We start from the raw sequence: 112654 nt of genomic DNA on the forward strand, positions 1-112654 counted from the left end.
AGCAGCAAAGATGAACGACTGCAGGTTGAATCCAGACGCCATAAGCATCCATCACTCCACCAACAATGAGCCTAATGCGGGGCTGAGAGAAAGAGCGAAAGAAAAAAAGAGAGGGAAAAACACATCCCATCATGGACGAGATTCATTCGGGATGGCCGGCAGCTTATGAGGTTATCACTCACTTATCGCTGCGGCGGCGTGCGACGCGGAATGGCTGAGGAAATGGCTGTCCATCACCGGGAGAGAGCGTTCGGCGGAGCACACGGCTGGAGAGCTAATGGATGTTTCCACAGGGAGGGCAATTTGGTGAATGGGAGAGTGAAGGGGTCCTTGATGTGGCGGCGCATTACGTGGGATTGTTATCCTTCGGGAGGCGCGACGACGGTCAAGGGGTGTGATACATAGATAGATATATATATATGTGGACTGACATGACCCCAGTGAACTTCCAATCAGTCATTCTTTTGTTCTGACCCACCAGGTCGACCAGGAGATGAATACGTGTCTCAGATAATAGAACAACCGTTGATGAACCGAGACATCGTGTAAGCGTTCGCTTGACGACCACCAGCACCCGAGAGTTTTCGTTGGCGTCTGCTGACAAAACTGCTTCCCGCCAACCTCAAAAGTAGGTCAATCTTTTTTTGGGAGGGGTCTTAAATTAGTGGAGAGTCAAAATTAGACACGGAATTTGTAGTTCATTTGAGTTGTGGCAGCAGTTACTACTATAGAGAGCATTTTTCTATCCATACACTTGATGATCTCTGATTCCAAGTCCTGCTGCTGGTGGGATGGACACCCTTGACCGGTTCTAGTTAGGATCACCAGCTCAGTAACTCTTTGATCGACAACTAGTCAAAGAGCGAAAGCTTCATTTTTGGGAGAGGTTGTGTTGCATGGGATATAAGGCGATAGCTCAAAGCTGAAAATTCACACATTTTCTACTCACCCTCATGTCGACCTAGGGTAGGGATTGGTCCGTCTTCCTCTTTTTGAAGTTACAAACAGAAATGTATGTCCATTTATGTCGTGAACGGGTCTCCATTTCGTCGTCCAAAAAGACACTTAAAAACATGCAAATACCTCCAGGCAGCTCGTCTGTAACGAACCTCTTGTTGTGACACCTCGACAAGAAAAAAATTAAGCAAATCTACATTTTAAGATGGTTTGTAGTGGAAGCTAAAAGGCTAACGTGCTACACAAACATTCCACAAACAGGAAACACTGAGGGTAAATATCCTGATACCTCCTAGGGTAGACAGTAGACGGGAAGTGTGTCTTTTTGGCCAAAAAAAATAAATAAAAATGGAGCCCGATTCAGGACCCTGCATTTCTTTCTATAACTCAAAAAAAAAAAAGTTTGATTACTCTGAAAATAGTATCAACCCTCAGTCCTGACAAGGTGAGTATAAAATTAGTGTAATTTGAACTTTGACACTTTAAGGTCAGTTTTCCAAAGTAAGGAATCAAATAGGTGGAATTGGTGATTGACTCAAAACATCCGTCTTAGGATAGCAAAGTATTGGGATTCTGTTTTTTTAAAGATGAAAGTGTTGTATTTTTAACTTGATTTAATGGAAGTTGTCATATATACATCATTATGGTTATACTTATTCCCTGAAAAAAAAAACAAGGCTTAAATCTTGGCAGTTTTGTCACACAACCTATAGACTGTCAAGCAGTCACGCCCCCCCCTTAGAAAAACCTTTATGCATCACAAGTTCTAGTTCTCAGACTTTAGGACCAGTCTTTGGAGATTCAGTCCCATCAAAGCTGTAAAGAAGTCTAAAGTTGGGAAACCCACGTTTATTTAAAACAGTCAGTGCATCATTGTAAACACGAGTCAAATCCCCTGTTGTTCCCAAAGTTAAGTCCATGCCGACTCCCGACAAATCACATTATAAATAAGTTAGACATTCGAAACCAGGAACTCAATCCGAGGGAAGGACACAGAAGTCGTACCCTTCGCTCGGAAGTCCGTCCGCATAATTCGATCCCAGGACGAGGTAATAGCATTCAGATAAAGTCCTCTCAGGCAAACCAGGAGCCGCCGACCGGGGGCTCAGAAGATGTGTTTGAGGTGTTTGATGCCGTACGTCTTGAAAAACACCAGCAGGATTAGAGTCCACAGGCCCAGGATGAATCCGTCCGGAGGATGCCAGTCTTTCTGTTTGGGTTTCTAAAGAGAGACGAGGGGCGGGGATGACAAAAGGGTGAGATAATAATGGAGGGAGGGGGGGGGAGAAGACATCGCAGGTTAGTAATGGTCGGAATATGGCGCCGGTGCGAGCCGTCGCTGATTGTTCTGTCATTCACGGAGGCGGGCGGCGGCCTTATCTCGACTGTGTACACGACCCGCCGCCTCACAAAGGTTCTCCTGGAGAAGTGGGCGGCGAGGCTCATCAGTAACCCTCCCCTGGCTTGTGTTTGTCCCGCTCGCCGCCACATCATCACTTTGTGTACGATTATACTTTTAAATCTGGCTCGTATTAAACATGCATCTCACAAGGAGCGCATTTATATGCTAATGTCGCGGCAATATTCAGCGGGGAGATGAGATTTAACCTCTGAAGAACAAAAAAAAAAAAAGAAAACCTCCCAAACTCGGCGACAAAAAGCTGGATGGGCGGCACTTGGGAGGTTTTGAGTCATCGCTCGCCATCATCCCGTCAAGAGAGAATCAGGCCAGAGTAGTGGTGAGGATTGCGAAGCATCGACGTCAGCCGGAGCCGACTGACAGCTGAGTGACGAGCTCCGGAGGATTTATCGCTCGTCCGGGAGTCCAAGGTCGTTATTATCCGAGAAGCGAGTCAATCAAGCCGTTAAAGTTAATTTCGACGAGGCTTCTGGACGGATTAATTAGCTCCGATCAAAACTCATGAGTAATTCATCAGCCGACGTTTAAGTCCAGGCTAGCCAGGGTCGGGCGCGTCGATCCCAGACGTCTTTCTGGTGGTGGTCGAGGCAGGGTATCGTTACGATCGAGTTTCGATTCCTGTGACTCGAGCGTCCGTTCATCCTCCGCCGATGACCTTTAACGACTTGACGCCGTGACCTAAATTCAATGATTTTTTAATTTCCATATGTGGGGCACATGACTCACTTCATTGAATTACATTTAACCTTTTTTTTTTAAATTTAGCCACTTGAATATGAAATTCCATTTTGCAGTTTGTATATAAAGTCTGTTTATTGCATTATAAATATAAATAAAACAATCATAGAAACTTTATATGTAACCACTAGTGAGGGGTTCATGAGCAATAGGTTATTTTTATCATGATCTTTTTGGTTATTCTTTATACAAATATGTGTGTTTAAAAATATATATTATAATTAACACACAAATATACACTGCCTTTGCTACTTTTTGTGTTGGGTTTCAACTTCCGGCCACTAGATGGCAGCAGTCCATTACGTCCTCTACAGCCAAAGGAACAATAAAATCCTGGGGGATTCTTGGCGATGACTGAGGACGAGGGGATACATTTGACTCCTGCTGCTTTTTAAAAGCTGTTGTTACGTATTTTGCCTTTTAGTTATAATAATACAACCAATAGAGGGAAGAACTATCACAATATGTCTCAAAAACTCGGCGTCCACTAAAATTGTTAAAAAAATAATGCAAGTGTATCTAAATGTATCGGGAGATTATTGTATCGTTATAGCTTAGATCATGAAGTATTGTCCTCATATTGAAAGGTTGAAAGATTATAATGCAGAAATTGGCAATGAGTGAAAACTGTTTGTTTGGATGTAACATCAATTCATCACTAGTAGCCACAAGTTAGATGAGATCTATCACCAAAAAGTCTGGAAAGAATAAGAAAAGGAATCACTAAACTTGGTTTATGGCCTAAAAGAATCCAAAGAATGAGTGAACGAATCAATTATAAACATTCAGACACTATAGAAAGTGACAAGTTTCTTTTGTTAAACGAGTCACAGTCCATCAAACGACAGAACGAAGAGCCTGAAACGAACAAGACTGATTCATCAGGTCCATTTCCTTCAGAAAGAATCACTAGCCGACATCACTGTCCGGTCGAGCCCGTCGTCAGTCAATCTCAAACTTTGTTAAACGCCTTTTAAAATGACTTCCCGTCGCCTTCACGGTCAGTAGTTCGTGTCAGTATTTGCTTCTCATCGACGCCTCGCGAACCGTTAGTGTCCCGGGTCAGCGTGTACCTCCTGGATGACTGACTATGTGAGCTCCGAATGTGACGGCGTGTCGGATTATCATCGGCGTGATCGACTGTAATCGCTGCTCATCGAGCTCCCGATGCCCACGAGTTGCCAGTTTTCAAAAACCCGAGCGAGCGCCAGACGAGCAGAATGTTGAAAATTGAGGCGGATTTCATAACCTGGGACCCGGAATCTTCTCCTGAATTAATCCCAGATAAGTGCGGCGATGTGTGCTGATGGAGGCGCGAGGGCTTCGATTGAGACGCACCGTCGTCGCTAAAATATGAGGTACCTCAAAATGAAGTCTCCCCGCGCTGACCTCGGCTTTACTGCTCGACTGGTGATCGCAGATGAGGTAGTAAATGACATCGGCTTAATGGCGGCGCTCGGTGATGATACGAGGGGATGATATGAATCCTCGCAGAAGCAGATTTGGAAAAGAGGGAGGCGAGTAAATTACGATCGGTGCTGATGAACCAAACATCGTTCTGAGAGACTTTCCAGACTCGCGTCCCTGGAAGGAAAACATGAGAGATCTGTCAAAGGGGGGAAATAATTGGCTTTAAAAAAAAAGTTTTTAACAAGCCTTATTTAAATAAGATCTCTTAAAACTAACAGGGAAAATCAAAAGTTCTCACAGTCGTCAAGATTTTTTTTAAGCACTTTTCCGCAAAGTACCGGGTAATTTTGCCTTTTTCAGAGGCTGATAAATAATTTCAAAATACCGTATTCATTAGGCGAGTTATAACTTATTGATACGGCGATATACTGCAAAAATCTTTTCCACGATACTGTATCGATAGTCTACAGCACGGTAAAATTGTATGTGTTGCCATAGTTTTTATGATTTATGGCTCAATAATGCAAGTATAAAACTAAAGAAAATCTATTTTCAACAATTAACATGCAAATATTTACGACGTTTGTTCATTTTTTAAGGGAAATTAAACTTCATTTTGTCATCCGCAGCTAAATGAACATCGACAATCCCGGCGATGACTGAGGACGAGAGGATACAGTGACTCCAGCGGCTTTTAAAGCTGATGTTTGGACATATTTTGGTTTCAAAACAAATTAAATCAGTTACAACTTCATGGACGTCATGTGGTCTGTAAATTCTGCAACACCAGAGTCAAGTACTAGACAATACTACACATATATCCTTGTTACTACAGTATCACAACACCAGAGTCAAGTACACAACAATACTACACAAATATATATTTTACTACAGTATCACAACACCAGAGTCAAGTATTCGACAATACTACACATATACATATATTTTACTACAGTATCACAACACCAGAGTCAAGTACTCGACAATACTACACATATACATATATTTTACTACAGTATCACAACACCAGAGTCAAGTACTCGACAATACTACACATATACATATATTTTACTACAGTATCACAACACCAGAGTCAAGTACTCGACAATACTACACATATACATATATTTTACTACAGTATCACAACACCAGAGTCAAGTACTCAACAATACTACACATATATATATATATTTTACTACAGTTTGCCCCTGTATCGTACACACACACACATTATATATATATAATATATATATATATTTATCCATGTGATATTTTAAACTTGTTTTTGCATTATCAGATACTAGTTCTATTTTTCAATTTAAAAAAAGTAAAAAGTAAAATAACTTTTATCAGTTCAAGCTTATTCTCTGTGACATTATAATTGTCTCCCCGTGTCGAAGGTGCGATTTCAAGATCTAACCTTTAGAAGCTCTTATCTGTATGCGGCGTACGCTCACGAAAGTGAGGGTCATTTTCAAGGTTGCTCGACAAACATCGGGTCACATGACCGGGTGAAAGGGAAACTGAATCATCATCGTCTACGACAGACTTCAACCGAGAGAGCTTCAGACGCCCACAAAAGCCCGGAGAGCCGTGACCTCCGGCTGAACATTTGGACGAACGCCACTTGAGATTTGAACACACACACCTGGAGAGTCAGCGGGAGAATAATGTCCTCCGTCGTCCCATTTCTTTCCCGTGGCCATTTGTGCCATTAAAAAAAGGTGGAGAGTTTGGCAAGTTGCATCTTAAGTGCGTCAATATTTGATACCAATTACTCACAGCAGCAGGAGGTTTGGCGCTTCTTTCACCTTTCCAAGCCATTAGCTTTTTAAATAAAGTTGACAAATTGGTGTACAGCTATGAATAAATTTGTTCCGCGGTTGTTTTTTTCACTTCAACTTTACCCTGAGGTATGAAAATATTGAATCCATTCCACCAACAGGTATAACTATATTTATTTCAACTCTCTCAGGTTTGTCGCCAACGTTTTTCCATCTTGGTTTAGCTCGGTCGCATTGTCAGTTAGCATTAGCATGTTGCGTTAGATGAATCGCCTCTTGCATAGTGGGGAATGTTGCGTCGTGACGGTTTTTAAAACGTAATGCTAACAAAAGATGTCAACAAACAATGGTTTCTGAGGGTACAACATTAAACTTTTCTTAAAGCAACACTAAAAACAATTGAACACTTGTTGCTCCCTCAGTGTTATGAACATGTAATTCCAACTCTGCTACCGTTGTCAATTTACAAAATGTACAGTTTACAGAATGACGTTTTTTTTAAGTAATCTGTTACTTTTCAGAGTTATAGACCCATCCATTTTAACGTAGCGACAGGAGCTCATTGGACGAACTTCCTCCGAAAAGACATCATCCAAATACCTTCATATCAGCCTCGACGAGAAGAATTGTTCCGGAAGAAACTATATAAGTCTATATTTTACGCTTGATTGTGGCAGATGTTTAAAGAATTTAAAAAATTATACAAACTCTCGTACGCACGTAAAAGTCATCAAAAGAGTTCATCGCTTTATATCCTATAACTCTAAAATAAAGGGGAAGGTTACTCTGAAAATAACCCTTAGCCACTATGGAAACTAATGCAAGTGTCGTCTCTGACTCACAACGGTGATATTATTTGGTGGCATGTTTGTGAAGAGAACCCTTGTGTCTTCCTCCCTAAGATGCAGTAAGTCCCTCATCATGACCATGTTTTGTCTACTTTATAAAGTTCTCTTCGTCTAAAGAGAGTTTTGTACAAAAAGACATACTGATGAGTACAATAGAGGAACCAAAATCTATTTAAAAGACTCTCAAGTTGTCTTTTAATAAATGGCACAAGCCATTACTGTCCATCTCAAACCCCATCATCCAAAAATATATACATACGTTGCATGCAAATGTTACGTAATGCGGCTTTATCTTTTTAAATAAAAGTTACTTTTGCTGAGGTAAGAGATTCTCTTTTAGTTTGAGTCAGTTTTTAAAATGACTGAAAAGTGACGAGAACGAGAACTGTCTCTCCGGATGTCATTTTTTTTTCTTAGTTTTTGGTTTAGGTACCGACTCTTCAGTGGTTTGGCTCTCGAGCTCGGCCCCAGACATATGCTCGTCTTCTCTGCTGGACACGCTGACGTGGCTCCTGTCACTGTCGATCCATCTCCCTCAACTGCGCCTTACTTAAGGGGCTCGGGGGGGTACACACACTTACACAGCCTCGCTTCCTCATCCACACACACACACACACTTCAGCCGCTATTGTCAGAGAGGTCAAGAGCCCCTGTTGGCCACACACTCGACACCATTGAACCCTCCTCCTGCCGCATCGTTGGAGGTCAGCAGAGGTCGATCGGTTTTCTTTAAGTAGCTGCAAGATTCAAATTAGAGGCGTATCTAATAACACACACACACACACACTTTCCTCCCAGAAAAAGGTTGCGATTACAAGTGTTTTGCGACATCATAAAAAGCAGAAGAAAAAAATTTTACAAAAAAATTATCAAAAATTCATAATAATAATAGATAATTAATCGTGTAAAGAATAACACAAATAGCTCATTTAAATGATGAGTTTAATTGCGTTTAATGTAACTAATTTAACCCTTTAAGTTAGTAAAAGGTAAAAGTAAGAGTCAGGTGAAGATAAATCATTTAGTTCACTTGTCAAAATATGTGCTTTATTTATTAATTTATTTATTATCTACCACTGATTCCCTAAGATGGGTCGCTAGGAGTCTATCCCAGCTACTATGGGACAGAGGCAGGGGACACCCTGAGCTGGCAGCCAGTTTGACACATAACCACTGCAACACACTCACACCTGCATCTAAGAGTTCTGAGAAGTTTTAAGGCTGCGGGAGGAAACCAGAGTGCCCAGAGTAAATCTATGAGAACATACAAACTCAACACATTCAGGTGTGAGTCAGTCTTGCTAACCACTACACCACTGTGTGTTTTAAATACACATAAAACGCATCATGACATTCATCAACGTCAATCCGGACCGAGCGACTCGCAGCCACGAGGGGGTCTTTTCGGTCTGCGCACAAATTTCCATTGACAATCAATGGGATTGATCGAGGCCGTGGAGAGGAGACGGCGGCATCCATTCCAAACACACAATTTCAACCTTCACTGAGAGAAGCCATTGTTCCAGCCAAGGCGAGCGACGGAGCAAGTGTTTACTCGGAAAGGAATGCGGCGGGAGACATTAATTTTCGCCGCTTTCCATTTTCGCTTGTGCGGCGCCGGCGACAAGCTCGAGAAAAGAGCAAATAATTTCAAGCCGTCCATGTAAACTCGGAGCAATGAAGGAGGGAAAACAAGAGGGCGCCCGGGAGAGGAGGCCGGGGACCGATGGCGGCGCTGGTAGAAAAACTTGGTGTGAGCGAGGGGATGGAAAGACGGAGCGAGGCCGCCGAGGAGGGCTCAACCCGTCACCGGTAATGAGACGAGTGCCGGCCGTGACGGAACATTAATCAACTCTTCACAAACACACAATGCAGACACACAATGAGAACGAGATTGCGGGAAGGAAAGGAGTCTGAAGCAGCTCAATCGCTCGGGGTTCAGTGTTTTTAAGTCCTCTACGAAAGTATTTACAAAGGCTTGAAAGAAAGAAAAAGTTTGTGATTTTCTTTTCGTGGCTACTTAGGTGTGAAATGCAAACAAAAAACATTAGCATTTAGACAAAAACGCCAGTGCCAACTAAAGATTTGGAGTTGATGAGTTTACTGAGAGGGATTGAGAGAGTAGTGTTGGATAACAAGTTGGTGTTGAGAGTTATAAAGTGCGCCTTAAAACTTTTCACTGGCTGCCAGTTTCTTTCAGGATCAACTTTAAAATTCTGGTTCTTACTTTCAGATCTATTCATGGTCAGGCTCCTCCTTACATCACTGATCTTATCCAGCCTTACACCCCAGCTCGGGCTCTGAGGTCTGTGGATCAGAATCTACTTATGGTTCCTGAACACGGCTCAGGACCAGAGGAGAGAAATCCTTCCAGGCTGTTGCTCCTAAGCTTTGGAACGATCTTCCTCTCTCTCTTTTCGCTTGATGGATCTACTGACTCCTTTAAGAAACATCTTAAGAAGTTTCTATTTGTTCAGGCTTTTCCTTGATTTTCTGGAACTCCTGTTGTGTTATCAGTTGTTATCTTGATCTTTAAAGTATATACTTTATTGAATATTGTTTTGATTGTTACTTACTTAGCTATTGAGCCACTGTCAATATTCCTAAGGTTCTGTATTTTACAGAGTACAATGTATCCTTATATGCAGATGATTTACTCATTTAGATCTCCGACCTAGGTCTTTCCATCCCAGACATGTTGTCGATTTTTCAGACATTTGTCTCATTCTCGGGGTACAGTGTGAATGTTTCTCAGGTTACACTAGCGTATTGCAAATCAAACAATACAATCCGAGTCATTCAGGCTTTAAAACTAACATTTACCCAAAATTCAAGCCTCATTTTCTACTCATCCTGAAGGATTTTTTTCAGAGTAATCTGTTCCTATTTCGAGTCGTAGCCAAAAATGTATGTTTTAATTTTAATGTAGCAACCCTCGCTCACTTAATCTTCCATAAAAAAAAAACACTTAAAAACATCCAAACACCTCTATAGAGCTCGTCTGATGAAGATCAATGAAGACCACTGAGCTCCAGTCGCTACAATACAATGAATTTACCTTTGTCTACAACTCTAAAAAGGAACAGATTACTCTTAATAATCCCAACCCTTAGTTGACATGAGGGCGAGTAGAAAAAAACAACAACACACATTCGATTTCTATGGCGACTTATACCTTTAAATATTTGGGAATCAACATGACCAGAAAAATCTCTTATCAAAGAGCGTTAAGTCAAAACCCCTGTACAGAATTGTGATTTGGTTTCAGTTGAGGAATGTTTAAAGTCCTTCCACAGCTGCTAAAAACACCTGAACGCCGACTTGTCAACAACTGAATAATAAAAGGGAAAGCTTGTAAAACAAAAACCTTTGAAAAATGGGACAATATAACTTCATTGTTTTCTATTCTATCTCCCACAGCCTCATGATCTAAATAACAGCAGGTCTTTGCTGTATCACTGTAGGAAAGAAAAGGTAAATGTTTCCTCCTATAGCTTTTTTCGGACTCGGAAATGTATGCGACCGCTGCTGCAGAAGACGTCACAAATGCACAGCAGAGTAAAAAAGAAAAAGGAAAAAAAGAGAGTGAGACGTCAAACTACCTGATGAACGTTGGTCACTCAGCCGGCAGTCGATTAGAGAGATAAGAGAGGAATGACTCGGAATCTCGGAACTCTCATCATCGAGCCGGCGGGAGAGAGAGAGAGAGAGAGAGAGAGAGCGGGAGAGAGAGAGAGAGAGAGTCGATAATCGAAATCTCTGACAGGCGTCACCGTGATGACGAGCGCGATTGTGTATTCCAAGCATGAACTCGTCTACGTGCGAGTGCCTTTAAGAGGCTGAGAAGAGAACGAGAAAAAGAAAAGATTCATTAGGATTCGCAAAGGCTGCCAAATGAAAGTGAGTCGGCGACAGTAATGCCTTTGATTTGTTGTGTGATCCTTACATTTCTTTTTAATCACGACCACACTTTGCTCGCATGTGCAGGACGGCGGCAACGATTCCAGTTCCAGGTTGCCGGGCGTTTGAGGCAGCTAATTTCCCAGAGTGCCGCTGGGGCGTGGAGACCCCTCCTGTTTCCCATCAAAGAACTCGATATGCCTCCAACGGACCTCGGGCCTGTGGTCAGATTCGTTTCTCTTCCGCCAACACAGTCTGACCCTCTTTCTTCCTGCGACAGCTGATGTCTCCGGCAGCATTGTCACTTTTGGCAGAACAATATCCGCGGACAGCAGGACGCTTCTTCAACCCTCGCCCATCATCAGGGATATAAATAAAAATAAAACGCGTCATTCCCTACAGCAACCAGATTGAAGAGTTTATCGGACAAAGCGGTCGAATCATTTCCAGAGCCTTTGTGGTTAAAACAAAAGGGTTTTTGGTCCGGAAAGCGGCGCAAATTCAACCGATTTCATACATTTAAAAGTAGAAAATTGACTTGATTATACTTTTGCGGTCACTGTACCGACGACAAATTTAAAAGGCGTCACGTGCATGTCTTCAATGGAGAACACTCTCCGTACATGCACGGTGTGAGGCGGTGAAAGTGATTTCAGCGAGTGATTATCATAATACATGTGCCTGCGTTCGCTGGTGCGTGAACAAATAATGTAGTCAAACCTTTCGCAGTCGCTAGATTTTCACAGCCCAGATAACATCCTGTCTGCTCCGATGAAGGATGGACTCGTTGCACGTCCGATTCCTCATCCAACTGATTTGATTTATTTATTTCAAATTAAATGAAAAATGGGAGGGTTTTTTTTTCAAGTTAGCAACTAGCTCTGTATAAGCTATAGTGTTTCCTCTGACCACAATGTCAATTACATTACCAGCACTCATGGCTGGGTACCCATCTTAAATCTCTGATACCTGAGACCTCGACATGTGTTCTTAAACGATACTTTTTTCAATGTCAATTTCAGGAGATCAATTCTATCAAGAAGAAACTTACATTATACATACAGTAAACATTGTGAGTTTCATTTTTCAGCGTTGGTAAATTTCCATGTTGAAAATAAAATATTTTTCCAGTGCAAACAAAACACTTGCTACCAAGTGACAAATCAATCTGATGTTATCACCACAAATCTACGCATTATTAGGTTTTGACAAAAGATTGACAGTTCGAAACCCATCCCCTACCTCCACTCAGACAGCGCATACCTCTGCCAAGGAGCCGACTTCCCTTATAAAAAGAAAAACTATCAATCGATTCGACCACTTCCAAGAAACAACCATTTCGTTTTTCATGCTAGATATTTAATGACGAGGTATCAAGTGTCGTGATCATCTAAACATCAACAAAAATAATAGACCCTGCTCTCCTCCTTCTCTCTCCATCCCCCCTGCCTCTCCTCCTCTTCTGGTCACAGGGGACGACAGTTTAGAGTCTGGTTCTTCTCAAGGTTTCTGCCCGTTATAAGGAAGTCGCAACTGTCGCTCGTTGTGATTACCCAGGATCTGTTTTGCTCTTTTCTTACACGGTGTTATCCAAAAAGTGAAGCGTCTTCAGATAACGCCATTTTATTTAAAGTGCCAAATCATGACGGACTTAAAAAAAAGTTGAAAACGGTTGTAAATAAAAGTAAAAACAGCTTCAGCCTAGTTCATCATTTTAAGAGTGAAACTCTCTATTTGACCCCCACCTCACTTATACTACACATCCTGCTGAGAGCAGTAGAGCATGTGTAATTTATTTTTCTATCGTCCAACACAAGTCTTCAATTCTGGAAGTCCTTATATTCATTTGATTGTATGCATGTAGTGTATTATAAACGTCAAAAAAAGGCCCTTGGCAGAGGTGTGAGCCGACAAGGTGCCTTTCTTGTCCAATAGACTAAAAAACAAGAGGGAAAAACAATGGATGACATGACGAGTGGCTTTAAAAACAATCAGAATCCAGTGACACTCGACTGTTTTCGCAAACATCTTTCGTTTCCCAGATGCAGATGCTGCTGTGATACCGTTTGTTCGTTCAGGCGCTGGGGTGGCAGCTGGAGCTCCACAGTGCGAGCGAGCGGCAGCTGCTCTCCTTTTGGCAAACATTCATGCGACTCTTTTTTCTTTTTTTTTTTTGTTCGGCCTCAAAGTCCAAGTGCGAGCGGAGAAATAAGAGTACGGCAGGAAATTAGAGGAAGCTTCGTCAGGTGCGGAATGCGGAGTACGTGTGTGCGAGAATGAAAAGGATCAGCGATTTCATTTCAGGAGGTGAAAGCGGCGATCTCCGCGCCTCGGATTCAATTCTGCCGGATTTCACACTCGCCTCCTTCACGAGAGGAACGAGAGGCTTCACACTTAAAAGCATCACCGTGGAAACGACATGAAGACATCTGTTGGTTTATTTTCCGCCGATGTTGAAAACTTTAAAACATGCGCCAGAGAGGAAAAAGCAGGAGGTTTAGGAGAGTCTGTTTCAAGTGACGGATTCACTTTCGGCTTCATCCCGTTTTGTAAATGTTAAACACGACCGACGACTGCGAAGCTTTTAACTGCATCATTGTTTGTTGGGTTTTACTGAAGTAGCATCTGAGACAATAATGAATAAAGCTGAAATACTCAGACGTGTCACAGAAAATGTACAGCTTTAGTTATATAAACATAATGGATGCCATCGTATGAATGAATTACTCAATTAAAGACACTTATCTGTAGTTATCTGATAGTAGTGACAGAGCTTTAGGTCAGAGGACCCCAACCTTTCATGCACCCCGACCAGTTTAATGTTGGCATTATATTCACAGTAAAAATAAATCGAATAAAGTTTGGGTTTCACTCATTTTCTCTAGTTGACAGGTTTATTTTTTGAGTAATCTTGACTGAAACGATCGTCTTGACGTGTCAAGAGTCACCAACTAATGTTACTTCAGAGAAAATACCACATTTTAACAAAAAAAAAAACACCTTCCAGACGGTAAAAATCAATTAACTATATAATTATACAAAGTATTTTTTTCATTGCAGCCCAGTAACATGTCTCACAAACCATTCCTTTACTTTAAATATTGCCCAAAACGTTGCCTAAATATCAAACTTTAAAAAATAAATTCATAAAATAACGAAATAAATGCAATTTCCCCGAAGTTATGTTCTTTCAGTAGTGATTTGGGGCCAAATTTGGTATGAATGTATAATACGGAGTTAAGTTCTGCCAGTATTTGGGGCTGAATTGACTCATTTCAAAACGTATTGACCGTCTTACTTTTGCTGCTTCTCTGATGTGACACTCGTGTATAGCTGTCCCACCCTGGCTGCACTCGCTTCTTCACCTCACTTCACTCTTTACGTTATATTAAGCAAACTTTTTTTTTTTTTTATTTGAAAGAAACCGCAAAATATAAGTAAACAGTAATAGTATTAAGTGAACACTTCACTTGATTAAAGCCACGACAAGGACGTAGTAGTAGACATTTCAATACAGAATTGTATTTTACTAATGCATGTTTTAATAAAGTGAAACCTTAGACGGTCAATTGTCTCTTACCTGATGGATGATCTGCAAAACTGGCAGCTGATCCACGTACGAGTGAGTTTCCTGCTCTATGTCTTCATTGTAGGTGCTGGAAAAGAAAAGAAAAAAAATAGTATTTACACGGACAACAGGAAAAATAAGATGATAAATAATAAATAAAGAAAACAAATTAAAGTTCATAAAGGCGCCTCACTCTTGGTATATCAATTAAATAGTTCAAGTGGCAATTTCTTCACTCGGCTATTAAATTGGCAGAATATTCACGGACCTTGAGAGACGATTTCATAAGTCAAACTCAACCAAAAATATCACCGATATTAATCTCCCCCGCACAGTTTGTCGTGCCGTGATAAGAAGTGACTGAACCTTAAATACCAAGTCGTGTTTAAGATGATTTGTCAGGACCGCTCAGGGAGAGCAGCTATAGGTCAGAGGGGCGCGCTGGAAAGAATGAAGACGGAGTGCGACACTTTTTATTTTTCCATGCTCGGCAAGATGGGGACGCAAAAATAACACATTCTTTTTCATGTACCAAAAAAAAAGCAGATTTTTCAACCCACTTAACTGATGCCGCCCGTTCACCCTCAGAATCTCCATTACCGACGCTCTTAAAGATTGCATTTCTACATCACCCTCACGCCCGGCCAGGGCCGGTCGGAAAGTTGCTTCCCGGGAGTGCTCTGGCCCAAGCTTTAGAAACCGACTCGGAGTAAAGTGAAGAGTTAATGCATGTGATTGAGCGGCTCCATTACAAAAGGGTAATCAAGCACAACTCACTTACTGAAACACTTTGGAGGACAAATGGACCTTGTAAGAGGGGAGCGGGTGGCGGAAAACAAAAACTTGCTCGTCCACGAAACCCCACGTTTTCTCTCGCCTTTTTCGGTCGATTAAGATGATCTAGTTTCGTCCCTTGTCCAGGGTCAGGTCGAGGGGGCAGCTGCCAGAATGAAAAGAGCAGTTTCTTTTTTACCAGAAACACGTTTTCTTTTGAATGGAATTCAAAGAGGTTTTTCCTTAGAAAAACATGCTTCAACACCTCTCGCTCCGCTGCGTCCTTTTTTCTTCCCTTTTAAATTACCCAGCAGGGGACAGTCTGACCTGAAAACCAGGTTTGTGAAATTGGAGTTTGTACTAAATCCTCACGAACCAGGAAGAAACGGATTTCTAAAAGGTGCTTCCGTTGGTTTCTAAACACAAATGACATTTTATACGAGATGATGGAAAGATTGTGTTCCAAACATTTCATCGTAAAAGAGATAATTTCCCTTTTTACCTCCACAAACAACAAGAAAAAACTGTTCTGACAGACGTTATTCACGGGATCATGAGCACGATATGATCCAGTAGATAATCAGTCATTCATAGCAAGATATTCATTATAGTCCGTGAGCTTTAGGAAATCTCTTGCTAAAGAAGTTCAGACGGACAGACTCGAGGAAAAAGGACTTAAGAAGATTAAATTAAAAGAGCGTAGAGACAATAATCAGGAGGAAGCAAACAAATGTAGAAATTATGAGATTTAAATTTAAGCCATAAGAGGGAGGAAAGTTTACACAGGTCGATAATAACTGGAGTGTAAACAGAATTTCTAAACTAGAGTATTTCTACCGCAATTAAAAATAGGAATCTTTTCTTATTTAAAGTCTGAAATCTAATTGAATTCAATTTTTTTTTTTAATTAAAGCTAATATAGGAAGAGAGCGAGTCGAAGGTACAGTGATGTGAAAGTCGAGAGGACGAGTCGCCCGTCAGTGGTCATTACGTGGACGGGTGTGTCATCGAGTGTCGTCATAACTTCTCCAACCGACAGGCCGTAGAATCAAACGCTCACAAGCGAGCTCACGTGACATCATTCTTGAAATATCCCATCGGTAAACTTCATTAAAACATCAAATGAATAGGGGGGGGGTTGCTGGATCCTTGCATCATGAATAAAGATAAAAGTCTTGCCAAATTAGGCCACCGTCCTGCTCATAAGCACTTTTCTCTTTCTGTGCGAGTCGGAGGCAACAAAGTATAAATGCGTCGGTGCTGATCAATAACAAAGTGCTGGCAAAAATCAGCCTGCAGAGAGAACCCAAAAAAAATAAATCAAATTGTCACGGAAAGCGACTCTAATGACTAATTATCTGCCGGCTAAATTAAATTGCTTGCGATACCTCCCAGTGGCTCAATTAAAGCTCAGCTTAATGGCAGTGCAGGGATGAGCAACTCGTCGTAACTTTATTATCGATGAGCGGGATGTGAGGCAGAAGACATTTTTCCGGGTATAATGGATGTCTCCCCTCATATTTAAACACCCGTGCCAGTTCAATTTACTTTTTTCCAACGAACTCATTGGTTTTAACAATAGATCTCTACTGCCACCTAGCGGAGGAAAGTGTAGCATACGTTTAATAGGATTAGATAAAAGTGCAGGTTGTTGAACTCGCCACTAGATGGAGCAACAGATTAACAAACACAAACCAAAATCCTTGAACCATCTTCATATTGAAGGATAAAATCATCAATAGTAAAACATTGTGAAGGCTTTATATTGTGAGTTACCTCTCCTCGACCGGCACCGAGGCTTCGGTCAAGTTGACGACTTCCGTGGTGATCTCAACTTTGCGGACGCTTCCGAAGAAGTCGGTGATGAGGACGCTGCCGGGGTCCCGCAGGAACAGGTCGGTGCGGTGGCCCGGGGTCGACACGCACTGGCTCTTCGGACAAACTTTGAACTGGAAAGAGAAAAATATATATTTTTTAACGACTATAATGTTCACGTAAAAGCTGATTCTTCAAAACCTCTGTGACCTATGTTTAAAAGTGGGACATAAATGACCAAAACACCTTGTAGGCAAGATAAAAAATAGAAAAATATACCTATTACAGGATGTTCTTTACTTTTTTTATACTTAGTAAAATACATTTTTGGAAGAAAGAAGATGAACGAAACAGTCGGTGACGCATGTAAATCACATGTTGAGCGTCATGTTGTGAAAACACCAACAACCTTTTTTGAAGTTTTTTTTACTCACCAGGTCGTTCATGTTGGTCTTACTGGAAGGATGGATGTCCTCCAGGAACTCCAGCAGGTAGAAGGTGTAGCGATCCATCAGGTGGACTCCAATGGCTAAATCTGGCTGATGCTGCAAGGATAAGAAGTTTCGCTTTATGACACATTATGGACGAACACTGACTTTCATTCAATCAAGAGATTGTTTCTTTTAAACATTTCAGGATTAAAAGTGACATTTTAAAATGAGCAAATGTTTTGTAGATCAAATAAAAGAGATATTTTAAATGTCACAATTAGTCTGCAAACAACACACATTTCAGGAATCAAAATTAAGATTAAAAAGTCAAAATAATTGTTTTAGAAAACAACTATGGAATGAAAAAAGAAGACATAATTAATTGACTTTTTTTTTTAATTGACAATCATACGTTTGTGAATGTCATGAGTCATAATTTGATCAATTTAATTATTGTGTGTTCATTTCAACTATTGTCAATACATTTGGAGATCATCGAGCAGGTATGAGACAATTCACAGTCTTTGGTTTCACTTCATCAAAACTTCCTTACAATTCTATATTAAAGTCATGTATAAAATATGTATAAAACTATGTATAAAAAGCTAAATCAATTCAACTAAGGGCCAAGATTACAGCTAACTTTTGTGATGTAGATAAAAATGATCATTAAATCAGACGTTTATTATTATATAATTCAGGGCAGTCATACTGGGAAGTCATTTGAGGTTGTAAAAAAGCTTGAAAAACAAGAATCATGTCTGACCGACAGAGAGTCTTCTCCCACTTGGCTGCTGGCTAGGGCCATGAGGTTCGGGGAGTAGAACCTTTCGTACATGGAGGCGCCTTGGCAGGTGTCGATGATGAAAAGCAGCTCGTTGTACCTGCAAACACACACACACACACACAAAATCAGACCTGCATCACACACACTCCTAGTCATATTCCTCACACTGCAGTTGCCATGGCGACCACAGAACTTCAACAGTTCCCCTCTGCTCCTCCCACACAGGCTTTTCTTCCTACTTTACTCAGACGCTGCTTTTGTCTGCAGAAGAAAAGACTTTTGTCTCCTGGGTTCGGAGGTTGAGCTAAATCAACGGCGACTGACGGACGAGCACAAGTGTGATGATGAGTCCCAGGCATCATAACGCCTTGTTCACGAGTGAGGGCTCGGACAAATCTGTCCACTTATCTGTAGAGTTCTGGATATGACAGAGAAAAGCTTTGACATCCAGGAGAGACTCAGGATAAACCCTTTGAGGTGGAGGTCGTTGATACAATATCTTCTGGACTTGAGAAACATTCAAGTGGTTTAAGGACTCTTTGACCCCTAGTAAAACAGATTTTTTTTTACCTTCTTTTCTGCCACATCTGCTCAAAAGCATCCGCCAGCTCCACGTTGCTGATCTCCTCCGAGTCCTGGAACTTCAAAAAGCCGTTCCCACCATGGCCTGTGTAGACACCACATGTTAGACTAACAAGAAAAACTCACTACTAACAATCTACTGATTTATGCTGCAAGTCTGGTTATCTGAAGGTTTCTGTCTTGCAGTTTTTCCACCACACCTGTCAGGTAGATGAGGATGTTGCTCCGGTCGTCGGACAGTAGACGCTTGGATCGAGGGGTGCTGGGGGGTAAACGCCCGGTCAACACACGCAGGAAGTTCTCCACTGTCACCTGAACACAACATGAGTCGAGTAAGAGAAGCTCCAATAAATATATCAATATGGTACCAGCATAATCAGTGTCAGTTATGAAGAGTAAACAGGAACATGTATTTTAATGATGTGACTTTGTGTGGAGGAACATCAGTGCCATCAGAATATTTACTGGTTGGATTAAACATTCAAAATGTTGAAACCTTTGTTCGACAACTGTTTTTTCAACATTTATTTATTTTTCTATTCATTGAATTAAATACTTGTTATATCGAATGGTTTTATTCGTTTTTTTAATCATTGAAAACATACATTTACTGATATTTTATATTATATGAATTAAATAATACTTGTTTTGATTTTCTTTACACAGAATTTGATATTCCAATTCATTTTTCTTATTCAATATTTCTTTATTTGTATCTTTATAAATTCAACATGAAAATGTTCATATTATAGTGCCAGCATTTACATATTCAATTTAAAAGTTACAAAATAAAACATATTGAAATATTTAATTTAGAAAATGCAAATGAAGATAAGATGATGTCTAAAATAATCTATTCATTTTCAAAATATTTTAGCTTTCTTATTCAATTATTCAGCCTTTGAATATATATAAATTATTTAATTAAATTAAAAAAACTCAATGCTAAAAAAAAACAACAATATTTCACTATAAAATTTCAGTTAAAACATTTGAAAAGGCTAAACTAAATATTCCCGATGCGTTGATGTACTTCTATAGTTTAAGATGTCAATAATTAAAGGTGACTTTATTGATGATCAAACGTAATATAAGGAGTCGCAGGATTATTTAAACACATAATAGTGAGATGGAAAGTGAATCCAAGAAAATCAAGAACACGCAGCACGACAAACGAGAGGAAGGCCGAGGATGAGGATCGTTTTTTTTTGGCAGACGACGGGTGTCGAACGGACGCGACACCACAGATGGTGATGGAGGAGGAAAAGAGAAAGAACTGTCGGGAGGTATTTTCGTCCATGTTAAGAGAGCCTGACTCTTAGGAAGACACTTCCAATCAGGAAGTCTAATGAACAACTTTGATTTATTGATTCGATCATCGACGAACTGATGATTTTTTCAACGATTCACCGTGTCTGTGAGAATCCCACTGACCTCATATCCTCGGTAATCAACCTCCACATCATCGCCGTACACGTTCAGCTCCATGTTCTTGTGGCTGAACACGGTGGCAGGTTTTGGGTTTCTATGGTTACAAGCCATGTCATCAGCCAGCATCAGAACTATGTGGCTGCCAGGAAGAAAAGAAGAAAAGGTTAAGTGTGGAGGATTTTCTTTTTTTTTTTTACATATTTTTAATTACCGGTGACAGTGTTCGTATATATTTGCACACAAGCACAGTAACATGAAAATATAGTTTATTTTATTTCTTATTATTAGGTTGTCCTTTCTGCTGTAAACCTTTTATTTCAAATTTGAAGCTTTTTTAAATAACATTACGTTTTTGTGACATCAAAAATTCATCAAAATATTTGTGACTTTACGATTGACTAGTATTTGATACAGAAAGTAAGTAATCTAGGCCTTCCTAGACCAGTCAGTTCTGCGAGTTCTGTTCATACAGAGTTCACTATTTATATTCAAAGTGCTCAACAAATCAATCACACATTTGTGCGCAATATTAACACACATATGTATACTCTCGCACCACTGCTTGTATACAAAACAATCACTACGACTCCCTCATGATTTTATATTCAGGAAAATACTACATAATCAACTTTAATTGTCACAAGTCAAGTTTTGTTAGGTGGGCAGGGCAACAGAGGAAGAACCTAGAAAGGACCTCCTACACTTTGACAACATTCAGGGCTATTTCTTTTTCTAAGAGTATCAATAGCAGAACAACGATTTAAGATGATCAGGAATAAAGAAAAAAATATAAGAACAGATCATAAAAGTTGAAATGTCAAAGAAGAAGCCAGTCTCGTGTGAGGAAACAGATTGAAGTGTCACGTTATCACTTATATTCACATATTGCCATGAATTAAACAAGAACATAATTAGATTTGTTTTATTTTATTCATTTTTAATGAGTATCAATGTCTTAATAAACTCAAGTTCTTACATCTGAAATACACAAACGTATCAATAATGACCTGGCATAGGTTGTAGTTGGTTTTAGCTTCAAGATATTTGCTCAAACTCAGGGAGCAAATCAGAATATATTTGTAACAGCATAAGAAATGTAAACAAAAAAAGATTATTTCTAACATGATCATTTTGAACTGTGGTGTCACGACATCTTCCATCAGCTGTCAGATAAAGAAAGTTTACCTGTCAGGGATGCCCAGACGTTTGACACTCCTGTACACGGACAGAGTGTTGGCCACATGTCGGTAGTTGAACCAGAATCTGGACGTGCAGACCTGAGATTTAAATAAATAAAAAATGTCTGTCGAGTAGTGACGAGGATGACAAATAACAAGGGAAAAAAACAAACGAAATACTCACCAAAACTGCCCAGTTATTTGTGTGCCCGCTGCTGAAGAATTGTCCTGCATTATCCTGATGACAAGAAAATTAAAGATAAGTATTAATTCCGCTTTTTTTTATGTTTGACATCACTTTGAACCAAACCATAATAGCACAGGGAAGCTAGCACGGAAGCGCTATCGACAGGCGTTTCTCCTCAATAATGAGCATAAAACCGTCGAATTTTTTAGAATTTATCTAAATAAATAACTCAATTCTCATCTCACCTCGATGTTAAGGCTACTTGCTGATGTTAAAGTACAAAATAAGATGAATAAAGTGGCAATTTTCATCCTGCAAGCCTGAGTGAGATTGACGGAAGTGGAGAGCCGGTGCAGCTGAAGCCCCGCCCTTTTCTTCTTCGTGCTCGAATGTTTTTGTTTGTTTTTTTTCTACCGCCACCTATCGGTCTTTATTGACATTTCAAATTATTAATTTATGAAAACGTTCTTTTTTTAAAAGAGACATAAATAATAATATGAATATATATATTCATACCGTTTATTAATATGGAGCATGATAAAGCTTAAAAGATAAAACCGATACGAAAATTGTTTACTTAAGTAAGTAAGTAATTTATATTTATATAGCGCTTTTCCAGACCAGGGTCACAAAGTGCTTGAACAATCAAAACAATATTCAATAAAGTATATACTTTAAAGGTCAAAATAAAACTGATAACACAACAGGAGTTCCAGAAAACCAAGGAAAAGCCTGAACAAATAAAAACGTCTTCAGATGTTTCTTACTTAAATGTAATTCATTTTATTATTTATTTATTTATTAATATTTGCCATTTTAATTCTATTGATTTTGATTTATTTTAGTTATCTATTTTTATTCCTTTTTTTATTATTATTTGTATTCTGTAATGCCACCGCACTACGCTAGCGATAAAAGTTTCTGATGTGCTATTCCTTAAATATTTACAGATTTAACAATAAAAATAATGATCTGAACACGGTAACTATAATTGCTTATTACATAATATTAAAGAGGTGATACTTCTTGTTAAGTCAAATATATGTATTTCTAATTGGAAGAATTCTCATCAGGATGTAAAAGATTTTTTTTAGAATTGCATTTTTTAATAGACTCCAAACGAATGACGTCCAGCAGATGTGAGGAATGGTGTTGCTGACGCAGGACGCCGGCGGTCAGTGAAGCCATGTAGACAGACTTGCTGCAGACAGATGCTCCTCCACGTCCTTCTGGAGACGAGATCAACCCGCCGGCTGTCCTTCACTTTCCTCTCCATTCAAGACCAAAGTTCTGAGCGTTAAAATAAAAATAAAGTTACAACCGGATTGATCCGTGAGAGTTAGATGTCTGGAGGATTAGGAAACAATCACGGTGGGAATCCCTGAGGGTATTACAAGTCGTGCAAAGATGATTAAAAATATATATTTTTAGTTTTCTAACAATAGTATTTAACCTTTTGACATTCGGGATTTGTTTTAATGCTGCGTTGAAAGGTCGATGTCAGACGAGCATCGAGGAGGTAAAAGGCAGAAACCTGGATGAATAAGTGGAGAAAAATAAACTAAAAATAGCAGAAAAAAACAACTAAACAACAAATTAAATTTTAACACAAAAAGGAAAATCTATAATGAAAAACATGAGCCAAGAATTTCTGACTAAACGAGAAACAACAGGTGCTAATAGTTAGCATGAGTGGCGATGTCAAAAACAAGTAAAAAAAACAAAACAAAACAAATACAAGATGAGTTAACAAGTTAAGAAGGTAAACAAAAATACGATTTCACGATTTAAAAAAAATAATAATAATTTAAAGTTGACCATGAAAGGAAAAGTTTACGTTAAACTATAGCATGCTAACTGTTAGCAATAGCATAATACAATTTTTGTGATGCCATTTTCAAATAAAAACTCAGATATAGGAAAATAATCTTTACAAACATCTTAAGAGGTTTTTATGTGTTCAGGCTTTTCCTTGATTTTCTGGAACTCCTGTTGTGTTATCAGTGTGATCTTGACCTTTAAAGTATATACTTTATTGAATATTGTTTTGATTGTTTTAGCACTTTGTGACCCTGGTCTGGAAAAGCAATATATAAATACAAATTACTTACTTACTTACAGTTAAAAAATAAATCGCACGACCTTATATTATCAAAAGTTTTAAAAAAAAAGGTAGCATCACTTGCAAAGTACAAAGTAACTAAAGCTTTACATACTGAAAACGTTTGTTTGGGTTTTTTTTTCTTTCTAAAACTGATGAGGATTAAAAAATATACATCCATAAGCTGCAATAAATATAAATTTGAGTAAGTTATACATTGAAAAGAAGAGTATTAATAGAAACAAAAAAAGCATAAAAATACTACTAAAGCAAATTAAAAAGTCACGTGGTTATGACTTTTCAATTTTATAATTATAATGTTCTTACGGCCTTTTTATCTGTGCACTCAGTTTTCCTCCCAATGTCACTCAAAGGAAAGCTGAATCTATGAATGTGACCAGTCCATTGCCACGCACCCTAACTAGCTGGGAGAGATGACCTTAGAAAAGAAACCACAAAGAACTAAACAAAAATAATGATTAACAATCTCATCAACACATCCGCTCTTATGTTAAATTTGACTGTATTTTTATGCTTCTTTTTTTTTTAACCACGAAGTGACTACACCGTCTATCAGCTGTTGCCATGGCGACATATTACATAATTGCCACTCAGTCCTGCCTGATGGATGTTTTATGAGGCTGACGCGTCTCAGTCCGTGAAGGAGTCAACAACACGGCGTGAGGAAGAGGAGGAGAGGAGGGAGAGAAGGAGGGAGAGAAGGAGGGAGAGAAGGAGGAGTGTCGTCTGACCGCCTGCAGGAATCCTCCACTTTCAAAGTCCGCGCACACACGGAGACGATGCGCTGACGGTTCCGAACCAGCATCCTTTTTTCCAGGCGCCTCGAGCAGACACCGAACAATATAAAACCTTCTTTTTTTTTTAAACGCGGAGAAGTTGAAATTCCAGCGGACATGAACACCAACGATGCCAAAGAGTATCTGGCCAGGAGGGAGATTCCTCAGCTGTTTGAGGTGAGACGCTCGTTTTTTCATTCAACAAACGAGGCACAGAAATAAGAAATAAATCACTTTCAATTGAAGATCCGCGTAAATGTCAAGGTTGAAAAGTAAACCTGGTACATGATGTTCTCTCCTCACACCAGGAGAAATCTTCTATGGGAAAAAAAAGTGTTTTTTTATCAATTTAAATAAACGACAAGTTGACGCCAAAGTGACCCGGGGTTACCGCGATAACCATTGTTCTATGAGCGTGATAAAAGAACGATGGTCTTTCATTCATTCGTTATCTTCTTTCTTAATGGGGTCACAATGTGGTGGATCCCAGCTACGTAGGGCAAGGAGCGGGTTTGGGGTCTTTTTTATCCCGATAAATCAAAGTGTGCCAAAAGATTCCAAAAGCCAAAGTGAGTCCCAGATTGTTTTTTAGTGTTTATCTTGATCTGAGGCGGTTTTAATGTTTTGGCTGCTGTGTCAAATGCAAAGGGGGGGATGATGGGAATTGATCATTAGTATTAAAAGAAGGTTAAAATATATTTGGTGGAGAGAAGGCAAGGGAAGATATTTGGAATGGAAGTCGGTGGAGATGCGTAGCGGAGGAGGATAAGTCGTGTTTTTTGAGTGGATCTGGAAGGTGGAAAAGAAAGTTAGAGTTTAATAGAGATGGAGGGAACAATGGAAGGATGTTGAAAGAAAAAAGAAAGGTAAGAGGGAGCAGGGAAGGGAAAATAGGAACATGGCCTTTTTGTGGAAAGGAGAAGAGGAAGTGTCACAAAAAGATGGACAAGGTAATAATGTGTTAAGAAGAAACGTTTGCGATGAAAAGAAATAAATGATGGAGTGAGAAGACACAAGGAAGAAGGGAGTGTATAAAGATAAGCCCTCACAAATGGGTGACAGTGAAGAAAGGGAGGTAGGAATGAAAAAAGGGAGGTACACGAGGAAGGATGGAATGAATAAAGAAAGGGATAGATAGATATTCAAAGGTTCAGAACTGGAACAAACTGGTTCTCTCTCCATACAGCAGACCCTTCGTCCACTGAAACTCTGATAGAAGCAGCAGATATTGTTGCTCAGAACTTCTCCTTATTAAGAACTTGACCACGTTCTTCTCCTCCGCAGAGTCTCCTGACGGGACTCATGTACTACCGACCCGACGACCCCATCGACTACCTGGAGGGCTGTCTGAAGAAGGCCCGGGAGCTGGGGGGGGCCGAGAAGGTGCGGTGGGACACCTTCGTGGGTCAGGAGAAGAAGTCGCTCCCGCCGCTCAACGGGGGACAATCCCGGCGCTCGCTGTTCAGAAACGGTGAGACCGAAACCATGTCAGCAAACACTCATGAACAAATGAACAGATTAAACACACATTTTCTGACACAAATCATGAAAACACACAAACAGTACACACATGTACAAGTGCTAAAACAACACCCTATAAGCCTCAGTTCCCACAAGACACACAAACTCACACATACAGACACACACATGAATGCAAAACAACTGTCAATAAAAAATGGTGCTAGATCCACATTCCTACATGACAAACACACACACTCTCGCGTAATGACAATCGCAACATATCCGAAAATACACAACAGAATACACTGTAATGACACACCCTTGCAGGCACAAACATACTATTATGTTCTGTTAGTGGTGTCCCATAAACCCACACACCAATAGACACTGAGTTGTGACCTCAACCACGCACTACACTACACACACATTCACAACAGCAATAACAGTAGAGACACACAAACACACAAGTAAGAGTCATACGATTTAAGCAATGCCTAAATGAAAGTTGTTTTTCAACCGTGTGTGTGTGTGTCTCTCTCCATGTGTGTGTGTGTGTGTCCAGTGTTGCCCGACAGCCCGAACTTCCCCTACAGACGATACGACCGACTTCCTCCCATCAGCCAGTTCTCCATCGAGAGCGACTCGGACCTGTCGGAGACGGCGGAGCTCATCGAGGAGTACGAGGTGTTCGATCCGTCCAGGCCGCGACCCAAAGTCATCCTGGTCATCGGTAACTCACCCTTCGGCCGATACACACTCCGCACAAAAGTCAGTCTCGACAGGGTTGGTTTTTATCTCGAGCAGGGAAACTATATTTAACCAGCTGTGTTAAAAATACATCGTCCAGATGGGAATTTGGGATTTTTGCGTGCCTGGTATTCCAGAGAGAAATACTGTTTGTGTGGCAGAGGCTTTACTTACGGAGCTGGAGAGAAGTCTCTGTGGACTATGATGTTTGATGATGATGTGGTGATTTTTAATGAGGTGGAGAAGCCAGAGACGTGCAGGTATATGGAGCTACTGCACAGCACTAGTAGAACTAAGTTATGTTAAGTTAAATATATTAATATATATGAATAGATTAGATTAGATTTTCCTTTATTAGTCCCACAAGGGGACATTTTAGTTAAAGCAGCATCAGGGGAAAAACAAGAAAACAATAAGCAAAGCACACACCAAAATTGAAAAAAATACCCAATAAATTACTTAAATAAGACAATACAATATAAATAAATTCTAGATAAAGAATTGTTAAATTCACAAAATTTACAACAAAATGGAAACCAAATAATTTATAATTAAAAAAGAAAAGGATGCATTTAAATGTTTACATACAAAAAGTGTAAGTGATAAGAAGGTAAAACTTTGAATATATAAAAAAAGTACATCAGGAAAAAATAAATTGAAAAAAGTAAATTGGAATTAAAATGATAAGAAAAGAGGATTAATAGTATTACACAAAAGTAGAAGTACTTTTTACCCTCAAAAAAGGCACATTTTTAATTAGAAATAACATTTTAATTCGCAAAAAAAGAAATTAAAAAAAGGAAATCTGGAATAAAAATCAGAGAAAGAGAAAAAGGAATGATGTAAGAAACAAGCTTCATTGACAGATATATAAACTCATCTAGAAACCAAATACATTTTTTTTAATTTTAACAAAAATAATAAATAAAAATTTGAATTAAAAAAAAGACAATTAAGGATTTATGGTTTTACAAACCGACAAAAAATAAACAGATTATTAGGTTTTACTCATAAAAAGTGAACTTTGTGATTAGAAAAATTATAATAAATCTGAAAAATAAAATAAAAAACTAAAAAAAGGAATGTTAGGCGGATGGAAGGAATTGAAGAGCAATGGTGAATAAAGGAAAGAAATAGGAGTGAATGAAAGTGAAAAAAAACAGAAGGATAAAGGATGAAAAGTGCTAGATTGACAGATATAAACAAGTATAAACAAAAATATAAACTAAGACATTGTTTCAATCTTGAAGCAAAATTAAAAAAAGGACATTTAAATTTAAAAAAAGAAACAAAAACTAATTGAAATGTAACTCATTTTGTATAATGTAAGTATAATATTTTTAGTCCAATGAAAGGGAACATAAAGAGTTTGTAATAATAGTAAAACATAATTAAATATATATATATATACATCTAAAAAAAAAAAAAGGATTGATGGAAGAAAGTTGCTTAATCCACAGAAAATAAGTTTAGAATTTAAAGAAATATTGTCAACGATTCTAATAAATGAAAGATACATTTATATATTTTATTTTATTTTTAATTCAAAACTTCTGATTTCTAACCTGTCGGTCGCACCTGTGCGATCTGTTTCGGCAACACCTGCGTTGACGCCTCATTATGGATTTGACCTTTAACCTCCTCCACGAGTGGAGACGCGACGATGTGTCGACGACACGTCGTCTCCGGTGTTAACGAATCTCCAGGTCGTGACAATAGTTCGGCTTCTAGTCGACGGTGCTTTGTCGGTCGAAACAAACGCGGTTGTGTAACTCTGGCGCACCTGCTTCCATCACCGGCGTTGGCGCGCTCTGGGACTTCATCGATACGCACGCCCACACACACACACACACACACACACACAGAATGTTTCACACTCGCAGACACACACACACCGTGAACACACTCTGCCCCTCTCAGGTGGTCCTGGCAGCGGCAAAGGGACTCAGAGCCTGAAGATCGCCGAGCGCTACGGCTTCCAGTACATGTCCGTGGGCGAGCTGCTGAGGAAGAAGATGATCCACAACGCCACCAGCAACAGGAAGTGGAGCCTGATCGCCAAGATCATCACCAATGGCGAGTTGGCGCCGCAGGTAGGATGTAGTTGCGAGGGTGTTGCCACAGCGGGGGGTTATAACTAGGAGCTAATTAGCTGCTTCATCCTTGAACGTGGCGAGATTGCTTTGTTAGATAATGAAGCAGGAAAGACTCCTGCTGTCTTCGGCTTCTACCAAAATGTCACAAAGAAAATGGATGACCATCGTGAAGCACGACTAGCTACTCAACCTCATGTCGACGAAGGGTTGGGATTATTTTCAAAGTAATCTGTTTCTTTTCAGAGTTATAGACAAACATGTTGGTTCATTTTAAGGGTTAGGGTTAGGGTTAGGGTTAGGGTTACGGTTACGGTTACAGTTACGGTTACGGTTACGGTTACGGTTACGGCTACGGTTACGGTTACGGTTACGACTACGGCTACGGTTAGGGTTAGGGTTACGGTTAGGGTTACGGTTAGGGTTAGGGTTACGGTTACGGTTACGGTTAGGGTAAGGATTAGGGTTACGGTTACGGGGACGGTTACGGTTACGGTTACGGTTACGGTTACGGTTACGGTTACGGTTACGGTTGCGGTTACGGTTACGGTTAGGGTAGGGTAAGGATTAGGGTTAGGGTTAGGGTTAGGGTTACGGTTACGGTTACGGTTACGGTTACGGTTACGGTTACGGTTACGGTTACGGTTACGGTTAGGGTAGGGTAAGGATTAGGGTTACGGTTACGGTTACGGTTACGGTTACGGTTACGGTTACGGTTACGGTTACGGTTACGGTTACGGTTACGGTTATCTTGGTCTTCGTCATAAAAAACTGTTAAAAACATCCAAATGCTGCTCGTCTGTAACGTCCATCTTGTATTGAAGCCTCGACATAAGGAATTGTTTTTGAAAATAATTGAACAATTATATATTTAATCTTGTTTTGAGCGGGCGCTGCTAGGCTAAATGCTATGCTAGCTGTGATGCTAGTTCATCATCCTGAGTCTTGCGCAACCACTGATAAGTTCCGCTACAAACAAACACAAAATATAGACTTATTTAGGTGTCTTGTAAATAATACAAGATAGACGAGCAGGATGGAGGTATTTGGAAGTTTTCTTGGAAGTGTCTTTTTGGGATAACGTTTATGACCTTTTTTGAGAAGAATTTTTACATGGTCACCCTGATCCAAATACACTGGTCTAAAGATCCAGATTAGCAGAGTTTTTAATGAAACAACTTATCACAATGTGGGCAGTGGCCTGGTATCCTAGATTCTATCTTTCTTAAGGAACTTAAGAAGGCTCTTAAGAAGGCTGAGGCTGAGACACAGGTCTTTCCGACACATATTCTTAACCGCCTTCTTAGGGAGAACCTTAAAACCAAGGAAAATATTATTTTTAAGAAGCTCTTAGTGGACTTTGGCAACAGCGTTATAAGGTGGACCCGCCCTGAGTTAGAAACTGCATTTGTTTTATATGTTTAACTCCGTTCATTGGAGTGAAAACAGTTAAGTTATAGTGTGTTTTCTCATTCCTACGACCTTGAATGCGTCATTGGTGTAAGACGTCGAGCAAGAGTTGAGGCGTGTTTTCTTTCATTCACACATGTTTATATGTTGATTTATATCAGTGTTTAAATACGAAAATGGTGAGTTTAATGTGTTTTTACGGATTAATTACACTCACAAAGATGATTAAATGCTTAACATATACAATATATATATATATATATATATATATATATATATATATATATATATATATACATATATAATAGAACTAAAATATGCACTTTTAATTCAATAAAGGTTTATTTATTTCAATTAATCTTTGTTTTATTATTTTAAGAAGTGGAAAATATAAATTTACATGACGTGACTTGATCTCTGAGCGCTTGGTCGCTAAGAAGGTTGTAATGATTGGGTCAGCTCCAAGAACTTCTTAAGCTAAGAGCAACTCTGGGAAACACTTCCTCCTTTCACAGCGTTCTTTAGAGTGCTCCTAAGAAGATTGTCGCACTTAAGAGCTTCTTAACCAATCTTTAATACACATCCTTCCATCATGGCGTTCTTATAAGCGCTCTTAAGAAGATCGTAGCACCTTACAGCTTCTTTACGAATCTTTAAAACACATCCTTCCATCATGGCGTTCTTAAGCGCGCACTTAAGAAGATCGTAGCACCTTAGAGCTTCTTAACCCATCTTTAAAACACATTCTTCTATCACAGCGTTCTTAAGAGCTCTCTTGAGAAGATCATAGCACCTAAAAGGTTCTTAACCAATCTTTAAAACACATCCTTCCATCATAAAAGCGCTCTTAAGAAGATCATAGCACCTAAGAGGTTCTTAACCTATCTTTAAAACACATCCTTCTATCATAGCCTTACTAACTGCACTCTGAACAAGATCGTAGCACCTAAGAGGTTCTTAACCAATCTTTAAAACACATTCTTCTATCACAGTGTTCTTAACAGCGCTCTTAAGAAGATCGTAGCACCTAAGAGGTTCTTAACCAATCTTTAAAACACATTCTTCCATCACAGCGTTATTAAGAGCTTTCAAAACAAGATCGTAGCACTTGATAGCTTCTTAACCAATCTTTTAAAACACATCCTTCCATCATGGCGTTCTTAAGAGTGCTCTTAAGAAGATCGTAGCACCTTAGAGCTTCTTAACCAATCTTTAAAACACATTCTTCCATCACAGCGTAATTAAGAGCTTTCAAAACAAGATCGTAGCACTTGATAGCTTCTTAACCAATCTTTTAAAACACATCCTTCTATCACAGTGTTCTTAAAAGCACTCTTAAGAAGATCGTAGCACTCATGAGCTTCTTAACCAATATGGAAAACCTGGCGAATGTAAGAACTTTAAGCGTTTGGTTTTTATACGGAACACAAAATAACATAAAAATCCACATCTATTTATAACGCATTTTATTAGCGCTCATCCGAGCCATGACAACAGAAGATACAAACATAGAAATGTGATTCTTGAGGACATCTCAGATTCTTGTCTGACTGATTCTGAATCTCCCGGAGACACGTGACTCTGTGGCCTTTGCATGTCAGCACAGACGCGCTGGTGATGCAGCAGAATGTGCTTCGTGACTCGCTCTGATGTTTTCCTGCCGGCACCGTCGGTGTAACCGTTGCAGATAAAGGACGAGCGTCCTGATGGTCTGAACGTGCATGTGAGCAGCGACTGGTCTTAGCCATCGGTTCAAGTGACGAGAACATTTCTGAGTTCTTTTCCAGGCTCCCTCAGGGCTTCTTAAAAGCTTTTTTCGTCTGGTCTAAAAAGAACGAGTTGTCCATTTGCTTTTTGACGGAGCTGAGAGCGTCTTTTCTGGGACTCGGTGTCACCATGTTGTTTTAGGAAATAGTTGCTTTCAGTTTTGTCTGAGGCTGAAGACTGTGTGATGAGAAACATTTTCTAGAACATTTTTTTCATCTTATAAATCCATTAGTTAGACCACAAATCACTATAACATCAGAAAACATCAGTGTCCATTTGGACTTTTTTATTTTATTTTACTTTCTTAAATTATTGACCAAAATGCTGTGTTTTCTCTTTAAGTTGAATATTTCTGGTCAAGATAATTTTTCGTTGGTTCTCTATATTTTACTTCTCAGTTGATTCATTTGGTTTTTATTCTAGCGTATTTGTATATAAAATGTCACTTTTTAGACATATTTTTCTCTTTTTTTTATCAATGAAAATGATTTCATTTTCTACATGCATTGTAAACAAAAATGAAGTTTGTTTTAATTTAATTTATTATGGTAAGATTTTGCAAATTATTTTATTTTATTAGTTTAGTTTAAACAATAACTATTATTGTTACACTCCAACTAACCTAATACCTACATTTCTCAGTGTAAACTATTTAATCAATTTACAAGCCTTTTTTTTTTATTATAATTAATTTTATTGTATTTTTCTTTTATTTTTATCATAACATGATCCTTTACAATTAGACGGAAAAGTAAATAAAATTCATCTTAATATTAAATGGTTTAATTTAGAATTATAAATGTTGGTAATTGATTTTTTTTATTTTTATTAACGTGTTGTTTGTTATGTTTTTTTTAATTAAATTATTTGTTTGAATAATTATTTAAATTCAATATAAAAATGTTGGAATAACAGTTCCATGAGATTAAACCAAATGAGTACCGAGCTACTTGATCAGACTCTCAACATCAACATTGTAATATTGAATTTAAAATGCTACGAATTAAAAAAATATTTAATTCAGTTTTTTTTTTAAAGTATTATTAAAATTTTAATTTAATTTAATTTAAATATTAATATTTCAATAATTAAAAATACACATATCTGAATTAAATATTTGTTTAATTCATAGCATTTTAAACTCCATGTTATAAAGTAATTCATTTAATTCAATATTTATTTGATTTTTTAACATTTTAAGATATATACTGTTGTATTTAATTCATTTTATTTTATTTTATTTTGTATGACTAAAAGAGAGTCAGAAGATGTCATGCCAAACACATCTGGAACCTTCCACGGACATTAACACAAAGACTTTAAGCTCTTAATCCTCATTTTTCCTGTCGTCGTTAAACTAAAACTTCCCTCACAGAGTCAACACGATTACTGTTCGCGACTCTTGTTGCCACTTTGAGTTGTGCGTCCGTGCAACATCCACACACTCGTGCTACTACTCAAGTGTGTTTACTTCTTCCTTATTTACTCCCCCGTGAACTCAGCTGCCAGTGTGGAAGGAAGTGAACATCTTCACTCGTAAGTTAAAGAGACGCAGAGATGAGAGTCTATTTTTAGGGTCGGCGATGTTGCACATGTTTTCTGTGTCATGCCTCGGTTCCACTGTCGACACGCTGACCTCCTCCAGCCATGAGGAAGTAAGTGATGCTGAGTGATGCTGGCTCCTCCCCGCCCGGCCGAGTCCAGCTGATCCGCCCGAGTCTCACAGCAAATAAACAATCAAAACAATTGCTGTAAAAAGAATTATATGGAATTGCGGTTGAATTTAACATAATGTTGTTATTTTTGAATGTTTTTAAATTAATTTTTTCTTTTTTTTAAAGGATTTTTTAGAATATTTAGAATTTTAAGTAAGTAAATAAGTAAGTAATTTTTATTTGTATAGCGCTTTTCCAGACCAGGGTCACAAAGCGCTTAAACAATCAAAACAATATTCAATAAAGTATATACTTAAAAGGTTATATTTGTTTTTATTGAAAAAATAAATTCAATAATGTATACATTGAAATTTAATTACATTTAGTTATCTAAAATAACAGAATTAAAACATTTAATTTTTATTCCAATAACGCACATTTGTTTTTAACTAAATTATGTCACTATTATATCAAGATGTTTATATTGATCTTAACAGGCATTAAAAAAAACCCATTGAATTTAGTTAATTTAATAATTTTCTGAGTTAAAATATTGAATGTTGAATATATTAATTATATGTGTAACAAGAATACATTAATTTTAAAAACAAACACATTTTTTTAAGCACTTATTTTATGTTTTATGTATTTTATCTCAAGGTCAAAGAGACCAAAAGACCGAAAAAACAAATGTGTGCCTTTGTGATAATAACACAAGGGTTGGTTAAAATATTTTTCAGAAAACAACCTTTTAAAGTAGAATTTTTTTAATTAATTAATATAATACAAACATATTCAGCCTTTAAATATAGATATTTTTGAATTCAATTATTAAAAATAATTCAATGCTCAAACATAAAAAAAAAAAAAGTTTAAACATTTAAATGTTAAATTCAACCATTCAGTATCGTGACACTGATATACTTCCACACCGAAAATGATAATATTGGAGGCCATTGAGTCAAAGAAAAATAAAAAAAAATCAGTTTTATATATGTGTGGACGTCTTCGTCCACTAGAGGGCCCCCTTGTGCACAGCTGCATTAACTCCATCTTTTGTCAAATGGACTCTTGATAAAACACTAGACACTCGGTGACCTCGGCGTCTCTTTCCCGCAGGAAACCACAATCACGGAGATCAAGCAGAAGATCATGAAGATTCCCGACGCCAACGGCATCGTCATCGACGGCTTCCCTCGAGACGTGGGTCAGGCCCTGTCGTTCGAAGACCAGGTACGTGTTTACATCCGAGACCCTTTGCATAAACAGCACGCGCCGTGGAGGCGGCGGCCATTAATCACGACGGGGATCTGAGCTCGGAACATTGTGCTCGAGCGCTCGCCCTGACGGGCGTACGGGGAGGAAGGTCCTCGGAGGTCTGCGAGTTGAGCTGCTGTTTTATTTATACACAGCTGAAGGTCATCCCCGGTCACCAGTCGTCTGCAGCGAGGAATAAAATCAACAGTAGCTGGAGTTTGGCCGACTTTACGTCACGGCTCGCTTTTTAAAACCAGGAATTATAGGGTGACTGTTGTTGACCATAACCACACCCACTCTGCTGTGATTGGTCAAAGCGTGGAGGTTTGTCACCGCGTGTCATCGATCCCGGAAGTCTTCACCTCCAAGGCACTCGTTGTATAAACAAAGCGGGGCGTGATTACAGCCGGCTGGAGGAGGAGTGAAGCCGTTGTTGCGTCATAATGGACTCTCGTAACCTCTCGTTCGCCCTGATTTCAGAGCAACTTTAAATATTTCTTTATTTATATTAAGTAATAAGTTTAAAACATGATCATGACTTACTGCATCTTGAAGAGGAATAGTTGAAGTTTGACATAAGTTGTCTTTTAAGATCAATTTTATTGTGAAAATAAATATTTTTTATTACCATTTTAAGCTCTATTTATAAAATAATGGCACAATTATCTAGTAAAATACTAAACAATAATAATTACTTTAAATAGAAACTGAAAGTATATAAAAAAGGGAAATTTATTAACACAAAATGAATAAAAAAACACAATCACATCATGCATTTCAGGACACGTTCTCAAAAGTACCTTAGAACTATTTTCAACCCATTCACACACTGATGGGAGTAGGCTGCAATGCAAGAAAAACCATCTCATCATCAGGGAAATTCAGGTGTCTTGCTCAGGGAAACAATGACAACATCTTGAACCCACAACTTCTATGGCCCAAAGGCAAACTACTTTAAGATCTAAGAAGAGCTATAAAGCTAAAAGAACAAAAATTATAAAAAAAATAATAATAATAATTCAAGAGCCGTAGAAAAGGAAGGGTCTAAGTCAGAGAATTAGCTGTACCGCCTGAGAAGATAGACGTTCTGGCGCCTGCTCCATGTCTGACAGTGTAACCAGGGAAACAAGCATCAGCACAAATGGCACAGAGATCAAAAATAAAACAGATATTTAAGAAAAAACACTCAGTGTTTTGAGGTCCAGGCTCACCAACATAATGTTGTTTTTAAATTAAGAAGAACAAAAGTGGAGATATAAACCACTTATTGTTCCCCAGCAGAAGTCTGGAAGTGAAAGAGGATTTTCAATCCATCCCCAGATTATGTGAGTCAACTGAGCGGCGCTGCAGCCAAAGTGAAACTGCTCCAGCACGTCGACCGCCGCCAAGTCATTTCCATATTTCAATTCTGTGTTCAAACGCTCCGTGTTAGAGTCCGATACCATCAGACCCGCAACCTGTCTTCCCGCCAGAACGCAGTCGTCGCAGCAGACGGCGCTCTCGCTGAGATCAGTGGAAAAGTGAGAGTTTTCTTGTCAACTGTACACGTACAATTATGTTAAATTACCTTTCAAAATGATTTAAAGACAGATTTAAAGGGTTGGAAGAATTTAAATACAGGCAGAAATGTTTGTCTATATGACGCATGTGATGGTTGCTCACTTTTCTTTGTCCTTCTCGTCCTAAAAGACACACTTAAAGGTCATGAAACATGAAACTCCAACTCTCCTCACTCACATGTAGTAAATGTTAAAGTCTTCCTCTCCAAGACCATCATCATGACCCATGTTTTCAACTTGTTACTTTATAAAGTTGGTCTGAAATCTGGGCGAACGAGAGGTTACGAGAGTCCATTATGACGCAATAATGGCTTCACTCCTCCTCTAGCCAGCTGTAATCACGCCCGCTTTGTTCATACAACAAGTCCCTTGGAGAGTCTTCCGGGGTTGACAAATCTCAATGCTTGACCAATCACACTAGAGTGGGCGTGGTTATGGCAAACAAGATTTCATCCCCAGAAAAACAAGGTGTTTTCGGATCATTTTCTAATGTAAATATTTCAATGAAAAGAGTTTTGTACAAACAGACTCACACTGATGATACAATAGAGTTCCAGGATCTATTTAAGACACACTTAAATCAACACTTTAGTTGTACTTTAGGAAGATCCAAATACCAAACTACTTTTATGTAATGTGTTTCTTGTAATCACATACCAACGTGAGCAATTGTTTAAAAAAAAAACGAAAAAAAACTATATTCTAAGCTTGTAGCAGAAGCTAAACACGGAAGCTAAAAAAGTAACAAGTATATATGTGTAGTATTGTCGAGTACCTCTCTCTGGTGTTGCAGAATTCACAGACCACATGACTCTTGACGAAGTCGTAATTGATTTTATTTGTTTTCAAACTTAAATAATTCCAAACATCAGCTTTAAAAGCTGCTGGAGTCGACTGTATCCTCTCGTCCTCAGTCACGGGATTTAATTGTTCTTTTAGCTGTGGAGCTGTGGAGGACGTAATGAAAACAAAGTTATATATTATAAGTAAAAAATTTATAAAACAGTGAATATTTTCACATTAATTATATATAAATAAAATATATCCAATTAATATCAAATTAAAACTGTAAACAAAATAACTAAGATAAAGGCAACTACATGTGCAGCTGCTAACTATATTTTTTCGGGACGTTAAAGACGAGCAGTACGGAGGTATTTGGATGTTTTTAAGTATCTTTTTTGAGGAAGATGAAGACGAAGAAAACTGAGTCACTACATTAAAATGAACAAACATTTTTGTCTGTAACTCTAAAAAGTAAACAGATTACTCTGAAAATAATCCAACATTAGTCGATATGAGGGTGAGTAGAAAATGAGAAGAATTTGTGTTTTAATCTTAAACTATTACTTTAAGTTACGACGCTATTGTTTGACAAGTGAGTTGAAGGGTGAAGAAGAGAGTGTAGCCAGGGTGGAGTGGACTATCTGGGTTTAATCGCGGTAGAAATGTATCTAACAGGATGTTACCGTGGCGACCGTGTTTTCAAGAGCCAACTTATTTAAAAGAGTGACTCATCTTCGCAAAGTCAGCCGACGAAAAACCATCAGATGCTCCTCCAGCCTCCGAGCACGTGTTGGTGTTTACGTCGCCTCCCGGGGGCTCGCATGGAAACTTCACGACTCAGTGACTAACTGTGACGAATCGCTCGATTGGCGCTCAGAAGGACGCTCGCTTTTAAAGCTTGTTTAAACCCACTTACCGTTGATCGTGCTTTAAACAAGCCCCTCATTGACCGGCAGAGTGGTCTGGGATCGGCCACGCGGGTCAACAGCGACTTCGCCGCGCCGTGTAATCGGGCAATTTGTGCGAACGCACTGGGAATAGAAGGAGCATTAGCTGCTCTTAGCCGGGATTAATATTCCAGGAGGAATATTTACACGCTTCACGGCCGCTGAAGAGATTGCGTCGGATGATATTTTTTAAAGTGAGTCACGTTTGTGGTCGGCTTCGGCAGAACAACACGATCTTACAAGTAAACACAACTCTACTTCTGGTCTAATTGAATCAGTAAATAAAGAGTATTTAAGCATTAATAGCTAAGTTAGTTCACAATCTCACTTAATTAAACTGAGAGTTTGAAATTGTAATAATAATAGTTTTAAATTTACCACCAAAGGTGTAATACTACGGAGCCTCGCAGAGTACTACCACTACTGAGCCTCGCAGAGTACTACTACTACAGAGCATAGTAGAGTAATACTATGGTAACTCGCGGACTAATAGTTCGGTAACCTACGGAGTAATACTACGGCACCACTCTGAGATATACTTTGATAACTCGTGGAGTATTACTATGACACCGTGCAAAAAAATCGACAGCTTCAGCTCTAACAACTGAGAACTCTACTTCTGGTCTAATTGAATCAGTAAATAAAGAGTATTTAAGCATTAATAGCTTAAGTTAGTTTATCCAACACAACAAACTCAGAGTTTGATATTGTTATAATAATAGTTTGAAATTAAAAGTTCTGAATTCAATACTTTTTAATTCGTAGCATTTAAAATCGCTCCAGACAATACCAAAGGTGTAATACTACGGAGCCCAGCAGAGTACTACTACTACAGAGCATGGCAGAGTAATACTAGTGTGACTTGCGGACTAATAGTTTGTTAACCTACGGAGTAATACTACGGCACCGCTCTGAGATATACTTTGGTAACTTGTGGAGTATTACTATGACACGGTGCAAAACAATCTACAGCTTCTGCTGAGTAATACTATGGTGTCTCCCAGACATTTAGGGGTGTATCTCGCTGAGTTATACTACAGCATTACACGGAGTAATACTATGGTGCCTTGCGGAGCGATACTATGTTGCCTTGTGGAGTAATACTACTTCGCTTCGAGGAGTTATACTACAGTGACTCACAGAGTAATAATAGAGTGTCTTGCAGAGCAACACTACGGTACCTCACTATGCCACCTTGCAAAGTAATACTACGCGGACACCCTGCTCAATACTATGGTGCCTTTTGGAATTATACTACAGCACCTTGCAGAGTTATACTACAGTGACTCACGGAGTAGCAAAATGGCACCTCACAGAGTAATACTATGCCACCTTGCATAGTAATACGGCACCTCACAGAGTAATACTACGTCGACTGCCAGGGTAATACTATGGTACCTTGTGGAGTAATACTACAGCACATTGTGGGGTTATACTACAGTGACTCACTGAGTAATACTACGTCAAATTGCAGAGTAAAACTACGGTGACTCGCGGACTAATACTACGGCACCTCACAGAGTAATACTACGTCAAATCGCACTGTAATACTACAGTGACTCGCAGAATAATACTACGGCAACTCACAGAGTACTATGTCAGATTGCAGAGTAATACTACGGTGACTCAAGGACTAATACGACGGCACCTCACAGAGTACTACTAAGCCACCTTGTATAGTAACACAACGCCGTGTTGCAGAGTAATACTGCGGTGAATCGTAGTTTACCATCATTTTGACAGGTTTTTAAACACGATGTACAACATGAAATCAGTTCCAGGTCAGTAAGTACAACCAGAGTTGTTAAACAAGATGCACCGAATTGTAGCATTAACTGTCAATGCTAAAGAAAATATAAGAATTTAAAATGTGATTTACATTTCTTTTTTAAGGTCAGCATAAACAAATGAACGAGTTCAATTCTGCCAAAGTAAAACTTTCCCAATCACCATTTTTTATGGAAGGACAGAACTTCCCAATATTTTATCGTAATCAAAATTCCAATACATATATTGTTTTCTTCAATATCCTTTTTTAATTTGTCCCTGTAAAATACTTTTTCAGATTTATTCTTTTTAATAGATTTCACAAGAATAACTTGCATTTCTGATAGGAAACCTATTGTTTGGTGGGGAATGTTCCTACACTGAACATCTGCAGCGAGAATTCTAAAGAACTCACATTTCTCCGATCCTTAAAACTCTTCACTGGCTTCCAGTTTCTTTCAGGATCAACTTTAAAATTCTGGTTCTTACTTTCAGATCTATTCATGGTCAGGCTCCTCCTTACATCACTGATCTGATCCAGCCTTACACCCCAGCTCGGGCTCTGAGGTCTGTGGATCAGAATCTACTGATGGTTCCTGAACACGGTTCAGGACCAGAAGAGAGAAATCTTTTCAGGCTGTTGCTCCTAAGCTTTGGAATGATCTTCTTCTCTCTTTGCACTTGATGATCTACTGACTCCTTTAAGAAACATCTTAAGACGTTTCTATTTGTTCAGGCTTTTCCTTGAATTTCTCGAACTCCTGTGTTGTTCTCAGTATTATCTTGATCTTTAAAGTATGTACTTTTTTGAGTATTGTTTTGATTGTTTAAGCGCTTTGTGACCCTGGTCTCGAAAAGCGCTATATAAATAAATATTACTTACTTACTTACTTACTTTCACGTCAAAGGTCGTCTAGAAAATTCAAACACTGACAGTAGAGAACTTGTAACAATCCAAACACAGACCAGATTCACCTTCACAAGCTTTAAGACGTTTCTGACAAAAATCCACTGTTTTACTCAATATTATAACAGCAAATATCTTCCTTGAGCTACAGTAATGGATCAAAGCGTGACGAGTCTGTCATGTTTTTTCTGGTCGATTCTCTGAACCCGTCACGTCCAGCAACGCCCATCTACAGGAACACGTCAGCCTCGCGCTTCATTGTGCCGGAGAAAAGAAGGATGGAATGAACGTTCGTGGCGGAGAAGGAGCCGAGGGCAGCTCCGGATAATGTTATCAGTCACACGGTGAACACAGTTTATTACGTAGGATCCAACATGAAGGTGACGGCAATTAACTGCAGCGGCGACAGAGACGCTTAATCAAAGAAACACATCTGTCGGAGCCTTGGAGGTGTTGTCATGGCGATATACTGTATCTATTAACTCTGGGTATGTTTCTGTCTGGAAGTTTCTAAATCAGTGTTCATTTTACCCATTTTAATTTGGTCTATGTTATTGTGTTTATTTATATATTCTACCATTTAAAATATCATTGAAACTAGCTTAAGCAAAACACACAGTGAAAGACAAACACACACAGAGTGACTTCATTCTTGGATCCGGAGGATCATTTTAAGGACCCCCATCGTGTATGTTTATTATTGCTGTATAAACCTTGCCTAACTCCATCAGAAAAAAAGATAAAACCTGAGTAAACAGATCTAGATGGTAGACGTAATGTCATGTTTATGGTTCTGTTATCAAAGTGTCCTAAAAATGTCATGTTTTTGCTATAAACTAAAAAAATAAGGAATCAAAGTACTTACAAAATCATCCTTAGAGGCACAAAAACCAGGATAAACTTAACTTTATATTCAATAATTATACAATATTCAACTTTCGCTGTCTTAGGAAATTCACGTTCTGCACATTCTACCACAGAGAGTGACAAATCAGGAATTCTGGGATCCATATGGTCATTTTGAGTGGAATTGAATGTTTATTTTTACATTATCAACATGTCCTAAATATGTCCTAAAAAAGACTTCATGTGAGGCAACAAAGTACTAAGAAAAATACAAGGCTCAGAGACACCAGAAACAGGAGAAAGGGTTACGTGAGGTCAGAGTAAGTAAGTAAGTAAGTAAGTAAAGTTTATTTGTAAAGCGCCTTTCCAGACCAGGGTCACAAAGCGCTTTAATAATCAAAAACAATACACTGTTAAATATATACTTTAAAAGTGCCAAAGAAATCAGGGAAGAGCACAAATAAAAATGTCTTAAGATTGTTTCTTGAAGGAGTCAGTAGATCATCAAACACAGAGATCGTTCCAAAGCTTAAGAGCAACAGTCTGGAAGGATTTCTCTCCTCTGGTCCTGAAGCGTGTTCAGGAACCATCAGTAGATTCTGATCCACAGACCTCAGAGCCTGAGCTGGGGTGTAAGGCTGGATCAGAATCTACTGATGGAAGGTCTGACCATGAATAGATCTGAAAGTAAGAACCAGAATTTTAAAATTTATCCTGAAAGAAACTGGAAGCCAGTGAAGAGTTTTAAGGATCGGAGAAATGTGAGTTCTTCTACTAGAGCGGCTCAGAATTCTCACTGCAGAGTTTTGTATCAACTTCAGGCGAGACAGATCCTTCTTGTTAAGACCTGAAAACAAACTGTTGCAATAGCCACAGACTATCTAGGAAAATGTACTTTCTGGCATCCGCTACATAGTTTGGAACTAGAATAAAGATGGTAATTTGGACTGCAACCAGAAAGTAATGTTTATTGTTTCATCCACAAATTACTAACAAAAACAAGGCTCACAGCTACAAAAACAAGGGGAAAACAAATAAAAAATCAAGAATTATGTGACTTCTAAGTAGATAAAAGCATTGCAGTACCACTTTCTTACGAAAAAGTACGTTCTGGCATCTGCTACACAGAACATTTAGTAGTAATTAGAGAGTGACAAATCATTAATTCTGGGATCCAGATGGTTATTTGGAAAACAACCATAATATAATGTTAATTCTTTACATTATCAACATGTCCTGTCATTTAAAATATATTTTTGCCTTTAAAAAAAACCCGTCAGGAAACATAGTACTCAAAAAAAAACTGACACCAAAACCAGGAGAGACAAAAAAAGAACTATCCAAGTTACAAAGAGACGAAACAAAAAAACTGACAAAAACAAACCGAGAACCTCTTTGTGGCGTCAAGTACTATTTTCACATGCTTTCCTGATAAGATCTCAGACACGTCACATGATACATGTTATCAGGATCCCTTCACGTTCCATAAATAAAAGTCTCGGGCTCAATCTCCGGACCAATTACGCACATCGTGTTTTCAAGATCGCCTTCCAAGTGTCGACGCCTCCCTCGCCGAGCGTTAATCACGAGGAGACCGATCGCTTAATGAGACCACCAGCGTCTCCTCAGTCGCCACAGGTGACGGCCCACTCTGCTCGGAACATGTCCAGAATCTGCCTCGGGAAACCAGGCCGAGGATTAAATGATGAATGAGAGCCGAGTCTGGCAATAAACAATACCTGGCCACCCCCCCTCGACCCCCCCCCCACACACACTCCGGTTATTATAATACAGTAATTATCAGTGAGAAGATTGAAATTCAGTGGAACGTCAACAGGCTTTTATAAATCTGATTTGATTCCTGCAACGTTACGTAGACCGTCGCCATGATGACGGTCACCCGGGTCGGCGGGTCCGATGAGGTCGGCTCCGTCGTCCCGGCAACCAAAGGTGAGCGGCTCGCACAGGTGAGGGGGGGACGACGAGCCTGGAGACCCGTCGACTCGTAATCGAATCAAGGGATCTTTTGTTGCGTCTGGAGAGAGAATAAAACACGTTTACAAACGAGGTGCGTTGCCAGGTACGAGTCCGATCATCGTCGCGATCCAAGATGGATTGAAATTCACGTTTTTTTTTCATTTATTCTTATCGTCATTCGATATTTTCTGACACACACGTCTTAACTCAAGACATGAGATTAAGTTTGTAAGTCACCGAAGAAGGTGAAGGTCATCATAGGGGTCAGACCCGTCGTTTTTTAACCTTTGAGAAGTTGTATGTGTGATCTGTGAGGAATTGCTTAATTTCTCTTGTATCGATTACTCGATTACTGTTTTTTTTATTCATAGCCCTTTACATTCAATATAAATGTGTTATATAAGATTTGGTATAATAGTTTTGTATTGAATATTACAATTATTTTTGAATTATTGTAATTATAGTATAAGAAAATCATTTTATTTTATTTTATTCATTTCATTTTATTTAAATTTATTTTTTATATTTTTATTTTAGTTTATTTCATTGCATTTTATTTCAATGTATTTTATATATTTCATTTTATTTCATTTCATTTCATTTCAATTTATTTTATATATTTTATTACATTTCATTTCATTCATTTTATTTAAACAAAGTTATCGTCATTAGATATTTTCTGACACACACGTCTTAACTCAAGACATGAGATTAAGTTTGTAAGTCACCGAAGAAGGTGAGGGTCATCATCGGGGTCAGACCCGTCGGCCATTTTTTTTTTAGCCTTTGAGAAGTTGTATGTGTGATAAAATCTAGATAATAAAACGATCCGTGAGGAATTGCTTAATTTCTCTCGTATCGATTACTCGATTACTGGGTTTTTAATTATAGCCCTTTACATTCAATATAAATATGTTATATAAGATTTGGTATAATAGTTTTGTATTGAATATTACAATTATTTTTGAATTATTGTAATTATAGTATAAGAAAATCATTTTATTTTATTTTATTCATTTCATTTCATTTCAATTTATTTTATATATTTTATTACATTTCATTTCATTCATTTTATTTAAACAAAGTTATCGTCATTAGATATTTTACTGACACACACGTCTTAACTCAAGACATGACATTAAGTTTGTAAGTCACCGAAGAAGGTGAGGGTCATCATCGGGGTCAGACCCGTCGGCCATTTTTTTTTAACCTTTGAGAAGTTGTATGTGTGATAAAAATCTATAATCAATAATCGATAATAAAACGATCCGTGAGGAATTGCTTAATTTCTCTTGTATCGATTACTGCTGTCTGAAAGGGGTTTTATTTTGAAAGGAGATGGTATTTGACTCTTGGCACTTTCACATTTCAGTAAAGTTTACTCGAAAAATAAGCGGATAAACTCTTGAAAAATGAGTGAAACACGATGTTGGATAATGGACGGACAGTGAAGGTACATTAGACCCGACAGCGGCTGTTCGACTAAATGGCTGCGTTTAATTCAATTTGGGATTCTGCGAGATGCCAAAAAGAGACTCGCCAAACCAAGCGTCGTGTTCCCTTTTAGGTTGATCACAAAACGTACGTGTCGAGCATTTCTGATCGTTCTTCTTCGTCTGGACTCGAGCCACATGCTGTACTTCTTCGTCTGACCTTTTCAACTAGTCGATGGTTGTTGTTCTGACATTCTTGGTTCGAACCTGTCGGCGCAGTTCATTATTTTGAACAGGGATGAGGTCACTCTTGTGTGTTCGTAACTCAAACTAACTTTTTAAATTGAATTCAATTTGACAGGATTCTGGGAAATGTGTTCTAAGTATCTTCTTCTAAGTACATGTGTGTATTAGCAAAAATCAGGCGATACGATACGATATATAATGATGCTGTAGTAACAAGTATATTTGTAGTATTGTCGAGTACTTGACTCTGGTGTTGCAGAATTTACAGACCACATGACTCTTGATGAAGTCGTAACTGATTTCATTTGTTTTCAAACTAAAATAATTCCAAACGTCAGCTTTAAAAGCTGCTGGAGTCACTGTATCCTCTTGTCCTCAGTCACGGGATTGAATTGTTCTTTTAGCTGTGGAGGACGTAATGAAAACGAAGTTAATTCGTAACAAAAAAATGACTAAAACAGTGAATATTTTCACATTAATTATATATAAATCAAATATATCCAATTAATACGAAATTAAAACTGTAAACAAAATAACTAAGATAAAAAGAAGGATATATAATAAATAAATAAAAACTGATACATTGCTCTTGAATATCGTTAAAAAAAAACACACACACACAATATTTAAATGTATCATCTTGTTTTCTTAAACATCTTTTGACTTCACACTTATGAACTTTTAGGTTTGTCACTTAACTAGTCATGAAAAAGTTTTTTTACTTTTAATTTCATTATGGAAAGGTATGGATGGCTTGTCCCCCTAGTGTAACAACAGTGTAGTTGCAATTCAGTGAAAACCCTCCTGCCACAGTCAACTATTTTACTTTTTTTCTGGTCAGATCAATTTCTGGTTGAAGCCTATTATGGGAAATGAATGAAACTGCCGTCTTTGACCAACTGAAAGAATTCATGAGAATTTTCTCAGAGAAATGTTTAAATAAAAAGTTTAAAAAAGTCACCTACTACTCCCTTAATGACTTTTCTCATTCATCTCGCACTTTTTTTCTGTTATAGCGGAGAAAACCTGCCTCTGTTGTATTTGTGGTACTTGTACACGGGAACAAAAACAACAGCTTGAAGGGCCGTAAACACAAATACGCATTTAATTAAAAAACTCATTTGAACTGATATTTTAAATTTCTTCACTTGGACTTGAAAAATAACTTTTTTTAAATCAATTACTTCATCTTTCTCAGAACTTCCAGGTCAATTTAGTTGTGCTGGGACCCCGGCATGTATTTTCATGGGTTCTTCTGGCGCCGCCTGCGTCGTCCATAACCTTTGCAACATCACACGATGAGCCCGAGGCGACTGATGTGATCCCCGTTTATAGAAGCTGCTCTTTCACCTCCTCGCTCATCAATTATAGACTGACTGTAGACTCACAGACCTCAGTCGGCGGTTAGTTATTGACTCTATGTTTGATGGATATTAAATGTCACATTTAAGAGTATCAGTCGTCAGAAAATTGAATTAAACATTTCAAATGATGAAACTTTTTTTTAATGCTGTTAATAGTTGCTTTATTGAAAGGTGGGTTTGAATTTTATTGAATAAGTGAGTTTGATCATTTATATATTGAATTTTTTGAATTTTAGAGTTGAATAACCAAAATTATAAAAACATTTTTTTGCATATATGTTGATATTGTTATTTCAATCATTAAAAAAAATATTATTTCCAAAATTCAATGTTTGTTTTTTTTGTAGCCCATTAAATTTAATATAAACATGTTATATAACATTTGGTATAATAGTTTTGTATTGAATATTAAAAAAAAAAATTAATTATTGTAATTATAATATAAGAAAATCTTTTTATTTTATTTAATCCATTTCATTTTATTTCTATTTTATTTATTTTATTTAAACAAAGTTATCAATAAACTTTACAGTTTAAATAAGACTACATATGACAAAAGGAAAAGCAAGTCAATCAAAATAAGTCAATCATGGTGAGGAAATGTTTTTTTAATTCAATTAAAAATATAAAATAAAGGACAACGTTTCGAAGTACAAATTATTGAATTAAATGATTAAATAAAAGCAATTTAGATGTTTTTAAGTATTTAATCTACTTATTCTAAATTACAGTACATTCTCAAAAACATTTTTCCACATTTCAAACGTTCACTTGCATCGTTCAATTCTCTGATAATAATAATAATAATAATTATTAATTTTATTGACATGCCGCCTTTCAGAAAACACAAGGACACCATAAAAACAGATTATAAACAACTGTTACAAAGACAGTAACACAAATGTTTTAAAGATAAGAAAGATATAAAAAAGTTTCTTAAAGGGAAATATAGAACAGGAAATTGTTAAACAAGTGTATAAGCAAGTTTAAAAAGATGAGTTTCAAGTTGACACTGAAAAACCTCCTTAAACGAACAAACCAAACAGATCAGGTGAATCTTTCTTCTTCAGGCCGAGACAGAAACGAATATATTTTCCCTTCGTTCTCGTCGAGTCCTCGTTTTCTGCTTCATGTTTATGTAAAAGTGGCTTTTTCTGGCATTTGAGTCGCTATTTTTAGCGTCTTTGCTTCTGAAAGAGGAAACATGTTTGAGTGGTTTGTGTGGAAAGTTGTTGGATCAGAGCCGACGTAGAAAACCATCGACTCTTTGTAGGAAAAGCACTTAAATTAAACGTATTTTTGACGCCAGCTGAGTTTTCATTTTAATTTTCTCGCTTCATCCGTGTCGTGCTGTGAACGTGTGTGTGTGTGTGTGTGTGAACGTGTGTGTGTGTGTGTGTGTGTGTGAACGTGTGTGTGTGTGTGTGTGTGTGAACATGTGTGTGTGTGTGTGTGTGAACGTGTGTGTGTGTGTCTTTGACGATCACTTTTACAATTCAATATTATTTCTATTCTAGGATTAAATTGACTATCAGGTCGTTCTCTGCAAATATGTCTCACAGCAGGAGATGAACATGAATTAAATGAAAGAGTAGCTTTGATCAAACGCTGCGTTCTTTTTAAATGTGTAAATATATAAGCAAAGAATACCAGCAATTATTTGGTGCCAGAACAGATAGAGTTTTATAATTCCAGCTTGTTTTTTTAGGGAGTGTTATCATGGAAAGGTTGACAAGCAATGTCTACAGCTAGCAATGAAGCTAGCACTGTTAGCCGCCAGCTAAGCTAGCATCGTTAGCCACCAGCTACGCTAGCGTGTGTAGCATATAGCTTAAAATAAACTTCACTTTATGTTAGAGAAGAAAACACAACATTAAAAACTCTTGCATCTGCTGTCTGTGATGTCACTAAATGAAACAATGTATTTGCAATAACCAGATGATTTAATTTGTTAAATTGTATAAAAAATCTATTTAAATAAGAATATTTTATTTATAATATATATATATATATTATATTACATACAAACACACATACAAAAAAAACAAATACATGCAAAAAGAAAAACACACACACAAAATACAAACACACAAATACAAAAACAGACACATGCAAACAGACAACAACAAATACAAACATGAAAACATACACATACATACACACAGAAATACACAACCGAAGAAACCACAGAAACAAAAATCAAATACAAACACACATACAGAAACACACAAATACACACACAAGCACATACACACACAAAAATACAAACACACAAATAAACAGAAAGAAAACACACACAATCTCGTACAAAACATACACAGGCATAAAAATACACACATGCACACATACACACACACACACACACATAAATACAAACACACAATTGAACAGAAAAAAACACACAATCTCAGACAAAACATACACAGGCGTGAAAATACACACCCAAACAAACACACACACAAATAAACAGAAAAAACACACACAATCCCACACAAAACATACACAGGCATAAAAATACACACACATGCATACACACACAAAAAAAACACAATAAACAAACACACACACAAATAAACAGAAAAAAACACAGACAATCTCGCACAAAACATACACAGGCATAAAAATACACACATTCACACATACACACACACACACACAATTGAACAGAAAAAAAACACACAATCTCAGACAAAACATACACAGGCATGAAAATACACACACATGCATTCACACACACAAATACAAACACACAAACAAAACACAATAAACAAACACACACACAAATAAACAGAAAAAACACAAACAATCTCACACAAAACATACACAGGCATGAAAATACACACACATGCATTCACACACACAAATACAAACACACAAACAAAACACAATAAACAAACACACACACAAATAAACAGAAAAAACACACACAATCTCACACAAAACATACACAGGCATAAAAATACACACACATGCATACACACACACAAAAAACACAATAAACAAACACACACACAAATAAACAGAAAAAAAACCACAGACAATCTCACACAGAACATACACAGGCATAAAAATACACACACATGCATACACACACACAAAAAAACACAATAAACAAACACACACAAATAAACAGAAAAAACACAGACAATCTCACACAAAACATACGCAGGCTTAAAAACAGAGAGAAAGACTCACACACGATCTTCCTGGTTCTCTCACACACTCTGGCACAGTCGCTATGGAAACTAAAAGTTTCTCAAAAGTGAGCCTCCATGTGTTTTTTTTGTTTGTCTTGCTTCAGTAAACAAGAGCTATTTTTAGCTCCGGCAGCTTCTGCGATCGGACCAGACAACGATCGTCATGCAGAAGCTCAACAGGAACATCAGACGCTCGCATCACCTGCTGCACTCGTGTGGTGTTTGTTAACACAAGCGTTGTGTTGTCGTCGTTATTGTCAGACACACACTTTTCACGATCGGATCATAAAACCAATTCATGTCCCGACCTTTATAAACTTTATTATCGTATAATTATTGGATAATTATGAAAACCAAACGGTTATAAACTTTAAACGTAAAACAATAAGTCCATGAAGAGAAGCTGCTGATGCTAAATCCTAAATACTGATCAATTATTAGTTATTGAACATTTAACTCATGTTATACTTTGAATATTTGATGTTTTGTTATAGTTTATGTGCATTTTATTAAGATATTCCCAGAATAAATCACTTCCGCTTCCGGTGAGCCTTTGATCGGCTGCTTGAAACGTGAGCTCCTGCAATAATTGCCAAAAACAGTCGTTTTAACGACTACTTGTCCGGATATTATGCTCATATCACTTAAGATATGTCTCAAGCATCTCGGATCTATGATCGTGATGCTCTTTTCAACATCAGAGAGTCGATGGAGGACTTCACTCGCGACCGTTACCAACGTCCGGTGAACGTGTTTCCGGCTCCGCTTCTCATCGACTCGGACTCTGTGGAATATCGTTTGATCTCTCGAGTACCGGGCGATTTCCACAAGGGATCGAGTCGGGCTGGAGTACAGGTCAGGATGAGACGCGCAGTCGCGATCGCTCGGAACAACTCTGACGTCATCGAACGTCATCGGTGTTTGATCGACATCCCTCTCACTGTGTGTGACGACAAATCAGCGCTGCCGTCTGTCCAGACCTCAACGAAAGGTGGTAAGATTTTTTCATTTCCTCTCTTTAATTCGACTTTTACAACCGAGTTGAACTTCAGTGACAGCTGGTACCCACGTGACCGCTGTTCGCTTCAAAAGATCCCGCTCTGCGCGCCTGTCAGTGACGCGGCGTCGTCAGTGACGTCATCGGTGCTGAATGTGGGACTTCTTAATGTTCGCTCCATTACTAATAAGTCCTTTATTCTTAATGATCTTTTCACAAGAGTTAATTTGGATTTATTATGTCTTTCTGAGACTTGGCAGAGAGAGGAAGAGTTTATTCATCTGAACGAACTCTGTCCAGTAGGGAGCGCTGTCCTGGGGAAGCCTCGCCTCTCTGGTCGTGGAGGAGGTCTTGCTACTGTTTTTAGGGAGAGTTGTTCTTGCAAAGTGATTCAGACACAGGAATTCACTTCTTTTGAGTCTCAGATGATCTTGGTTGGTTCTACAAGACCTTTCTATTGTGTGTCAATCTACCGTCCGCCTGGTCCTGCGGCGATGTTCTTGAAAGACTTTAGTGACTTCTTATCTTCCATTATTCAGATGGAATCTGTTCTTATTCTTGGAGACTTTAATCTTCATGTTGATGACGTCACATCTTGTTCTGCTAAAGAACTTTTAACTTTAACTGAAGCCTTTAATTTTGAGCAACATGTTTCTGAACCCACTCATCAAAAAGGCCACATTTTAGACTTAGTTTTTACTCTTGGCCTGAACATTTCTAATGTATCTGTACATGATGTCCATCTGAGTGATCATTCTCTTGTCTTGTTCAACCTGGACTTCATCCCTGAACCTAAGCCTTTGAAAGTTAGGTCTCAGAGGCGTGTCATCTCAGACGATACTGCAGACAGTTTTTCTGCTATGTTTGACCGTCTTTCCTTTGATGACTGTCCAGATGTGGACAGTTTGATTCACTGTTTTACTGATCATTGTGTTGAAATACTAGATCAAGTGGCACCTGTTAAATCGAACTTGAAAATTCAGAAAAAACGGTGCCCTTGGACAAATGAAGATCTCCTGAGTCTGAGGAGACTTTGTCGAAAGACTGAGCGTCTCTGGAAGTCTACTAAACTTGAGGTGCACAGACTTCACCTCAGGGATCTGTTGACTTCTTACAATGAGATGGTAGAAACTGCTAGATCTGATTACATCAGAAAACTGGTAGCAGCAAATAGGAAAAACCCCAAAGTTTTGTTTGACACGATTAATTCTCTCGTGTCTCCTGCTCCTCATATCATGCCTGTCTTCTGTGAAGCTGACAGCAATGCATTGTTGAGATTTTTCATTGACAAAATTAAATTGATCAAAGAGAAAATCTCTCCCCCTTTGTTGGGAACCCCTACTGTCTCTGAGCCCCTCTCCTCCTCTTGGTCCTCCTTCAATGCTGTATCTTTGGGTGATATTTCAGCACTAGTGAACAAGATGAAACCCTCCTCTTGCTCAGATGACGCTCTTCCTTGTAGGCTTTTTATCAAAGTATTTGATGTAATTGGCCCCTGGGTTACCAATATGGTGAACCTCTCCCTTTCTACAGGGGTTTTTCCCAATGCATTTAAACATGCCATTGTGGAGCCTCTGCTCAAAAAACCAGGCTTAGACCCAACTGACCTCAGTAATTTCAGACCTATTTCTAAGCTCCCTTTCTTGTCCAAGATCTTGGAGAAGGTGGTGTCCGAGCAGCTGTCTTTGTTCTTGGATCAGAGCGACATCCATGAGAAGTTTCAGTCTGGCTTCCGTAAACATCACTCTACGGAGACAGCTTTATTGAAAGTGTCCAGTGACATCATGATGTCGGCTGACTCTGGTAAATTCACTGTTCTGGTTCTCTTGGATCTGTCGTCAGCCTTTGACACAGTTGATCACCAGATCCTGCTGAGAAGACTAAGGGATGAAGTGGGACTGTCTGGGTCTGTGTTAGAATGGTTCTCATCTTACCTTTCTGGGCGCAGTTTTAGTGTATCTGCCAATCAAATGAGGTCTGAATCGGCAGATCTGTTGTGTGGAGTCCCTCAAGGTTCTGTTCTGGGTCCTTTATTGTTTTTGCTGTACTTGATTCCCCTTGGTAAAATCATTCAGAGATTTCCAGATGTTTCTTATCACATTTTTGCTGATGACATCCAGCTCTACTGCTCTTTTGAACCAACTGAGCCCCAAAAGCTGAACAGCTTAGTCAATTGTTTGCTAGAAATCAAACAATGGCTGAGTGAAAACACTTTACAGCTTAATGTGGACAAAACTGAAACTCTGGTGATTGCTCCTGATGATACGATTCCAGGGTTGAGTCAGTACTTGGGTGACTTAGGTCAGTCTGTCAAACTGAGCCTGAGAAACCTGGGTGTTGTATTTGATAAAGACATGTCTCTTGTTCAACACTGTAGAAAACTGACCAGAAACTGTTTCCTTCAACTGAGAAAAATCTCTAAACTTAGGAAAATGCTGTCACAACATGATCTGGAGCTTGTAATCCATGCGTTTGTTTCTTCTCGTCTGGACTATTGTAACAGTTTGTTTTCATGTCTTAACAAGAAGGATCTGTCTCGCCTGCAGTTGATTCAGAACTCTGCAGCGAGAATTCTGACCCGCTCTAGTAGAAGAACTCACATTTCTCCGGTCCTTAAAACTCTTCACTGGCTTCCAGTTTCTTTCAGGATCAACTTTAAAATTCTGGTTCTTACTTTCAGAGCTATTCATGGTCAGGCTCCTCCTTACATCACTGATCTGATCCAGCCTTACACCCCAGCTCGGGCTCTGAGGTCTGTGGATCAGAATCTACTTATGGTTCCACGCACACGGCTCAGGACCAGAGGAGAGAAATCTTTTCAGGCTGTTGCTCCTAAGCTTTGGAACAATCTTCCTCTCTCTTTGCGCTTGATGGAGTCTTCTGACTCCTTTAAGAAACATCTTAAGACGTTTCTATTTGTGCAGGCTTTTCCTTGAATTTCTCGAACTCCTGTGTTGTTCTCGGTGTTGTCTTGATCTTTGAAGTATGTACTTTTTTGAGTATTGTTTTGATTGTTAAAGCGCTTTGTGACCCTGGTCTCGAAAAGCGCTATATAAATATATATTACTTACTTACTTACTTACTTATATTTATTTTGAGATCTAACATTTAGCTCGTGTCATTCATAAACTATTTGATGTATTATTTCATTTAATGTTCATTATGTTGAGCACAAATCAAATATTATTATGAAAATCTAACATTACACTTGTGTTCTATGTTAAACAATGTATGTATTGTTTTGCGTTCATTTAAAAATGTAAAATATATGCGTATTAATATTATATATGTACGTATTATATATAATAAATATATTATATTTATTTGACCAAATTTTGCACTAGCTAATGCTAACCTATAATAACACTTTTTAAGCCTAAATATCCATCCATGGACAAATTCTCTTTTGATCTGCATTTGCATGAGGTTTAAAAAATCTGCTAAACAATATCATCACATCATAATGCATTGTGGGTATTTAAATCTTGCACGGAAGTACTTGGTGTCCCTTGTAACGTCGGGGACTTCAGTGACGTGACGTCATGGGAGGCATGTGATGCTAATATTGTGCACAGATCTGCGTTAAAGAGGCATTTTCGGTGTTATTTAGTAAAAATCGCAGAGAATGACAGGGCAGAAACTTCCGGGTGAGGCGCAACAAAGCTGTGCCTCACTTGTCACCGCACCATCCGATACAAACTAGATTTCGTGACGTGTGTCCATCGCTGTTCGTCTGTTCAATGTTCACTCTACAGAAATATTTTATACCCAGCATGCATCTCTACAGCATGTGTCATGTATTAGGTGTGTTATTTAGACGCAAAAGCACAGGGGGAAAAATACGCCGGTGAGAGGTGAGGCACCGCAGTATCGTGCCTCACCTCTAGGGGTCTACATATACTGACTGATTGGTTTTAGCTACATTGCTTCTACAGAACAAACAGAGAGCAATAGTCGCTGTTGTGGTACAAACGAAAATGAACGTCTGTGTTTTTGTCCGGAAAGAAAATTCTCTTACTTTTCTTGCCTTTTATTCTCACCTTGATAACGTCAAAGTCTTTAAACATGAGGAAAAAAAACATTCAAGACAGATTTATTTCATGTTTTTTTTACATAAAGATGGAAAGTTAGTTGATAGTAAAACATACACTTTATTTTCTGGTCGTCAAACATGATAAAGAATAATTTAATTGAAGCATTTAATTATAGAAAGGGGCTATATAAATAGAGATTATTATTATTATTATTATTATATATAAATGATATTAAAAAAGTCAATTAATGACACTTTACTTGTTGCCGAAAATACTAAAAACGTCCCAATAAAAGCTCATATTAATGTCATTTTAATACATCATGAAAACATACACACACATTCACACAGAAAAACACAACCACAGAAACCACACAAACAAAAATCACACACAAACACACATACAGAAACGCACAAATACACACACAAACACACACATGCGCACATACACACACAAATACAAACACACTAATAAACAGAAAGAAAACACTCACAATCTAGCACAAAACATACACAGGCATAATAATACACACATGCACACACACACACACACACACACACAAATACACACACACAAACACAAACACACTCACAATTAAACATAAAAAAACACACACAATCTCAGACAAAACATACGCAGGCATAAAAATACACACACAAATACACACACATGCACACACACACAAATACAAACACACAAAAAACTCAATAAACAAACACACACACAAATAAACTGAAAAAAACACACACAATCTCACATAAAGATGGAAAGTTAGTTGATAGTAAAACATACACTTTATTTTCTGGTCGTCAAACATGATAAAGAATAATTTAATTGAAGCATTTAATTATATATACATGATATTAAAAAAGTCAATTAATGACACTTTACTTGTTGCAGAAAACACTAAAAACGTCCCAATAAAAGCTCATATTAATGTCATTTTAATACATCATGAAAACATACACACACATTCACACAGAAAAACACAACCACAGAAACCACACAAACAAAAATCACACACAAACACACATACAGAAACGCACAAATACACACACAAACACACACATGCGCACATACACACACAAATACAAACACACTAATAAACAGAAAGAAAACACTCACAATCTAGCACAAAACATACACAGGCATAATAATACACACATGCACACACACACACACACAAATACACACACACAAACACAGTCACAATTAAACAGAAAAAAACACACACAATCTCAGACAAAACATACGCAGGCATAAAAATACACACACGTGCATAAACACACACAAATACACACACATACACACACACACAAATACAAACACACACACAAATAAACTGAAAAAAACACACAATCTCACATAAAGATGGAAAGTTAGTTGATAGTAAAACATACACTTTATTTTCTGGTCGTCAAACATGATAAAGAATAATTTAATTGAAGCATTTAATAATATATAAATGATATTAAAAAAAGTCAATTAATGACACTTTACTTGTTGCAGAAAATACTACAAACGTCCCAATAAAAGCTCATATTAATGTCATTTTTCAGCAAAAATAACTGAGATTCTCCCTCCAACAACGAGCAGTTGTTGTTGGATCACCAGCGAGAGGTTCTCTTCTCTTCTCTTCTCACCATCTCCAGAAGAGTCGGTGCCTCACCAGCCATTCTTCCCTGCGTGACTCACCCTCGCGTGAAAGTTTCATCGGCAGATTCACACTCTATTCCGGGGAACAATCTCTGGAGTGAAAACCTCTCATCTGAGGAAACCAGGAAAGTTTCACGAGACTCGTCTCCTCTCCCTAGATCTGCACCCCGGACCTGGTGGTGTTCCTGGCCTGCACCAACCACCGCCTGAAGGAGCGCCTGCAGCGCCGTGAGGAGCAGCAGGGACGACCCGACGACAACCCCAAGGCCATCGACCGCCGCCTCACCAACTTCAAGCAGAACACCATCCCTCTGGTCAAGTACTTCCAGGAGAGAGGCCTCATCGTCACGGTGAGACCCTCCAGCCCTTCACTGTGGTGGTGTCTGATGGTGCTTCGGCGTTTATGATGCATGATGGGAAATACGGTGTGAATGTAAATGTTGAAGCTGCTGCTGTTTATGTCAACGAGTCCTACAGACGCAGGACGTGTATGGAAGTATATCAGTGTCTTCAATGGTTTAATTTAACTTTTAAAGTGTTGAAATTATTTTTATTTTTATTGTTTTTTAGAAGGACTGAATTTAATTGAATACTTTCTTGTATTGGATTGTTGGTTTTGTTTTTATCCAATAATTTAATTTAATTATTTCCTTATTAAAAGGATGTTTTTTTCACTAATTTAGTTTTTCAAAATTGAATAGCTTTAAATATTTTGAAAAGATTTTTTAATTTGTTTAGAAACCAAAATATGTCCAAACATCAGCTTTAAAAGCTGCTGGAGTCCACTGTATCCTCTCGTCCTCAGTCATCGCCAGAATTCCATCGTTTCTTTATCGGCGTAGGACGTAAAGACTGCCTGAAGTTTAGTTGCAAAAAAGAAATATCGACTGTATCCTCTCGTCCTCAGTCATCGCCGGAATTCCAGCGTTTCTTTATCGGCGTAGGACGTAAAGACAGCCTGAAGTTTAGTTGCAAAAAAGAAATATCGACTGTATCCTCTCGTTCTCAGTCATCGCCGGAATTCCATCGTTTCTTTATCGGCGTAGGACGTAAAGACTGCCTGAAGTTTAGTTGCAAAAAAGAAATATCGACTGTATCCTCTCGTCCTCAGTCATCGCCGGAATTCCATCGTTTCTTTATCGGCGTAGGACGTAAAGACTGCCTGAAGCTTAGTTGCAAAAAAGAAATATCGACTGTATCCTCTCATCCTCAGTCATCGCCGGAATTCCATCCTTTCTTTATCGGCGTAGGACGTAAAGACTGCCTGAAGTTTAGTTGCAAAAAAGAAACATCGACTGTATCCTCTCATCCTCAGTTATCGCCGGAATTCCATCGTTTCTTTATCGGCGTAGGACGTAAAGACTGCCTGAAGTTTAGTTGCAAAAAAGAAATACCGACTGTATCCTCTCATCCTCAGTTATCGCCGGAATTCCATCGTTTCTTTATCGGCGTAGGACGTAAAGACTGCCTGAAGTTTAGTTGCAAAAAAGAAATATCGACTGTATCCTCTCGTCCTCAGTCATCGCCGGAATTCCAGCGTTTCTTTATCGGCGTAGGACGTAAAGACTGCCTGAAGTTTAGTTGCAAAAAAGAAATATCGACTGTATCCTCTCGTCCTCAGTCATCGCCGGAATTCCAGCGTTTCTTTATCGGTGTAGGACGTAAAGACTGCTTGAAGTTTAGTTGGAAAAAAAGAAATATCAACTGTATCCTCTCATCCTCATTCATCGCCGGAATTCCATCGTTTCTTTATCGGTGTAGGACGTAAAGACTGCCTGAAGTTTAGTTGCAAAAAAGAGATATCGACTGTATCCTCTCATCCTCAGTAATCGCCGGAATTCCATCGTTTCTTTATCGGCGTAGGAAGTAATGACTGCCTGAAGTTTAGTTGCAAAAAAGAAATATCGACTGTATCCTCTAATCCTCAGTTATCGCCGGAATTCCATTGTTTCTTTATCGGCGTAGGACGTAAAGACTGCCTGAAGTTTAGTTGCAAAAAAAGAAATATCGACTGTATCCTCTCATCCTCAGTCATCGCCGGAATTCCATCGTTTCTTTGTCGGCGTAGGACGTAAAGACTGCCTGAAGTTTAGTTGCAAAAAATAAATATCGACTGTATCCTCTCGTCCTCAGTCATCGCCGGAATTCCATCGTTTCTTTATCGGCTTAGGACGTAAAGACTGCCTGAAGTTTAGTTGCAAGAAAGAAATATCGACTGTATCCTCTCGTCCTCAGTCATCGCCGGAATTCCATCGTTTCTTTATCGGCGTAGGACGTAAAGACTGCCTGAAGTTTAGTTGCAAAAAATAAATATATACTGTATCCTCTCGTCCTCAGTCATCGCCGGAATTCCATCGTTTCTTTATCGGCGTAGGACGTAAAGACTGCCTGAAGTTTAGTTGCAAAAAAGAAATATCGACTGTATCCTCTCATCCTCAGTTATCGCCGGAATTCCATCGTTTCTTTATCGGCGTAGGACGTAAAGACTGCCTGAAGTTTAGTTGCAAAAAAGAAATATCGACTGTATCGTCTCGTCCTCAGTCATCGCCGGAATTTTATCGTTTCTTTATCGGTGTAGGAAGTAAAGACTGCCTGAAGTTTAGTTGCAAAAAAGAAATATCGACTGTATCCTCTCGTCCTCAGTCATCGCCGGAATTCCATCGTTTCTTTATCGGCGTAGGACGTAAAGACTGCCTGAAGTTTAGTTGCAAAAAAGAAATATCGACTGTATCCTCTCGTCCTCAGTCATCGCCGGAATTCCATCGTTTCTTTATCGGCGTAGGAAGTAATGACTGCCTGAAGTTTAGTTGCAAAAAAGAAATATCGACTGTATCCTCTAATCCTCAGTTATCGCCGGAATTCCATTGTTTCTTTATCGGCGTAGGACGTAAAGACTGCCTGAAGTTTAGTTGCAAAAAAAGAAATATCGACTGTATCCTCTCATCCTCAGTCATCGCCGGAATTCCATCGTTTCTTTATCGGCGTAGGACGTAAAGACTGCCTGAAGTTTAGTTGCAAAAAAGAAATATCGACTGTATCCTCTCGTCCTCAGTCATCGCCGGAATTCCATCGTTTCTTTATCGGCTTAGGACGTAAAGACTGCCTGAAGTTTAGTTGCAAGAAAGAAATATCGACTGTATCCTCTCGTCCTCAGTCATCGCCGGAATTCCATCGTTTCTTTATCAGCGTAGGACGTAAAGACTGCCTGAAGTTCAGTTGCAAAAAATAAATATATACTGTATCCTCTCGTCCTCAGTCATCGCCGGAATTCCATCGTTTCTTTATCGGCGTAGGACGTAAAGACTGCCTGAAGTTTAGTTGCAAAAAAGAAATATCGACTGTATCCTCTCATCCTCAGTTATCGCCGGAATTCCATCGTTTCTTTATCGGCGTAGGACGTAAAGACTGCCTGAAGTTTAGTTGCAAAAAAGAAATATCGACTGTATCGTCTCGTCCTCAGTCATCGCCGGAATTTTATCGTTTCTTTATCGGTGTAGGAAGTAAAGACTGCCTGAAGTTTAGTTGCAAAAAAGAAATATCGACTGTATCCTCTCGTCCTCAGTCATCGCCGGAATTCCATCGTTTCTTTATCGGCGTAGGACGTAAAGACTGCCTGAAGTTTAGTTGCAAAAAAGAAATATCGACTGTATCCTCTCGTCCTCAGTCATCGCCGGAATTCCAGCGTTTCTTTATCGGCGTAGGACGTAAAGACTGCCTGAAGTTTAGTTGCAAAAAATAAATATCGACTGTATCCTCTCGTCCTCAGTCATCGCCGGAATTCCATCGTTTCTTTATCGGCGTAGGACGTAAAGACTGCCTGAAGTTTAGTTGCAAAAAAGAAATATCGACTGTATCCTCTCGTCCTCAGTCATCGCCGGAATTCCATCGTTTCTTTATCGGCTTAGGACGTAAAGACTGCCTGAAGTTTAGTTGCAAGAAAGAAATATCGACTGTATCCTCTCGTCCTCAGTCATCGCCGGAATTCCATCGTTTCTTTATCGGCGTAGGACGTAAAGACTGCCTGAAGTTTAGTTGCAAAAAATAAATATATACTGTATCCTCTCGTCCTCAGTCATCGCCGGAATTCCATCGTTTCTTTATCGGCGTAGGACGTAAAGACTGCCTGAAGTTTAGTTGCAAAAAAGAAATATCGACTGTATCCTCTCATCCTCAGTTATCGCCGGAATTCCATCATTTCTTTATCGGCGTAGGACGTAAAGACTGCCTGAAGTTTAGTTGCAAAAAAGAAATATCGACTGTATCGTCTCGTCCTCAGTCATCGCCGGAATTTTATCGTTTCTTTATCGGTGTAGGAAGTAAAGACTGCCTGAAGTTTAGTTGCAAAAAAGAAATATCGACTGTATCCTCTCGTCCTCAGTCATCGCCGGAATTCCATCGTTTCTTTATCGGCGTAGGACGTAAAGACTGCCTGAAGTTTAGTTGCAAAAAAGAAATATCGACTGTATCCTCTCGTCCTCAGTCATCGCCGGAATTCCAGCGTTTCTTTATCGGCGTAGGACGTAAAGACTGCCTGAAGTTTAGTTGCAAAAAATAAATATCGACTGTATCCTCTCGTCCTCAGTCATCGCCGGAATTCCATCGTTTCTTTATCGGCGTAGGACGTAAAGACTGCCTGAAGTTTAGTTGCAAAAAAGAAATATCGACTGTATCCTCTCATCCTCAGTTATGGCCGGAATTCCATCGTTTCTTTATCGGCGTAGGACGTAAAGACTGCCTGAAGTTTAGTTGCAAAAAAGAAATATCGACTGTATCCTCTCGTCCTCAGTCATCGCCGGAATTCCATCGTTTCTTTATCGGCGTAGGACGTAAAGATTGCCTGAAGTTTAGTTGCAAAAAAGAAATATCGACTGTATCCTCTCATCCTCAGTCATCGCCGGAATTCCATCCTTTCTTTATCGGCGTAGGACGTAAAGACTGCCTGAAGTTTAGTTGCAAAAAAGAAACATCGACTGTATCCTCTCATCCTCAGTTATCGCCGGAATTCCATCGTTTCTTTATCGGCGTAGGACGTAAAGACTGCCTGAAGTTTAGTTGCAAAAAAGAAATACCGACTGTATCCTCTCATCCTCAGTTATCGCCGGAATTCCATCGTTTCTTTATCGGCGTAGGACGTAAAGACTGCCTGAAGTTTAGTTGCAAAAAAGAAATATCGACTGTATCCTCTCGTCCTCAGTCATCGCCGGAATTCCATCGTTTCTTTATCGGCGTAGGACGTAAAGACTGCCTGAAGTTTAGTTGCAAAAAAGAAATATCGACTGTATCCTCTCGTCCTCAGTCATCGCCGGAATTCCAGCGTTTCTTTATCGGCGTAGGACGTAAAGACTGCTTGAAGTTTAGTTGGAAAAAAAGAAATATCAACTGTATCCTCTCATCCTCATTCATCGCCGGAATTCCATCGTTTCTTTATCGGTGTAGGACGTAAAGACTGCCTGAAGTTTAGTTGCAAAAAAGAGATATCGACTGTATCCTCTCATCCTCAGTAATCGCCGGAATTCCATCGTTTCTTTATCGGCGTAGGAAGTAATGACTGCCTGAAGTTTAGTTGCAAAAAATAAATATCGACTGTATCCTCTAATCCTCAGTTATCGCCGGAATTCCATTGTTTCTTTATCGGCGTAGGACGTAAAGACTGCCTGAAGTTTAGTTGCAAAAAAGAAATATCGACTGTATCCTCTCGTCCTCAGTCATCGCCGGAATTCCATCGTTTCTTTATCGGCTTAGGACGTAAAGACTGCCTGAAGTTTAGTTGCAAAAAAGAAATATCGACTGTATCCTCTCGTCCTCAGTCATCGCCGGAATTCCATCGTTTCTTTATCGGCGTAGGACGTAAAGACTGCCTGAAGTTTAGTTGCAAAAAATAAATATATACTGTATCCTCTCGTCCTCAGTCATCGCCGGAATTCCATTGTTTCTTTATCGGCGTAGGACGTAAAGACTGCCTGAAGTTTAGTTGCAAAAAAGAAATATCGACTGTATCCTCTCATCCTCAGTTATCGCCGGAATTCCATCGTTTCTTTATCGGCGTAGGACGTAAAGACTGCCTGAAGTTTAGTTGCAAAAAAGAAATATCGACTGTATCGTCTCGTCCTCAGTCATCGCCGGAATTTTATCGTTTCTTTATCGGTGTAGGAAGTAAAGACTGCCTGAAGTTTAGTTGCAAAAAAGAAATATCGACTGTATCCTCTCGTCCTCAGTCATCGCCGGAATTCCATCGTTTCTTTATCGGCGTAGGACGTAAAGACTGCCTGAAGTTTAGTTGCAAAAAAGAAATATCGACTGTATCCTCTCGTCCTCAGTCATCGCCGGAATTCCAGCGTTTCTTTATCGGCGTAGGACGTAAAGACTGCCTGAAGTTTAGTTGCAAAAAATAAATATCGACTGTATCCTCTCGTCCTCAGTCATCGCCGGAATTCCATCGTTTCTTTATCGGCGTAGGACGTAAAGACTGCCTGAAGTTTAGTTGCAAAAAAGAAATATCGACTGTATCCTCTCATCCTCAGTTATCGCCGGAATTCCATCGTTTCTTTATCGGCGTAGGACGTAAAGACTGCCTGAAGTTTAGTTGCAAAAAAGAAATATCGACTGTATCCTCTCATCCTCAGTTATTGCCGGAATTCCATCGTTTCTTTATCGGCGTAGGACGTAAAGACTGCCTGAAGTTTAGTTGCAAAAAAGAAATATCGACTGTATCCTCTCATCCTCAGTTATGGCCAGAATTCCATCGTTTCTTTATCGGTGTAGGACGTAAAGACTGCCTGAAGTTTAGTTGCAAAAAAGAAATATCGACTGTATCCTCTCATCCTCAGTCATTGCCGGAATTCCATCGTTTCTTTATCGGCGTAGGACGTAAAGACTGCCTGAAGTTTAGTTGCAAAAAAGAAATATCGACTGTATCCTCTCGTCCTCAGTCATCGCCGGAATTTCATTGTTTCTTTTATCGGCGTAGGACGTAAAGACTGCCTGAAGTTTAGTTGCAAAAAGAAATATCGACTGTATCCTCTCGTCCTCAGTCATCGCCGGAATTTCATCGTTTCTTTTATCGGTGTAGGACGTAAAGACTGCGTGAAGTTTAGTTGCAAAAAATAAATATCGACTGTATCCTCTCATCCTCAGTTATCGCCGGAATTCCATCGTTTCTTTATCGGCGTAGGACGTAAAGACTACCTGAAGTTTAGTTGCAAAAAATAAATATCGACTGTATCCTCTCATCCTCAGTTATCGCCGGAATTCCATCGTTTCTTTATCGGCGTAGGACGTAAAGACTGCCTGAAGTTTAGTTGCAAAAAATAAATATTGACTGTATCCTCTCATCCTCAGTTATCGCCGGAATTCCATCGTTTCTTTATCGGCGTAGGACGTAAAGACTGCCTGAAGTTTAGTTGCAAAAAATAAATATCGACTGTATCCTCTCGTCCTCAGTCATCGCCGGAATTTCATTGTTTCTTTTATCGGCGTAGGACGTAAAGACTGCCTGAAGTTTAGTTGCAAAAAGAAATATCGACTGTATCCTCTCATCCTCAGTCATCGCCGGAATTTCATTGTTTCTTTTATCGGCGTAGGACGTAAAGACTGCCTGAAGTTTAGTTGCAAAAAAGAAATATCGACTGTATCCTCTCGTCCTCAGTCATCGCCGGAATTCCATTGTTTCTTTATCGGCGTAGGACGTAAAGACTGCTTGAAGTTTAGTTGCAAAAAAGAAATATCGACTGTATCCTCTCGTCCTCAGTCATCGCCGGAATTCCAGCGTTTCTTTATCGGCGTAGGACGTAAAGACTGCCTGAAGTTTAGTTGCAAAAAATAAATATCGACTGTATCCTCTCGTCCTCAGTCATCGCCGGAATTCCATCGTTTCTTTATCGGCGTAGGACGTAAAGACTGCCTGAAGTTTAGTTGCAAAAAAGAAATATCGACTGTATCCTCTCATCCTCAGTTATCGCCGGAATTCCATCGTTTCTTTATCGGCGTAGGACGTAAAGACTGCCTGAAGTTTAGTTGCAAAAAAGAAATATCGACTGTATCCTCTCATCCTCAGTTATTGCCGGAATTCCATCGTTTCTTTATCGGCGTAGGACGTAAAGACTGCCTGAAGTTTAGTTGCAAAAAAGAAATATCGACTGTATCCTCTCATCCTCAGTTATGGCCAGAATTCCATCGTTTCTTTATCGGCGTAGGACGTAAAGACTGCCTGAAGTTTAGTTGCAAAAAAGAAATATCGACTGTATCCTCTCATCCTCAGTCATTGCCGGAATTCCATTGTTTCTTTATCGGCGTAGGACGTAAAGACTGCCTGAAGTTTAGTTGCAAAAAAGAAATATCGACTGTATCCTCTCGTCCTCAGTCATCGCCGGAATTTCATTGTTTCTTTTATCGGCGTAGGACGTAAAGACTGCCTGAAGTTTAGTTGCAAAAAGAAATATCGACTGTATCCTCTCGTCCTCAGTCATCGCCGGAATTTCATCGTTTCTTTTATCGGTGTAGGACGTAAAGACTGCGTGAAGTTTAGTTGCAAAAAATAAATATCGACTGTATCCTCTCATCCTCAGTTATCGCCGGAATTCCATCGTTTCTTTATCGGCGTAGGACGTAAAGACTACCTGAAGTTTAGTTGCAAAAAATAAATATCGACTGTATCCTCTCATCCTCAGTTATCGCCGGAATTCCATCGTTTCTTTATCGGCGTAGGACGTAAAGACTGCCTGAAGTTTAGTTGCAAAAAATAAATATTGACTGTATCCTCTCATCCTCAGTTATCGCCGGAATTCCATCGTTTCTTTATCGGCGTAGGACGTAAAGACTGCCTGAAGTTTAGTTGCAAAAAATAAATATCGACTGTATCCTCTCGTCCTCAGTCATCGCCGGAATTTCATTGTTTCTTTTATCGGCGTAGGACGTAAAGACTGCCTGAAGTTTAGTTGCAAAAAGAAATATCGACTGTATCCTCTCGTCCTCAGTCATCGCCGGAATTCCATTGTTTCTTTATCGGCGTAGGACGTAAAGACTGCCTGAAGTTTAGTTGCAAAAAAGAAATATCGACTGTATCCTCTCGTCCTCAGTCATCGCCGGAATTCCATCGTTTCTTTATCGGCGTAGGACATAAAGACTGCCTGAAGTTTAGTTGCAAAAAAGAAATATCGACTGTATCCTCTCATCCTCAGTTATCGCCGAGATGTCGTTTTTCATGGGTTCCTTTGGCTGCGGAGGAACAAAAATCAGAAAAACATTTTATTAAGTTAATATTTTTTAATCTGTAGCTCTTTAAATTCTAAAAAAGGTGTAAAACAGGAATTGAAAATTTAATGAAAATATTTAATTTAAATATAAAAAATAAAAAAACCTATTTAACTATATTTACATACAATTTATTGAATTTAATTGATCAAGAAAAACAAATAAAATCTTTAGATATAGAAATAATTTAATTCCAATAAAAAGGTTAAACTACAACACAATGAAAAAAAAACAATTGAAAGTTTCAATTGTTAAATTCAACGAGTCAATATTCTGGTGACACTGATGTTCTTCCATAGGAGTCGCTCCCGACTGCTCTCCGGGTTTAACTACTTCCTCTAACGACACTGAAGAAGAAACTCTTGATGAAACCAAACGATTGATTTGTTTGTTGCATTTTCTACGGTTTTTATTCCTGAATGTCGTGAGATTGATTTATAAAAGTTTGGATCCTCATGCGTGAGCAGCTTCTGATGCAGCTTCTGATGCAGCTTCTGATGCAGCTTCTGATGCAGCTTCTGATGCAGCTTCTGATGCAGCTTCTGATGCAGCTTCTGATGCAGCTTCTGATGCAGCTTCTAATGCAGCTTCTGATGCAGCTTCTGATGTAGCTTCTGATGCAGCTTCTGATGCAGCTTCTGATGCAGCTTCTGATGCAGCTTCTGATGCAGCTTCTGATGCAGCTTCTGATGCAGCTTCTGATGCAGCGTCGCACGAACACCAGGAGAGACTCGAGGCTCATCGATCGTCTGAGTCGTGAAGAATTGATGTGAGAATCTTCTGCAGCGTCGTCCGTCGCAGTTGTTTAAATAAAGATTTACTGGAGATTTGAAGAGTGGACAGTGAGAGACAATATGTGTGTGTGTGTTTGTATGTGTGTGTGTGGGTGTGTGTGTGTGTGTGTGTGGGTGTGTGTGTGTGTATGTGTGGTGTGCATGTGTGTGTGGGTGTGTGTGTTTGTATGTGTGTGTGTGTGTGTGTGTGTGTGTGTTTGTAGATGTGCGTGTGTGGTGTGTGTGTGTGTGTGTGTGTGTGTGTGTGTGTGTGTGTGTGTGTGTGTGTGTGTGTGTGTGTGTGTGTGTGTGTGTGTGTGTGTGTTTGTGTTTGTGTTTGTGTGTGTGGTGTGCATGTGTGTGGGTGTCTGTGTGTTTGTATGTGTGTGCGTGTGGTGTGCATGTGTGTGTGTGGGTGTGCGTGGGGGTGTGTCTGTGCGTGTGTGTGTGCGTGTGTGTGGGTGTGTGTTTAGGTGTTTGTGTGTCCGTGTACGTGTGTCTGTGTGTGTGCTTGTGTCTGTGTGTGGTTAACTGTGTGTCTTTGTGTGGGTGTGTGTTAAGGTTTTTGTGTGATCGTGTGTGTGTGTATCTAGATGTGTATGTGTTTAGCTGTGTGTTTGGGTGTGTGTGTGTTTAGATGTGTGTCTGTGTGTGTGTGCGTGTTATGTGCATGTGTGTGTGGGTGTGTGTGTACGTGTGTGTGTTTGTGCGTGTCTGTGGCTGTGTGTTTAGGTGTTTGTGTGTGTGTGTGTGCCTGTGTCTGCGTGTGTTTAGGTGTGTGTCTTTGTGTGGGTGTGTGTTAAGGTTTTTGTGTGAGCGTGAGTGTTTTTGTTTAGCTGTGTGTCTGGGTGTGTGTGTGTTTAGATTTGTGTGTGTGGGGTGTGTGTGTGTGTGTGTGTGTGTGTGTGTGTGTGTGTGTGTGTGTGTGTGTGTGTGGGGGGGTGTGTGTGTGTGTGTGTGTGTGTGTGTGTGTGTGTGTGTGTGTGTGTGTGTGTTAGAGATAGAGGTTCTCTTTTGACACATGTGTGTCCCAGAGAGACTTTGGAACGTGTGCGTTTGCCAAGAATATTTTCACAGCATCAGAGAGTTTTTACACTAGAAAGGAGTTGTCGACGACGTGCAACACAAATGGATGCACATCCTTGTGTGTAACTACACATGTGTGTATGTGTGCACCAGGATGTGTAGATATGACACATGTGTGTCATGTGTCATATCTGTGTCATCAGAATATTGAATAGTTGAATTTAAGTATTCAAACAATAGAAAAACAATATTTTTTAGAATTAATTTGAATTCAATAATTTATATTTAAGTATTTGAATATTAAAAAGATATGAAATATAAAATAAAAAATACAAAATATAATATTATAGTATTTGTATTAAAAAAAAAGAAAAAATAATGTTTTTTGTTTTACAATACAAAATAAGAAAAAGGTTTTATTAAAGCATTAAGTTAGTTTTTGATTCGTTTTTAATTTAAATCAATAATTTGTAAATTGGTAAATTGTTGTTTTTTTCTAAATGAATGATATTTTTCAACAGTTTAATCTTCTAAATCCCATATAATTTCTAAATTCCATATTTTTGTCTTCAAAAGTTAACTATATTATTAAACAATTCAAAGTTATATTCATCACTGATAAGCTTCTACTGATAGATTCACACAACAATCCTGTTGTCGCTCATCGTTGTTCATGTGTTCAGAGCGTCTTGTTCACAGAGTCCTGGTGTGTTTGCATCAAAACCAGGATCCATTGAAGTCCTTTATCTCCGGAGGAGTGATCGGACTGAACTTCTGTGTCGCCGCCATCATTTGGATTCTAAATGTCAGCCGTGAAGGAACAATTAGTGAGTCATTAGTGACTCCTGGAATTCAATCGGTCGTTGGTGGAGAATCTCTCCTCCGGGATTCTTTTGTTTCTTGATGAGTCTTCGGAGTCTCGGAGGGAAAAACCTCGACGACCCGTCGTGTCACAGAATCCGTCGGAAATAATGAAGCGAGAGTCTGAGCTTCTAGATGAGTCAGAAGAGTCTGTCGTTCTCGACGTCTCCGGAGACCAATGTCTGCGTCAGGACTTCTGGGTTCTTCACCTTCAGGCGGATATTAACAAGAAATAGATTCACTTTTCTAAGTGTCTTCCAATAATAATGACGTTTTGAAGTTTTAATGAGTCCAACAGATCCATAAAACTTGATTTTAGACCAATATTGTGTCAGTTTTTTCAGGGATTTTTAATTCGTTTGGCTTCTTGGATGAAGTTCAATTGTCTCACTAGTTTCCCTGAAGAGACGAGTAAAGTTTAAGCTTCTTAAATCGAACAAGAGTCTCATAAATATATAGATAAATGTTGAAGAAACGACACCAAAATGTCTGTAATGAAATTCCGGTGATGACTGAGGACTAGAGGATACAGTCGATACTTCTTTTTTGTGTTGCAACTAAACTTCGGGGAGTCATTACGTCCTACGCAGATAATGAAACAATGAAATTCCCGCGATGACTGAGGACGAGAGGATACAGTGACTCCAGCAGCTTTTAAAGCTGATGTTTGGACATATTTTGGTTTGACAAAAAATGAAAGCAGTTACGACTGAGGACAAGAGGATACAGTGACTCCAGCAGCTTTTAAAGCTGATGTTTGGACATATTTTGGTTTGAAAACAAATGAAAGCAGTTACGACTGAGGACAAGAGGATACAGTGACTCCAGCAGCTTTTAAAGCTGATATTTGGACATATTTTGATTTGAAAACAAATTAAAGCAGTTACAACTGAGGACGAGAGTCATGTGGTCTGTAAATACTGCAACACCAGAGTCTCGTACTCGACAATACTACACATAAATACTTGTTACTACAGTATCAAAATATATCGTATCTTGGTCCCTGTATCGTGATACGTATCATATGAACCGGATTCTTGTCAATACACGCCTCTACTTGAGACATTGTTCATTCATACAGATTCATTCAGTCACAACTTATTTTATTTAATTTTTTGCTCAGTGAAACAGTAAAATAAAAAATGCATCTATGATATATATATATATATATATATATATATATATATATATATATATATATATATATATATGTAAGGTAAGGTAAGGTAAAACTTTATTGATTGAAATTGTTTAAATTTATAAATAAAATATAAAATAAATATATAATATAAATTTATATATATATATATATATATATATATATTACTAATTGTTCTGATTGAAAACATCCTGAAGGTGTATTTTTTCAGGCAAATCTAAAGCTGAAGAGTGTCACGCTGCTACAGTCAGCTAGCCAGGGCAAGTTTGTGATGTCGAGCAGAAATAAAAAGAAGTATTTTATCACTGGTGCGTCCGTCAAAAATCCTCAGTGACTCGTGCAGATGCTCTGAACGGAGCGAGTGCTTCAGCGTCCGCAGCAGCGACACAGTGAATAATACATGCTCTCAACCTGGAGTTCTCAGCACAATCGTCTGAGCGTCGACTGTGTCCGACGGTCATAATAGAATCATCGAGCAGCACCTGCCTCCTCCGAGGTGCTCCTGACCCGGTCCGGTTCAACCCTGACACACACCTGTGTGTTGAGTTGGTGTGCGACGCACGTCTGGGTTGACTTGGGCTGTCGAATTGTGGAAAATTGTAGGATTTAACAAAACCAGTGAGAGTTTCTGACTCTTTTAATCGACAATAAGATGCTCTCGCTCTTCATCTCACCCCCTCTGAGTGAACTCAGATAATAATAATCGTTGTCATACATCACTGTAAAGCTCATACTTTAACCCTTGTGTTATCTCAGGGTCAAGGTGACCCGAAGGCCGGAAAACAAATGAGTTTGATATATTCTTTGTGAACCCTGACCTAGAAACAAAACAAGGGATACCACAAACACATTTGTTTTCGGGGCCTATGGGTCGCCTTGACCCATTGTTGTGCGAAGGACATAATGACTTCTGCCATCTAGTGGCTGGAACTTTAATATAAAAAAAAAATGAATATCCAAACGCTATTGTGCGAGGCTTAGGTGTATCGATATTTTCATATCATGATACAATACAGGGACTATGATACGATACACTGTAGTAACAAGTATATATGTGTAGTATTGTCGAGTACTTGACTCTGGTGTTGTAGAATTTACAGACCACATGACTCTTGGTGAAGTCATAACTGCTTTCATTTGTTTTTTTAAAACCGAAATAAGTCCAAACGTCAGCTTTAAAAGCTGTCGACTGTATCCTCTCGTCCTCAGTCATTGTCGGATTTTACTGCTCCCTCAGCTACGGGGGACGTGTTTAATTGCAGCACAAAAATGAAAATCGAAAATATCAATACCAATATACGTCCTAACATCTTTTTTGGTTTTCCACTGTATCCTCTCGTCCTCAGTCATCGCCAGGATTCCCTTTTTTCTCCGCTGCCATCTAGTGGCTGGTTTCACTTCAACAGAAAAATTAACACCGTGAATATTTACACGTTAATTGTAAATTTAAAAAAAGTATTTAATACGTTGTATTGATATTGATAAAATAACTATTATAAAATATATATAAGTAAGTAAGTAATATTTATTTATATAGCGCTTTTCCAGACCAGGGTCACAAAGCGCTTTAACAATCAAAACAATACTCAAAAAAGTAAATACTTTAAAGATCAAGATATATATATTTATCTCCCTATCCTTCAAGAAGTATCTTAAGACCTTTTAATTTGTGCTTTTTCTTAATTTTCTTCGGTCAGCTGTGTTTGTCTCTATGTTGTCTTGAACTTTTAAAGCATGATTTTTTCTATTTATATATATATATATATATATTTTCCTGACCCTCTAAAACAAGTTGATTTCTTCATCCTTCGAGGAGAAGCTCTGGAATCAAAGGTTCAGAACATCATCACACGGCTCGAGAGCCTCAGAAGCTTCTGCGTCACTCGATGATCACGACGACTTCAGAAAAGATCTTTTCGTCAAAAAGTCTCTCATCTCCGACGGAACCCGTCGCCCGGAGGAAGCGGCGAGTGACCTTTCTGTCGGCGGAGACATCGTTTAGAGGTCGTTGATTATCTTAATTGCCTTCTTTGAACTCCGCTTGCCTCCCGCGACTCCCGGCGTCTGAACGGAATAGAAATGGGAGTCGTCTCCGTCTTCCGCCGCACGGCGGCGAGAACTTTCTTTTCTCGCCGAGCATCACCATGGAAACAAAGAGGTTGATGGTTTCTCTGGAGGTTTATGTTTTGTGGTGTTTAAGTCCAAACGCCTCGCAGCAGGAGCCCTGCAGGGGTCGCTCTTGTTTGTTCCAGATGATTGGCCGGGATTAGCGGACGCCGGCCGAGGCCCTCGACGTCGGAACCGTGAATCAAAGTTGTTGCTTCGGTTTTCGGAGTAAAAATCCAACGAGGTCACGAGTGTGAAACTTGTCTTCACAGCTGGACGCCGACAGAGACGAGGACGAGGTCTTCTGCGACATCAGCACCACGCTGGACAACAAGCTGTTCAAAGAACCCGCGGCCGGTGAGTCTTCGCGACCGAGTGGCGTCAGGAGTAGGATGTTGGAAAAGTTGGCTTTAAAAAAAACTGCTGGGGTTCGACTGTATCCTCTCGTCCTCAGGCAACCCCTTGGATTTAATTGTTGATCTTTAGCTGCGGATGACTGCTGCCATCTAGTGGCTGGTTTCAGTTCAACACAAAAATGAACACGAATATTTTTTTTTATTATTTATTATTATTATTATTATTAATATTTATGTTTTCTTAGAACTCCTATCCATCTTAATTCTATAATTCTACCCCTGAGTTTAGTTTCAACACAAAAAAATAAATATCGACTGTATCCTCTCGTCCTCAGGCAACCCCTGGATTTAATTGTTTCTTTAGCTGCGGAGGACGAATAGACTGCTGCCATCTAGTGGCTGGTTTCAGTTCAACACAAAAATGAACACGAATATTTACACAGTTAATTGTAAATAGGTATTGAAATATAAACAATAAAATAACTATGATAAAAAGAATATATATATATATATTGATTAGGTGAAAGAAATATAGCGATCATTGTTTTTTTCCATATTTTCTCACCCTTCTTTAATTTATGTTGTGTGGGTTTACTCCGGGGACTCTGGTTTCCTCCCACAGTCCAGAAACATACAGAGGTTGATTGAGAACTTTGGGAAATTGTCCGTAGGTATGAGTGTGTGTGTGAATGGTTGTCTGTCTTTGTGTGTCCTATGACAGACTGGCGTCCTGTCCAGGGTGTCCCCTGCCTCTCGCCCTATGATACTGGGATAGACTCCAGTCTCCCCGCGACCCCGACCCCGGGATAAAGCAGTAGAAAATGAATGAATGTTTTCATTTTAATTCTATAATTTTCCCTCGAAGTTTAGTTGCAACACAAAAAAATAAATATCGGCTGTATCCTCTCATCCTCAGTTATGGTGGAGTCGTTGTGGGATTTTCATTGTTACTTTGGCTGCGGAGGACGTAATGGCTGCTGCCATCTAGTGGCCGGAACTTTAATATAGAAAAAAGTTGACTATCAAAATGCTATTGGGAAAAAAGAAAAATTGTGATGCTTAGGATTACCGATAGTTTCATATCATGATACAATACAGGGACTATGATACGATATAGCGTGATACTGTAGTAACAAGTATATATGTGTAGTATTGTCGAGTACTTGACTCTGGTGTTGCAGTATTTACAGACCACATGACTCTTGACGAAGTCGTAACTGCTTTCATTTGTTTTGAAAACCAAAATATGTCCAAACATACGTTTTTGTTTTCCGCTGTATCCTCTCGTCCTCAGTCAACGCCGGGATTGCCTTTTTCCTCTAGCCTCGGAGGATGTGATGACTGCTGCCATCTAGTGGCTGGTTTCATTTCAACTGAAAAATGAACACGTTGTATGTTAATTATACATTTAAATATTGATTTATTATATAAAGAACTTATTGAAGTACAACTATGGTAAGAAACAAGACAGTAGGTTAAAATAAATTGGCATATTTAAGTGTATTGATTCTGGTCCGTCATCTCCGTCGGCGACAGTGACTCGTATCCGTGGAGTCGAAGCAATAAAAGCTTCAGACGCTCCGTGAGCTTCTGGGACGACGGAGAGAAGAACAATTATGAGTCGAGCCGAGGAACTGGAAGGAACGCAATAAGAGCGGCGGCGAGTGGTCGGAGATGAGAAGCAATAAAACTCCAAAAACAAACATGAGTTTTAATATCTCCGGGTCGTGCCGGCGCCGAGGGGGCGACGGCGCTTCGGATGAAAACGATTCATGAACAATAATATTTCCCGTAATTACCTCTAATTATTTTTAAATGACTCGGTTGGACTTTTGCGTGTTTGATTAAAGTTTGAATTACCTCATTTTTTTGGCGTGTTTCATTAAAGTTTGAATTACCTCATTTTTCCCGAGGAACCGAAAAGCAACATCTGCGGATCGATTGTTAATTCCCGGCTCAGAGACGTCTTTCATCAAAGCGACACATCATACACCAGCGCCTTGGTAACTGCCGGTTGCCACGGCAACCACAGTTTTGTCACCTCCACTGAAAATGGAAATAAATTCATCTTTTTTTTCTTTTTTTTCCTTAATAATTATTATCGTCGCATCTGTCGCTGAATGAATACAAAACGAGGCTCAGGGAAGTCCTGAGACGCTCGGAGGAATCTCAGGTCGCGGAATTGTTTTTCCCCGACATTGAAGGAAACACGTCGTGGTCGAGCTCCAGCAGAACCGGTCGGTCACGCATGTGGACCCCGAGGACTCGGACAGATGTGGGTCACACGGTTCTGAAGCTGTCCAGACTTTTGATGAGAGAGAAACAACTTTGACTTCAACTCGTAAGTAGGTCAAAATAAAGTTGTTTCTCTTGTTATCAAAGGTGTAGAATAAGAGTAAACTGTCAAGAATCTGTTTATATATATCACGATACAGGGTTAAACGATACCATTTATAGTGATACTGTAGTAACAAGTATATATGTGTAGTATTGTCGAGTACTTGACTCTGGTGTTGCAGAATTTACAGACCACATGACTCTTGACGAAGTCGTGACTGCTTTTATTTGTTTTTTAAACCAAAATATGTCCAAACATCAGCTTTAAAAGCTGCTGGAGTCACTGTATCCTCTCGTCCTCAGTCATCGCCTGGATCTCACAGGATTTAATCGTTTCTAATTGATAAAAACGCTTTTTCTTTCTTTTAGTGAATATTTTTTATTCTTGTAATTAACAATGTGTAATTTCAAGAATCTTACGATGCATATCACAGTACAGAGACAACAATACGATATATAGTGATACTGTAGTAACAAGTATATATTTGTAGTATTGTCGAATACTTGACTCTGGTGTTGCAGAATTTACAGACCACATGACTCTTGATGAAGTCGCAACTGCTTTTATTTGTTTTTTAAACCAAAATATGTCCAAACATCAGCTTTAAAAGCTGCTGGAGTCACTGTATCCTCTCGTCCTCAGTCATTACCTGGATCTCACAGGATTTAATCGTTTCTAATTGATAAAAATGCTTTTTCTTTCTTTTAGTGAATATTTTTTATTCTTGTAATTAACAATGTGTAATTTCAAGAATCTTACGATGCATATCACAGTACAGGGACAACAATACGATATATAGTGATACTGTAGTAACAAGTATATATTTGTAGTATTGTCGAATACTTGACTCTGGTGTTGCAGAATTTACAGACCACATGACTCTTGACGAAGTCGTAACTGCTTTCATTTGTTTTTTAAACCAAAATATGTCCAAACATCAGCTTTAAAAGCTGCTGGAGTCACTGTATCCTCTCGTCCTCAGTCATCGCCTGGATCTCACAGGATTTCATCGTTTCTAATTGATAAAAACGCTTTTTCTTTCTTTTAGTGAATATTTTTTATTCTTGTAATTAACAATGTGTAATTTCAAGAATCTTACGATTCATGTCACGATACCGGGACAATAATACGATACATTTTGTTAGTGTAGTAACAAGGATATATTTGCAGTATTGTCGAGTACTTGACTCTGGTGTTGTAGTATTTACAGACCACATGACTCTTGACGAAGTCGTAACTGCTTTCATTTGTTTTCAAACCAGAATATGTACAAACATCAGCTTTAAAAGCTGCTGGAGTCACTGTATCCTCTCGTCCTCAGTCATCACCAGGATCTCATGGGATTTCCTAGTTCGTTAATCAATACACACTTTATTTAAATAAAAAACGAATATAAAATGACTTTGATAAAACTAAAATATGATTTTAAAGTTTAAAAAAATCATCGATAGTGTCGTTAAAAAGAATATTGATAATTTCTTACAAGGAGAAGTGCGATCAACCTAGTCTATTCATTTACAGTGTTTTTTTATATATATAAATCCTAAATATCTGCTTCTTCAACAACAAAGCTAGATTTAGCATGTGGCTAACATTAGCAGACTGATTGTTAGCGTCAGCAACTGAAATGTATTTAACACGACACGAGCGACTGAAAACCACTTTTGTATGTTTAACATTTTTTAGCTACAAACGCTTCAGAAAAGGGGAAAATAATTTGGCGACAAAGTTAGCGATGGATTGTTCGTCCATTTTTGTAGTCCTTGTTGCTCGACCTTTGGTTGGCGCGTCGGAAATTGTGATCGTGAAGTTGAAACAAAATCATGAATATTTGAGTCGAATTTAAAAGGTTTTCTGCATCGTTTTTTCTTGTCATTTTCAGAAAATTCAACGTATACTAAAGAAAAAAAACCTTTTTATAAACTTTCTTAAATCGTAAAGACATTTAAATAAAAAGTTTTTTTGTGATTTTTTCCTTCATAAATAACAAAATACAGAGAAATAAAGTTGAACTTTGATCAACTAAATCTTTTTGATCTTTAGTTTGACTGTGAAAAGTTCTCCTCAGACGTCACTGAACGTGTCCATGAAGAAGATCTTGTTGATTTGTCTCCGGCTTGGTTTGGATCAGAACATGAACACATCAAAGATCAAAGACATGTTGACAGACGTGTCACACGCGGTTTTGACATGTTTTCGTCTCGAAGACGATTTGATGAAGAGATTTCTGCGTCTGAACGAAAGAGTGTTTGATGAACTGATCCTGAAAGTCTTGAAAGACTGTATTGATGCGTTGAGTTCTTCAGATGTTCTGATCCTCATCCCTCATGACCTCCTCGGGAGGACAACATGGAGGTGCTGATCCTCATCCCTCATGACCTCCTCGGGAGGACAACATGGAGGTGCTGATCCTCATCCCTCATGACCTCCTCGGGAGGACACCATGGAGGTGCTGATCCTCATCCCTCATGACCTCCTTGGGAGGACAACATGGAGGTGCTGATCCTCATCCCTCATGACCTCCTCGGGAGGACAACATGGAGGAGCTGATCCTCATCCCTCATGACCTCCTCGGGAGGACAACATGGAGGAGCTGATCCTCATCCCTCATGACCTCCTCGGGAGGACAACATGGAGGTGCTGATCCTCATCCCTCATGACCTCCTCGGGAGGACAACGTGGAGGTGCTGATCCTCATCCCTCATGACCTCCTCGATAGGACAACATGGAGGTGCTGATCCTCATCCCTCATGACCTCCTCGGGAGGACAACATGGAGGAGCTGATCCTCATCCCTCATGACCTCCTCGGGAGGACAACATGGAGGTGCTGATCCTCATCCCTCATGACCTCCTCGGGAGGACAACATGGAGGTGCTGATCCTCATCCCCCATGACCTCCTCGGGAGGACAACATGGAGGTGCTGATCCTCATCCCTCATGACCTCCTCGGGAGGACAACATGGAGGTGCTGATCCTCATCCCCCATGACCTCCTCGGGAGGACAACATGGAGGTGCTGATCCTCATCCTAACAACAGTCAGCGCTTAGTTTAATATTTTTCATCAGACTTTGTGGGAATTTTTTTATACTTTTTCCTTTGATAGGACTTGATGATGTGATCCATCCATCATTCATCCTTTTATCATCACCCATCCATCCTTTCATCCATCAATCATTTATCATTTAATCTATCCATCATCCACCATCCATCCAACATTAATCCATTTATCATCACCTACCCATCCTTCAATGTATCCTTTCATCCATCCATCCATCCATCCATCCATCCATCCATCCATCCATCCATCCATCCATCCATCCATCCATCCATCCATCCATCCATCCATCCATCCATCCATCCATCCATCCATCCATCCATCCATCCATCCATCCATCCATCTTTGCCCCTATCCATCACCCATTCATCTTCTATCCAGCACCCATCCATCCTTTGATGTATCCTTCATCCATCCATCCATCATTCATCCTTTCATTTATCCATTATGAATCTATCCATCCATAACCCATCCATCCCTTTATTTATCCATTTACCCATCCATCGTCATCCATCCTTTCATCCACCCTTTTATTTATCCATCATTCACCCATCCATCATCATCAATCCTTTCATCCATTCATCATCCATCCATCCATCCTTTCATTTATCCATCATTCACCCATCCATCCATCATTCACACATTCATCTATCCATCATCCATCACCCATCCATCTCTTTATCCATCACCCATCCATCCTTTCTTTTATCATTGATCCTTTCATCTATCCATCATCCATCCTTTTATTTATCCATCATTCACCCATCCATTATCATTCATCTATCTATCATCCATCCTTTTATTTATCCATCATCACCCATCCATTATCATTCATCTATTCATCATCCATCCACCCTTTCATTTATCCATCATCCATCCATCCATCCATCCTTCCACCATCCATCATCCATCCATCATCCATCCATCATCCATATCTTATCAGAGGTTGAGGCCCAGAACATATCGTCTCTCTAACCTGGCTCGGTCCGCCCCGAGGTCTCCCCCCAGTCGTACCTGTACCTAGAACACCTGCTGAAGGAGGCGTGTCTTAAAACAGTGATGGAGAACCTTCATCACCTGGAGTACAATTACTGTGTATAAGAACATGTCGAGTGTCTCAGTGAACGTCATCATCATCGTCATCATCATCATCATCATCTTCATCATCAGACGTCACCCAACATTCTGCTGACGCAGCAGGAAGGCGTCGCTCCACCAGAGATGCGAGGCGACACCTCGACCAGTCAGCGAGTTCACTTGTCCCTCCTTCTGAGTCACGGAGGATCCTCTGGATTTTAACCCGATTTAACTCGCGACCGGTTTCTTCTGCAGCGAAACAAGACGCTCGCCGTCACGACCACGTCCTGCTTAAGCTGACGCTGATGTGAAGCGACGGCGGCGCAGTGGTCAGTACCGCTGCAGGGTCGTCAAGAGTGCACGTCGGCAACCCTTTCAAGATTCAGCTGCAGCAATGAGTTCACTGAGAGGGAGTGAGTCGTAGAGAGTTTATAGAGTTAGAAAGTGATAAGACTCGTTATTAAAGTTATCGAGTTTTGTTTGTCATGTTTGAGTCAAAACCAGTCCAGGAATGTTTGAGTTCTACCACAAAAAACACCTGAACACTGACTTAACAAGTGAATAAAATATATATTTAAACATATGTTATTGTTCAAATCCATCATCTTAGTTTGATTATTCATGTCTGTGTTTAAAGTAAAGGTCAGACAGATAATGGTATCTCTATTTTGACATATTATAATAAATATATATATAATATAGATTTTAATTTTAAAAAGTTGCTTCAATAAAAACAATAGATTTTATTTTATTTTTAAAAGAACTACATTTTTTTAAGTTGCTACAATTACAAAAACTGATTTATTCAATTATATTCATATTATATATTATAATATATTCAATTGTAAAGAAATATATATATATATTTTATTGTCTGGACATTTGTGTCTAAATCTCCAAAAAGTTGCTTCAATCAAGAAAATGTCATTAAAGAAAAAAAAAAAACATCTAAATGAAGCAACTTTTTATTGAATAATAAATAATAACTACGGGTAAAAAACTGTGACTTAACTTGGAGTTAAAAAAAAAGACTAATCAAGAAAAGGCAGGAAGTGGATCCTGCAGGTCCAGAGTGGATCAGAATGAAAGCAGCGAGACACGTCACTTTAGTCAGGTTTTTTTAGTAAGAAGTCAAACCTGGATGTGAGTGATTTTCATTAAAGCTCATTTCTTCTTCTTCTTCTTCTTCTTCTTCTTCTTCTTCTTCTTCTTGTGTGTCTGCAGGCCTCAGCGAGCTGGACCTGAGTCTCCTGGGAGAGACCAGCAGCGTGTCGGACCTTCCCTGGAAGTACGAGGTGAGGCTTCAGGACTCGAGGGGCTCAGGGGTGCAGGTGAAGCTGGTCTGGGTTTGGGTGGAACTTCCTGTAGCAGAGTAACACAAACAAGTGACGACACGGTTGTGTAACTCGAGGCGAGGAAGCGGCGGTGAAGAACGCGACCTCGGTGGATGTATAGAAATGAGTCAGTTCTCCTCTTGAGTCAAACAAGGTAACGAGTCTATTGTGTAACTGCTGAAAGATCCTTCAGGTGAAGAGGGAGACCGCGGGGACGTGGAGACACTTGAACAGTTCAAGGTGGGATTATAAAACATAGAAATGATGGAAAGAAAAAGGTTCTTCAGGTGAAAAACACGTGAAACTTCCAGCATTAAAGCAACAATTAACACGTTTTTGACATTTTTACCAACAACTAACTAAACAAGTGTCTCAAATGTCACGTTTACAAACTGCTGCGATACAATATGGGAGCGAAGGATGCTTCGTGAAATGAAATATATGAACTTTCGGGAACAAGTTTTAACCAAACACACTCTAGAATTGATGATGATGTACGGAGAGAAAGAAAATGTATCAGGATGAAGAACGAAAAATAGAACAGTAGCGTCAAAATGTTGTTAAAATTCTTTTCGGCCATTTTGACTTTCCACTAACTTTAGATCCCCGCCTGTAGATCGAGGACATTTTCTAGATGAACTTGAGAAACCAGATAACATTTTTGTTTTCGTGAAAACTGATGTTTCTTTATTATGTATCCATTGTTTAAACCAAAAGATATGTGTTGTATTAAATAATTCAGACACAAATATAATACGACCTGAACAGAAAAAAGATAACGTCAATCAAAGAATATTTTTACGCTTTTTTTTTTCAGACTCGACTATTTTTAATGAAGCAACTTTTGTTTCAATTAAAACCTTTTTTTCATCTATTTTTTTATCTGTTGTATTTGTTTTAATCCATTTAAATCTTATCCATGCAACTTTTTATTGAAGCAATTAATTAAATTAGCAGTTAAAGCAAGTTTTACTTTAGTTTAAAAAAAAAGAAAAGGTTTTAACATAATTTTTATTATAATTATTTTTATTGATGCAAATTTTGTTTTAAAATTTAATATTTTCTTTTTACTTTTTAATTGAAGCGACTTTTTGAAGCCAACTTTTATTTATTATTATTCTCATTTTCTTCCTGTTTAAGCTACTTTTTGATGAAAATATACCTTTTTTTTTTTTTTAATTAATTAAATTTGTTTTTTTATTGAATTATCAATAATTAAATCTAACTCTATGCAACAGAATCTCTCAGCGACGCTCCTGAACATAACAGAAGCTTCTGCCTCCAGCAGTGACGCGACCATTAAAATCCAATCGAACCCTGAGGTCCGCGACTCGTCTCTGGATTCCTCGAAACTTTATTGATACGAGCGTCAGACTCGCGGGAAATATATTCGTCGAGTCACGGATCGTGTAAACGCACCCGCGAGTCCTCGCGACTCATCGACCCACGGACTCGTCGCACTAACCACGTGTCGATCCGTCGAGAACAAAACTTCCTCTTGTTTCCTCGGATGATTCTTACTTTGTCGTCGAACATCCAAGAGAACATTGACAGACGTTCCTCACACTCGCCTTCACACGTTTCCCACGAAGAACAAGGAGGCGAAAATGTGAATTATGTAAATGATAAAAAAGGTGGAAGATTCGAGACGTAGGAAAGAGAAACGTCGACGTCTGAGCGACAGGAAACATCGACTTCCTGCTGTTTGACTCTCGATCCTCCGCCTGCAGGAACGTGAAGTCACCCTGGCAGCTGTCAATCATGTTTCCACCATATTAAACTAACTGTCACTCACAGCTGGGAATCAGGTTCAGTTGATGAGTCGTCACTGACTCGTGAAGGAAGAGATCTTTTTTGTTTTTGTCCTCACAACAGGAAGTAGTACTGAGTCGTATGAATTAGTTCTGAGTCATAAGACGTGGATCTGAGTCACATGAAGTGGCTCTGAGTCATAAGACGTGGATCTGAGTCACATGAAGTGGCTCTGAGTCGGAGGAAATGGTCCAGAGTCACAGGAATGGGACCTGAGTCACAAGTAGTGGTTCTGAGTCAGAGGAAATGGTTCTGAGTCAGATGAGGTGGTTTTGAGTCACAAGAATCGGTTCTGAGGCAAAAAAAAAAAAGTGGTTTTGAGTCAGAGGAAGTCTTTCTTGGTCACAACAAGTGGATCTGATTCAGGGGAAGTGGTTTTAAATCAGAGGAAGTGGTTCTGAGTCAGAGGAAGTAGTAAGGAGTGACAATAATTGGTTACGAGTCACAGGAATGGGTTTTGAGTCAGAAGAAAGTGGTTCTGACGCACAGGAAGTTTTTTCTAAATCACAAGAAGTGGTTCTGAGTCGGAGGAAGTGGTTCTGAGTCACAAGAAGTGGTTCTGAGTCACAAGAAGTGGATCTGAGTCACAAGAAGTGGATCTGAGTCGGAGGAAGTGGTTCTGAGTCACAAGAAGTGGTTCTGAATCACAAGAAGTGGATCTGAGTCACAAGAAGTGGATCTGAGTCACAAGCAGTGGATCTGAGTCACAAGCAGTGGATCTGAGACACAACAAGTGGATCTGATTCAGGGGAAGTGGTTTTAAATCAGAGGAAGTGGTTCTGAGTCAGAGGAAGTAGTAATGAGTCACAATTACTAGTTAAGAGTCACAGGAATGGGTTTTGAGTCAGAAGAAAGTGGTTCTGACTCAGAGGACGTTTTTTTCCAAATCAGACGAAGTGGTTCTGAGTCAAAGGAAGTGGTTCTGAGTCACAAGAAGTGGTTCTGAGTCAAAGGAAGTGGTTCTGAGTCAAAGGAAGTGGTTCTGAGTCACAAGAAGTGGATCTAAAAAACCTCCAATGATTCAACAGTTTAAGTGAAACTTGTCAAACAGTTGATTTTTTTAAATCACCTAAAGAAGTTTATAAAGCAGATGTTTAGATGTGAGTCTCTCTGGTTTTTAACCAGGTTTAACCTCCTCAGAAGAACAACTGTTCACAGGAACTGTTGGCTTGATGAAGACATAACATTGAATCCCTCTGATCATGTGATCACGCGATCATGTGATCATGTGATCACGCGATCATGCGATCATGTGATCACGTGATCCAGTAGATTTAACGACTGCTCTGACAAACTGAACCCACGTGTCGTTTACTTGTCCTCAGGTCCAGGAGGAAGAAGAAATGTTTGATGAACCTCCAGAAGAAAGTGAGTCACCATTTTGAAATACTACTGAACACTCACACACGTACATACACACACGTGTATACACACAAACACACACACACACACACACACTCACACACACATCTCTGCAAATGTCACATGTGTCAAATTCCAGTTTTTCTTCTGCTGCTGAATGAACTTCTGCAGCAGAGTGTGTATGATTGTGTGTATAAGTGTGTGTAGATGTGTGTCTGTGTTTGTGTGTGTAGATGTGTGTCTGTGTTTGTGTGTGTAGATGTGTGTGTGTTCATCATCGTGGTCCCGACAGTATTGATTGTGTGACGGGGAGGAGGCTGGTGATTGGAGCAGATGTTGATCATGTCAGTTCAGCTCCGAGGACGAGGTCTTCCAACACAGACCTCGGAACAGTTGGACTCTCGCGGGACTCGTGTCCGTCTGCCAGACTCCGGTCCCGCCTCAACCGGAGCAACAGGTCTGGGAGCAGCTGGACCAGAATACAAATGAGGCGTCTTCGAGTTCATGAACACAATCGTATTCTCCAAGTCTGACGAAGAGGAGAGAATCTCAGCAGCTTCAGCCAAGACAGGCGGACATGCCTCGCTCAGATATTTGACCAGGTTTAACCAGCACTCTGTTAGTGATAATCTGCTTTGACCTTAACAACATAGTTGAGCGAATTTGGATTTACTTCAGATTAAGACTTTCAAAATCAACTTTGGAAAGAAGTTCTCAGTCGCAATAAATAGTTTTGAGTCACAGGAAGTGATTCGAGTCACAGGAACTGGTTACAAGTTACAAGAATAGGTTCTGAGTCAAAGGAAGTGGTTCAGAGTCAAAGGAAGTGGTTCAGAGTCACGGGAAGAGGTTATGAGTAACATGAAGTGTTTTAAGTCACAAGAACTGGTTACAAGTTACTGGAATGGGTTCTGAGTCAAAGGAAGTGGTTTTGAGTCAAAGGAAGTGGTTTTGAGTCAAAGGAAGTGGTTTTGAGTCAAAGGAAGTGGTTCAGAGTCACGGGAAGAGGTTATGAGTAACAGGAAGTAGTTTTGAGTCCCACTTACTGGTTACAAGTCACAGGAAGTAATTATGAGTCACTAGAACTGGTTCTGAGGCACAATTAGTGGTTCTGAGTCACACAAAGTGGACTTGAGTCGGAGGAAGTGGATCTGAGTCACCAGAAGTGGACCTGCACACCTGAGACGCTCACATCCCTGACCAGGTTTAACCTCTGCAGCATCATTGTTTGCAGGTCGACGACAAGACGAAGATAAGAAGTTAAACATCTAAGATGAAAATATTGATGAAGGTTCTCTGTGTTCTCAGGTTTCTGCTCAGAACCGAGGAAACCGAAGGTCGTCTTCGTCGTAGGTATGAAGGTCAACAACGTTCATTAGCAAAGTTAGCCACGTTAGCTTCTAACAATCATGTGACCTTCTCTCCTCCTATCACGACGACGCTCTGATCCTCCTGATGATCAATGAAGCTGTTCGGCTTGTTTAGTAGAAAAACTGCTTGATTGATTATTTATTATTGATTCAATCTAATGTTTGCATGAACAGAATCTTTATGAATAGTTTAAAGATAATTTAAAATGAGATATTTACAAATAAAGTTTTTCAAAATACATATTATTACATTATTATGACATTAAATAAACGACTACATTGAATATCTTGAGTAAATCTAATTTCTTATGTAAAGGTATTCTTTATTATATGTATTGAATGAATAATGTATTTTAAGTTTTTATACATTTCACTATTTTAATTTGTAGTTTTAAAATAATTATAAATCCTGAAATAATTGTTATTGGGACAAATAAATACAGTTTTGTAATGTCTTCTGGAATAAAAAAAAAACGACTACAAACTACAACAAAGTGAATTTTGATATGTGTATTTTTTTTATTTAAAGTTAAAAATCATATTACAAATTCTTCGGCAGAAAGAAAAATAAATTTGATACAAAATGAAAATTGAGTTAAAGAAAACTATATTAAAAAAATGAATTCATATAAGAAAAAAATGAAGGTTTTATGTAAAGTTAAAATAATAACAATATTTATAATAATAAATGTGACAAATTCTCATTTTAAAGGTTTTTTGTTGTACATTTTATGGCGACAGAAAAACACATTTCCGTCAAATTAGTTAGTAAATTCTTCTTTTAACCTTAAATTACAATTAAAAACAAATCGAATCATATGAAAAACAAAAAATGTAATTCTCATTTTTTAGTTTTTTAAAAAAATATTAAATAAATAATATATTCAAAGTTATCATTAATTAATCGATTAAATTATTTAAATTAAAATATATATTATTGTGAATGAAAACATATTATCCATGTGTCTTCAGCAGAGACAAAGGTAAGGTAAGGTAAGGTTACCTAAAAATGCTTTAAAAAACGAGTTAAAAGTGACTTTGAAGAAACTATTCTCGGCTCTGCAGGAGCTCCACTAATAAAGGTGATGAACAGAATCTTGAAGGCAAACAAAAGTTTTTTGAACCTCTACTCTGGGGAAATTTTCCTTTTCTTCTCTTCGCTTCCTCGCCTGCACAGCGCGGCGCTCTCAAGTTCCTCTCCTGTGAAATTAGCATTTTCGCAGCCGTTGTTTTCGTACGGCGGCGTTTTAATGACGCCGTTATGTAACGGCGGGTCGGAGGAGCGAGGGAAGGTGCGAAGATATTTTTAGAAAACTCTCGGAAAAGTTTCCACGACCGTGAAGTGAGTTAGCGCTTTGTTAGCATAGCGGGTTAGCTGTGGGTTTTTTTTGTTGATAAACGTGTGTTAATAAAGTTTTAATAACGCGCCACAAAGTAGTTTTTATTACGACGATTCTTCCTGGAGAAGATAAAAAAAAAAGTCTCATCAGAACCAGAGCCGAGCGGCAGGAAGTCCACTAACAAGCTCCGGTCCAGGGGGGTCAGCACTTGCTCCGGTCCCCTCAAGACTTCAATCACTGGATCCAGCTTAAGTGTCACGACCTGCAGTTTTTTTTAGAGACTCTTAATGACGAACTGGACTCGGGGTGACCCGGAAAAAAACACTTGTGTGTGTCCCACAGGAGGTCCGGGTTCGGGGAAGACGCTCCAGAGCGAGAGGCTGGAGGAGAAGTTCGGCCTTCGTCGCGTCACCGTCGGAGACTTGCTGTGCAACGAGCTGCAGTCCCACGGCAGCAGGGGGCGCCACCTACGGGACGCACTGGAGCGAGGGCTCCCTCTGCCTGAGGTCAGTGGAACTACAGCGCGAGATCAAAAACAACTTAACGACTAGTTATTAAACTATAGTAAGGGGCCAACACTCGTGCCTTCATCAACCACGTGTCTTACACCATTTGTCCACCAGAGGGAGGATGTTTTCATCAAGTCTTGTTTGGTCTAGGACACGCTGGTGGACCTGGTGTGCGAAGCGGCTCAGCGTCCGGGGAAAGGTCTGGTGATCGCAGGGTTCCCTCGAGACGTGCGGCAGGCGGAACAGTACGAAGCCAAGGTGAGACTAAACTTATAGCCTCTAGATGGCAGCGGCGATTACGTCCTTGCAGCTGACGACTGAGGACGAGAGGATACAGCGTTGACGAGGTTGTTTCCTTGTAGGCGGGCGAGCCCGTCTCCGTCGTCCACCTGCGCTGTTCGTCCGAAACCTCGTCCGATCGCCTGCGGTGTCGTCGGCCGTCCGGCAACCCCGGCGCCCCCCACTGTTCGGAGAAAGACCTGCAGCGTCGCCAGGAGGGGTTCTGCAGCAACAGCCCGTCGCTGCTGGAGCACTACGAGCGCCAGAAGCTCCTGCACACGGTAACGAAAAAAAGGAAAAACATGTCATGGTAGAGCCACCAAACATTTTTTAGATAAATATTACATTTGGATTAAATTTAAGAAAAACACTTAAATGAACTTCCACTTGTTATAGTTTACATTTGAAGAATATAACAAAAATATACCGTTTTTTTCAATTAGCAGCCAACACTTGTGCCTCCATCAACCACCTGTTGTTCTTCCTTTGACCACTAGATGGAGGCAAAGTGTATCAATACACCGACTTATTTATTATTTAAATAAGCCAATTTAAGGTCAATAAATATCAGATTAAAAAAAAGAAACGACAACGAGAAATAATGTCTTTACACAAATTAAAATAGTTTGGAATACATAAGTGAAAATCCCCAAGTTATCAATACAACCATGGTTCTACACGTGTGCCCCAGCAGACCGCCACTTTGGGGGAAGTGAGGCCCTGTATAGGGGCGGCCTAGTGCCCCCTACTGGGTGGCGAGTGCATCGATCTTTCTCAGTGAGGTAACCTATAGCGACAGCCTGTAGAGGGCAGAGCATGCATGAAGTAGAATCAAATATTGAGTAATAACGACGCCATCTTAAGAAGTGTGACCTCTGACCTCGGCGGTCCAGCTCTGAGGTCAGAGGTCTGAGCCTACAAATGTCAGCATGTGCGCGTCTTGTAAATGTCAGGACGACTCGTGACGTCACCGTTCACCTGCAGGTCGACGCCGAGAGGTCGCCCGAAGACGTGTTCGCCCAGATCTGCCAGGCCATGGAGTCCTGCTTCTGAGCTACAGACCCCCCGCCCGCCCCCCCAGCCTGCATGTTCTGACTCAACAAAATAAAACCCGGTCGCTTCACCTTCACTGAACCAGGAACGACAAGAGCCGCGACGACGTAGAGTTTCTACTAGCGGAGGACGAAGACGACTGAAGGCCCCGTCAGCGAAACCCTCTGCTCTCGTACCGTGACCAGCATGACCACCAGGCTTCGCCGCTTTCGTGTTCAGAACCAAAACCGGGAACTGTCAAGATTTCACATTTCTATGTTTTCAAAGCTGAGTGAGGTGTTTGTTGATCATCAATAAAACAAGTGCGTTTGAGTCTTTGTCAGGGTTTGACAGCGCCATCTGCTGGAGGACAGCGGTAGCACAACACAAACCGTTCACCATGTTTAGTAATATTTGTAAAGCTTTTCTAGACCAGGGTCACAAGGCACTTAAACAGCTTCATTTGTGAAGAGGATAATAAACAAGATTCTACAAAGTACTTTAGATAAACTTTCCAACCTCGGATATCAATCAATTATGACCAGGTGTCAGTTTTCTACCACATTTTTAATGTTTATTTGATTTGAGAAACTATAGTTTAGATTCTAAACTTAATATGAATTTGGTTAATTTACGATAAAAGAATAAAACACAAAATATTACGTACATTTTCACCCTCAACGCAGCTAACACTCTTAGCCACGAGCTAAGCTAGCATGTTTAGCATTCCGTTTTAAAATGTTTTTCACTTTACGTCATTAAACTGTAGGAACTTGCCTGCTTGAGACCTTGGCTCAAGTGTTACTGTTTAGCCAGAAAATGCAAGTGTATGTGGGTCAGTAAATCTGTAGGACAAACATGAGTTTTACACAATTTTTCGTCATTTGAATTTAAAGCTTGAATAAACATTTTTAAAAAAACTTGAGATACCTACAGTGAGGCAAACGATGCATTCAGGGAACCTCGTAGTTTTGTCAAAACACTAACAAAAAGTGTGTTTATACGATGTTCATATTTCTGGATACTTTTACAGAACTGTGGGAATTTCTTTTTCCCAAGCGTCACAAGCGTCGAGGAGCGCAACACTGACACCTACTGGCGGAATGAAATAACGAGCAGAGGCAGATGTATAAACACTATTTTCACATACTTTTATTTCCACGGTTCTCCTCTAGCTTTTTTACATCGTTTTTACATAAGAACAGACTGTTATACACAGATATTGAAGCAGGGGGCAGGGGGGGGAGTTAGAGGGGGAGACGGGGATGAAGGGGGGAGACGAAAACCATACAAAATGGCGTCTACTCAAGCACAACAAAATCTATAAAACTGTGAGCTGTTCCACGGTGGAGGCGCCGACCTCAAATGATTTCTTAAATAGGTTAATAAAAATACAATCTTCTTAGAAACGGACCTGCTCGGCGCTAAATGAAAGACGTTCTAGCGGCGGCGGCGGCGGCGGGAGGCCGGGGGGGCGGTGGAGGAACACAAGTTAAAAATGGCACACAGCAACAGGCGCTGGTTACGGTTTCACCACAGACCGGGGACGAGACGAGGGGAGGTTCTGCTCCGGGTGCTGTAGTGTGTCATGATTCACAGGTGGGTGAGGAGGTTCTGAAATGTGGCGAGTGGAGAGCAGCTTGGTGTGGAGGTCGAGGGGGTGGGTGAAGAGGGGTCGGGGGTCGGGGGGGTCCGTGAGTTGGCGGAACAGTCAGAAATCCAAATTCAGCGTCGAGTCCACCATCGCTGACGCGCATAAATACTCCGTCTACACAAACCTAGCTAACGTTTGTCACTCTTGCATAACACTTAGACCACATTCACACACGCACACACACACACACACACGACCACGTCTCAGTCAGTGATCGACACACCAGTAGGTGGCGCTCTGTCAGACTGAGCTTCAGTTCTCCAGCAGCGTCAGACGAAGTCGCGGCGCTCCGGGAATGTCGCGATACCGTCCGACTTTTTATTTTCTTTTGAAAAAAAAAAAAAAGGACCTTCTGTGGCTGCGTGGAACGACCCGGCCCACCACACGTTGAGGGGGGGGGGGGTGCGGTTCTGACTCGAGCCCCTCCACCCGACCGTCCGCTTACCTGGCAGGCGGTGGAGGAGTTCTGGTGGGGAGACATGGGCGCCATGCACAGAGCGGCCACTGGGGGGAGTCCTGGAGCTGCTGACTCTGTCATCTGTTGGCCGGGAAGTAGTTGGGGTCCAGGTAGTTGTAGCTTGTGCTCTGAGGCAGACAGTAGTCCCGGTCCAGGAAGGAGTCCGGCCGATACATGGGCTCCAGGTGGTGGCTGGGCGTGTGCGTCTCGGTCTTCAGCAGGCTGGCGAGCAGAGAACAGACGCTGACGACCTCGGTTTTAAAGATCTCACGGTGACTTTTCCGACGGACGACTCACCAGTCGGAGCAGTTGGAGCAGAAGTCCACAGAGTTGTCGGGGGGGCAGTCCTGACAGTGCCACCGGACCCCTGTGATGGGCTCCACGCCGCAGACGTCGCACTGCAGAGAAGGAGGAGGAGAGAGTGAGACGTTCAGGTCGAAGACATCACGCAGGAGGATCCTTCGGAGGCGCCGGACCTTGAAGCCGAGGTGTCTCATGCCCGACGAGTCCTCCTGGATCTCGTGGAGCTTCTGCTTCTTCAGCCGCTTCAGCTCCAGGAGCTCCTTGTACTCCGGGAGGTTCTTCAACTCCGCCGGGATCCCCTCCTCGTCCTGGACCACAGGAGACAATAAACAGAGAAATTCAACTCATTTATCAAAACTTAATTTAAAACATCAGTCATTTTAAAAAACATTGAGTACTTTTTTGAACAGTGAAATCCGACAATGACTGAGGACGAGAGGATACAGTGAGTCCAGCAGCTTTTAAAGCTGATGTTTAGACATATTTTGGTTTGAAAACAAATGAAAGCAGTTATGACTTCGTCAATAGTCATGTGGTCTGTAAATACTACAACACCAAGCACTCAAGACAATACTACACATATATACTTGTTACTACAGTATCACAACACCAGAGTCAAGTACTGGACAATACTACACATATATCCTTCTTACTACACTATAACAACACCAGAGTCAAGTACTGGACAATACTACACATATATACTTGTTACTACACTATCATAACACCAGAGTCAAGTACTCGACAATACTACACATATATACTTGTTACTATAGTATCAAAACACCAGAGTCAAGTACTGGACAATACTACACATATATACTTGTTACTACAGTATCAGAACACCAGAGTCAAGTACTGGACAATACTACACATATATACTTGTTACTACAGTATCAGAACACCAGAGTCAAGTACTGGACAATACTACACATATATACTTGTTACTACAGTATCAGAACACCAGAGTCAAGTACTGGACAATACTACACATATATACTTGTTACTACACCAGAGTCAAGTACTGGACAATACTACACATATATACTTGTTACTACACTATCACAACACCAGAGTCAAGTACTGGACAATACTACACATATATACTTGTTACTACAGTATCACAACACCAGAGTCAAGTACTGGACAATACTACACATATATACTTGTTACTACACTATCACAACACCAGAGTCAAGTACTGGACAATACTACACATATATACTTGTTACTACAGTATCACAACACCAGAGTCAAGTACTGGACAATACTACACATATATACTTTTTACTACACTATCACAACACCAGAGTCAAGTACTGGACAATACTACACATATATACTTGTTACTACAGTATCACAACACCAGAGTCAAGTACTGGACAATACTACACATATATACTTGTTACTACACTATCACAACACCAGAGTCAAGTACTGGACAATACTACACATATATACTTGTTACTACAGTATCACAACACCAGAGTCAAGTACTGGACAATACTACACATATATACTTGTTACTACAGTATCACAACACCAGAGTCAAGTACTCGACAATACTACACATGTAAACTTGTTACTACAGTATCACTATATATTGTATCGTTGACCTTGTATCGTATTCTTCAGATTCTTTGCCAATATAAACCGCTGGTGTTGACAAGAAAACTGTCACAAATGTTTCCCCGAGACGTTAAATCTGAACATTCTTGACAGTAAAAGTTTCTGCTCCTGTCCTCCCAGCACCGACATCGATCCAAACTCGTCGTGCAAACACACGAACAGACTAATAAAAAAAAAGTTGAGTTTTAACAACCGAGCCGCTCGATGTCTCGCCGGAAAAGGTCGTCGCCTTCAGAGAAAATGTCAAGGCGGCTGCGAGAAAAACACCTTTTCCTTCGGCGAACGTGCCGCAGAGACGAGGCAGCAGCTGGATTTCTGAGCGACAGAGACTCGTTGCATCAGAGCTTCTGAGGAGGAACCCTGGCGTCACACGAGGCGCACTGGAAGCTCATTTAAAGATACGACGAGAGACACCTGCGGGCGTCTCTTTAAAGGTCAGATGTGAAAGAGCCAGAGACGAAGTTTCTTCATCTTCTTCGCTTTTACTTCAAGTTGCATCAGATTTGCTACATCGTGTGACGCCCACTTTTAAAGGGGGACTCGAGGAGGGTCTCTAGGGGGATCAGACTGACCGACTCTTCTGCCGAAGGGTCCTGCAGGCCGCCGAAGTACGCCGAGCGCTCGTCGTCGTCGTCCATGAAGACGGGAGGCTCGTAGGAGGTCAGGAAGGTGGACGGCCGGTACAGGTGCTTGTTCAGGTGGTGCTGCCGCTTGCCGGAGGGCTGCTGAGCACAGGAGACGCAGAGACCCTCAGTGAGATGTTTGCTCAAGTTTCTTATAGTAAGATAATCCTTGTTGCTTTCCACAAAATGTCGTCAAATTAGTAAGTAAACAGTAGAAAAAGACTTTAAAAAATATAGAGCATATATTGAAAAAATGAACACAAGAAAACATTAATAGTAAGTAAGTAAGTAATTTGTATTTATAAAGCACTTTTCCAGACCAGGGTCACAAAGCGCTTAAACAATCAAAACAATATTCAATAAAATATATACTTTAAAGGTCAAAATAACACTGAGAACAAACACAGAAGTCTCAGAGAATAAAGGAAAAGCCTGAACAAATAAAAATGTCTTAAGAAGTTTCTTGAAGGAGTCAGTAAAAGTATTAAAATCTAATCAAAACGCTAAACCTTGAATTATACATTTCACATTCTAATAGAAGTTTAAAACTTCTTTACGGTAAATATTTATTTATTTTATAATTGATTAATATTCATAACAGAATCATCAGATACATTTTCAAAAGTTTGAAAACTGAACGTGCAACAAAGACCTTTGCAGCGAAAGATAAACACGCGAAGCAAGAACTACATCATCGAGTCAAACGATCAGACGTACCTTCTTAGTGTACATGCAGAGGTTGGGGGTTCTGCCGGGCACAGGGATGCCAGCTTTGGTCAGCTTGATGAAGTACTTCTGAACTCTGCTGGCCACCTGGAAGCAGGAATCAGAACCATGATGTGGTGAAGTTACACATAATAAGACATCGAACGGATCTCCACAGGCAGGTCACACCACATGTTCTAACATCATTCCAGGTGAGATCCTGGTCCAGAGGAAACAGGAACATCCTCCACGGAGAGACACGTGAAGGAGTCGGAGCTCGATTGTTAACGCTCGCCTTGAGGGATTATTTCCAGCAGGAAATGAAATATGTGGATGAATTGTGTCCAACATTCCTGGAATTCCTAAAACTATTGGGATTATTATTTTCTTTTCTTAAGTAAAAGTTCTCAAACAAGTGAAGCTTCATTTATGGGTTGAGTGAGGTGACCGAGAGCAAGACGAGGGAACTGGACGAGCCAGGCGTGATGAGAAAAACGAGTGAACTGACCCGTCAGAAACTACTTCTCTTCGTCTACTCAAACTCTCACGCTCTCGTCTGCTCACCTGCTTCGCCGTCCGGTTGCCGAGTTCGTCCGCGATCTTCTGCCATCGTCTCGACTCGATTTCTTCAGGAGGAAACTTGAGGAGAAGCTGCTCCAGTTTTTTCTACGAGAACAAACAAAAATTACCTATATGTTCACTTGTGACCTCATTATTTATTGTCTAATTTCACACTGAACTATTTCATAATTTGAATACTGGAAAAGCGCTATATAAATGAATATTACTTGCTTACTTACCATTACAATTTAAATCAATATATTTAATTCATTAATTATAACCTCTTGCTCACTTTAGTATAATTTCTATTATATTTAATTAACCTTATTTTACATTTTTATTTAATTTCATTCCTTCCATTGTGTAATGTCAACACCACAAATATTTCCTGTTATAACACTGGATATAACAATTCTGTTTACATACAAAATACATTTCCTGGTTTTATTTTACTTTTTTATGGCTGTATAATTGTAATAAATAATTGTTTCTATGTCCCATTTTCTTGAAATCTATTCTAAAATCCTTTAACACGCCATTAAATTAGGGAAAAACGCGGCTTCAACTTTAACATTTTCCAAAACGAAAGCTTGAGAAAGTGTGATTTCCAACAGCGATGAAACCAGAAGCACCGACCTGTTCCTCGACGCTCCACAGCTGGTTGAACGTGTCCGGCTTGCTGGCGTGACAGATCCTCCCCCGGATCATCTGTTGGAGACACGAGACGTCAAGACTCGAGCGGCAGATCGAGAGGAGAGGTCAGCGGAGTGGACGTCGAGACGCCCGGATGAGCACGGGACGCCGATTTTTCTGGAGGACGTACCTGCGATTGCATGCCGTTCTCCGGGGCGTCGCTCGTGGGCAGCGAGGAGTACATGGAGGACGACTCGCACTCCTTCTTGGGCTCCAGGGGACTTTTGGGTCGATCGGGCAAACCTGCCGGGGGACATGAGAGTCAAGTCTTATTATGAGTCCTGTTACCTGCATCGGTGTCGCCTATTCAGTCTATCACAAACACAACAAGACCACCTTGAGACTCATTAACACCTGGAGAACTGACGCACAAACATACTGACGTGTGACTGTGCAGAAGAAAAACAAACTAAAAAACCTCATCTAACTTCTAAAGTTTGAGGTAATAAAGCAATAAAACGACATCTTAGCTTCAATAATCACCACAAACACAAGTGTCTGCCTTGAGCTCGAATCAAACCAAGAGGATAAAAGTGTTAAATCAAAGTTAAATCAGCATGAACATGTTAGCAAGTTGTCATGAGCCTGAAATGCAGAGATTTAAAGCCATTCAAGTCAGAGACAAATCCTTGAAAAGCTTCCTGTATCCAGACGGTGATCCAGATTTTAAAAAACGAATCTAATCACTCATTAATTGACATCTTTAATAAATCCTGAAAATCCTTCCACAACGAGTCAACTAGTTTCCAAACAAAGCAGTGAAAACACAACCATAAGAGACTGACGCCAAAACAGCAGCTCCACCAACAGGGGGCAGCAGAAACACCGAATCAAAGACAGAGCCATCAGAATAAAAAAACAAACGAGCAAAGACAGACGCAAACACACTATTATTTCATGACATCAGCAACACAAGCGCACACACAGACGGTGAATAAAGACGGGCTTAACGACACACACACATACACACATTGACACACAAACAAAAGCAGAAAATATAAGAGAAAGAGTGACACATTCAAACTGCTACTGTTGTGTTGGTGACTTGACAACAACTCTCATATACAGTAGACCGACACGCACACAATACACTTTTGACACAGAACACACACACACACTCCATATGTGGCATCAGCAACTCTGCATCGCACACACAAAAAACACACTTTTGTCCGAGCGACCGACGACGACAACAACAACGACGACCACGCACACAAATAAACTGAAGTGAACTCAACGCACCTTTGTCGAAGATCAGCTTCAGCCTCCTGGTGTTTCGCTTTTTATCGGAAAACTCTCGCTCGAAGTCTCCCAGGCCAGACGTGTACTGCTCCCACGAAATGTCAGGGAGCTGCACGACTCGCTGAGGGCACGGCAGGCCCAGGTCCACCTGACAGGACGATTCAAACATCAGGTTCCATTTCCAGTGAGTCATTTGTTTGACAAAAGTCTTCCAGACACGGTTTAATCTTCAATGTTTGGGACAAATTGGAAACAGTCTTTTAAACAGAACCATCTTTTTTTTCCTGAACGAGGTCGAGTCGTCACACGTGCGCCTTAAAAACCTTGTGCGAGCAGCTGTTCCCGGTCAGATACGAAAACAAACGCCAAGCCGGGCCATAAACACTTTCCCTGTTCGGAATGTTGAACACGAGTGTCATCCAAGCCAGGAAGCTCGTCGGGCTACGGATCATATCCACCATGTTCATTCACTATCAGACACATTTTCACGTGTACTTTTAAAACTAAATATACTACTAAGACATGTGCATGTTTGATTAAAAGGCCCCACATAATTCCAAGATAGTATGTTATGTAATATTTTTGATTCACTCACAGCTGGGAACAACATCCCTCATCTGATGGTCTCTGAATGAAAAGGTGTGAGTAACAGGTTTGACCATCGATTTATTTTGTTATGTAGAATATGGGACAAAAGAAAAAAACACATTAAAAATGTTTCCAGTTTAACAACTGGTTCTCTTGGCAGGATACTAGAGCTTGAAGGTTTAAAATAAAATGAATAATAAATCAGGAATCCTCATATTAAATCTTAAAATAAACACAAACATGTATGCTGTGCAGCTCTTGTTCTTTTAGGTTCAATATTGTATGTGTAACAAAATCAAATGAATACATAAAAAAAAAAAAAAATTTTAAAAATAAATCACAATCTGCGGAACCCTCGATCTATCACCTTCACAGTACTTCAAATTAATATATATTGTAGATGCTGTCGTGCACAAATCACCGTCAACCTTACTTATGGTGCCAACAAAACAGTAAACTTCCATCTGCTCTACTTAGTGACAGCTGACTGGTTGCTGCAGTACTTTGTCTAAATTATACGTCCATGTTTAAATGTCAGACGTGATTGGCAGCTGTGACTTTGTTGGCTGGGCGGCAAAGCGTTGCGAAAGCTGCTCAGTTCACCGCTACCAGCAATGTTGAGTTTTCAAGTTCAAATGAATGTTGTTAAACAAGTTTTGGGAATTTAACCAATGAAAAATTAAAGGGTCACTAACCACCCCTCCCCCAATAAACAATGGACTAACGTGAAGTGTGAAGGAAGACAGACCCAGAAAACCTCTGGTTGGCATCTCCCTTTAAGGCAGGGGTCTCCAATCTTCTTTTTTTTCCACAGACGACATTTATATAGGTATCAATAAAGTTTTTTATCCATCTATCTATATAAAAACATTTCATGTAGCACTTGTGTTTCACTAATTTTTAACTACTTTAAAAGGTCTATTTTGAGAGTAAAATGACTGAAACAAACGTCTTGACATGTAAAGAATCACATGCTAATATTACTTAAAGTACCTTTTTTTCTAAATATAAACATTTTAGTCAGTATTAATAAATAGAAAAGTCTTTTTATTTATTTCATGCGTGACCCACACACACACAGACACAAGTATGTGTCCCTGGACTGGGCACCAATTTTAAGGGGTGTTTTTAACAAGAAGGTATATTTTTCTACCTGTTCCTGCAGCTTCTCCACGAAGCAGATGGGGTCCAACAGCGCCTCTCTCTGATGGCGTGCCAGCGTCTCCAGGTCCAGGATGGCCCGGGCTCGCTGGGCCTCCAGGACGCCGATGGTCTGCAGCAGCCGCTGGTAGCTGAAGACAGAGAGAGAGAGAGACAGCTTGCGTTACTCGACCTGACACTCGGGAGAGGAGGCATCAAATTTTCAGACCCGGACATGTATTATTGAAGCACAATAGCAGAGGAACTATTGAGTCGCAGCAGGTTCGCTATTTGTAGAAATATGGACTGTTTGGATACTTTCTGTGTCGCCGGGATCTTACAGGAGGAACTAGCGGTTCTTAAGGAGCCGTCAGTGTGACGGGAGTTTGACCTTTTCCTCTCGCACCCACCGGCCTGACCGCGGAACTGAGCTGTCAGTGACTAAGTGTGCCACTGAGTCAGCGGGCTGCAGTTCCGCGGGACCGTGACGGCGCCGTTTACAACACGGACGCAGGTGCTCGCCGAGGCGGATCAATCTTCGCTAACAGGACTCGAATCTACAGCTCGCCGCAGCCCGTGAACAAGTCACTAGACTCTGATGTTTGACTATGACGGAGACTTTTTTTTGAAGCCACTGAAAATGCGCGGTCATGCCTCTCCGAATAGACCCGTATCGATCCGAGGGTCAAAAAATATGTCTCGTCAGCCGAATCAAACCTTGGCACGTTACCGGATATTTGTTTTTCCCTGCGATACGAGACTGAAACTCAATTCTGATGATCTCATACTGGAGCTGATCTCATTTCTCACCCGCATGCACTTGTGTACGACTAAGAAAACGACTTCATGTTGTGCATCACAGTCCCAGGATTGTTTAAAACTCTTCACTGTCATCACTCTTAATTTATTTAAAGGCCGTAATGACAGTTTGCTCAGTAGTTTCTGTGGCCGTGCAGGTTTTTTAGAGCCTGATACTCGACTAGAAATGTGTCAAATTTAAGGCAAAACAGGCCTTTTTTATGTAGTAGATTCTAATGGTATGGAAATATGTATGTAATGTATACTACGCCACTTGATTATATACACAACAAAACATTCATACAACCACAAATCAATCTCTATGCAGATGATATTCTAAACTACATTTGATACTCGCAACACTTTTCAAACCTACTATTGACATCTATAGACCTTGTAGTGTTTTGGATATAATGCAGGTTCGCAGGATAAAAGTAGGAGTTGGCGCAAAAATCTTTAAAGCAAAAAAAGTAAACCAGATAATCTCAAAGTCCACGTCAATGTTGTTTCCCGCCCAGATTACAGTCTTAAATTTCACTGGTTGCCTTTTTCTTTCCTCGAGTACAGATGCGTAATATTAAAAATATAGACGGGAAACTCCCTAACGCACAAAGAAAACTGATGCGGGAGGGAAGTCAAAGAAAAAGTAGGGGATGAGGATGAATGTTTGTACTTCAAAGGGCTTTACGTTAAAATGAGCCCCATTAATTACAGACTATGTCCCGCTATTAAAGTGACAAAGTGTTTCAATAATGTACTTTTTTGTGCCGACTGTTTTATCTACTCTAAATGTTCTATATTTTTCATTTATGTGAACGTTTGACATTATCTAAACTTTAATTCAGTCCATTCTAAACTAACAAAAGTATATTATTAAACGATATTCTGTAATAAGTTAGGCTCTATGAGAAGTTAACAAGGATTTTTTTTACATGAATGAAATAAAAAAATGTAAAAATAAATTAAAAGTTGCATATTTGCATTAAAAGTACAGAGAGATGAGTGGAAATGATTCATTAAATCTCTCTCAGACAAATATAACAGATCTTTTTTTTACACAAATTGGTTTCATAAATGTGCATTAAAAATACTGCCCAACAAAAAAAAACATCTAAATGCATTAGTTCCTAAATATTTGACGGGTAAGTTAGTCAGAAATCTGTTTTCGTGAAACCCTGGAGTCCCGAGGGATTGGAGAAAATGGAGGCCAAACAAATGGAACGGATGAATAATGAACATAATCAAGGGTAAAAAAAAACAAAGACATTGTAATATAGATGTGACACAGAGTGACACGTTAAATTTCAAACGTACAAAACGACTCCCAGTAATGAACCTTCAAAGACAAAACATCATTAAAGCAACAAAGCAAATCACCTCTTCTCACTGGGACTCAGAAAAGCTATTTCGATGTGTCAAATCCAAACGCACAAAAGTACTTGTTGTTCAAAACTGCTTTCTGGCTTCAGCTAATCTTTTTTTTTAATTTTTTATTCCCGATAACATCAGAAACAGTTTAGTCCAATCTTAGTTTTCTCTGCGGCTATTTTGACAGAAATGTAAGCTGCTTTCGCCTTTCAATAATATGATTGAAAACATGTTTTTATTGTGAATTAAAAACAACCTCATGGTTTAAAATATGCTCGAAGCATCAAGGATCAGGGTTGCACACACTAGCAAATAAATGTTTTTGTAATTCAGCCAATATATTCCCTTTGAGAGTTACATTTCGGTTCTCCTGTTTATTTTTGTTTAATTACTTTAAGGGTTATCATTATTTGTCGCCATGCTTACGTAAAAAAAGCAGGTAAAGTTTTCGACATCTAATTTTCAATAGTGATCAACACACAGCGTTTTTCAAATCACAACTCAAACGCACACAATCCAAACATGGATTCATGCAACTCGTCTCATTCCTAAATAGCTACGTTATGTTGACTTTTATGGATTGTTTATCCAAGGCCGTTGGGTTTTTATCTCGTTTCTTTTCTACCGGATCCTGGACCTCAACTGTTTAATAACCATCATTGTCTTATATATATATATTTTTTAACAACCTAAAATAAGTATATTTAATTCTAAACTCTTACCGATTTGAGTAAAGAAACACATTTTAAATTAGCAATACACAGAACGTAGAGCAAACTAAATAGCAGTATAAATTAAATGTTTTAAAGACTAATAAACCATCTCAAAATGGTCAAGTAGTCGCCAGCAAACTCTTTTTTTTTAGGTCAAGGTTTCAAACCCTGAGGCTCAACAAAAGTAAAAACCATCCATTTATCCGTTTACTCCGTACAAACCTCAAACCCACTGAGCCAAAGATGAAACGTTCTGGTCACTGTTATCTACAAGGCAGAATTACTTTATCAGGTTTGTCTATGAAAAATGGATTATTTAGTCAAGGTCTTTTTTCGCCTTTTAAATGTTTTCAGAATGACCTGTTTTTGTACAAAAAAAACTGTCATCATGATTATGAAGTTCACTGATGATGATCTAAACCTGCTGAAGCTCAACTATACATTGAATTCATATAAAACGGTCAAAACAGGCCTCTACGTTACCGTGACACTAATACCAGACGAGAACAGCAAGTGTGCACGTACTCTTTGTTGTGTTTAAGAGCCAGGTGATCGGACTCAAAGTAATACACGTCCGGCTCCTCCTCCTCTTCTTCTTCTTCCTCTTCCTCCTCCTCCTCCTCATCCTCATCTTCCTCCTCTTCTTCCTCCTCCTCCACCGCCTGACTCTGCGTTTGCTCCATCAGGTTTTCCTCCGTCATCCCTACGACGGGACTCGAAACCGCGACGTCGTGCACATCTCCGGGATTCACCGAACAAGCGTCCTCGCTGGGGGGGTCTAAAGAGTCTAGGGGAGCTGGCACCTCCACCATGGGGCACTCCTCCTCCGAACCCACCACCATGTCCCCGCCATCTCTCAGGGGACCGTTGTCGGTGGGCGGAGAGCCCGGCTTGGAGGAGGACGACTTGCCGCCCGAGGCCACTCTGCGGGGGGACGTTCGCAGGGTGTACCTGTGTTCGTAGAGCTCCGTGAAAGAGGGCGACGTACAGGACGCGGAGTTGTTGCAGGCCGACTCTGTGGGGGAGGGCGAGGGCGCCAAAGGGGGTGAGATTTCTCCTGAGTTGTTGTCGATTGGACTATTGTTCGTGTGGATGCCGCTGGCGGCAGATTCCTGTAGAAGTGATTGTGATTCGCCGTTGGCGTCACCGTCAGTCACCTGCTCCTCGTGGACCAGACACAGAGTGTCGCCCACCACGTCCACCTCCACCTCCTCCACCTCCTGCTCCTTGGCCACTATCAAGTCCGGGACAGGGTCGTCGGGGAAAAGGGAGGCTGGCGGTTTCCCCGAGCCGGAGGCCTCCGTCGGGACGTGGTCGGAGTTCGTACAAGGCACGGCAGGGTCAGGGAATGAGGGGGGGCCCGACTGACTACCATTGAGCAGCAACGAGAAATTATTAGCACAGGGGGGATTTGCAACTGGCTCTTCGTCCAGTGTGCCAGGTTCATCAGCTTTACTGTCTTTAAGTCCATTGGAGGCCTTGTGAGAGTGCAGGGGCTGGACTGCCCCGTCACGCCCCTCGAGACCGTCGTCCGCCTTCGGACCCGTTTGCTGGCGGTCCTCCTTCTCGAGTACGGGCAAGGCGGCCGCTACGCTAGCAGAGTTTTGGCTGGGATGTCCTTCAAGGTGGTCCACGACGGGCTCTTGGTCAGAAATCGAAGCGGTGGGTTTGAGGGGACTTGCTTCCTCCTCGTGTCCCTGAGACTCTCCGGAGCGGGAGCAACGCTTGGCCCTTTTGATTTGAGGAGAGGTATCCGGCACCCCCTTCCCTCGATCACAGTTCTCCAACCTCTCATTGTCTTTTTCCAAACAGGTGGCGGCCCGCTTCCTGGGGCCGGTCCACTGCTCCGGCTCCGAGGCGTTGGAGTCGCTCAACTTTCCGTCCAGCGAGGGCTGCTGCTGCTGACCGTCCTGCTGTCCGGCGCTCTGAGATTCCTGTCGTCTGTCCTGCTGGGTGTCTTCGTGTTTTTTCTCCCCCGGCTTCGACTCCTGCCTGGGGTCCTGACAGGACTCCTGCTTAGTGTCCTGCTTCGCCTCCTGCTTGGAGGAGTCCTGTCTGGACCCCGACCGGGCATCCTGCTTCGACTCCTGCTTCTTCTTGGGCGAGCGGGCCCGAGGCAGCGGCGACACCGGGGTGTCGTCCTGCTGGGCGATGCTGCGGTTCCTGAGGGTTCGACCACAAAAGTTTTCGTCCAATCCATTGAGTCCCACTGATGACCTTGTGACACGCGAGGATCGGGACGCGGCCATACTACGGCGGGTGCCTACAGTCTCCTCATCCTGGCGCTCTCTCTTCTGCAGCAGAAAACAGGCACCTGGAATAAAAAAATAAAAAAAACACACATCAGATCAACTGGACATCGCTTCGATAATGGAGATGATGGCTCCAGTTTAAAGCTCGAAGAGCGGGGAATTAGTTAAACACTGATGGTTTCTCTCCGCGAATGAGTTATTGATTTCCCTTGTCACTGTATCCAAGCAACGCCTTCGGGAGAACAAGTCGTCTGATTTCAGGTCCGTACAGAAAAGAAGAACTATTGGAAAGGGATCAAGATCTTATCGTGTTTGTGACTCTCTAGACTTTCAAATCAATCCCAAATGTGGCATATGTTGAACGTCTCGCACACAGCAGTGCGACATGAGGAAGAAGAGTAGATGAATGATAAGCTATCTTTACTGCATGAATGTTTCCCACCTTTCAGGTGATGCATCAAACTATGCCCTTGCCATATTATATCATATTTTAACATTTTGGCCAGTTTAAAACAAGCAAATCTTTCATCCATTTTTACCAGACAAACCACAAATTCAAACATTTTACACATGTAGTTCCTACTTACTTGTATGGATTTAAGGCACTAATATTTCAATTAATTTAAATGTTTTTAATGTTGAGGGAAGGGGAGTGAGTGACACAGTCATGAACATTTTAATATTATTTGAATATTGAAAAAGATATTAGTTGTGTTTTTTTATGGTATCCAGTTTTAAACGCTAGAACTCCAATACATCTATCTACTTGTATAACTTGCACCAGAGCTAATATATTGACCTCCTTAAACCAACAAAATACTTTGTTTGACGCAGTAAACATCCAAAAACTTCAAAACTTCAAAAAATGTGTAGGCACTTTGAATAAATATTTGACTATGTTAATCTTTAAAAGAAATGTAGTTCAATTACTGTACTGTAATAAAAATGTAAAAGATGGTGAATAGTGTCAAATGTGCATCGTTGTGAACTCATGTCCAGCACTTTGCCTTTTAGATAAGCCTTAGAATTACGCCAATAAAATCATATAACAACATTTATATTATATACCTACGAATGCTCCTTCCATGATGCAACACTAATAGACTCTGGGACTCATATTTTCCTCGTGCTAGCAGATTGTTTAATTCTGAGTTTGGGGGCGTGGAGTAAAAAGATGAGTCTATTCTATGTAAATCTTTGATATATGTTCTTTATCTTTAGACTTAGATTGTGTAATCGTGCACGTTCTCTTTATACAAACTGTGTTCTTGTTCTAATTTTTTTATGAATTTATCGTCTGTGTTGCTGTGTGCTGACTGGAAAAAGAAATTCCCGAAGGTATTATTGAGGGATCAATAGTTTATCTATCTATATCTAATAATAATAATCTCTATTTGCACTTGATGGAGTCTACGGACTCTTTCAAGAAACATCTTAAGACGTATTTATTTGTTCAGGCTTTTTCTTGATTTTCTCCTGTGTTTGTCTCAGTATTATCTTGACCTTTAAGGTATATATTTTATTGAATATTGTTTTGATTGTTTAAGCGCTTTGTGACCCTGGTCTGGAAAAGCGCTATATAAATACAAATTACTTACTTACACGTACACACACATATATATATATATATATATATATCAAAGACACTACATCGATCCATCCATCTATGTTCGAAAGAAATATTCAATAAAGCAAAGTTTTACGACAACAAAATTGAACATTTATAGCAGAAGACAACATAATGACAAACACAAACCCCTTCAAAACTATTGGAAGCGTATTTCAAATATGTTTTCCACTTCAAAAGAAACATACATCTGGGAAATAAAGAGAGAGAATAAAAAAAAAGGAAGAGTCTAGTGGAGCTCTTCAGACAGTCGATAAGGGGTTCAAGATGGCGCTCGGGGACTTCGGGGTTGTGAGTAGGAATAACTTAATTACAAGAACAGGACGACTCATTAACCTCATTATGCTCCTGACTATGGATGAATCCCCGGAGCTCACCCAGAGGGATCATTACATACATGGAGGCTGTGAGAAACTGGAGGGTTGTGGACGAGCGATGGGATTGTCGGGGCCGTCGACGAGTAGGTGTGATGCTAAAATAAAAGCTGTAATTATCACATTAAAGGCTTGCACGGGGACACGGCAGTGGAAGAAGAGCCCAAAGCTGCTGCAACAAAGGAAACATGCGAATAATACAGTGGTTCATGCATTTCTAATTCCAACTGCGCTTTGTTTTATTTCTTATTTAAAACTATGAATTATAAACCGACTGAAAATGACACTCCAGATGCAGATGTGTACTTGATAAATGTTTCAATATGTAATTTATGTAGCGTTGAACTTTGTTTTAAGAACAGGGGGCGGGAAAAAAAAAAAGAAAGACAAACAAGAGTTCCTCCTCTGACAGCGAAGACTCCAACTAATAAATCAACCGAGGACAAACACGTGACGCTGGTATAGGTCATTTTAAAGTGAGGGATGATCTCACTCGTGTCCTTTGTGGACAAAAAGAAAGAAATCGCTTCCACGAGCAGCAGTGACACAGTGTCCATGTACGTTCCTCTCGAGCGCAGTGATCGCGAGTCTGAACGGACAAAACAAACAGAGATGTCTGGGGACGCCGTTCTTTTCCCGTCCCACCGAGACAAATGAGTTCTTCGAGTGTTCCTTGGAAGCGTGGGACCAGGGAGTTGTTATACATTCTTTTTAGCCAGACAGGAAATTAATCACAGATTTCATTTCAGCGACACAATCAAAAGAACTATAATTGGGTTTCGACCATTTACTTTTCCTGGTTTCGAGTGCGCGGCGGCTTCTACGGCGTCTCCTCCCAGTCTAAAATATGTATTTTCCAGTCATGTTAAACTCAGTCTCATCGTTTAACTAGAGACGTCTTTATCTCAAAATAATTTGGAAACATTGAACAATGAACGTATCGTGAGGGACACCTGGATTTGAGGTGGGCGACATCCATGTTTTTGATGATAAATCAATCTCATGATATTCAATTTAAATAAAACAATCTTGAAGGAAAAAAAATAAACCTTTTAAGCTTTATAGCCACAGAGAAGACGTCCATTTAACTATTGGACAGTGATGGTTTAAGACAGCTTATCTACATCCTCGATCCCTTATGTTGGCATTACGTTTCATGGGTATTTTAACATTCGTTTTTTAACTATCGTTTCTATAATGTAATTTGCATAAAGCAAAGAACTATATCAAGTTAACGATGGGTTTACGTTGGCTGCAGCCGTCGTATCAAACTGCTTAATGGGAAACATTATCATTTGTGTTGCAACCTCAATTTATTAGACTAGCGGGATGAATTTAACTGCCTTGTCCGCAGCTTTGATTTACGATAAACCTGCGATCGTCATTTTAGATCATGTCACAGATATCTCTGTATATTATCTACTATAATTAGGCTCCGTCCTAGTGGTACCATGAACATGGTGACGGACAGAACGGAGAATAAAATGCTATACCTGGTACAATATTCACAACTTCCGGCTGCATGGACGATCGCTCACGCCGAGCAAAGGCACCCGAGACAGCCATTGGGATTCGTCCATGCATAAAATAAGAAAGAAGTCAAGAGAAGCTAAGAAACGAGACAGCAGGTTATTCAGATGAAGAGCTCCCTGGACCCCGGTAAAAAAACAACAACCATCAAATCAACTTGTCTGACTGTAGAGTAGAAAAACAAGTCCTAAAAAAAGTGATTGTCGAGGACATTTATTACCCCATATCGGTCTTTTTGAATGTCACATTTGCATAATGAGACCCGTTAGATCATTTTAACGGATCAAACATGACCTTGTTTCGACGATGCATTTAATTTGCCTTGTAAGTTGGAATGAGGGCCTCGGAATAAAGCAACACCTACGGAAAGGTTTACTAGGACCGTCACACACAGCTCATGAAGTTGATGGTCCAAAACTACCCACACAGTAATCCCCGATTTTATTATACACCAGGTAGAAAGTAAAGACTCGAGTCAGCTTGATTCTCTCACGGTGCTATAGTTGTTGGGAGTTTTCGTCGATTTTTAACAGTCCTCAAAGGTCAGGAAACAGTTGTGCGCTTCCCACTTATTAGTACTACAATAGATATTTACAGCCTTTTAAAAGCGGCTGGTCCTCCAACGTTTTTGGCCTTCTTTTAGCACTTTTTCCGAATCCGTCATGGCCAAAAAAAGATGCTAGCACTGAAAAGTCCAAGCAAGCATGTTAATATTTGTGTCAAAGTACAGATTGGAATCCAGTACGGTCTGGAGTTCTACTATTACGGATTGGAATTCCAATCTGTCCTAGGAGGATTCCAGATTCTACTAGTGAATTCCGATCTCTAATAGAAAAGATTGGAATCCTACTACTGTATTGGGATCTGAATATTGGACCAATGGGAATTCTACCAGGACAATATCCAATTCTAAGGTTCAGGGTTTGATTACGAATTTCTTCTATTAGAATTGGAGGTTGTCCTGGTAGAATTCCCATTGGTCCTAGGACAGATTGGAATTCCAATATTCAGATCCAAATACAGTAGTAGGATTCCAATCTCTCCAAGTAGAGATTGGAATTCCCTAGTAGAATCTGGAATCCTCCTAGGACAGATTGGAATTCCAATCTGTCCTAGTAGGATTACAGATACTACTGGGTTCGAAACTGTACCGTGACAAATATATATATATCATATATAAATACTCAGACAAAGTAAGATCACTCCCGTATATTCATTGTTACACAAAAGAAGCTACACACACCTTCAACGACGACTTGTGTCAACGATAGCGTCAGCTGCAGGATTACATATTCATAGAAGTTAACCGCAAGTATTTTCATTAAGCCGAGTTATTGTTGCAAATTCAGCCGCGCTCACAGCAGGGGAAAGTTTCCAGCTTGGCAGTTGAGGGCAAGATTTTCAGCTTTCCAAGCTGCCATTTTTTCCATCTCGTTCAAGCCACTAGTATTTACACACCATCCCGCGAGAGGAATAAAGTGTGTCCATCTATCTACATACACCCATAACAAATGAGAATTTATAGAGACACAAAGGAATGTTGAGCACACGAGTGAAAATTTGAAGAAAATAGTATCTTAAGTCTCAATGGTCTGAAGCTCATGTGACAGACGTGTACTCGCTTATGATAAGCTCAACTCAAATAAGTCGAACCTGAGGAAGCATCAACATGCTAATGCTGCAAATATGTGTTCAAACAACACGCATCCTTGTTTGTCATTTCGTCCTCAAACGTTTGCTCTTTCAAATGCAAAACTACACTTTAATGAAATATCCGTTTGTAGATCAACGCGATAAGTGTTCGATCGCTCGATACAACTTCAACATTTGAAGGTGCTGGTCACACATTTGAGAATATTACAAAATGTTAACTAGAGAATGTGTGCCATTGTTTGCAACATTCATCAGGATGTGACTCATGACACAGGAGACGCATTAATATTTGACATCGATATCACTTGGGAAAAAAAGTCTTGCAGACATTTTTAGCCCCTGAACTTTGATTTTGTAAGCAAGTAAGTAATTTATATCTGTAGATCGCTTTTCCAGACCAGGGTCACAAAGCGCTTAAACAAACAAAACAATACCCAATAAAATAAATACTTAAAAGGTCAAGACAACACTGAGACAAACACAGGAGTCTCAGAGAATCAAGGAAAAGCACAAATAAAAATGTCTTAAGGTGTTTCTTGAAGGAGTCAGTAGACTTCTAACACATTGGGAGATGAAGCTCGTTCCAAAGCTTAGGAGCAACCGCCTGGAAGGATTTCTCTCCTCTGGTCCTGAACCGTGTTCAGGAACCATCAGTAGATTTTGATCCACAGACCTCAGAGCCCGAGCTGGGGTGTAAGGCTGGATAAGATCACTGATGAAAGCTCTGACCATGAATAGATCTGTAAGTAAGAACCAGAATTTTAAAGTTGATTCTGAAAGAAACTGTCAGCCAGTGAAGAGTTTTAAGGATCGGAGAAATGTGAGTTCTTCTACTAGAGCGGGTCAGATTTCTCGCTGCAGATTTTTGTATCAACTACAGGCGAGACAGATCCTTCTTGTTAAGACATGAAAACAAACTGTTGCAATAGTCCAGACGAGAACGCATGGATTACAAGCTCCAGATCATGCTGTGACAACATTTTCCTAAGTATATTCTTCCATGTTATTGCTGAGCCTTTAAAAGCCCAGAATAAAAACAACTATAAATTGTACATCATATATTGTATCTATATATACAGTATATTGTTCTATTCTATGTTAGTCTTTGTATCCTTTGTCTTTGATCTATGTTCTTTATCTTTAGACTTAGATTGTATCATCTTGTTCTCTCCCTTTATTTCTCTTTGTTCTTGTTCTTATATTTTTATGAATAATTGCTGTATTGCTGTGGCTAATTGGAAAAAAAACAATTTCCCGAAGGAGACCTCCTGATGGATCAATAAAGTTCTACCTAACCTAACCTACATACAGATATCAAAATTGAAAGTATTTTATCACCAAGAGTATCTAAAACACAGTAACTGCACAGTACAGGGTGAGAGTATTAAAAATACAACTCATGTGAGAACCTTAGAGAAGAAGCGGTGACATCTAGTAAGATTCATGGACAACCGACACTGGATTATTATCTGTCAAACTGCTTATGGGAACCTTGACCTAGATAAACACTGAAAATTGTACGTCTTGATATAAAAATCCAAGTTCTTTCACGCTGTAGAGATTTCTATCAGCACAGAAACCGCGGTGAATAATTTAGTTCTACAATTGATGCAACTCTTTTTTTTTTAGCCGTTTAAGAATTTTTGCTCTAATAATGAGACAAATGTGTAACTCTGAAGTTTTCACAGCCTTGAACTAAATTCACCATTAACCAAAGGACGACGGGGACAAGAGGAGACGGCAGTTCGCCAGGAGGAAATTATTTTCCATTCTCCGCTTGTGGAGCTCATGTACAGTTTAGAAAAAGCTCGGTTTGAAACCCACAACCCACTGTGACTGAAGAGATTACACTGTTGCATCCTTTTCTTTTATTAAAGTTAACATGTGTTAATGAGAGAGCACCGGCGGAGACGGAGCCATGTGAGGCTGGAATGTGTATTAGGAGCTACTTCCTGTAACTAAATGAAGCATGTAAGGCTGAAGGACGCGTTTACTATGTTGCCAGTCAGTGACATCAATCATTTATTGTGCCATAAGTACTGCTGCACCTGAGGCCATGAGATAAGAATACAAAAATACTGTACATTGTCTTCATACCACTGTCAAATATTTACTCGTCATGACAGGGAGTCACTTACAGTGATAGTTTAGCCAAAATTAACATTTCACCCATTTTCTACTCAGTCTCATGTAGGGGCAGAAAGAAGATTAAAAGTAATCAGTTTATTTGGAGTCACAAGGGATTTTTGTGAAGTCCATATAATAGATACATAAACTTTAGAATAGTCTCACATTTCTTTGTCCAAAAAACATCCAAACTCCTCCGGACTGCTCACCTGTAATGGTCTTGTTATATTGAAATCCTGACGTGATAAATTGTAAAAGACATCTAATAATACAAGCCATATAAACCCGAAATACTCAGATATATATCGCGATCGCTTTCAGTATGAAATGTATGAGCTCTGGAAGCACTCGCTGTATTACCCGGAATACTTCAGGTTTATATTGCCTGTTATTATTTAAACGTCTGGCATAAACAAGCTTAAAATATAGACTTATTTAATTTTTTACGGAACAATTCTTCCCATCAAGGCTTCAATACAAGAGGTACGTTATAGACGAGCAGTATATTTGGATGTTTTAAGTGTGTAATTTTTGGACGAAGATGAAGACGAAAACCACTGAGAAAAATTTGCTTCATTAAATTGTATGTTCATTTTTTGTCTACAACTCTAAAAAGGAACAGATTACTCCGAAAATAATCCCAACCCATAGTCGACATGAGTAGAAATTGAGTTTGTATTTTGGCCGAACAAACCCTTTTAAAATATAGACTTGTTACATATTTTTCGGAACAATTTTTCACGTCAGGATTTCAATACAAAAGTCCACGGTTCTTGAGATAAAGAATACAAAAATAATGTTCATTTTCTTGTCACGACAGGTACAAACTCCTCCATTCTACCCGCCTTTAGTTTCCTCCCGATATTGAAATCCCATCTTGAGAATCTGTTCTGAAAAATAATTCAACAACTCTATATTTTAAGCTTGTTTGTAGCGGAAGCTCCCAGTGTCCCAGAGCTTGTGCGAAATTCCGCTACAAATTCCCTCTCCAGAGGGATTTATAAAGTCTACAAACAAGTTTAAAATATAGACTTTTAGAATCTTTTTCTAATGCTGATGCTTCAATACAAGAGGAACGCTACGGACATTGGATGTTTTCTATTGCGTCTTTTTGGACGGAGAAAAGAGATCCCTGAATTCTAGTTCACAGAAATCTTCTGCAACTCCAAAAAAAAAGAACACAGATTACTCCGAAAAGTATCCGACCCCTCGGCGGACACGAGTAGGAAATGAGTAAAATTTTGGGGTCGAAACTATCACTTAAACCAGCAACAGATCAGATGTTTGGATTAAAAGAAACTCTGGTGAGACTTGAGGGGGGAAACAAAATGTTCACATACACCTGCCAAGTGTGAGGATATCTGACAGCTTGACAAGTGTGTGTGTGTGTTACTCTGGACAAACCTGATGATTTGTCGTTAAACACTTGCTCAAAGGCCCTACTGGCAATAACATCTACCATTAGGTGCACATACCGCTGAGGATGGTTCGAATCCCAACATGGCAACGGCGTCAACGAGTTAACATTCCCCGCCGTGTCTCCCACACACACACACACACACACACACACACACACACACACACACCGCTATCTAACACCACTACACGATTAAGCAAGTTTAAACCCGGTGTGTGTGTTTAAACAGTGTAAGCTAGCAGAGCTAACTTAGCTCCGGAGCTAAATATAAAACATTAAACGCCTCTTGAGCTGCAGACTGTTGCACCCATTTAAATTCCCCCCCACATTACACGCTCCACATGTTACCGAGGAAAAAGTACAACCACAAAAACTACGACGAGGAACACGGACCCACCCGCCAAACCTTTGTTCGAAAACACCGCTTGACCAAGCGTTAGCTCCGGCCACTTGTTATCGAGTATCGTGGCGATGTAGCTTTAGCTCCCACTTAGCATCGGTTGTGAGCTACATGCTAACTAGCTTAAACCCTCCACCACCACTACTCCAAAAACAAGCCTTGGACTTGAGTAAATAATAACGGATATAATTCGTATATGTTTTGTTTTAAATAAATTAAGAATATCGGTGTTTGCGTCGTTTAAAAACGTGTATTCCTGGAGCTGAACAGTGCGGGTTCTCGTTAGCGGCTAATGCTAAGCTACAGCAGCCTGATTGTTCCACGCAGAGAAGTTTGCCTGTGGATTCGTTTACCGGCCAATAATGCGGCTCCCGGGCAGCCTGGCAGACTCGCACCCGCGGGTGTCGGGGCGTCGAGACCCCGCACGCGCACACGACCACGGTATTCGGTTAAATGCCCCGGAGTAGTTTTTTAAAAGGGTTTTTCGACGTACCTCACTTCCGTACATTTGCAGCACGTTCAGCCGCAGCCATGTTTTCAGCCCAGGCAGCTGGTCGGGTGTGTTGAGCCGGCGGAGCTGCTGCTCTGAGCCCCGCGACTGGGGCTGCCTTTCTAATCCTGGTCACTCTCACTGGAGGATCCACTTGGATGAGGAACATCTCGGGACTTTTTTTTTTCCATGAGGAGACTGAAGAGTTTAGCCTCGATAAAGAAGAGAAAACTAACAAGAGAGCCGGGTCTGACCCGTGGTCTCCACCTACTCTACTCCGAGTTCAGATGCCAGAGCTCTTCCTTCCTTCCACAATTATATATGAAATAACCCTAAAAATGATCCGTTTCTTCCCAATAACTAGGGCTGGAGTAATAAAAATGTTTCTTTTTAATATAATGTATTGATTTTAAACAGCAAAGTATCAACTTTTTTTAAATTTCAAATATATATATT

General features: G+C 39.8%; 3 protein-coding genes across 5 annotated transcripts; 1 reads left to right on the top strand and 2 right to left on the bottom strand.

Annotated features, from left to right (window-relative positions):
* Positions 1 to 1539: 1539 nt before the first annotated feature.
* pigk (phosphatidylinositol glycan anchor biosynthesis, class K) lies at positions 1540 to 22197 on the bottom strand. Its single transcript, XM_087810915.1, has 11 exons — positions 22056 to 22197; positions 21808 to 21861; positions 21631 to 21722; positions 20449 to 20584; positions 19215 to 19326; positions 19003 to 19099; positions 18412 to 18529; positions 17649 to 17759; positions 17176 to 17348; positions 14638 to 14713; positions 1540 to 2179 (listed from the first exon to the last, which is right to left on the bottom strand). The coding sequence occupies exons 1-11, from the start codon at positions 22119 to 22121 to the stop codon at positions 2063 to 2065; spliced, it is 1152 nt and encodes a 383-aa protein (XP_087667041.1). The 5' UTR covers positions 22122 to 22197; the 3' UTR covers positions 1540 to 2062.
* A 2366-nt stretch (positions 22198 to 24563) lies between these two features.
* Positions 24564 to 88187, top strand: ak5 (adenylate kinase 5). Its single transcript, XM_087810913.1, has 14 exons — positions 24564 to 24885; positions 25993 to 26179; positions 26732 to 26899; positions 28837 to 29009; positions 34961 to 35074; positions 56973 to 57164; positions 72261 to 72345; positions 80041 to 80111; positions 83288 to 83330; positions 84633 to 84677; positions 86377 to 86540; positions 86694 to 86801; positions 86906 to 87103; positions 87807 to 88187. The coding sequence occupies exons 1-14, from the start codon at positions 24826 to 24828 to the stop codon at positions 87873 to 87875; spliced, it is 1677 nt and encodes a 558-aa protein (XP_087667039.1). The 5' UTR covers positions 24564 to 24825; the 3' UTR covers positions 87876 to 88187.
* A 795-nt stretch (positions 88188 to 88982) lies between these two features.
* Positions 88983 to 112280, bottom strand: zzz3 (zinc finger, ZZ-type containing 3). Of its 3 annotated transcripts, none has more exons than XM_087811332.1 (12): positions 112202 to 112280; positions 100854 to 102642; positions 97463 to 97601; positions 95722 to 95869; positions 94610 to 94722; positions 94423 to 94494; positions 93790 to 93891; positions 93238 to 93333; positions 92470 to 92619; positions 90442 to 90576; positions 90263 to 90363; positions 88983 to 90187 (listed from the first exon to the last, which is right to left on the bottom strand). In XM_087811332.1, exons 2-12 carry the CDS (start codon positions 102575 to 102577, stop codon positions 90043 to 90045), a joined length of 2925 nt encoding a protein of 974 aa, XP_087667458.1. In that variant the 5' UTR covers positions 102578 to 102642; positions 112202 to 112280; the 3' UTR covers positions 88983 to 90042. The 3 variants fall into 3 exon arrangements, with proteins under 3 accessions (XP_087667458.1, XP_087667456.1, XP_087667457.1); XM_087811330.1 differs by having other exon boundaries at positions 92470 to 92622; XM_087811331.1 differs by having other exon boundaries at positions 92470 to 92622; positions 112215 to 112272.
* Positions 112281 to 112654: the final 374 nt, after the last annotated feature.

This window comes from Callionymus lyra, chromosome 16 (genome assembly GCF_982586985.1).
Source record: "Callionymus lyra chromosome 16, fCalLyr1.hap1.1, whole genome shotgun sequence".
NCBI classification, from domain to species: domain Eukaryota; kingdom Metazoa; phylum Chordata; class Actinopteri; order Syngnathiformes; family Callionymidae; genus Callionymus; species Callionymus lyra.

Excerpts from the sequence above, each read along its gene's own strand:
- pigk (XM_087810915.1), bottom strand. The coding sequence starts at position 22,121 with ATGAAAATTGCCACTTTATTCATCTTATTTTGTACTTTAACATCAGCA. Across the intron at positions 21,862-22,055 it reads CAAGTAGCCTTAACATCGAG|GATAATGCAGGACAATTCTT; the intron begins GTGAGATGAGAA and ends TCTTGTCATCAG. Across the intron at positions 19,100-19,214 it reads CATCCTCATCTACCTGACAG|GCCATGGTGGGAACGGCTTT; the intron begins GTGTGGTGGAAA and ends GTGTCTACACAG.
- ak5 (XM_087810913.1), top strand. The coding sequence starts at position 24,826 with ATGAACACCAACGATGCCAAAGAGTATCTGGCCAGGAGGGAGATTCCT. Across the intron at positions 35,075-56,972 it reads CCCTGTCGTTCGAAGACCAG|ATCTGCACCCCGGACCTGGT; the intron begins GTACGTGTTTAC and ends TCCTCTCCCTAG. Across the intron at positions 86,541-86,693 it reads GAGGGCTCCCTCTGCCTGAG|GACACGCTGGTGGACCTGGT; the intron begins GTCAGTGGAACT and ends TGTTTGGTCTAG.
- zzz3 (XM_087811330.1), bottom strand. The coding sequence starts at position 102,577 with ATGGCCGCGTCCCGATCCTCGCGTGTCACAAGGTCATCAGTGGGACTC. Across the intron at positions 93,892-94,422 it reads TGTGGAGCGTCGAGGAACAG|AAAAAACTGGAGCAGCTTCT; the intron begins GTCGGTGCTTCT and ends TTGTTCTCGTAG. Across the intron at positions 90,188-90,262 it reads TGCTCCAACTGCTCCGACTG|CCTGCTGAAGACCGAGACGC; the intron begins GTGAGTCGTCCG and ends TCTGCTCGCCAG.